Source organism: Prinia subflava, chromosome 23 (assembly GCF_021018805.1).
Source record: "Prinia subflava isolate CZ2003 ecotype Zambia chromosome 23, Cam_Psub_1.2, whole genome shotgun sequence".
Lineage (NCBI taxonomy): Eukaryota > Metazoa > Chordata > Aves > Passeriformes > Cisticolidae > Prinia > Prinia subflava.
In genome coordinates, this window is record NC_086269.1 from 1,769,490 (window position 1) to 1,897,500 (window position 128,011).

The 128,011-nt window shown below is 55.4% G+C and overlaps 5 protein-coding genes and 1 non-coding gene across 19 annotated transcripts; 4 read left to right on the forward strand and 2 right to left on the reverse strand.

Moving 5' to 3' along the window:
- The first annotated feature begins 4,810 nt into the window (after nt 1–4,810).
- On the forward strand, nt 4,811–25,062 carry ELK4 (ETS transcription factor ELK4). Of its 2 annotated transcripts, XR_010082881.1 has the most exons (6): nt 4,905–5,037; nt 12,398–12,613; nt 13,908–14,834; nt 15,891–16,007; nt 17,056–22,063; nt 22,105–25,062. XR_010082881.1 is itself a non-coding variant. In XM_063418121.1 (5 exons), exons 2-5 carry the CDS (start codon nt 12,407–12,409, stop codon nt 17,152–17,154), a joined length of 1,350 nt encoding a protein of 449 aa, XP_063274191.1. In that variant the 5' UTR covers nt 4,811–5,037; nt 12,398–12,406; the 3' UTR covers nt 17,155–25,062. The 2 variants fall into 2 exon arrangements, 1 of the variants encoding a protein (XP_063274191.1); XM_063418121.1 differs by having other exon boundaries at nt 4,811–5,037; nt 17,056–25,062.
- A 3,028-nt stretch (nt 25,063–28,090) lies between these two features.
- MFSD4A (major facilitator superfamily domain containing 4A) lies at nt 28,091–49,011 on the reverse strand. The gene is made up of 10 exons (XM_063418115.1): nt 48,539–49,011; nt 42,321–42,519; nt 41,550–41,789; nt 35,669–35,837; nt 33,590–33,705; nt 33,079–33,252; nt 31,625–31,772; nt 30,966–31,036; nt 30,664–30,784; nt 28,091–29,275 (listed from the first exon to the last, which is right to left on the reverse strand). Exons 1-10 carry the CDS (start codon nt 48,994–48,996, stop codon nt 29,211–29,213), a joined length of 1,761 nt encoding a protein of 586 aa, XP_063274185.1. The 5' UTR covers nt 48,997–49,011; the 3' UTR covers nt 28,091–29,210.
- A 4,003-nt stretch (nt 49,012–53,014) lies between these two features.
- LOC134561271 (uncharacterized) lies at nt 53,015–56,891 on the forward strand. 3 transcript variants are annotated; one of them, XR_010082889.1, is made up of 3 exons: nt 53,015–55,534; nt 55,629–56,664; nt 56,698–56,891. XR_010082889.1 is itself a non-coding variant. In XM_063418128.1 (2 exons), the coding sequence occupies exons 1-2, from the start codon at nt 55,004–55,006 to the stop codon at nt 56,013–56,015; spliced, it is 918 nt and encodes a 305-aa protein (XP_063274198.1). In that variant the 5' UTR covers nt 53,015–55,003; the 3' UTR covers nt 56,016–56,891. The 3 variants fall into 3 exon arrangements, 1 of the variants encoding a protein (XP_063274198.1); XR_010082888.1 differs by having other exon boundaries at nt 55,629–56,653; XM_063418128.1 differs by having other exon boundaries at nt 55,629–56,891.
- Nucleotides 56,892–56,927: 36 nt separating this feature from the next.
- Nucleotides 56,928–85,020, reverse strand: CDK18 (cyclin dependent kinase 18). Its single transcript, XM_063418116.1, has 16 exons — nt 84,879–85,020; nt 70,228–70,381; nt 65,465–65,598; nt 64,772–64,897; nt 63,373–63,429; nt 63,052–63,166; nt 62,854–62,948; nt 62,668–62,730; nt 61,666–61,789; nt 61,464–61,584; nt 60,643–60,740; nt 58,938–59,043; nt 58,717–58,759; nt 57,907–57,997; nt 57,467–57,544; nt 56,928–57,227 (listed from the first exon to the last, which is right to left on the reverse strand). The coding sequence occupies exons 2-16, from the start codon at nt 70,349–70,351 to the stop codon at nt 57,193–57,195; spliced, it is 1,410 nt and encodes a 469-aa protein (XP_063274186.1). The 5' UTR covers nt 70,352–70,381; nt 84,879–85,020; the 3' UTR covers nt 56,928–57,192.
- An 18,683-nt stretch (nt 85,021–103,703) lies between these two features.
- BLACAT1 (BLACAT1 overlapping LEMD1 locus) lies at nt 103,704–125,630 on the forward strand. 11 transcript variants are annotated; one of them, XR_010082891.1, is made up of 5 exons: nt 110,470–110,982; nt 112,153–112,404; nt 122,968–123,146; nt 123,619–123,672; nt 123,707–125,630. XR_010082891.1 is itself a non-coding variant. In XM_063418137.1 (4 exons), the coding sequence occupies exons 1-3, from the start codon at nt 110,912–110,914 to the stop codon at nt 123,107–123,109; spliced, it is 465 nt and encodes a 154-aa protein (XP_063274207.1). In that variant the 5' UTR covers nt 110,470–110,911; the 3' UTR covers nt 123,110–123,146; nt 123,619–125,630. The 11 variants fall into 11 exon arrangements, 9 of the variants coding, with proteins under 9 accessions (XP_063274212.1, XP_063274211.1, XP_063274213.1 ...); XR_010082890.1 differs by having other exon boundaries at nt 110,477–110,982; nt 123,615–123,672; XM_063418137.1 differs by having other exon boundaries at nt 123,619–125,630.
- A 1,427-nt stretch (nt 125,631–127,057) lies between these two features.
- TRNAW-CCA (transfer RNA tryptophan (anticodon CCA)) lies at nt 127,058–127,129 on the forward strand. The gene has a single exon. It is a non-coding gene; the product is annotated as a tRNA-Trp (tRNA).
- Nucleotides 127,130–128,011: the final 882 nt, after the last annotated feature.

Here is a 128,011-nt window from a genome sequence, read left to right on the forward strand (position 1 = left end):
ATTCCACCCAAGCGCAGTTTCACACCTCTGCTATTTCAGGCCTGGGGTTGTTTGCACAAACAACAGGCTGTGAAATGAGATTTATTTATTATTTTTTTTTAAGATGCCGTTTCCCTGGGCTTTGCCCTGTGGTTTCCAGCTGGGCCGGGGCTGTTGGGTCAGGTGAGGAGAAGTGGGGAGGTTTCTGTGAGCTGTGTCAGGAATTCCATTCGGGATGTGGGAGCTTCAGAGGGGAGCTGTGCACTTAGCAGGAGAAGCACGGCAGTGGGAACGAGTTTGGCAGCGTTGTGTAACAACCAGAGCTCTGGGGCTGAACCTCAAACCACCTCCGAGCTGGGCTGAGGCAGGGGAGAGGAAATTCGGAGAGAAATCCCAGCCTTTCTCCTGCTCCTGATCCTGGTTTTTTCCTGAAATGAAATTTTGAGCCTTAACAGCTGCTCCAGATGATCTGGGCATCACCAAGTGCTGGTTGGTGAAATATTTAATTTTGGAGATTTTTGTCCATCTCCCCCCTGGCTGCTGGTGAGCCTTGGAATTGCCCCATTGAGCGGGGATGGAGGTTTTGGGGTTGGAATAATCCCCCTGGAAGTTTTGGAATTCCCTGTGCTCCCCTGTCCTGTGTTTTCCCAGAACTGGGGGCTCTGCATCCCTTCACGGCTCCGTCCTTGCCTTGGAAATCGCAAAATCCATTTTCCAAGTGCTGCCACCTGATTAACATTCTCCAGAAACCCCCAATTAAATATGTTTATTTTCCCTTTTCTGCTGCCTCTTCCCCATTAAAACAGGAGCTGTTTACACGGGAGCTGCTTTCCTAAAAGCTCTTTGCACATGAGCTTTTCTGCTTTTTTTTCCTGCTTGATTTTTATTCCATCCCTTAGTCTGTCCTATATTTTTTCCCCCTGGCTGCTGCTGTCTAAGATAGGAACAAGCCCACGTTGAATTGCAAACACCCGGCAGTGGGAGCAGAACAAAATGGGAGTTGCACGAAGTAGGAAATTTCTTATCCCCCTAAAATAAACCAAGGCTGATTGTCACTGGAGCCACCCCCGTGATGCAGCTTTAGGAGCTTGGGGTTGATTTTTGGGTGCTGCCCCTCTCTCTGCTGATTTTTTTAGGGGGGGGGTTCAGCTCTTGCATTTTTTTCCCTGAGTGCCAAAATTTTTGGGGGGTTCTGGCAGATTTTGCCAGTGGGGAGTGGAGGCAAAGGCAGGGGAGGATGTGGAGTGCAAAGCTCTGCCCTTTGCATTCCCAAAGGGGAATTTTTCCATCCCCAAAGGGGATTTTTTCCATCCCCAAAGGGGATTTTTTCCATCCCCAAAGGGGATTTTTTCCATCCCCAAAGGGGATTTTTTCCATCCCCAAAGGGGATTTTTTCCATCTCCAGGGAGCTCCTGGAGGAACAGCTGGATTTGGGAGCGAGCTGTGCACAGCCAGGTGCTGGAGCCGTCCCAAAAAATGGGATTGAGCTCGGCTGGAGGTGCTGGCAAAGCTCCCACCTGTGACTCGACAGGAAGAGCCTGCGAGGGTTTTGCTTTATTTCCCTCTTTGTTCTGGGGTTTGGTGAGGGGAAAAGGGACTGCAGGTTAACAGGGCAAGGAGGGGTGGCAGAAAAGAGGGGTGGGCACGGGGAAAAGCCCGGGTGGGTTTGTCAGGGCAGGTGGGGCTGAGCAGGAGCCCCCAGAGCTCCAGATGTTCCTGGCCTGGGCATTCCTCAGGGAAAAGCAGCTCTGATAATGTGGAAATACTGCCTGATGTTTCCACAGGAAAAAGAAAAGGGAAAACGTCCACACTTTCACTTCAGAGAGGTTTAATTCTTTTGAAAGCTCAGGAAATTGACCCTGGAGGACTTTCTGTTTCTTTTCCTCCTTTCCTTCTCCTCCCTGCCTGGTCCCTTTCACTGTTGTTTCAATTTTTATTTGAAAGTAGAGCTGGGAAAAACACAAAGAAATTCTCTTAACTGCTGCGTTTTAACAGGAAATGAACTTCTGTAAATGAACAAATGATGGTCAGCCTGGCTGAAAACCTCCTCTCCCTGTGACAATGCGCTTTGGGGGAAACCCCTGTCCTTGGTCAAATCCAAAACTCTCTGGCTTTCCGTGCCTTTATCTCCCTCCTGGTTTTTTTGTTTTTGTTTTTGTTTTTGTTTTACAGAAAGTTGTGATGAAGGAGAGCTGGAAAGGAGCTGTGGAGGAGGGCCCGGAGTGCCAGGAGACAGGGAACGGCTTCCACTGGCAGAGGGCAGGGATGGACGGGATTTGGGGGAAGGAATTCCTGGCTGTGAGGGGCTGGGATGGCATTCCTGGTTCTGAGGGAATTCCCGGCTCTGAGGGTCCAGGATGGAATTCCTGGCTGTGAGGGAATTTCCGGCTGTGAGGGAATTCCTGGCTCTGAGGGAATTCCTGGCTCTGAGGGGCTGTGAGGGAATTCCTGGCTCTGAGGGGCTGGGATGAAATTCCTGGCCGGGATGGAATTCCTGTTTCTGAGGGGCCAGGATGGAATTCCTGGCTGTGAGGGAATTCCCGGCTGTGAGGGGCCAGGATGGAATTCTTGTCTCTGAGGGAATTCCTGGCTCTGAGGGGCTGTGAGGGAATTCCTGGCTCTGAGGGGCTGGGATGAAATTCCTGTCTCTGAGGGAATTCCCGGCTGTGAGGGGCTGGGATGGCATTCCTGGTTCTGAGGGGCCAGGATGGAATTCCCGGCTCTGAGGGGCTGGGATGAAATTCCTGGCCGGGATGGAATTCCCGTTTCTGAGGGAATTCCTGTTTCTGAGGGTCCGGGATGGAATTCCTGGCTGTGAGGGAATTGCCGGCTGTGAGGGGCCAGGATGGAATTCTTGTCTCTGAGGGAATTCCTGGCTCTGAGGGAATTCCCAGCTCTGAGGGTCCAGGATGGAATTCCTGGCCGGGATGGAATTCCTGTCTCTGAGGGAATTCCCGGCTCTGAGGGTCCGGGATGGAATTCCTGGCCGGGATGGAATTCCTGTCTCTGAGGGAATTCCTGTCTCTGAGGGAATTCCCGGCTGTGAGGGGCCAGGATGGAATTCCTGGCCGGGATGGAATTCCTGGCCGGGATGGAATTCCTGTCTCTGAGGGAATTCCCGGCTGTGAGGGGCTGGGATGGCATTCCTGGTTCTGAGGGGCCGGGATGGAATTCCCACACCACCCCTGTGAGACACTAATTTTGAACCTTTGAGAAAAGCTAAGCTTCCAGCAGATCGATATTCACATTTTAATCAATCACGCGGGGCAGCCCGGGCCGGTGCCCACGGCAGGGGCGGCTCCGGGGCATCTTCGGGGTCCCCTCCCGCCCACACCACCCCCGGCAGCGGAGGAGCCCCGAGGGCAGGGGTGTCAGAGTCTAGAACATCCCTCTGGCCACCCTGGAGGGTTTAGAAACCAGACAGGAGAGTCTGAGATCTGTCCAGGGGGCTCAGTTAGACCCACACAGGTCCCAAGAAGACACTGACTCTGATTTCTGTCCATGGGAGTGAACACTCACATGCAGGAAGAATCACAAATCCTAAGAATTTGAAATAGGTAGTAAATAGTTTGTTGTAGAATATAAATATAGAAATTAAGATTCTTAGCATATGGGGCTGAAGAGACAAGATGAAGGAATTGGGGAGTAGCCCCTGTCTTCCTTGTTCTTGTTCTCGTCCCCCATCTTGTGCTGAGTTGAGTTTTAGAGATTAGTTTAGAGTAGAACTGACATGTTAGTATAAGTAATAAGTATTAGTAAAATTTTGTAAATAAAAAATACGTCTCGGACAGTGGTTGGGTCAGGGGTACTGTACATAAGGTGTGGGGCTCTCTAATCCGCCCAGTCTGCCGCGTGTCCTGCTCTGCAGAGACACCTTGCAGAGCTGAGAAAGAACTAAGATAAGGTTCCCTGCCAAGGAAGTGCCTGGCAGAGTTGAAAAAAGACTGAGATAATAAAGAATAAACAACTTTAGAAATGTGCACCGGCAGACTCAGTTTGTCGTCTCTACCTCTGGTGTGTAACACTTAGGACAAAGAGAAGACTGAAAACCTGATTACCTCTGGAACAGCAACCCAGGGGAAACTCCTAGGGAAGAGCAACCTTGGGAGACCCTTACTACCTTGGGGAACAGCAACCCCAAGGAGAATCTCAGGAAAACTACAACCCTGAGACAGGGGCAGCTCTCACCACCTCCAGCCTGGGCAGGGAAACGGCGTCGCTGCCTCTGCCAGCGGAAAAAACCCGCGAATGTCCCACACTGCGGAGCCTCAGCCGCCCCGGTGCGCTCCCCGGGGGGAACAGCAGAGCGGGCAGCGCCGGGAGGAGAAATTCTGTGTCCGAGTTCCTCAGAAATGGGAAAAACTGGGAGCACCAGCGGGAAAAGCGAGCCCGCTGCTGCCGCCGCTCCGCCGCTCCCCCCTGCGCGCCGAAATCACTCCTCCTCGCGTTTGTCGGTAGAACAGAGGAGGTTTTGTGAGATTTTGAACCGTTTTGAGGCGCTGCGCGCGTCAGGAAGAACCCGCTCGTCCCCGCTCTGCACACAGCCCCCTGAGGGGAGGCGGGGAGCTGGGTGCTGAGGGGGCTGCGGGGCTGGCCTGGCCGGGGTGTCGGGGGTCCGGCGGGGCGGGTTCGAGGCCGGTTCGGGGTCGGTTCGGGCCCGGTTCGAGGCCACTTCGGGGCCGGGCCCGCGCACATGGCCCGGTCCGGGCACCGGGACCGCGCGTCCCGCCCGCGCCTCAGGCCCCGCCCCCGGGGCCGCCCGGCGGCCTCAGCGCGCCCTCCCATTGGCCCGCGGCCTCCGAGTGCCGCGCTCCGATTGGCCGCGTCCCGCGAGCTCCGCGGGCCCGTGGGCGGAAGCGGCGTTACGGCGGCCGCGGAGGGTCCCCGCGCGCGCGCCCCCGGCCGTGTCGAACGCGGCCGCCCCGCGCTGCCCGCCCGGCTCCGCCCGCCCGCCCGGGATGCGGCCCCGGCGCCCGGGCCGGGCATGAGGGACGGCGGGGGGGCCGCGCCCAGCACCGGCACCCGACGGCACCCGGGCACCGGCGGGGCTCCTCCTCGGTGAGCGGGGGCGGAGGGGTGGGGGGGAAGCGGCGGGCCGGGGTGCGGGAGCGGCGGCGGAGGGGGGCGGGCGGGGCCGGGAGCGGGCACGGGGAGAGGCGGGAGCCGGGGCTGGGTTTGGATCCAGGGCTCGGTTTGGATCCAGGGCTCGGTTTGGATCCAGTGGCTTGGTTCGGTCCTGGGGGTGGTCAGTGGGATCCTGGAGGGTTTTGGCTCCAGGGGTTGTTTGGATCCAGGGAGATTTTTGAGTCCAGGAATTGTTTGGATCCAGGGATTGCTTGGTGGGATCCAGGGAATTTAATAGGTGCAGGAATTGGTTGTTTGGGTCCAGGAGTTGTTTAGATCCAGGGATTTCTTGGTGGAATCCTGGAGGTTTTTTGGGTCCAGAGCTTGATTATTTGAGTCCGAGTATTGTTTGAACCCAGGGCTTGCTTGGTGGGATCCAGGAGGTTTTTGGCTCCAGAATTTGTTTGGATCCAGGGGTTTCTTGGTGGGATGCAGGGAATCCTTGGATGCAGAATTATTTGGTGAGATCCAGGAGGGTTTTGGTTGCCTGAGCCCAGCAGTTGTTTGGATCCAGGGTTTGGTTATTTGGCTCCGAGGGCTGGTTGCATCCAATGGCTGCTGGTTTTGGTTTTTTTTTAATTCTTCACCACTATTATTTTTTTTTTCATCCTCCCGCCCTCCCCTGCCTGAACTGGGTGGATTCCTGCCCACATCAATAGGGGAGGCGGAGGGGAAAGTATGCAAATCCTGCAAATCCTGCTTTTTATTTGGTGTTCTCTCGTACACACACACACATCCCATACCTGTGTGCCACCTCCAGCGCCCTCCCTTCCTCTCCATCCCCAAAAATCCCCGTCAGGGCTGGACGAAACACCCACAGCTGCCCCGATTTTTTAAGGAGCGGCTCCTGAGAAAGGCAGGGCTGTGCTCTGGAGGCTCCGGGGGTTTTTTAGGATTTCTCTGTGCTCATCCCATCCCCTCCGAGCGCGGTGCCTGTGCGTGATTTCGGTCGGGCTGTTTATTTTTAGGGTCTCGGCTCCTGTTCGCAGGGAAGAGTTGTTCCATCGCCATGGCAACAGGGCTGAGTGTACCATAAACATCGAGAGGATGAAATTCCCTCTGATTTTCCAGCTGAAATCAGAATTCCCTTCTACCATCCAGCCCGCTGTGGACAGACAGAATTCCAGACCTTGCTCTGGGGGTTATTCCTGCTCCCAGCTGGGGATGCTTTTCCTTCCCGCAGAGGGATTGTGCCAATTTAATCTGCTGTTGGTAAACACTGCCCAGAGGAGGAATCGAGTGTAATCTCCTTAGGAGCTTCCAGGAAATCAGAGTTTTTATGGCTTACTGGGGAACAATCCCGGCAGGGTCACAAAGCCATCAAAGGCCTTTTGCTTTGGAAGTTTCCCGTCCCCTCTCTGTGTGTCCTAAACCTTCCCTGGCCTCTCATATCCTTAAAAAAAAAGAGGTAGGAAAGGGATAAGTGTGGGAAATCAGGGAAATTAGATCTGTCCAAAATCGGTGTTGGGATATGAGGCAGGGATTGAGGAGCAAAGTGATTGAAGCAGCTGCAGGAATTACACAGGGTGGGCTTTAAAATCCCCTTTTCCCCCTGTTTTCCATCAGGTTCAGCATTAAAAGTCAGGTGTGATAATCAAAATGGTATTTGATAACAAAAGGGGGCTCCTTTGTCTCTGTGTCAGGATTAAAATATCCCCAAAAATGCTGCTTGGCTCGTCTGCTGCCAACCTGAGTCTGCAGCCGTGAGCCCCATGGAAATCCTGATGTCATTGTTGTCCTTCGTGGTTTGTTCCTGATCTTGGCTAATTCAGAAAGGCAGGGAAGGCCAGAAAACTGAGGAAAAACTGGAAAATACAAAGAAAAAGAAATGTTTCTTCTTCAGGACTCAGAAGCTGAAACAGTTAGTTCCTAACTCCACAAATATTTGCTAAAACACCTTAATTTCATCTCAAGTGGCTTAATTTTTGAGCCAGGGAGAGAAAATTTATTGCAACATTTGTTTTGAATTTATAAAAAAAAAAAAGAAAGAGAGGCTTGGAGTGGGATTAGGCAATGAAAACTCTGGAGCAGCTCTTATCATGAGGACATCCTTCAGCATTTCCTTCCAAGGGACTTCCTGCCTCGATAACCACGGCTTCTCCTTCACAATAATCTGATTTTCCTGCCTGGATCAGGAACAACGGGGCAGGGAATGCCGGAGCCGAGGGAAAAACAAGAATTTCTTGGAGTTTGGGGTGCTGCTTCTTTCTTTTTCCCTGATTTTAGGTTGTTATTCAAGAAGATATAATTTGGTTATTACCTAGAAAGCTGCCATGAGTTGGGATTGTTTTTAAGGGAGGTGTAGAATTCTGCATCTCTAGTTTGAATTCCTTGTTTAATTCCTTTTTTTTACACCTATAAGAGGCTTTTATGTGGAGTTTCACCTGTGTGTGCTCTGGAAAAGGACTCAATTCCCTGCTGTGCTCTCCACCACATCAGGTTTTGGACAGTAGGTTGTGAATTTTTGGGGTTTTTTTTTGACAGTAGGCTCTTTCTAAAATTAATTAAAAATTTTAAAATCCTAAAAGTAGTGATTCAGGTGAGTCACAGCCCTAGCAGCTGAAAAAAAGCTTTTAGGAAAGGTTTATTAGGAATGGGATATTGCTGATGAAACTGTTGCTTGGTTTTATTTTGATAACCACTTAATTGGATACTTCACCAGCCGTGTCACACCTGCCACTACAATAAAAGGGGCGGCCCAGCCATTTATTTATTCATTAATTATTAATTATTTATTAATTATTTAATTGGACGAAGAGAGGGGGAAATCCTGCTCAGACTTTGAGGTTTTCAACGTGCACTTGTGACCTCCAAAAGTCTCCTTGAGCCAGCTCTGTTTGTTTTCCTGGGACAGCCACCAAGGCCTGGTGTCCACGGCAGTGTGAGCAGGCGCCCCTGTCTGCAGGATTCCTGCTGCTCACACACCGTGGCCTTCCCAAAGTGCCAAAAATTCCCCGGGAATGGCTTTGGGAAGTGAAGGCTGAGCAGCTCAGAGCTCTGCTCTCCTGGAATTTCCTGCAGCTGAAGCCTGGATTTGCTCACCTGCACCGTGAGCTTTCCCCAGACCTGTTGCTGCCTTTATTTCCATTTTTATTTCGGGGCTAGAAGCTGTTTCTGTGTCTCCCTGAGTTTCCTCTGCTTCCCGAATCACTTTTTGGGGCTGTCCCCTCGGTGTGACACTGGCACAGCTGTCACCCTGCCGTGCTGGGGATGGTTTTGCTGTGTGGCTGTGACATCCTTCCTTTCCTCTGCGCCTTTGTTCCTGTGTGGGGGCCTGACAAGGCTTTTGATTCAGCCCATCTGCAGAAATCATCAGGCTGCAGATGCTTCACCAGAGGCTGCTGCAACAAATGGAGGTGAAAGATTATTGGAGATTATTTGGTGTTGAGTCAAAGTCAAAGATTTCAAAGGAAATCTGCCAGAAGACCTCAAAGGAGGGGGTTAGGACAGGCCTAACCCCCTTTAATCCTGCCTTTACTCCCTTCCCAGGGCGTGCAGAGGGATCCTTTGGGAGCACAGAAGGTGAATATTTGGATTTATCGTGCCACAGGCAGCATCTCTGCTGCCCACAGGGGCGATTGTGCCACTTCCTAAACTCCTCCTGATGACACCCTCCCAATTCCCAGGAAAAGCCAGGCCTCCAGGCCCTGTAATCCCACAGGGGAAAAGTCACCAGGGAAGAGCCAAGCCCCAAAGCCTGGCTGTGGAGGCTGAGCCGTGGCTTTGCAGAGCCCGGGCTGCAGGGGAGGCTCAGGTTTGCTGAGCAGCTCCTGCTGAACTCCCAGGGTCACCCGTAGGCGTCGGAGAAGATCTCAAGACAATAATAGAGCTCTATTTTAGCTCCCTCCTTACAAAGCAGAGCTGCCCTCTGCCTCCAGCAACTATTTTTTCCTCCTGCTCACATGGTGCAGGAGGGGAAAGGGAGGCTGTTGCTTCTCTGCCTCATTCCCTTTTCCAGTGAGGCCTTTTCCTTTCTCCACGGGCTCTTAGGAGGGAAAAGAACCTTCACAAAAGGATGTTTTGCAGTGGTGTGTTTGTAATTATCGGTGTGTTCGTCCTGCAGGAAAAGCAGTTTGGCTTGGGAGGGTTTTTGTGCTGCTGGAGGGCTCTGAGAGGGGGAGAGCGGGGCCTTTTGAGGAGATTTAAAAAGTTGAAATGCTGTTTACAAACTGAGAGAACATTTCACCCTCAGTTATGTAGGGTAGGGGTGGGACAGGGGGTTCTGGAGCTGCTTCTCATCCCTGTTGGTGCCAAGGGAGAGGCTCAGGAAAGGCAGCAGCTGCCTCCTGCCCCGGATGTGGAAAAGGAAAAACCTTTTGGGGGTGCTCAGACAAAGAAAAGTGCTCAGCTCACCTGTGCTGGATTTAATTTTACATCTTGCCTGATGGGGTTTTTTTTATATTCTGCTTTTTCCTGGAGAAACGAGAGGGATTTTATGTATTCTTCTGTATCAGAGCAAACTAAAGTTAAATGAAATGAGAGTTAAATGAGACAGAGCGTTGTCTCCTAGTACTCCTTGGACTTTCCCAGGTAACAGCTCATTCCTGGACTCTGAAGGGCCAAAATCCACCTGTGATCCCCTTGCTTTGACCCAGCTTGTGTTCTGGCCTTCCCTTTGGATATAATCTCAATATTCCCCATTTCCTTGAGGTTTCTGTGAGGTTCCACTGCGGGATCTCCATCATTCCCTGGAGATGAATGCAGTGTTTAATAAAGAGGAATATTCATTCTGTTTTACGCAGTAAAACCCGTCCCTGAACAATTCCAGAGTTCTCTCTGCTCCAGGGAATCAGTGAAGCCTCTCCAGCCTTTTAATGGTTTTTAGACAAGACTTTTCCAAGCTGGGGCTGTGCCTGTGTCCTCTGAGTGAGGGACAGAATCGTGACACGCCTGAAGCTGCAAATGCCAAAAACATCAGGAGGAACTGGATCAAAATTGCATCCAGGACAGTCTGAAACTCTGCCCCTGGCTGAGGATCCTTCCAGCTGGAAACTGCAGGAGCTGAGCAGCCTGAACTCTTTAACTCTGGGAAACGCTCCTCAGAACGACTGAGCTCATCTCTGGGAAAGGTGGATTTTTTTTTCCCGTCTGTTTTTTAATATTTAGTATTTCCCAGCATTTTGGCCACTCTGTGTGTGCTGTTTTACAGAACTTTGTGCTGCTCTGTGCATCTCCAGCTGCATTCCAGACCAGCTGTGACCCGGGCAGCAACGCTTGGCTTGGGCCAGCCTGGAATTAACAGCAAGGTGGGACTTCCTAAAGGGAAGCAGCCTCACGAAATAACACCACCTCAATTCTGGGATGGATTTTTAAGCAGGAGGGGTGGAACAATAATAAAAAAAAAGCCTTTGCCACTGTGAAATGCTGTTGCTAATGTGATTTCCACGTTGCATCAGTCAGCGCCGTTTGGTGCAGTGCTCCCGGAGATAAACGCAGCGTGGGAATAAAATCACTCAGCCTCGGTTCCCTGCTCTCTCTCAGCACATCTCACTGCTCCTGACAGCTCTGCTGCGTGGCAGAACCAAATCCTCGTGCTCTCCACGCCACCACGTGTGGCTGCATCATCCCTGTGGATAGCGAGGCACGGCGCCGGCGTTCCAAATTTGGGATGTTGGGGATAAATGGCAACACCCAGGCGGTTCTGGAGGGGTTTTGAGGTGTTTGCCTGGTCCCTAAATCCTGTAGGGATCAGCTGGCACAGTGTGGGAAGAGTCTGGAAGAGCAGCCTCCAGTTTCTTCGAGCGCCGAGCAATTAATTTGGGCAAGCAGGGAGTTGTACGTGTGCAGTAATTAACGGGGAAAGCACCTCGGGCCAGCCTAACGAGGGGGTGTGGGTGTCCTTCACTTGGTGTAATTGCAGCAATTTACCTTTCTGGATCAATGTCACTTCTGCCACGAGGCAGGGATTCTGCAGGAGGGCAGCAATGCCACGGGCTGTGCCCAAAAATGCACCTGCCCTGGGGCACCTCGTTCCCCCCGAGCCCTGTGAGAAGTGGCAGCTCTAATCCTGTCCCAGGGCTGCCTCAGTGCTCAGCCTCTCCTCTGGACACGCTTCCCTTCCTTATATAGGGCTGGATAAGTGCTGGGCACTAATGAGATTGGAATAAAAGGCTTTGGGAGCAAAGATGAGCTGGCAGGACCGAGCCCTGTGTACACAGCGGCTTCAAGCAACACCCGCCTGCCCTGCTCCCTGAGCCTGGGCGTGATGCCTCTGCTTTGGAGCTTGGGAAAAGCATCTGGATATCAAATTCACCCAGCTGGAACCTCTGGACCCCCTTTACTTAGAAGCAAAAATATAATGGTTGTGTATATCCAGTCATTTTTAGTGTTATTTACTATCCCAGGGCGTTTTTTCTCTGTTTTTATTTCACAGGAAGAAGTTTAAGCTGCATTAACAAACAGTTGTGGACTAAGAGAATTTATAGGAGATGCTGAATTAATGTTTTGTCTGGTTTAATTCACACTGTGTCTTATGCAGAATGATGAGTGTTTTGTTTAAAAATATTTATGGAAATAGTTGGGTGTAGATACGGTCAAGGTAAAATGTTCTCTCTCTGCCTGGGCTGTCCTTGAGGAATTTATGCATCAACAACTTTAGAGCAGGAATTAACTGGCAGATATCAGTCCTAGAAAGTCCCAGCCTAAATCACTGACGTGGCTAAGACACAGAAGGAATTAAGAGCCGAGCAAAGGCAGTGTTTGGAATAATTTTAATTTAGTTTTGTTTTTACTCTCATTAAAAAAGATAACAGAGGTGATACCCGTAAAGGAAAGATTGGAAGGAGGGCTTGGGGTGATTGAGAGGGCTCCTGGCAAAGAGGCAGGAATGGAAACTGAGGGAAAATTGAGTTGTTTTTGCCCTGGCATCCTCCTGGAGTTTGCAATTCCCTGCGAGGTGGGAAGGAGGAGGTGAGGGGTGCTTTGAGCCCTACCTGGCTCTACCTGAGCTGCTCCTCACAAAGCAGCACAACCCGGAGTGGGTGAACATGGAACAACTTGGAAACATTTTTTTTGGGGGTAGTGACTCACTGCAACTTACCCAAAGTGACCTGATTTAGTTAAATGAGGCTAAATATAACCCATGTGAAAAGTACTGACATGTGGGAGGAGACGCCAGAGTTGGCACTCAGCCCCTCAGCTCTGCAGGGAACATCTTTCACGACTGGTGACTAATAATTTTTTACTCTTGCTGGCTTTGGAAATAACAATCCCTGCTCCATTTTTCCCCCCCTCTTTGTAGGGAGAGAGAGAGGAGGGAAATGCTGCGGGCTTAACCTGCCTTTGTGAATTGCAGCTCTCTGCTATGGACAGTGCCATCACCCTGTGGCAGTTCCTCCTCCAGCTGCTCCAAGAGCCCCAGAACAAGAATATCATCTGCTGGACCTCCAACGACGGGGAATTCAAGCTGCTGCAGGCAGAGGAGGTGGCCAGGCTCTGGGGGATCCGCAAGAACAAGCCCAGCATGAACTATGATAAACTCAGCCGGGCGCTGCGCTACTACTACGTGAAGGTAGGGTGGAAATGCTGCTCCAATCCTTGTCCCTCTTAGCTGAGGAGTTTTGTTTCCTGCTGCCTTCCCTCCTCCCGGGGAGGGGTGGCACTGCTGTGTCTCTGCCAGGCTGGGGGAAGTGGGGCTGCTTTGTTTAAGGTGGTTGGTTTGGGTTTTAATTTCGTTTATCGCGGCGCTGTTTCCTCCTCGCTGGTTGATTCGGGAGGGTCTGGTGGCTTCGTGCAAAGTGTTGGATTGGTGTCTTTGCTAATACAAATCTGACTCTGGATCTTAATTCCCTTTCCAAAAATACCCACCCTTGTAAGGGTTAAAATCCAGGTGAAGCACTGGGAGAGGATGATGATGATGGAGAGTGTGAATATTGCACCACTTTCAGATCTTTTTGCAGCTTTCTCTTCATTTATTTCTCTCAAAACAAACATTTTTCAGCCCATTTTTTAAAATTTTCTCTGTACATTAAGAATTTCACCTTCAATTTGACCACTGTTTTCAGCCCAGCAGAGTAAGAAGCTTTTTGTTTATCCAACATCTTCGAGTCTCACCTTTGTTTCCCTTTATCCCACGACAGCTCCCGCGTGAGTGGAGCAGATAAAAATAACCCCCAGTTCCTGAGGAGCCTCAGCCTGCAGCGGGTGGGAGGCTGCTGGTGCTCATTCCTGGGTGCCACAAATCTGCCTCGGTACTCAGAGACCTCAGCAACAATCAGGGAATGATAAATCAGGATAAATCCCAAATCCAAAGTGTGTGTGGCATTCTGCTGGGGAGCAAAACAAGTTTGACAGATGCTGTTGTGTGGTATTGAAATAACTGATTAGCCTGCGTTCTGCTGACGGGTTCAGCTGCTTCTTTTCCTTTATTATCATCTTATTAAGAGTAAAGGTGGTTTGATTTGAAGTGCAAGCTCTCAATTCTGCAGTCCTGGAGAAACCCTTTAGCAAGATCTACTGTTGAATTACCTGTAATGGACCCAGCTCAGTGATCCTGGATGGGAGTAATGGGCATTTTTTGTTTAACTGAGGATGTTCAGCAGGATTTCTTGGCGGTTTTTAAGCTGTTTTTATTATGTTTAATGTCAGGTTAAGCTCACCTGTTGCAGTGTTTTGTCTGCCAGCTCCAGGAGCAGAACTGGAACACGCAGGGTGTTTTTAAAACAGGAAAAAAAAGAAACATTCTTTTTTTTTATGGCCGAAAGATTACAGACTTTAATTCCTCTGCCTATTTTAGTCAGCGTTTGTAGGAAGAAAACTAATCTGAAGAAAAGCCTAAATATACTTTGTCTTCTTCCCCCTTCCAGAACATCATCAAGAAGGTGAACGGGAAGAAGTTTGTGTACAAATTCGTGTCGTACCCCGAGATCCTCAACATGGACCCGCTGGTGGTGGGACGCCTGGAGGGGGACCCCGAAATGCCCGGCTTTGGGGAGACCCCTGCTGCCCCCAAGGACGTGGAGAGCTGTGGGAAGGAGAAATCCCAGTCCTGTGCTAAATCCTCCAGCCGCAACGACTACATCCACTCAGGCCTGTACTCCTCCTTCACCCTCAACTCCCTCAACTCCTCCAGCGTGAAGCTCTTCAGGTCCATCAAGATCGAGAACCCGGCCGAGAAGCTGACAGAGAAGAAACCTCAGGAGCCCACCCCTTCCGTCATCAAATTTGTCACCATGCCCTCCAAAAAGCCCCCCTCTGCCCCCCTGGTCTCCACCACTTCGGCCGTGGCTGTCACCTCCACGGCGTCTGCCACCCCCGCCGTGTCCTCGTCGCTGCCGCTGGGCTCCGAGGAGACCCTGCAGACCCTGGAGACGCTGGTGCTGCCCAAGCTGGCGGTGCCTGAAGCTCCTCCAGCCCCTCTGCCCAGCCTGAGCAGCTTCACCCCAACCCCTCCCATGTCCTCGGTGTCCCCCACCCTCCAGGTGCCCTCCACGCCGCCCTCGCCGCCCCTCAGCTCCAACCCCGACCTGGACATTGACACAGACATCGAATCCGTGGCTTCCCAGCAGCTGGAGCAGGCCCAGAGCCTCCAGCACCAATCCCCAGAGCCCAAAGAGCAGCAGAATTCGGCTGTGCTGGAGAAGGAGTTTGCCAATCACCTCTCCAGATCCAAAAAACCCAAAGGGTTGGAGTTGGCTCCCACCTTGGTCATCACAGGCAGCGATCCCAGTCCTCTGGGCATCCTGAGTCCTTCTCTCCCAACTGCTTCTCTTACTCCAGCACTTTTCTCTCAGGTGACCAAATTCCCTTCCTGCTTTCTTTCCTTTTTTTTTTTTAATTTAACTAACAATAGTGATGATGTTATGCTTGAAAACAGCAAGTGGAAAATGAATAGTTCATTGTATGCGGAGATTTGAAACTCAGGATGTCACTCCCTGGTTGTTTTGTTTTGTTTTTTTAAATCAAACACAAGTTGGATTCATAATTGGTGTTAATTCAGCCCAGAGTGTGCCCAGGTGCTGGGCATGCACACAGGGCTGGCATGTGGAGGCAAAACCCAAACCAGCTCCAGCAGGATCTTTGTAAACCCTGCCAGGGGAATGCTGAATTATTCCTGAACCCTGCCCCGAAATCCTTCAAAAACAGAACACCACAGAGGTGTCTGCTCAGCCTTTTTTTACTCAGTTAGTAGCATTTAGTTAAAGCCAAAGTCTTGTGAGGGAGCAGCAATAAGAGCAGCTGCTTAATTTGGTTTTTATCTTTGTGTGGGAAAGGAAAGCTTTCATGTCTCATGGAAAACTTGGAAGAGAGCAGAATCCAGCAGGGCTGTTAAATCATCCTGTATCTGTGCAATCTCTCCCCTGCAATAAATTGGAATTAGAGTGAAACCGTGGGGAAGCTGCTGCTTGAAAACCCAAATGGCTGAAGACATGGAAAATAAAAAAACAAAACCCAAGTGGAATTGTTCTTTTGGCACCCTGGGAAGCGCTTGGCTGGAATATCAGGAGCTGCATGGAAATTCCTTTTGTTGTTGCTGGCATTGTCAGCGGCCCCAGGAGCGGGGTGTGTGCACCCAGTGGGGTTTTCTTTGCCTTTTTAAATCCACAATCCTGCTTTTCCAGAGTGCAGGTGCTGCATGGGAGGAGGAGCTGCTCTGCTGTGGCTTCCAGCAGGATTTGGGGAAGAAAAAAAAAAGGGTTGGATTGCTCAGCGAGGGGAGGGAGGGAGGAGGAGGAGGAGGAAGGAGGGGATGGGAGCTCCCAAAATCCGTGCAGGCTGGAACCTGAGGGGTTGTTGTGGCTGGAATTCCACGGGAAAGGCTCTCACAGCTGCTTTTCCTCCCTTTTCAGACTCCCATCCTGCTGACTCCCAGCCCTCTGCTCTCCAGCATCCACTTCTGGAGCACCCTGAGCCCCGTGGCTCCTCTCAGCCCTGCCAGGCTGCAAGGTGCTAACACCCTCTTCCAGGTGAGTGCAGGTTTTTGAGGGCTTTAATTTTATTTTTAACTCATTTTTATTTCAGGATGTTGTTAATGTTGGTGTTTCAGTGGTGTTTGGAATTAGCTGCAGCACAGACTGCTTTAGAGAGTGATTATTCTTCTTTTTTAGGTCTGTTCTTCCTGTAAAAATTTCCTCCCTGTAATGTTTTTTTTGGTTGGGATTTTCCTGAATTTTGAGATTTTCCACCCCCTTGATTGTTCCAAACATTCCTGCTGAAAAATATTAATTAATCTCACAACTAATGAGGAGAAAGAGTGTGTGTTTGATCTCTGTGATGATGTGTGGCACAGTTTTTGGTGATTTTTATGGAAGAAATCCATAAAGTTCACCCCTGTGAGGGTGGGGAGACCCCTGGATCCCTGGAAGTGCCCCAGGCCAGGATTTTCTTTACTATATAGGAAAAAAATCCACTATATTTAAGAAAATCTCCCCTCCTTTAGTTGTAATTCTCATGTTTTTCCCTCACACTTCCACTCTTGAATTGGAATTACCACTCTGGCACTGGAATTACCACATTTGCTGCCTGAATTTCCTGAGGAAAAGGGTAGAATGGAACCAATTTAATTAATTTTTATTTCATTTCATTGGAATGAAAGGATTTAATTAAATCATCTGGGTTGGGATCTGTCATCTCCATGGAGATGAAGGAAGTTCCTCATCTGTACCACGAGGATGGGGAATAAAACAAGGAGGGCTGAAATGCCACTGGATATTTCACCCTGGAGAGAACTGATAATTAACTGAGAGGTAATTTAGACCTGTTTTCCCCACAACCTGGATTAAAGTCAGATTTTAATGAGGCTGTGGGCCAGTGCTCAGCTCAGGGGTCACTGTGACACCGCTTGGCATTAAAAAATAAATTAAAAACGAGAAGCCAAGAGGATTCTTTGAAGTCTGGGATGCTTTTGCTTTGTTTTGTTGCTTTGGGTTTGTTTTTCTTCCCTCCTTCGTGCACAGATATGGGAGGAACAATGAATTAAAGCAGCTTTTTGATGATTCTTGTGTTATCTCTCAGTTTCCATCAGTGCTGAACAGTCACGGCCCATTTACGCTGTCGGGACTGGATGGACCCTCCACCCCCGGCCCCTTTTCCCCGGATCTCCAGAAGACATAGCACATGGAATTCCTGGAAAAGGACACAGTGGCAAGCAGGGCACACACAGGACACTTCTCTTGAACCACCTTTTATTTTTAAAACAAGCAGTTTGTAATTCCACAGAGATTCTCAACAGTCGCAGTTGTCGCCATTCCCGAATCCGAAACAAAAATGCCTTTTTCTTGCAAAAATTCCCCTTTTTTTTTTGGAAGAACCCAGGTTGGGAATGTATATGCAAACGCCTTAATAGGAGCTGCAGCTCCAGTCTCTTCTCCTCATTTGGGAAGATTTTTCCCCGTGTCCAAAAGGAATTTTGGGTGGTGTTGCAGTGACTGCAGCGAGCAGCACCGGAGGAGATTTTTCTCTGTGACTCTTGGAAAAAAAACGAAAAAAAACCCAACAAAACCCTCTGTTCTTCTGCTTTCTGTGCTCAGCAAGGAGAAACCTGAATCCTGATGGAAGCTGGCATTCCAGGGAATGCTTGGGAATGGGCTGTGTGCTCTCAGCTCTGCCTGGGGAGCACCAGAACTTGTGCAGCAACAAAAGCAGCCAAGGCTTTTCTGCCGGCGTTGTCTTTTTCTTTTCTTGCAGGGAGGAATTTTCTCAAGGATTTATTTTGTGTCCAGGACAATTCTGTGGAATTGGGTGGCTCAAAAGCCCCTGGGAGAAGAGGTGGGGCTGGATTTTGGATGCTTCCCTGCCCTCCTTCCCTTTCCACAAAGGGTGGGATGAGCTCCTTTCGCTTCTCACGGAGTTTCAGTGCTGGAGTCCAAACATTTCTTGTGCCAGAGACCTGTTCAGAGCCTGGGACCTCCCTGCTGGATGAGCAGGATGGGGGAATTTTCCCTGAGGTTTTGAGGGAATTTTCCCTGTGGTTTTGGGGGGATTTTCCCTGGGTGTTGAGGGGATTTTCCCTGGGTTTTGAGGGGATTTTCCCTGGGTTTTGAGGGGATTTTCCCTGGGTGTTGGAGGAATTTTCCCTGGGTTTTGAGGGGATTTTCCCTGGGTTTTGAGGGAATTTTCCCTTTGGTTTTGGGGGGATTTTCCCTGTGGTTTTGAGGGAATTTTCCCTGGGTTTTGAGGGAGTTTTCCCTGGGTTTTGAGGGAATTTTCCCTGGGTTTTGGGGAGAGGTTGCTGCCTGACCTGGAATCCCAGACCCCAGCAGGGTGAGAACAGCAGCATCCCAGCTTAATTAATGCTGCTCCTCTTTCCCCACAGCTCTGGAAGAGCTTCCTGCTTTTCCCCACATGGAAAAGCTCCTTTTTTGCCAGCTCTTATCCCAAATTTTGCACTGGAGCTGTTGCTTTTTTGGTTCTTTTGGAGGGAGCACAAACCAGTCTGAGGGGTTCCACGGGGTTCAGCCTCGTGGTAAATCTGCTTTCACCTCGTTGGGGTCCTGGATTAATAATGCAGAATTGTTTTCCAGAGCCATTGGAGATGAGATGGGATTTGCAGGTGGATTTTTACACCTCAGGAGGCCTTTTAAGAAAACTGAGGGGTGGAAAAATGAGAAATTCTCCTCTCTCAGCCCCTCTGGGTGTGTTAGGCTGTGGCTCTGTGTCAGGCAGCAACTTCTGGGGATTTTCTCCTTAAAATATTCCCAGAAAACAGGTGGAGACAACTCTTTCCTTCAGCATCCTCAGAGCAGAGGAAGATTTTTCCCTCTCCAGCACGAGGAGCTGACAGTGTTTGCTGTAAATACTGCACCTATTCCACGGATAAGTGGTGAACTCGAGCTTTTCCAGAATTTTTTTTTTTATCTTCTGCCACTTTTGCAGGCTTGGAATTCCCTTTCAAAGCCACAACACCCAAGACTTTTCTTTTCCTGCAGTGGTGTTCCCTTTCTGTGATACAGAAAAACCACTTTTGTGTGTTCCTGACGTGATGGGTGGGACAGAGTCGCTTTTTTTTGGGGCATTTTTCGCCTGCCCAGGAGAAAAGTGGGAGAAAAAAATATTCTTTTTTCAGGTGGAGAAGCAGGGAGTGAGCTCATGGAGTGACCTGTCTTCCTGTTGGCTCCTGTCAGAGGCAAAAAATGCTTCACATTTAGACATCAGCAGATGCAGGAGGAAATTCCTGCGCCAGCAGCTCTTAAAATGTGCAATATTGACCTTTGGTTTTATTTTTATTTTTTTGTTTTTGGAACTGCAGAAGCGAAGCTGCAGGTGATCATGAAGAGCAGGCATCTGGAATTATTATTTTTGTTTATTTGGTCTGCATGTTTGGAGCCTGCTCTGGGTAATTTCTATAGCTATGTATAAATAGCAGCACTTTGGTTGGTTCAGGTTGGCCAATTTTACGCCTACCAAATACTTGGACTTTGCAGAGAGCGACATTTGCAGGCTGGGATTCGAATTGAAAATTCACAAATGAGCACTAAAAACTCGCAATTTAATTGCTTCCCTTCCCCCTTGTTCCCCTGTGGAGAAAAAGCCAAGTTTAGCTGTTAAAAATTTGTGCACTTATTTCTTTGTGAGCTTTTATCGCTTTGGGCAGAGGGTCCGGCCCAAAAAAAAAAAAAATGCAATTTCTGGCCTCCTGCTCCTCTCCAAGAAGCTTCCCAAGATTGCTGTGCCACAGAAATTCAGATTTTCTTTGGGAATTCCTGTGGGAATGATGGATCCCACCAGGTAAAGCCCAGCAGGCAGAGTGGGATCACTTTGGCTTCTTGAGGACAAAAATCCACACAGGATGAGCTCAGGATGAAAGGAAAAAGGGAGAGGAGGTGGGAGAGGAGCAGCTTTTGCTGCCTTTTCTCCACTGCAATTTTCAGGTCATTTAAGGGAATATTTCCTTGTACTTGTGCTGCCTCATCAGCCACATTCACTGACAGGGAACTCCGGCTTTTCCTGGGATCACATTCCTGCCACAGCCTCCCTGCTCAGCTCTGGGAGCTGCTGCTTCTTTAGGTCACTCACAATTCATTTGTAATTTAACTTAGGGCAGGTGGGGTTAGAGTAGATTCTGTTTTAGTTCTGTACCGTGGTGATTTAAAAAAAAAACAAAAAAAAAATAAAAATAACGCAGCATCACAGAAACTTTTTTCCGTAGGTTCCTGTTGCTGGAGTAGCCTTGGTTTTGTGGAATGCTTTGTAATTTTTGCATCGGTTCTTTCTTGGGTTCTGTGGAAGGTCAGAGCATTTAGAACAAAAGATTTTGGTGGACAATGAGAATCCTGGAGATGGGAATAAATCCCAATACACCTCCCAGGGAACACGAGGCACTGGGTGCAGGGAGCACGGAAAGCTGAGCTCGTGTTTTCTTCTGGGAATCTCATTTTATTCTCCACGGGGAGCTGCTGCTGCCTGGCTGTGTTTGGGATCATCCTGGATTTTCAGGGTTCCTGGTTATGGAACCCTCGGTGTCCTGTCTTTCCTGGGAAGGTGATCCTGATCAAAAGAAGGTGATGGAGCAATTTTGGGTTTTTAGAGCAGCAAATTTAGGTTTAGAGCTTTGTTTCAGACCTGGCCTCAGCAGGGGATGCAATTCCTGTGCTCTGATTTTGGCACATTCAGGTTCTGGTTTGTGATGGGTCAGGAAGGGCTGAAATTCCTGGAGCTGGACAATTCCCTGTGGTCACCTGGAGCATCCCAAGGCTTTGGAATCTGTGCAATCTTTGGGATAATGGAGCAGTGTGCGAGAACAGAAAGGCTTTGGTTGGGATGATTTCTCCCTCTGGTGCATTTTCAAACCTCAGCTGTCTCACAAATCGATTATTTTGGGTTTCTGATGTGCAGATTTCCCTTTTCCAGCTTCCCCCAGCCCAGGGAGCTGCATCCCTGTGGAATTCCCTGGGAATTCCAGCTGGGGTGGGAGTGAAGAGCCCTGATCCCCTCCTGGAGCTTTTCCTGGAGCTGAGATCAGAACCTGCAGCTCTGCCCCTCTCTTTTCTCCCATGGTTTATTCATTTATTTTGTAGTTACCTTTTTCTGCTCCTGTTTTATGGCAGTTTTTGATGTGCTCTGCAGTTTAACCTCTCCCATTTTAGGGCAGATTTGTTTCCAGTCCATCTCAGTGTTGTATCAAGAGATTTCTCTCGATATTCTCAGCTCTGGAAATCAACCTCAGCAGTGGGTCAGGGAATGTTGTTAAAATCCACAGGTATTTAAAAACTTTTGAGTTTTGGGTGACTATTTTGGTGTGCTCCCTTCCTCAGCTCTGTGTGAGGAATAAAATCTAGATCTGAAAGAGCAGAAATGGGGAAAAAAAGAGACTTTTTGGCCTCTGGTGGGGTGGGGTTATTTTGTTTTAAAAATCACAGAGTGAGGTGTTCCAAGCAGCCCCTGAGGGTCTCCCATGTGCCAAAAATCCGTGAGGATTCACCCAGGAGCTCTCCAGGATGTTTGATGATGCTTGTCCTGCCTAAACAGAGGCGTTTATGGTTTGATTTGGAGTTAATTAAGCAGCAATTAGCAGTGGCCTGCTTTGAGTGGAGTGTGAGCAGATCCAGGGGAGTGGGACAGGCTGGAGCTGCTGGAGTCAGAGCTGGGGAAGGTTTTGGGATAAAATGCAGGGAGAGTTTTGTGCAGCCTTGGGCAGTGCTCATTCCCCTCTGGCTTTAGAGCTGAGAAGTTGATTTGGAGTAATAAAGCTGAGAAAAAAAATAAAAAAAGGGAAAAATTCTAGGGAAACACAGAGGTTTTGGAGGAGATCTGGAATTAATCTGGGGGTGAATCCTTCACCAGCAGGAATTTGGGGAGGCCACAATCCTGGGAATCAGCAGCAGCCGTTCCAAATTCCCTGGGCTGGGCAGATTTCTGTGTCTTGGAGGGATTTAAATCAATTTAAATCAATTTAAATCAATTTTTAGCCACTCCAGCTCCCCCATCCAGCCGTGGTTCCGTGTGCCAGCGTTGTCTTGTTCATTCCTGAGGCATTTTTGGGAATTCCACTGGGAGCAAGAGGTGCTGGCTGAGGAGGGGAGAGGTGGCTCTGGACAGAGAGAAATCCTTGGAAATGAAACCAAGGTGGCTCTGGACAGAGAGAAATCCTTCAAAATGAACCCAAATCTTCCTCCAGAGCCTGATTTTAATCAGGAGGGCAAAACAGAGGAGCCACGAGGGCAGTGCTGCCCATTCCTGTCAGGATTCCCTGACGGACTCAGATCCTTCTCCAGCAGAAAAATGAAATTCTGGATTTGGTATCTTCAAATCCCAAACTGAGGGATTTCATTCCTGCCTTTATGCCAGGAACAAGCAGGAATCAGCAGAGTGTGTTCCCTTCAGGCTGTTTTTCTGTCTGACCACAGGTGGGCAGGGCCCTGTTTCTCCCTGGATATTCCAATATTTCCCAGTTGGAACAGTGAAATTTCTGCTTCCTATAAATCATTTTGGAACAAAACCACCCTAAAACTGGCGAGAGCTGAGTTTTGTTTCCCCCTCCCAAGGAAAGCAGCAGATTTTGCTTGTGGAGCTCTTCCAGGCCCTGATGAGAAGCACACTCAGAGCTGAGAATTTGTATTTTATTTTAGATTTCTCCGTGCTCTGCCTGCAGCACACGTGGGTCATGCCTGGCAGGAGGTGTTCCCAAAAATCCAAATAAATACCCCCAGCCTCCCTCTGAGCAGATTCTGCGCTGTGCAGTCTCATTTTGAAAGGTTTTGCACTCCCTTGGGAGGATTTTTGGGGGTTTTTTTGGGTTTTTTTAGGACTTTTTCTTCTCTTTTAGCACTCAAATCCACCCTGCCCCAGCGTGGACTCGTGAGTTGCCAAAGTTTATTTTTTTTTGACGTTGTTGGATGCCACATCTCCCAAAACAGACAAAAAAAAATGTCTTAAATGTGTTTTTGAGTAGTTGTGTGTGCACGGAACACAAGTTTGGGTTTGATTTAGAAGATTTCTCTGCTGAGGTGGTGCTGCAGGAGGTTTTCATCTCAAGGCAGGGCTGGAACAGGAGAATCCCGACCCTTTTGGAAAACAGGGATCTGAGGAGAGGCTGATTCCAGAGCTGGTTTTTTTATTGCTGTACCAATAACTGGAAGCTGTTGTCGTTTATTTTGATTTTTTTCTTGCATTTTGGGTTATTTTCTGTGTTTTTTGGCTCGCAGGAGGGCTCTGAGGGTGGCCTGTGCATGGTTCCTGGAGTGTGCTGTGTGCTGGGCTAGGGGGGTTCAATATTTCAATATTTCAATTTTCCAATCCCTGGCTTTGCTCTCAGCTCCTTGGGATGAGTTTTGGGATTGTTTTTATTTTTTTATTTTCCTTTTTCCCTAGCATGTCCTAACCCCTCCAAGCTTTGAAACTGCTTCCTAGAATTGTGTTGACTTTTTGTTTTCTTCTTCTTTTTCTTCTTGTTCTGCTGTTGTTCAGTTGCACAGAGTTTTTTCTATATAAAATATACTTTTGAAACGTTTCATTCTCTGTGAACAGGGTTGAGATTTATTCTTTGTAGCTTTGAAAAAGAGCCTAAAAATTCCCTTTTCCCACTTGTTTTGTAGCCTGTTGCAGTGTTACCAGATGGCCTTATGTACGTCACAGTGCTTTGTGATGGGTACAGTAGCACATTTAATGCTTATTCCCCTCTGTTTTTAGAGCTGAGGAGTTGATTTGGAATAATAAAGCTGAGAAAATTTTTTAAAAAAAGGGAAAAATTCTAGGGAAACACAGAGGTTTTGGAGGAGATCTGGAATTAATCTGGGGGTGAATCCTTCACCAGCAGGAATTTGGGGAGGCCACAATCCTGGGAATCAGCAGCAGCCGTTCCAAATTCCCTGGGCTGGGCAGATTTCTGTGTCTTGGAGGGATTTAAATCAATTTAAATCATTTAAAATCAATTTTTAGCCACTCCAGCTCCCCCATCCAGCCGTGGTTCCGTGTGCCAGCGTTGTCCTGTTCATTCCTGGAGTTCACATCTGTTTGGGGAATTTCCCTGCTGGAATTTTCAGGCTGAGCTGGGTTCTTGGCAGATTTTTGGGAGCAGATCCCTCCCTCTGGAACTCCAGGCTGGAGTTTGACCTTCCCAGATTTCCCTCGCTGGGATTTTCAGAACAATCAGTGCTGAAAACAGCACAGGGGGAACATTTCCAGCAGCTCCTTCCAGAACAGAGTTGCATTTTTCTTTTCTCTATAAATATATATATATATAGTACAAATTGAAGAGGCAAGGTGATGTTGTAGTGAGTGTCTGAAATTTCCTACACTGGAGACTTTTCTGGACAAAACAACTGTAAAAGTCACCCCCTGTTCCAGCTGGGACAGAATTGCTTCTCAGTCTAACTTTTTTCTTTTTAAATACCTTATTAGAGTATCTTAATGCCATTGTGTTAAAAAAAATAAAAAATTAAAAATGCTGGTATGTAATGCAAGTACATAAATAGCCAAAGTTTTCAGTAACTGTTCAGTGTTACTAAATTTTGCTTTTATTTAACCTTCCGAGATAACATTTTAGGAAGACCTTCAGCGTGTAAAAATCATCCTGAAAATTCAAAGTTTAGGATTAGGGCAGGGATGGAGGTGTTTGAGCACATTTCAGGTTTGAATACAATTGAGAGGCAAAGTTTTTTTTAAGATGCAAAACTTCCTTTGCACTGTCCTGACACTTCAAAGTGACAAATGCTGCGTTGGCAGTGGCTCTTTGGGAATTGTTATTCAAACATCACGAAGGTCTTTCCTGAGAAATCAGGTGACTTTTTTCTATTGCTTCGATTTTTTGTGCAAAAAAAAAAAGAAAAAAAAAAAAACCACAAAGAAAAATAAAAATCAATGTATTGCAATCTTTTTCTAAAAAATAAAAATAATGGGGTGGGAATAGTTAAAGAAAACTATTTTATGTAAGAACTGACAGAGGGATTTTGCTTTGTATAATGCAAGCTGGCTTTAAAAAAAAAGCATTGTAGCAAATTATTCAAGTCAATCATATGTTAATAGTTATGTGCAACCAGACATGCAAAACAATTGTATTTTTTTAAATAAATATTTTTAACAAAGTTTCTGCTCATTTGACTGGGTGTTTTTTTTTTTTTCTTTTCAGTAGAGAAAATAGAAAGTTACAGCTGCAGGGGATGTGTTAAAGGAGGGAGTTCATCAGACCTCGAGGTAAATTGTATTTTAAAGGGTTTTGCTAAATCAAGTGGTGAAAATTTCCTTAAAATAGGAAATTTTTTTCCCTCTAAATGGAGACTGGACTTATCAAGCTCAAGAAAAGTGATTTTTTATTTCAGAAGAGACTGAGCTCTGCTCTACCCAATGTGCCAGGGCAGAATGAGGGATGATGGAAAATCCGCCAGCCCTGCTGGGACACAAACCGAGATTTCTTCCCAAATCCGCTCCCTCCTGGAGCCCTTTGGTGCTCATTTCCTCCGAGCAGGGAGGGCCTCGAGGAAGGACAGATTGAGGGGGTTTTTTTTTGCTGTAAATGAGTTTTTAGTCCGTGGTTTGATTTATTCCAGGAGAGGAACAGTGGCATCGTGTGGAGCTGGGGAAGAACTGCAGGGATCGGCTCTGGGATCTCTGCAGGGTTGGAATCAAATCCCAGAAGGGTTTGGGGTGGCAGGACCTTAAAAACCTTAAAAACCTTCTTAAAAATCTTAAACACCTTAAAACCCTTCTTAAAAACCTTCTTAAAAACCTTCTTAAAAACCTTCTTAAACCCTTCTTAAAACCCTTCTTAAACCCTTCTTAAAAACCTTCTTAAACCCTTCTTAAAAACCTTCTTAAACCCTTCTTAAAACCCTTCTTAAAACCCTTCTTAAACCCTTCTTAAAAACCTTCTTAAACCCTTCTTAAAACCCTTCTTAAAACCCTTCTTAAAAACCTTCTTAAAACCCTTCTTGAAACCCTTCTTGAAACCCTTCTTAAAACCCTTCTTAAAAACCTTAAAACCTGTCTTAAAACCCGTCTTAAAACCCTTCTTAAAAATCTTCTTAAAAATCTTCTTAAAAACCTTCTTAAAAACCTTCTTAAAAACCTTCTTAAAACCCTTCTTAAACCCTTCTTAAAACCCTTCTTAAAAATCTTCTTAAAAATCTTCTTAAAAACCTTAAAACCCTTCTTAAAACCCTTCTTAAAACCCTTCTTAAAACCCTTCTTAAAAACCTTCTTAAAACCCTTCTTAAAAACCTTCTTAAAACCCTTCTTAAACCCTTCTTAAAACCCTTCCTTAAAAACCTTCCTTAAAACCCTTCTTAAAACCTTTCTTAAAAACCTTCTTAAAAACCTTCCTTAAAACCCTTCTTAAAAACCCTTCTTAAAAACCCTTCTTAAAAATATTCTTAAAAATATTCTTAAAAATCTTCTTAAAAACCTTAAAAATCTTCTTAAAAACCTTAAAAACCTTCTCACTCCGGGGGCAGGGACACCTTCTCCTGTCCCAGGGTGCTCCAACCTGGCTGGAATTTGGTTTAATAAATCACAAAATAGATTTCAACTGTGGGATTTAAGCAGGAGGGGGTCCCTGAAGTCCAGGGATGAGCTAAATCCAGAGTTCAGCTCCACTGACCCGATCCAAACTCACCTTGAGACAGGAAAATGGGAATTTAAGAGCTCCAGGCTCTCTCCTGCAGGAGTTTGTGGAGATGCTTTATGGCAGGGAAGAGCTGCTGCTTGGAAAAATGGGAATTTCCCAGAGAATCCGTGGCTGCCCCATCCCTGGAAGTGTCCAAGGCTGGGCTGGAGAAACCTGGGACAGTGGGAGGTGTCCCATGGCAGGGTGGGATTTAAGGTCCTCCCATCCCAATTCCCATTCCACAATTCTTTGAATGCCAGAACCACTTTGATTTTTTAAAAAATCTAAAAAACTAAAAAAAAAAAAAAAAAAAAAAAAAAAAAAAAAAAAAACCTAAGAAAAAAAAAAAACCAGAAACAAAAACTAAAACAAAACAAAACAAAAAAAACCCAAAAAACCCCAAAAAACCACACCAAAAACCCTCCAAAAACCCCCCAAAACAAACAAACCAAAAAAAAACCCCCCCAAAAAACCCCAAAAAACCCCACCAAAAAACCACACCAAAAACCCCCAAAAACCCCCCAAAACCAACCAAACAAAACCCCAAAAAACAAAAAAAACCCCAAAAAAACCCCCAACCCCCCCCAAAAAAAACCCCAAAAAAGCACCAAAAAACCCCACCAAAAAAACAACAACAAAAAACCCTCCAAAAAAACCACAAAAAAACCACACCAAAAGACCCCCCAAAAACCCCAAAAAACAAACAAAACCCCAAAACCCCCCCCAAAAAACCCCCCAAAAAACAACAAAAAACCCACCAAAAAACCCACAAAAAACCCCCCAAAAAAATACACCAAACCCCCCCCAAAAAACCCAAAAAACAAAACAAAAAAACCCCCCCAAAAACAAACAAACAAAACCCCAAAAAACAAAAAAAAAACAAAAACCCCCCCAACCCCCCCCAAAAAACAACAAAAAACCACCAAAAAAACCACAAAAAAAACCCCAAAAAACCACACCAAACCCCCCCCCAAAAAAACCCAAAAAACAAAACAAAAAAACCCCAAAAAACCCCCCCAAAAACAAATAAACAAAAAACCCAAAAAAACCCAAAAAACAAAAAAAACCCCAAAACCCCCCCCAAAAAACAACAACAAAAAACCCCCCAAAAAAACCACACCAAAACCCCCCCAAAAAACCCCCCCAAAAAAAACCCCAAAAAACCCCCCAAAAACAAACAAAACCCCAAAAAACAAAAAAACCCCAAAAAACCCCAAAAAAAACCCCAGAAAACCCCCCCAACCCCCCAAAAAACAAAAAAACAACAAACAAAAAACCCAAAAAAACCATACAAAAACAAACAAACAAACAACAAAAAACCACCAAACCCCCCCAAAACCAAAAACAAACAAACAAACAAAAAAAAAAAAACCAAAAAAACCCCAAAAAAACCAAAAAACAAAAACAAAAACAAAAAAAAACCCAAAAAAACAAAAACCCCAAACCAAACAAACAAAAAAATTTTTAACCTGCAAAACGCAGGTGCTGGGAGTGATTCCAGTCAGCCAGCAATTAGCAATCAATCACCTTTAATTAAACACTGCTCTATATACACACGTACATTATGTACATCACATACAGCAGTTCAAGCGAGGAGTTGCATCCGCAGCCGCCCCGGGCAGGAGGAGCTGGAGGAGCCTCATTAAATGTGGAATTCCTGAAAAATTCCAGTCCTTTCCTGGAGGAAATGTGGAATTAAATATGGAATTCCTGAAAAATTCCAGTCCTTTCCTGGAGGCTGGGACGGGCCATGCGTGGGTACCTTTCACAAGGCACCTGGATGAGGAGATTGCACAGGTGAAGCAGCTGGAGCCTGGCTCCAAAAAGAACAAAAAAAATTCCTTTCTTTGTCTCGGAGCTTCTCGTGGAAGCTGGGAATAAAATCAACCTTAAAAATAAAAATAAGACACTGCAGCTGGAGCAGCTGGAGGAGTGACTTAAAGCAAAATGAATCAGCACAGCTCATTCTTGACTTAAAAAATAAAGAGAAACCCCTCCTTCCACAAAAAGAAGAAAAAAAATGAAAGCATAATGATTAATTAAAATCATTTCAGAGGTCTGAGCATGCTGAGTAAGACACTGTTTAGTGTGGAATATACAGGAATTAAGTGTGCAAATAGAGACAGGCCCTGCTGCCTGTGTGGGGACTGTCCCTCCTTTGGAAGGCTCGAGGGAGGTGACACCAACTCAAAAAATTCAATTAAAACCCAGGATTGTGCTGGAAATTCGAGGGGCTCCTGTGCACCACAGGCCAGAAATAATAATAATAAAAAAATCTATTCAATGCCAAGGAGACATTCAGTCTTGGATGAGGAGCAGAGAGCAGCTTTTCCTTCCCACCCTCTGTCTTGAGCAGGTAAAAAATAAGTTCATTTGCAGGAGGAACTGCTGTGCAAACATCCCTGCAAATTTTATTTTGTCCTGGACTAAAAAATCCAGGTGAGGCTGGCACTCCCAGGCTTTTTGTTTTTGGCACAACCCCGTGCCAAAACTCGACGTTTTGGGCTCGATTTCCTCGATTCTGCCTTTACCCCACCTACTGTGCTTTTGCTTGCGGAGAACTTGGCATGATTCAGTTCATTAAATGTGGAATTAATTGGGTTTATTGCTTTGCGCCGAGCCGGGCGCTCCCTCAGCGCTGGTACTGCCCCGGCTCCTCGGGCGCCGCCGCCTTGTCGGGGGAGGCCTCGTCCAGCTCTGCAAAAAGATTCAATATTCAATATTGAATCAATATTTGTCAATATTTGTCAATATTTCACCTCAGTGGATGTTTTAATGGGGATTAAAGGGGATGGGAGGGGGGTTTTCCCCTCAGGAACGCGGTGATTTCATCAATCCCCACGTCCCCACCTCGCCTGAGCGCCACGTCCAGGCCTGGTGGGCACCTCCAGGGATGGCAGCTCCATCTCCCTGGGCATTTCTGATGTTTAACAGCCCTTTCCATGAGGAAATTCCTGCTGCTGCCACCCTGAGCCTGCCCTGGCACAGCCTGAGGCCGTTCCCTCTCCTCCTGTCCCTGTGCCCTGGGATCAGATCCCAAATCCCCCCCGGCTGCCCCCTCCTGTCAGGAGCTGTGCAGAGCCAGAAATTCCCCCTGAGCCTCCTTTTCTCCAGGCTGAGCCCCTTCCCAGCTCCCTCAGGACCCTCCAGACCCTTCCCAGCTCCCTCAGGATCCTCCAGACCCTTCCCCAGCTCCCCTGGGATCCTCCAGACCCTTCCCAGCTCCCTCAGGACCCTCCAGACCCTTCCCAGCTCCCTCAGAACCCTCCAGACCCTTCCCCAGCTCCCTCAGGACCCTCCAGACCCTTCCCCAGCTCCCTCAGGACCCTCCAGACCCTTCCCCAGCTCCCTCAGGATCCTCCAGACCCTTCCCCAGCTCCCTCAGGATCCTCCAGACCCTTCCCAGCTCCCTCAGGATCCTCCAGACCCTTCCCAGCTCCCTCAGGATCCTCCAGACCCTTCCCCAGCTCCCCCAGGATCCTCCAGACCCTTCCCCAGCTCCCTCGGGATCCTCCAGACCCTTCCCCAGCTCCCTCAGGATCCTCCAGACCCTTCCCCAGCTCCCTCAGGATCCTCCAGACCCTTCCCCATTTCCATTCCCTTCCCAGTCCCTCAAACTGGGGCCCAGAACTGACCCCACCAGTGCCCAGCACAGCCCAAGCCACACCTGGACACTTTTTTTTTTTTTTTTTGCCCATTCCACTCTGCTCCTTTTATATAAAAACAACCAGCAGCTCCAGACTGAGGTGATAACTCAAAAATCCTTTATCAGTGAGGTTTTTGCAGAGCCTGACAGCTGCCCTTGGATGGCAGCCCCGCTTATTCCCTGGATTTCAGCCAGGGAACAGCCCAGGGAAGCTGCTGCTGTCTGTGATTCCTGGTTTTTTTTTTTCCCTTGCTTCTCCAGCAGAAAAGAAAGCAAACCCTGAGCTGCTGCTGCTGCCAAGGCTTTGTGGGCAAGACAAAGCAGGAAAAGGAGAGAGGAAGCAGCAGTAAAATAAACATTTCCTTGCATTTTGCTGGAGTTAGGTTTGTGCTGGTCTCACTCCCATCCCAAGCAGGGCTCGGGGCTGGGGCTCTCTTACCTGGGGAGGGCTTGGGGTACATCCTGTGGAAAAACACCAGCAGGGCGTAGAAGGTAAAGGCCAAGCATCCAAAAATCATCCCACACACCAGGAAACTGTAGCTGCCCCGATCATGGATAATCTGCAGTGGGATGGGAAATCAAAAAAAGGGGATCAGACCTCACTCAGATTCCTCGTGGATCATCGGGGACGGCTCTGCTGGCTGAGAACTCAAAGCTCAGGCAGTGCCCAGAAGCAGAACTGAGGATTTGAGTTGCAAATTCCAAATTTCTTTGGGGTTTTGCCACCTCCTGGCTACTCACCGAGCCCACCAGCAGCTGCAGCACCATCTCTCCGATGCCAGCTCCCGTCACCAGCACGGTTGTGGCACAGCCTGCAAGGAAACAGGGCCAGGGGTGGTGGCAGCACGGGTGACAAAGCCAGCAGGGCCACCCTGTGCTCCTTTAAAGCTTTTCCGTGGATCTCACCGCACAAAAGTCACAAATACTCAGTGCATATTCCTACTTAAGGTTGAAAATGCTTCTGCAAACTTGCAGAAAGGTGAAAAAATAATTTTAATAATCCATCTCTTGTCCCTGCCTGTGCTGGCAGAGCTGATGTTGCCTCTTGCTGGGAAGGTTTTTGTTTTTCCCTCGCTGCCTCGAGGCAGGGGCTGGCAGAGAGCTCTGGAGGGGCTGGCCAGGCTCTGGGAATTGTAGCTCAGGAAATCTGGGATGTTTTCAGAACCATCTCCCTCCAAAGCAGCGTTCCTGCCACTCCCTGAGCTCCCCAAAACCACGAACCGAGCCTGGATCCCCTCCTGGGCTCATTATTCACCAGCAAAACAGAAAATTTGACACTTTTCTGCCATAAATCCACCTCCAAAAGCAGACCTGAACTTCCAGGCTGCCTGAGGGAGGAGGGACAGAGCTGAAAAAGAGGAATGGGATCCAAAAAATCCACCTGGCCAAAGGGAGCTCACCTTTGTACTGCAGGATGTCCTCGGTGTAGGCCAGCATGCTGGGGAAGGTGCTGCTGAGGAAGAGCCCCAGGGAGGCTGTGCCCACAAACAGGAAAACCACGCTGGAGGAGAAAATCAGGAGCAGCAGGAAGGTGATGAGCACCCCGACCTGCGAGCAGAAAAATCAGTCAGAAAAATGCCACAAGGGTCTAGAGTTTGTTTTTAATAGGAAATGTTCTGGAAGGGAAAACATGCTGGGGAAAAGAAAAAAAAAAATCAGTGTTGAGAAGCTGAATGGCCAAAGAAAATCCATCTGGTTTTAATATTCATAATTGCTCATTTTCATAATATAATTTGGTAATTAAGTCTCAGTTTCATTATGTAGAAACTTCAGGTTTTATCTGAAAAACACACTTTTAAATACAATAGTACCTTCTACAATATTTACATCTTAATCAGTAATAATTCTTTATTCTGCTGAGTAAGACTGAAGTCACTCTCAATAATTACAGAATTAACTCGCAATAACAGAAAGAATTTCCCCTGCTCAGAAAGCAGCCACAGCATTAAAGCCAAAGAGGCAACTGCATTTAAATCAGCTTTCCCTCACCTCTCTCGTAGGGGAAATAACCAAAAATTCTGGGAAATGCCCGAGTGATGCAGGGCAGAGTCAGCAGAGGGAGCTCTGATATTCCAGCTGGTTCTGTTTTAATTGCTCGGGCCCTGATTGCGGCCCTGTGCAAGTGCTCAGGAGAAATTTGGATCCTAAAGAAGCCAAATCCCAGCTGGAATTTGTTCTGACGATGCCGCAATGACCCCAGGAGCTGCTGGATCCCGCAGCAGCTCCCAGCACTGCACAGGGTCAGTCCTGTGGATTTTTATCCCAAAATCTTCTCCCCACCCTGTCAGATGGGGGTAATGTGTTGTATTATGAAAATGCAGCCACCAAAATCACTTCTGGTTCAAATAAATTGGAAGTTAACAGAGATCGTTAACTCTGCTCGTGCTTTTCTTCTTTGTAAGGTGTGAGATTGGGATCCTCCCCTCCCTGTTTTCTGCCGTGTCCTTCCACAGATCTTCCCCACACATCCCAAAAGGATTCCTGCCCTTTCCCAAGGGGTTTTATTAACTCCAGCAACCTCTGGCAGCTGCTGCAGCCTAAGCAGAGAATTGACAGCGTGATCTGCCTTCCCCTTCCCACGGCTATCCCTGGAATTCATTTCCCCAGGGATGAAGGGGACACCGTGTAAGGTAAATAAAATCAGCATATTTTTAGTGCCAATTGTCCTGGTGCTTTCCCAGCTCTCACAGCAGATCCCGTGAGGAGCAGGCTCAGGAAAGCTGGGCCACCAACTTTTAAATGGTGGCTACCTGGAGGGCACCACGTCCACCCTCCCTGTGCCAACAACAAACCCAAACTCCACACCCACCCCCAGGAGCAAAGAGGGGTTTCAGGGCATTAACCCCACCCTCACCACGTTGATGAAGACCATGGTGGCCGGCTTCATCCTGTAGGACACGGGGATGGAGATGAGCCTGCCCAGGGTGATGAAGCCCCAGAAGAGGCTGGGCAGGTACCCGGCCACCTTGTGCACCACGGCCAGCGGCTCCTCCACGGCGTAGCTGTACACGAAGCCTGAGTACTCTCCCTGCAGGAAAAACCACCCTGAAACATCCCACAGGGATCTCAGGCTCCTCTGGCCCTCAGTTACTCGTGCTGGAACAGTTCCCAAGGGTTTGGAGATCCAGCAGGACGTGGGGTTTAATCTGTGCTCCACAGCTGTTCCAGGGAAAAGCCCAGAGTGCAGAAATCCTCCCTCCCCTCCTGGAGTTCCACACTCTCCAAACATCACATTTAGAGCTCAGGGTTGGTTATCCTTGGAGATGGAGAGCCTGGGACGTTCCTGTGTAACCCCTCTCACCATAAAGGGATTCACAGGGGTTCGGAAGGAAAAAAAATGCAGAGATTTGGGCAGCTGAACTCACCACGATGCCGTCAGTCATGAAGAGAACCAGAGCCCCGGTGATGTGCACGGCGAAATAGGTGAAGGAAGCCCCTTGGAAGTTTCTGCTTTGGCAGCAGCTGAACAAATCCCCGTGACCTGGTGGAGAGAAATGCAAAGCAAACTCGACCAGAACGTCCCCCCGGGGCTGGGTGGCTGCCAGCCCTCGGTGGGGTTTGGTTTGTGGGGCAGCTGCAGGACAGACCCAACCAGGACCCTGAACGTGGGGCACTGCTGAGCTCAGGGGGCTCCACCTCACCTTTACCTGCCTCGAAGCTTCCAGAAGGGAATGGGAATGGGTGTGGGGTCTGCCCACAGCCTGGGATCCTGGATCTCCACTGCCTGGGATCCTGGATCTCCACAGCCCGGGATCCTGGATCTCCACAGCCTGGGATCCTGGATCTCCACAGCCTGGGATCCTGGATCTCCACAGCCTGGGATCCTGGATCTCTACACTCCAAAATCCTGGATCTCCACAGCCCAATCCTGGATCTCCACAGCCTGGGATCCTGGATCTCCACTGCCCGGGATCCTGGATCTTTGGGATACCTGCTGCCCACACCCCCAGGGATCCTGGATCTCCACGTCCCAAAATCCCGGATCTCTACACTCCAAAATCTTTCCACATCCCAGAATCCTGGGCTCTCCATACACCAAAATCCTGGATCTCCATACCCCAGGATCCCAGATCTTCACACTCCAAAATCCTGGATATCTACATTGAAAAATACTGGATCTCCCCATTCCAGAATCCTGGCTCTCCACACTCCAGAATCCTGGGCTCTCACACTCCAAAATCCTGGATCTTCACACCCCAGGATCCCAGCTCTTCACACTCCAAAGTCCTGGATATCCAAATTCAAAAATACTGGATCTCCCCATTCCAAAATTCCTGGATCTCCACACCCCAGGATTCCAGCTGTCCACACCCCAAAATCCTGGATCTCTCGATACTCCAAAATCTCTCCACACCCCAAAATCCTGGGCTCTCCATACGCCAAAATCCTGGATCTCCACACCCCAGGATCCCAGCTCTCCACACCCCAAAATCCTGGATCTCTGTATTCCAAAATCCTGGGCTCTCCACACCCCCAAATTTGGGCTCTCCTGCCACTTCTCTTACTGCAGCTGCTCCTGCTCCTTTTCCCATTTCAGGGCTCCACACCCCGCCCTCACAGGCAATGAAAATTTGACCACGGCGCTCACGGCCCAAATCCCCTCATCCCTGGAGCCGCCCCCCGGGAGAGCTCCCATTCCTGGGATAATGGAATTGCACCCAACAAGGCACCTTTGGAAAAGGGGGGGACACACCCAGAGCTTGGCATCACCCCTGAGCCTTCCCGCAGCACCTCCCCACATCTCAACTCGCCCTCACCTTCAGGAATTCCCTGAAATTCCCTTTTGCTGCCCGGGGGCAAAGCCATCTTTCCAGGAATAACACGGAACACTTCCCACAGCCCTGAACAATATTTACATCCGAGATTCACTGTTTACCCAGAGAACTGACTCTGATTTGTCTCTCCTGGGTAGCAGAGAACAATGTCACCATTGTCCCCAAGCCAGGGTGCAGCCATGAGCTCAAGAGCAAACTATTGCTGGATTTCACTTTCCCCCTCAAACAAGGGAAGGGAAATTTATCATTGCTTATTCCTCTCCTATAAAAATCAGTGTCTGCAGCACAGTGAGCACTTTTAAATGGAATGATCAGTAAGAAATGTCACCCAAAAGTGGAAGGGAGTGAAGGGACACAACTGCCACGTGTCCCCAAAGGGTTGAGAAGCCCAGGGTTGGTTTTAGGATGGCTCAGAGAAACACGGAATGGAGAAACACAGCCTGGAGCCCTCGTTAGGACTGAGATTCCAATCTCTGTTCAAGCTCCCTGCCAATTTGAGGGCAGTTGAGCACCACATGGATTGTTTGGATATTCCTGGGTTGGATCCCTGCGCACACTCTGCAAAGTCTCCTCCTCAGACAGCAGCGCTGCACCCCTCATTACACCCCCAAACGCTCAAATACGGCTTTTTCTCCCCCAAAACCCGTGAGAGAGGCACGCCCAGCTCACCTGCAGCCGTGTGGGGTCTCTGGGCAGCGGTGGACAGCTCGTCCTTGTCCCCAGGCCGCGTCTCCAGGGCCAGCTCGTCAGCGGACAGCAGCGGGTGGCTGCTGCCGTTGAAGCACGGCACCATGCGCTCCTTGTAGAGCAGGAAGAACACAGCGATGGGCACCGGCAGCTGGGCAGGGGGCAGAGGGGAGGGTCAGCACCTGAGAGCCCCAAAAATGCAGCCCAGCCCCCCCGGCAGCGGCGTTCTGAGGGGCTGTGCCCACATCCCACAGGGGAGGTGCCCGGAGAGCAAGGAGAGGTGGGGATGGGATGAGGAGAGGGTGAGGGAGGGAGGGAGGCTGGGTGGGATGGCAGAGAGAGGGGAAAAAGGGGAGAAAATTGGGAAAAAAACTCTCCTGATCTGCTGGGGCATCCCCAGGTCCCCACATTCACCTGGAAATGGGCACAGGGACCCCGAGACAAACCCCCCAAAGCACCACCCCAGCAAGGGGAGAAAATCGGGACAAAACTCTCCTGATCTGCTGGGGCAGCCCCAGGTCCCCGCATTCACCTGGAAATGGGCACAGGGACCCCGAGACAAACCCCCTAAAACACCCCCCCAGCCCTGCAAACCCCAAAAGTCCTGGTGTGCAACCCCTCATGCCCAAAGCATGAACCCACAGCTCAGCTGCTGCCTGTGGAGAGGAGCAGAAGGAGCTGGAATTCTGCGGGAGGGAGGAGGGAGCTGCCCCAGCCCCGTCCCCGCCATCAGCAGGGGTTGCTCAGCACCTCCTGAGTGGAGCCCGCGGTTCCCAGGCCAACAGGAACAGCTCTGCTGCAGCCCAGGGACCTCCAGCAGCCCCCGGCACAGCCTGAGCCGAGCACGGAGAGTCCAGCCCCGGCTCTGGGCTCTCTGGGCATCCAGGGATGCTCCAGAGCTCCACAATCCCACCACAATTCCCACCCCACCACAATTCCCACCCCACCACAATTCCCGCCCCACCACGATTCCCGTCCCACCACAATTCCCGCCCCACCACAATTCCCGTCCCACCACAATTCCCGCCCCACCACGATTCCCGTCCCACCACAATTCCCGCCCCACCACAATTCCCGCCCCACCACAATTCCCGCCCCACCACAATTCCCACCCCACCACAATTCCCGCCCCACCACAATTCCCGTCCCACCACAATTCCCGTCCCACCACAATTCCCACCCCACCACAATTCCCACCCCACCACAATTCCCACCCTACCACAATTCCCGTCTCACCACAATTCCCATCCCACCACAATTCCCATCCCACCACAATTCCCACCCTACCACAGTTCCCACCCCACCACAATTCCCATCCCACCACAATTCCTGTCCCACCACAATTCCCACCCCACCACAATTCCCACCCCACCACAATTCCTACCCCACCACAATTCCCGTCCCACCACAATTCCCACCCCACCACAATTCCCACCCCACCACAATTCCTACCCCACCACAATTCCCGTCCCACCACAATTCCCACCCCACCACAATTCCCACCCCACCACAATTCCCACCCAGGACCCCCCGGCACGGTGATCCCATGGGATGAGCCAGCTCCCAGCACACACCCACGACTCCGTGGTGCCTCCGAACCCACAGGGAATTTCAATTTTTTTTACCCTCCTATCTCCTCCCAGCACAACCCAGCGGTGTTTACACTGCAACCAACTGGGGGAGAAAGCCAGGAAATCCTAAGTGACAGCTCATTCCCTTGTTTTCTACATGTCTGGGAGCAAGTGTGAGCTCCAGCTCCAAATTTCCTGCCTTTTGTTGGCTCGTGGCATGATTTAAATGTATGGAGAGCTCCCCCCGTCCCTCACACCCCGCCCCTCGCGCCTGAATTCATTTATGAGGCTTGCATTGTTCTGGGAACAATGGGAATAGGAACAGTGAGTTCGGTCCCATGGAAGAAAAACGCATTTGCTTGATAGTTCTGATCCTTCCGGAGGTCAGGAGCAGATTTCATTCTTCTGAATTGCAGATTTAGCAAAAATATTCCCCCCCCTCAGAGGGCCTGGCTGTGCAGAGAATGGCCCTGGGCACTCCCAGCCTGGAGGAGCCTGCGCAGGACACGGCCCCAGTTTGGGATTTCCCAATTCCCAGTCCTGCTGTGGGTGCATCCCTGGCCCCAGTTTGGGATTTCCCAATTCCCAGTCCCGCTGTGGGAGCATCCCTGGGCTCCAGTTTGGGATTTCCCAATTCCAAGCTCTGCTGTAGGAGCATCCCTGGGCCCAGTTTGGGATTTCCCAATTCCCAGTCCCGCTGTGGGAGCATCCCTGAGCCCAGTTTGGGATTTCCCAATTCCCAGTCCTGCTGTGGGAGCATCCCTGGGCCCAGTTTGGGATTTCCCAATTCCCAGTCCCGCTGTGGGAGCATCCCTGGGCTCCAGTTTGGGATTTCCCAATTCCAAGCACTGCTGTAGGAGCATCCCTGGGCCCAGTTTGGGATTTCCCAATTCCCAGTCCTGCTGTGGGAGCATCCCTGGGCTCCAGTTTGGGATTTCCCAATTCCCAGTCCCGCTGTGGGAGCATCCCTGGGCCCCAGTTTGGGATTTCCCAATTCCCAGTCCCGCTGTGGGAGCATCCCTGGGCCCCAGTTTGGGATTTCCCAATTCCCAGTCCCGCTGTGGGTGCATCCCTGAGCCCCAGTTTGGGATTTCCCAATTCCCAGTCCCGCTGTGGGAGCATCCCTGGGCCCAGTTTGGGATTTCCCAATTCCAAGCTCTGCTGTAGGAGCATCCCTGGGCCCCAGTTTGGGATTTCCCAATTCCCAGTCCCGCTGTGGGAGCATCCCTGGGCCCAGTTTGGGATTTCCCAATTCCAAGCTCTGCTGTAGGAGCATCCCTGGGCCCCAGTTTGGGATTTCCCAATTCCCAGTCCCGCTGTGGGTGTATTCCTGCTCTCCACTCCTCACCTTTAAATCCAGCAGGTCCTTATTGGGTTTTTAACCAGGCTGGGACATTTTTAGGATGTCCCACCCATGGCTGTGGCCACCACGCTGGATCCCCCATCCCATCCTATCCCATCCCACTCCATCCCACTCCATCCCAGTCCATCCCAGTCCATCCCAGTCCATCCCAGTCCATCCCATCCCTGACAGCCAAATTTTGATGCCACAACCATTTTCTCTCAGGACATTTTTGCTGCTTTTTGGGTTTGTTTTTTTGGGTTTGTTTTTTGGGGTTTTTTTGGCAAGATTTTCTTTTCCCAAGGGAAAAAGCTTCACCAGAGCATTCCCCACCCGGAGCCAAGGGCCAAGCAGAGCCCTCAATCCCTGCACCCAACGCTGCAGCTCCACTTCCCAAATTCCCAGAGCTGCTCCCTCCTCCCTCCCTCCCCTGGCAGCTTTTATCCATCCTCAAAACTCAACAAGTTGCTCAGCGTGGGGATATTCCAGCTCCCTCCTTCCCTGCCCTGCTATTTCAGCCCGTTCCCCCGGGAATCCGGGATAATTCCCTGCCATTGTGTCCCTCTGGAGCAGCCCGAGCACAATGGAGTGTCCCACACTTCCCCTGGGAAAGCTCCTCCGGACAAACACAGCCCTCTCCGAGGAGCATTTCCCTGATTTTCCTCCCCTTGCAATGAAATTTCCGTTCTGTGGGAGCACTGAATTTTAAAATATGGGAGTTTTGTTCCAAAATCGGGATGAAAAGGCAAAAAATAAAAAAAATTTCTCGCCGAGTGAAAGATTTTGGCTGGGAGTGATCCAAGCGCTTTGTTTTGATTATGCTGAGCTGCTTCATTTTCCCAAAGCAAACCCATTTTGCTTCAAAAACATCGGCACAACTCCGCTGTCAGCTCTGCACAGAGCGCTTGTGCCAGAGTCAGATTGAGACATTTCCACTCGAAACAAAAGCAAGAGCTCGAAATGAATCATTTCAGCTCGTGCCTTGTCAGAATCCATACAAAAACCGGGATGGAAATGTGGGATTTGGCCATTTTATAACCAAGCTGCTGCTCCTGGTTCCCATTTCTGTTGTTAACTCTTTTCATCCACGTCCCTGGAGGTTTAAAATCCCCTTCCCATCGTCTTCCTCTGCTGTTTCCACCTGGAAAGGGCTCAGCAGTTCGGAGCTGCTCCCAGCATCTCCAGTGGGTTGGGGTGGTTTAAACACGGAATAAAATCAGTTCCCTCCGTGAGGATTTGGGAAAGGCGATCACAGCTTGGCTGGGGAGCTGAGCACACCCCACTCCCCGCTCTGTGTTTGTTATTTAACCCTTATCCCAAACCCCATCGCTCTCCCAGCCTCCCTTCCACGTTCCCGGTGTTCCTCCCCAGCCTGGGAATTCTGTATTCCACCCACCAGCCCGTGCATGCAGCGCTTGAGCGTGTCCTGATGCACAAACCCAGCTCAAACCCGCAGCCTGTGGTGCCATCCCACCCCAAAAACACCCACAGGACACTGCTGGGGACAGGGAGGGGACTGCAAATCCCCCCTGGTGCTCCCGAAATCGCACAAATCGCCGGGTTCAAAGCAGGTGTTACACTCTGCTTCCAAACTAACTCGGTTTGCTCAGGATCCGCTGGCTCTGGAGTGATTAAATCACATTTCCCATGGCACAGACAGAGCTGCAGGTAATTAAGGCTGCCCCTCCTCCCAGGCTGGGCCTTTTTTGGGCAACTCTGCCCAGAAACTCATCCCAGCACCTGCCCGAGCTCCTCCCACAGGGAGCTGGGAGGGCCTGAAAACCCCTGGATGGGGGAAATGAGGATATTTTAATGATTTAATAAACGGGGAGAGCCCAAGGAAAGGAACTGCAGCTCCCCTTGCCCGGTGCTGGTGGAGGGGTGGCAGCCCAAGGCTGCTCTGGTGGCCAGGGACAGGAGGAGGGCAACGTGCACATCCTCAGGCTCTGGAGCTGAATTCCAGAGGGAATTCCAGAGCTGAATTCCAGAGGGAAGGAGCTGCTGAATTCCAGAGGGAAGGAGCTCCAGGCAGGATCCCCCAGTTCACTGCAGGATCCCCTTAAAAGGGGCAAAAGAGACACCACACCCCTCATCTCCCCCTCCAAGGAAGGACTTTTACATCTGCTGTGACCTCCAGGGAAAATAATAAATAAAGTCAGGCCCTGATCCCTCCTGTCCCATCACCCAGGTCACTGACGGGCGCTTTCCTGGGAATATCCCTGCAAATCCCCTCCTGCCAGCCCAGCCCTGCACCACCAGCTCCTCCCCAGCTGAGCACTGGGATAAACTCTGGATCTGAGCGGGGTTTGCTGGTCCAGCTCCTGCCTGGGAGGCGCTGGAGGTACCAGAGAGCTCAGACAAATCCCAGAATGGATCCCAGTGGTGAAACACTCGATGAAAACGGGGATTTGGCAGCAGCAGAACCTCTCCTCTGTGTCACTCCTTGGTGCTCTCCGTGTGCCTTCCAGGACCTGATCTCCCTCCCAAGTGGCTCCCGTGTCGCTCCCGGAACCTCGTGTCCTTCCTTGGTGTCCCCTCCGGGACCTGGTGTCCCCCCCGTGTCATTCCCGGCACCTGGTGTCCTTCCTTGGTGTCCCCCGTGTTCCTTCCAGGACCTGGTGTCCCCTCCCGGGCTGCCTCCCCTGCCGCTCCTGGGTCCCGGTGTCCCTTCCAGGACCTGGTGTCCTTCCTTGGTGCCCCCCGTGTCCCCTCCAGGACCTGGTGTCCATCCTTGGCGTTCCCCGTGTCCCGTCCAGGACCTGGTGTCCCTTCCCGGGGTGCTCCCAGTTCCCGATGTCCCCTCCCGTGTCCCCTCTCGGGGTGCTCCGCAGTGTCCCCTCTGCTCATGCTCACATCGGGGCTGTCCCGGTGTCCCCTGTCCACGGTGTCCCCCCGCTCCAGGACCCCCAAACTCCAGGCACCCCCGCAGACCCGCACTGGCGGCACTCACGTTGATGAGGGCCATGATCCAGAAGGCGTAGGACACGCGTGTCACCACCATGCCCTTCATGGGCAGGTCATAGTGGGACAGGTTGCCGGGGTGGTGCGGCACCAGGGATTTGCGGATGTGCGGGAGGTTGCTGGAGGCGTTGGCGGTGCCGTTGGACAGGATGCAGTTGGTGTCCGACAGGAAGGGGTCGGCGATCAGGGGGCTCAGCAGAGCCCCAAAGCCCACGAAGAAGTGCAGGGCCTGCAAGGGGAGAGGTGACACCGTGGAGCAGGAGGGTGGCACAGCCCCCAGCTCCTCCTCCTCTGAGGAATCACGGAATTAATTAGGTTGGAAAAGGTTTTTGAGGTCATTGAGTCCAGCCTGTGACACTGCTTTGTCACCAGACCTGAGTGTCCCTTTCCTCAGACACCTCCAGGGACGGCGCCTCCACCATCTCGATGTCCAATCACCCTTTCTGGGAAGGAATTCCTCCCAAAATCCATCCTAAACCTGCCTGGGGAGGTGAGGGCCTCGCAGTGCCCCAGACAGGCTTTCCTCAGACACCTCCAGGAACGGTGATGCCACCATCCCAACCCTTTTTGGGAAGGAATTCCTCCCAAATCCCATCCTAAATCTGCTCATGGCAGTGAGAGCCCCACAATGCCCCAGCCAGGCTTTCCTCAGACACCTCCAGGGATGGTGATGCCACCATCCCAACCCTTTTTTGGAAGGAATTCCTCCCAAATCCCACCCTAAACCTGCCCGGGGTGGCGGCGGTGGCCCCGCTCTCACCTGCAGGAAGATGGCCGAGTCCTTCTGGTAGATCTTGACCAGCTGCATGTTGGAGATGGTGTCGATGCAGCCCATGGCCAGCCCGGCCACGGCCATGACCACGGCCAGCACCACCACGTTGTGGCACAGCGGGATGATGGCGAACACCAGCGAGATGGCCAGCGACGAGGCGAACAGGGCCAGCAGGGACTGCGCCAGCCTGGGGAGGGGACAGGCAGGACAGGGTCAGTGCCACCAGCAGAGCAGCAGCCACGCCACCCCCACCTCCTGCTCCCGGCCCTGGGAATTGCAGCTCCAGCTCCAGTGAGAGGAGGGAGATGCTCCAAACCCACAGCCCAGTGCCACCCCTGCAGCCACCCCAGGGTGCTGCCAGCTCCTGCCTGGAGGGTGATGCCTCCAAGGGGCAGATTTTCCAGCCAGCTCTTGAGGAAAAGAACAACAAACCCTCCAAACCAATATTTGAGGCAGAATAACAAAATGTGCTTTTTATGGGGGCACGGAAAGAGTTCTCACATCTGTAGGAGCAACAGGCCGAGGGCACCTCCTGCACCTCTCCTGCGCCTCTCCTGCCCCTCTCCTGCCCCTTTCCTGCCCCTCTCCTGCGCCTCTCCTGCGCCTCTCCTGCGCCTCTCCTGCGCCTCTCCCGCCCCTCTCCCGCCCCTCTCCTGCGCCTCTCCTGCCCCTCTCCTGCCCCTCTCTCCTGCCCCTCTCCTGCCCCTCTCCTGCCCCTCTCCTGCCCCTCTCTCCTGCCCCTCTCCTGCCCCTCTCCTGCCCCTCTCCTGCCCCTTTCCTGCCCCTCTCCTGCGCCTCTCCTGCGCCTCTCCTGCGCCTCTCCTGCCCCTCTCCTGCCCCTCTCTCCTGCCCCTCTCCTGCGCCTCTCCTGCCCCTCTCCTGCGCCTCTCCTGCCCCTCTCCTGCCCCTTTCCTGCGCCTCTCCTGCCCCTCTCCTGCGCCTCTCCTGCCCCTCTCCCGCCCCTCTCCCGCCCCTCTCCCGCCCCTCTCCTGCCCCTTTCCTGCGCCTCTCCTGCGCCTCTCCTGCCCCTCTCCTGCCCCTCTCTCCTGCCCCTCTCTCCTGCGCCTCTCCTGCCCCTCTCTCCTGCGCCTCTCCTGCGCCTCTCCCGCCCCTCTCCTGCCCCTCTCCTGCGCCTCTCCCGCCCCTCTCCCGCCCCTCTCCCGCGCCTCTCCTGCCCCTCTCCTGCGCCTCTCCTGCCCCTCTCCTGCGCCTCTCCTGCCCCTCTCCTGCGCCTCTCCTGCGCCTCTCCTGCGCCTCTCCTGCGCCTCTCCTGCGCCTCTCCTGCACCTCTCCTGCGCCTCTCCTGCGCCTCTCCTGCCCCTCTCTTTCACCTCTCCTGCACCTCTCCTGCGCCTCTCCTGCGCCTCTCCTGCCCCTCTCTTTCACCTCTCCTGCACCTCTCCTGCGCCTCTCCTGCACCTCTCCTGCGCCTCTCCTGCGCCTCTCCTGCCCCTCTCTTTCACCTCTCCTGTGCCTCTCCTGTGCCTCTCCTGCACCTCCCGGTTCTTCTGGCCCTGCCAGAGCCTCCCCGTGCCCGGCCCAGCCCAGGGCAGGAGCAGAAAATATTTTTGCAAAGCTGTGACTCCTGATGGTCCTCTGACAGCAGAGCCGTGGGATTTCTGGGGGAGGGAAGGAGGGAGGAAGGGAGCGGGCGAGATGTGCACAGTCACGGCAGGGAAAGCGCCTGGCAAATGAGAGAGGAGCAGCTCCGAGCCTGGAGAGCCGAGGCTGCTCCCTCCAGGGTGCAGAGCAGCACGGGGAGAGGCAGAGGCACCGGCAGCTGGTGAATCCGGGAGCGATGGCAAAACCTCATCCCCAAAATGCCTCCCCTGCCTGGCTGGGGAGCAGGCTCACCACCAGAGTGATTGGGGGGATGTAAAAAAAGCAGTAAAAATGTCACCTCGGGTAAAAATTCCTGCCCGCAGGGAAGCCAGGGGTTAATAACACAACGGTGCCCCTTGCAAATGCCACCAGCGCAGGGTGGCAGCCAGCCCTGCTGGCCCTGGAGTGAGGGGACACCAGGGAATTGCTGTGCCAGGCCCCCAGGTGGGGTTGGGGGACTCAGCTCAGCTCCCAGGGAGGCACCGAATGAATTCCTGAGACACAAACCCTCGGGAAGCACCCGAAATGAGGCACCCCGTGAATTCAGAGTGTCCTGATTGATGCCAAACCCCTCCAAAGGGCTGGAGGAGCAGCCCTGGTGTCACAGCCTGGTGTCACAGCCTGGTGTCTGTGTCCCCAGCACAGCCCAGGGCAGGCTCCGCTCCAGCAGGGTGTGAAACGAGTCCTGCAGTGCCCCAAATTTCATTTCAAGAGCTCCCAGGGCATGTCCTGGCTCCTTCACAAGCCTGCAGTGCCCGTGAGAGCTTCGGGCTGATCTCCATGGACCGGGATGGGCAATTCCAACCCCAACCCTGCAGCCCCTGCCAGCAAAGCCTCCCCTCTCCCTCCCACACGGATTTGGGACCCCCCCTCGGATTTGGGAGCCCCCCTCGGATTTGGGAATCCCCCCTCGGATTTGGGAACCCCCCTCGGATTTGGGAACCCCCCCCTCGGATTTGGGAACCCCCCCCGGATTTGGGACCCCCCCCTCGGATTTGGGACCCCCCCCTCGGATTTGGGACCCCCCCCTCGGATTTGGGAAACCCCCATGGATTTGGGAATCCCCCTCTCGGATTTGGGAACCCCCCTCTCGGATTTGGGAACCCCCCTCGGATTTGGGAAACCCCCATGGATTTGGGAATCCCCCTCTCGGATTTGGGAGCCCCTCCTCGGATTTGGGAACCCCCCCCCTCGGATTTGGGACCCCCCCTCTCGGATTTGGGACCCCCCCTCGGATTTGGGAACCCCCCCCGGATTTGGGAGCCCCCCTCGGATTTGGGAACCCCCCTCGCTGTTCCCGTTGCAGCAGGATCTCTTCAGCTCCCAGCACAGCTTTTTTATTTTATTTTTTCCCCCACCTCAGGGAGCGTTTTTCCAAATCCCTGACATCAAGAACAGAAATGATAATCAGGCCGACTCAGACTTGCAAAACTGATGGTGAACAGCCCAAAGGCCCGAGGGGACGAGGTGGGGACTTGGGGGAGGGCAGGATGATCCCACAGCAGCCTCCAGGCCCCCTTGGCTCCTGCAGGAAGCGGAGCCGGGCTCAGGGAGTTTTGTGTCCCCGAGGAGCAACAAAAGGTGACAGTGACAAGTGGAGTGTCCTGAGAGCTCCAGAACCTCCAGGAGACGGGAATCTGGGGGCAGGAGCAGAGCAGGGGCTGTGAAAGGAGAATAAAGGGTCCCATCCCCTCAGCCCTGCAGGAATGGGGTGGATCACACTGAGAGGAGCCTGCCCAGGGCTCCAGCACAGCTCCAGTTTCCCCAGTGCCCTCCTCATCTCTGCCCAAACCACCGGGACCAGCCCAGGGCTGCCCCAAACCCTGGGAGCAAAAGGAAATTTTCAACAAGACACAAAAACTTCATTTCTGAATAAAAAAATCCCAACACCAATCTGGGGCACTTCTGTCAGCAGCGTGTGCAGGACTTTAACCTCACAATTCAGGCCTGAAATGCAGCAAAACGGGAAAGGAAAGGGCAATGCAGGTGCACAGAGCTCCCCGCTGGAGCTGGCAGTGCCAGGGGTGGGAATTTCCCCAAAATTTCACCCCCTCCTCGTGTGTCTGAGCCCAGGCTGGTCCTCCCAGCTCTCCCATCCCACCAGGGACTCCCTGGAATCTTTTCCAGGTGATTCCAGGCATGAGGAGCCCTCAGGGTGCTGCCCATGGAGGAGCCCAGGGCTCAGCTCCTGCCGGGGCTCTCTGAGCTCCTGGAGCTCCCCAGGGACCGAGGGGGGCTCAAACCCCACCCAGGGGTGCAAACCCCAGGGCAAAGCTGCAATTCCCTGGGCAGAGCTGGGCAGCAAATACATCCCAGCAAACCCCAGGGGGGTCCCCAGGGAGCCTGAGCAGAACCTGAGGGCTCAAAATCCACATTTCCACATTTCCTGGGGGATCTGCTCCCCCAGCCCTGGCTCTGCACCCCCAAAAGCTCAGGGGAGGGACCAGGAGCAATCCCAGGCCTCCAGGACAGAGCAGCAGCATCGTTCCTCCATCCCTCGGGAGCCCGGCAGTGCCAAACTTTGTATTTCCTTAAAATCTCGCACTCGAGGGAATTTCGGAGCTGCCTCTTGCTGAAGGGACAGAGCAGCACTGAAATCCTTCCCCCGGTGCTCCAGGAGCAGCCCCCAGCAGCTTCTCTGGGGACAGGAGAACCTGAATTTAGGTGCCACCACCCATTCCTGCCCCAGGCCCTGCTGTCCCCCACGGGTCACCCAGAGCGATTTAATCCAGAGGAAGCAGCAAAGCCTGGATCCCTCAGCCCCCAGGAATCGCACTCAGCTCGCAGCCAGGCTCCAGGGATGCTCCACAGCAGCTTTCCATCTCCTAACTGGAAAGGATGACCTGTCCAGAGCTCCTCCCTGCCTGGCACAGTGGCCCCGAGGGCGGCGTAATTTGATTTATAAAGCCTTGGCAGGACAGCTCAATCCATCCACGGCTGGAGAAGGGATTGTGCCGGAGCTCCTGGAGCCTGAACAATTCTTATTCCCACACGTTTGGAGGCTGCAAGGCCCTGAGTAACTCCCCCACAACACTCACAAGCTCCAAATATCCCAAATATTCCCTCCTGCCTGCCTGGCAGCGCTGTCACTCCCCAGCGGGGCTCACGGGCACTTCACAAATCCCTTTTCCTCCAAAACCCCGAACACATCCTGGTCCACAACCAGCACCAAACAAAATTTTTTCTCCCCCTCAAAGCGCAGCTGCAGAGTTCAAAGTTTGGGATCTCCAAGCACAAAGCCCCGATGGGTTTTGCGCAGCCGGGAGCTTTGGGAAGGAGCTGGCAGCAGCAATTCTGCCTTTCCCTTCCCCGCTCCTCCCGACATATGCGAGCAGCCGGGGGCTGGCAGAGGCTCGGTGCTGACCCAGCACCGTGGTACGGCCGCAGCGAGGTCCCCGTGCTGTCCCCAGTCCCCTCCTCCCCAGGGACACCCTGGGGACTCCAGGACAGCTCCGTGTCCCTCGGCGGCCGTGCCAGGTGCTCCACACCCTCCCCACCAGCCCTCAATTCCCAGATTTTTAACACCCAGCGGGTTTAAGGGAGGTTTTGGGGGGTCCGTGGGGGATTCCCGCACCTCCAGCTCGGCCCCGCGGAGCGCACACGTTACATCACCGCCCCGAGAGCGGGGTGGCGACAGCGGAAAGCGTCAGCTGATCCTCGGAGCTGTCACCAAGCCCCAAATCAAACGCCTCCCTGGCAATCCTCAGGCTTGAGCCAGCGTGGTTTATTTATTTGCGACACATCCTGGACACGGGGCTGGCTGCCAGTCGCTGTCCGGGTGTGTCGGCGGTCCCTAAGGTCCCTGCCGACCCCCGAGCCCCTGGCCCGGTGTCCCCTCCCCCAGACCACGAGGACCACCCGCATCCCTCCACGTGTTCGCCCGAACTCCTGGAAAACGCGGCGCTGCCCCCATTTCCGACGCCGAGGTTATTAAAACACACTTCCAAAAATATTTTTTGGGCCATAAACAACCAAGGTTAAGGGAGAAAAAAAAAATTTAAAAAAGCAACAAAACCCTCGCGGGAAGTTCTGGCTGGAACTTCGCGCCGAGGCTGTGGCTGCGCGGAGCTCCAGGGAGCGCCGGCTGCTCTCGGAGGGGATGGAACCGCACCGGGAGCGGAGCGGGAGGGAGGGAAACCCCCTCCCCTCCGAGGCCGAGAGGGCTGCGGACCCTCCGCGACGCCCCCCGCGCTCGCTTCCACTGGGGAATGGTTTTCCCACGCAGCCTGGGCTCAGCCCTGCAACCCCGGCTCAACCCCAAGCTCAGCTCCCCAACCCCGGGCTCAGACCGGGCTCAACCCCGGCTCAACCCGGGTTCAGCCCCGGCTCAACCCTGGCTCAGCCCCAGGCTCAGCCCCGGCTCAGCCCGGGCTCAGCCCCGCAACCCCAGGCTCAACCCCAGGCTCAGCCCCGGCTCAGCCCCGGCTCAACCCCGGCTCAGCCCCAGCTCAGCCCCGGCTCAACCCGGGCTCAGCCCCAGCTCAGCCCCGGCTCAACCCGGGCTCAGCCCGGCCGTCGCTGCCCACCCGCCAGCGGGGGAAGGGAGGGGGTTTTGCGCCCCGCCGAACCCCCCGAGGGAGCAGCGGAGTTCTCCAGGCTCTTACGTCCTCTTGAAGACCCCTCCGAGGCAGCTGCCGAGCAGGAGGCAGAACTGCTGCGAGAAGAACACCCAGGTGATCTGCGAGAGCGAGCTCTGGGTCTGGCAGCGCAGGTCCAGCAGCGTGGGCCCCAGGAAGGCGATGCAGAGGCCGAAGCTGAAGAAGACGCTCCAGTAGGTGAGGGTGGGCTGCAGGTTCCTCCGGAACCGCGCCGACACCCGCTCGTCCCACCACATGGTGCGCGGCGGTGGCGGCGGCGCGGGGCGGCCCCGCTGCTGGAGCCCCGGCGCTGAGCTCCGGCCCCGCCGCCGCCCCGCTGCCGTGCCCGGCCCCGCTCCTCCTTTGCGGGATGTGGCTCCCGAGCCCGCCGCGCCGGGCGCTGGCTCCGCCTCCGGGGCCGGGCGGAGCGGGGCCCCTCTCCATCCCCGCCGCCCCCGGAGCCGCCCCGCCGGACCCCGGCACATCCCTCGGGCGGTGAAGGCAGCGTCGTGTGTCCCCCCTCATCCTCATCCTCATCATCCTCATCATCCTCATCATCCTCATCATCCTCATCACCCTCTTCCCTCCCAGCCCCCCCCACGGGGGTCACATCACCCTCCCAAAATTGGGGCGACCCCTCCGCGCTGTCCGCCCCCGCCCCGGCACTGAAGCGCAGCCACCGCGGCTGGAACAGCGCGCAGGAAATCCAGAAATCCTCCGGGCTTTTCCCTGCCTCAGCCCTCCCCGCGGCCCTGAGGAGGTGCCACCGTGCCAGACAAACGCAATTAAAGTTGCCCCTTCCCTGGGTGAGCAGCAGGAGCTGCCTCGGGGCTGGGGGGAGGGCGCGGGTTTTAAAGCCGGAGCGGTTGATGCTTACGCACAAGGTCTTCTCTAGAGGATGGGTTTATAAATATTTCACCTACTTTAGCTGGGGAAGGCTGGCAATTTTTAGAACACTCTTTCCAGGCAGAGCAGAGCCGCCGCAGCTCGGCCATGACGGGGAGGCGGCTGCAGGTGCCCGGCCGGGCTCGGGAGCTCCCCCGTCCTGTGACCCGGGAATTCTGATCCCGTGCCTCTGGAATGCCGCTCCGGGCCCGCAGGTGCTCATTCCCACCTGGCCGGAGCTTAATGTTTAGCCAACCCCAAATTGCTCCCGAGCCCTGGTTCCGCCGTGCCATCCTGCCCACGGAGCGCCATCACCGCCCCCGCCACCGCCGCGGGGCACAAAGGGACCCCGGCAGCGAGGAGAGGGTGAAAACCGCACCCCAAACCCCCCAAATTGCCCCAAACTCGGGGCTGCTGCGGCTGCCGGGCACCTGGAGCCGTTGAACAATCCGGGGGCAGCTGGAGCGCCCGGAGGGCCGGGAGCGGTGTCCTGACCCGTGACTGATGGGGACAGCCAGGCCCGGGCAGGAATGAGGGTCAGGACAGCGAGTGAGTCACGGGCACGGGAGGAAATCGGGGTTTATCATCGGGGACCAAACGCATCCCAAACCCGGCTGGGTGGGGACGCTGAGCCGCAGCCTGGGGCTCTCCCTGCCGGGCACAAGCTCCGTTCGAGGCCGCGCTGCTGCTGCTGCAGCCTCTGCCTCCCTTCAGAGGGAGGAAGGAGCGGGATAACAAAGCCTTTCCATCGAAACCCGCCGGGAAAGGCAGGCAGGAGCTCCGGTGCACCGGCCCGGGGGCGTTCCTGTGTCACCTGCCCCAGGTGAGCCCGGCTGGGCGATCTCAGAGGTTTTTTCCAACCCAAACTATTCCAAGATTCTGCGATCACCCGGCTCCCTTTTCCAGCCCATCTCCCTGGAGCTGATGGAAGAGCTGATCCTCATCTCCCACACTCCAGGGGCTCTGCCCCAAACAAAAACGGACAAAGCTTTCCCCGGGCCACATTCCTGATCCTTATCTGGAGATAAAGGAGCTCCAGGGAGCTGGGAGACCTCAACTCGCTGCTCCATCCCCCTCTCCGGATGGCTCCGGCTCCCCCAGGGCTTCAATTCCCAACCCTAAAATGGTTCAGCAATGCCCTTCCCACCTCTGCGGCCTCTCCGCACACACAGGCAGCACCCAGAGGTGACAATTGTCCACCCAGCCCCGACCCACAGCGACCTGGCTGCTCCCAGGAATATCGGAGCGCCAGGAATATCCAGCCCTTCCATCGGGGCCGACACAAACCGTGCAGGATCTGCTTGCAAATAAGCCCCGAGGCGTGGGTGGGTTTAGTCAGCACAAGAACACACAGATCCCTCCTGGATCCACAGAAATGCAGCTCCTCTCCCCGGAGGGAGCTCATCAAAATGCGAGCCACGGGGCTCCGAGGAGATGCAAGCCCCGAATTAGCTCCACGAGGAGGCACTTCCAGGCTGTTTTCCAAACTCGACTCAGTGTTGTGCTTGCTCTGAACTGAAACACCCCCAAAGTTCTGCGCTTGCTGCAGGCTGCAGAGTGAAACATGAATGAAGGGAGGGCAGAGCTGCAGCCACGGGGTCCCTGGGGAGCGCCGGGGTGGCTCCAAAGGGTCCGAGTGGCCTTTGGGAAACACCTTCCTTCGGTTTTTCCATGCCCTCACACGTTTCTGGGGCAGAAAGGATTTTTTTAGGTGTATAAATTAATCTTTTCCACCAGAGGAGTGATTTTTTGTCATGCTGGGTCCTGCTTGCAGTGACTGCAGAGCTCCAATCCCGATTTGTCGTGCTGTTGGAATCACCTCTCTCAGCCCAGGCTCAGCCCCGAGGGGAAATCCAGCTCTAAAAATAAATTTTCTAAGGGTTTCCTTGGGGTGGAACCACCTGAGGCCCCACAGGACAGCGGATTCCTGGAGCTCCTCCAAGGCTTTCCCCAATGTTTGGGTTGGCAGCTTGGCCAAGGACTTGCAGCTCAGATATTGGTGAAGTTTTCCCTGTCCCCCTTAAGGGCGAGCTGGGGCTGAGAGACCCCAAAAAACCCCAAGAGTTACCCCGGCAGCCACATGTGATGGGTCCAGGAGCTCCGTGTGCCAAAAATTGCAGCACCAGCCAAAGCTTGAGCTGATACAACTTTGAATCTGGTTGAGGAAATCCTGGGAACACAGAGAAAACTCCTCACCCGAGGGGTCAGATCACTCCTGGCTGCAGGGAGGATGCTCAGCAGCGCAGACACAGAGAGGGAGGTGCTCACCTCGTGTGTTTGGGGGTCAGGAGCTCCCAAACGGGCTGGGTTGGGGAGTTTGGTTCCAGTTCTAGGTCAAACACGAGCCTGAGATCTCTGCCCGGCTGTGGCAGAGCAGGTCACGCTCGTGTGGCAGGAGGAAACGCTGCCTCCACCACCCCCGCCCGGCTGGAATCACTCCCACACCCACTGCCCTGGAGCTGCCACCCCGGCGCTTCCTCCTTCCCGGCCCCAAACCCGTGCCAGGAACGGGACAACCGCGCTGAACCTCCCCAAAACACACCAGGGATGAAAGCACACCCAAATCACCCCGCTGAGGGCAGCGGGTGCCACCCTGAGAGACCCCAGGGGGCTGCTGGGGGTGTTTGGGGACACCTGGAGGGCAGGAGGGCGCTGGGGACACCGGATCCGGCGGTGCCAGGTGCAGGAATGAGGGTGGCAGAGGGAGGAACTGGTTGGGCAAACAGCTCCTGCCCGGGGCAGCCCCGGGACGTGACTCAGGCTGGGCGGGGGTGGCAGCTGCAGCCCGGGAGGGGACACAGGGAATTGTCCCTGTCCCAAATCCGCCACTGCCACCAGCTCCAGGCCCAAAGACGCCACAAACCCCCCCGGACCCCCCAGCCCGGCCCTGCCCCTCTCCCCACAGCGCTGGGGGCTGCGGGTTCTCTCCAGTGCTGGAGAAAACATCCCAAAAGGGATCCAGGGCTGAGTATCCCTGATCCCGGAGGGATTTTAGGGAATAAAGTGGATTGGATAAAGTGGATTTGGATTTGTGGGAATAAAGTCCCCTTGTCCCTTCCCCAGCTCTGCTCTGTGAGCCTGGGCTGGGCCGGGCGGCTTTGGCATTTATTTGCCCGCCAGGCTTGTGCCAATATTTATTCAGGGCCTTGGGATCCCAGCAGGGGACACCGGGGACATTTCCCAGCTCCGGGGTTCCAACCCCTGCAAAGTTCCCTTTGTGCCCTTGGGGGAGTTTGAAATTCCAGCAGGGAAAGGGTCCTGGGGATGGAGGGACCTCGCCCTTCCCAGGATCTGCGCTCCGGGCACTTCCCACCTTCCTTCGGCTCCAAAAACCCTCCCAGCTCCTTCTCCTAGCAAAATAAAAATAGAAGAAAAATGATATCCTGTACAAACCCATCCCGTGTTCCATAAATTTTGCTGTCCGGTCTTTGGAGAATTCACAATCTGACACATCAGATGGAAAAACCCAAACAAAACATTGGAAATCCTTGGGGAAACACTCTTTAATTTCTTTTTTCTTTGTGCGTAAGGAGAGAAAAAAAGGAGGACAAAACCATCCAGGTCACATCTGAAATAGAAAAAAAATTGAAATATTCTTATAAAATATAGCCAAGAGCCTGAGAGATGGATAAAATCCTTTATTATTATTTTTTTCCTTTCCATTTATTCCAGAAAAACTTTCTCCCTCTCTCTCTCTCTATATAAAAATCCATTACTTCTTTCAGAACAAATCTTTAAAATCATTTATTTTAAAATTCCTCTTTTGTTTGTACAGCACTAGTTAAATACATTTATTATCAATTTTCTGCCAACAAAATACATTTATTGTCACTTTTCTGCCAACAAACCACCCCAGGGCACATTCACAGTTTGGGGATCCATCCTGGCCCCTTCCATCGATTTTTCCTGCTGGGGGATGAGCAGGATGCTGAGGATGGAGCAAGGCAATGAGGAAATGTGGAATTTTGAATTGTTTGTGCTCAGACATTGCTCACAAGGACACCCCAAACCCCAATTTTACACAACTCCAGAGCACAGAGCTGGAGCAGCTGCAGATCAGGTGGAAAAACCCAAACAAAACTTGGGAAAACGCCCTTTAATTCCATTTTTTTCTCATCTTGTGTGCGAGAAAAAAGAAAAAATAATGCACTTATTTTGTCGTGACTCTCCAAAAGCCAAAGGAATTTTGTTGTTTAAATTCTCCGCATGGATTGGGCCGGGAAAAGGCGGCTCCACGTGGGAATGGAGGGAACAGCTCTGCCTCCGAGGGTTGTTGCTGTCCCAAACCCTGACCTCACTCTGCACATGGATTTATTTCTGCTCCTTTTCCCAACCATCAGCTGGGGAGACAAAAGAATAGCGGGAATACAGCTTTTCCTGAGGCTGAAAATCCCATTTTCTGGTAAAAAAAAAAAGGGAAAAAATTCCAAGAAAAACTCGTGCAAGATGAAGCAACGACTTCCTTTTGCCACAGCCAGGAGTGGTGGATGAGAGAATCCACAAAATGAGGGGGAAAATGCTGGAAAACCACGGAAATTCCCAGAATTTTCATGAAAATTCCAACTGTTGCTCCAAAACCTGGGAAGTCCTGCCTGGAGATGAGACAGGAACTCCCCTGCTTGGGGTTTTTTTATGGATGGGGAATCCAGGGGGTTTCTGTCCTGCTAAACTCAGCCTAAAAGGGCTGGAATGTTATGGCAGAGGTGGAAAAGAGGGATTTAACTCCAGGATTTAATCCCTGCCAGCCTCCAGCTCCGTTTTTTTCCCAGGAGATCTGAGCTCGGGGCGGCACCAAATATTTACACTCGACCTGGGAACCAAAAATCCACAAAATCCTTGGGATAAGAGGGGTGACCTGGAATTGGGGCTGTCGGGGCTGATGAATAACAGCGTCTCCCCTTTTGGGGGGATTGGAACCCTTTGGAATTCTCTGGAATGATTGCGTGGGTTTGATGCAAAGGTGATTCCAGAGGGGAAAAAATCCTGGAAAATCTGGCCAAAATTCCTTGGAAAAGCTGGAATTCTAAAGAAAGGAATGTCCAGCTCCGTAAAAAAGTTTAGGAGGGAAGAAATTCCTGTTTTTTCTGGGTTTGGGGCATTGTCCAATGTTGGGAATTCTCTCACAAGGTCAAAACCCTAAAAACCCTCCCAAAAAAGGGGAAAAGGGAAAGGATAAACAGGAGCCCCCAGGGCCTTCTCCTGCTCCTGGGAATGCTGTCCTGGCTCCGTGAGCTTCTCCCCAGCAGTTTTTGCCTTGACCTTCAGCAGGAATTTCGGATCTGCTGGCCCAGCATGTCCAGTGCTCCCAGTGGGAACAGGGGACGGCTCAGGTGGGCACCCAGCACCCCTGGGAGTTTATCCCCACTCTCAGGGCATGGGAATGGGAAAATCCAGCAGGAAAATTGCACCAAGACAGGTCAGGGATGCCCTGGGTGGTGCTTGGCGGGTTCCTGGCCTGATCCTGCTCCTCTGGATTCACCAGCACTCCTCGCCCCAGGCACCTGAAGGAGCCGTGTCCAATTCCTGACAGGAGCCCTGGGAAGGGCAGCTCCGATCCCAAGGAAATTCCTTTGTGAGGGAATTCAGCCCCAGCTGCAGGAGCCGGGGATGGGGACCAGGAAAACCCCAAATGCGTCACTGGGGGCTGCTCCTGCTCTTCCCCATCCACTGGAATCAATTAGAGAACAATTTGGGCTGGAAATCCCGGGAAGGGAGCGGAGCAGGGATGGGCAAACCTCAAACAATGCAGACGTCTGGAGCCTCGGCTGGGCCAGAGCTCTGCTGGCACCGGGAGCGGCCGCCCCGAGGAGCTCCTGCGGCTCCTCATTTTCCCTCCCACTGCGCATTTTCCAAGGATTGTGGAAGGAATGGGGGGAAACAGCCCCACGGAGAGCTGGAGCCTGGAGCAAAGTGCCAGGCCTGAGCTCAGGTGCTAGTCCCAATCCCAGATGCCAATCCCAGGTGCCAGTCCCAGGTACCAATCCCAGGTGCCAATCCCGATCCCAGATGCCAATCCCAGCACTGACCAGCTCCAGAGGGGAACAGCCCCACACAGAGCTGGACTCCAGAGCAAAGTGCCAATCCCTGGTGCCAGTCCCAGTCCCAGGTGCCAGTCCCAATCCCAGATGCCAATCCCAGGTGCCAGTCCCAGCACTGGCCAGCTCCAGGGGGTAACAGCCCCATACAGAGCTGGACTCCAGAGCAAAGTGCCAATCCCAGGTGCCAATCCCAGGTGCCAGTCCCAGGTGCCAGTCCCAGTCCCAGGTGCCAGTCCCAGGTGCCAGTCCCAATCCTAGGTGCCAGTCCCAGGTACCAATCTCAAATCCCAGGTGCCAATCCTGAGCTCAGATGCCAGTCCCAGCACTGGCCAGCTCCAGGGGGGGACAGCCCCACAAAGAGCTGGACTCTGGAGCAAAGGGCCAGTCCAAGTGCCAGTCCCAGGTGCCAGTCCCAGTCCCAAGTGCCAGTCCCAGGTGCCAGTCCCAGTCCCAAGTGCCAGTCCCAGGTGCCAGTCCCAGTCCCAGGTACCAATCCCAATTCCAGGTGCCAGTCCCAGCTCCAGGAGCCCCAGCCCCACCCAGAGAGAGCCGATCCAGGCAGATCCAGGCTCACGGTGTGAATCCACAGGGCAGGGGCTCCGTGCACTGCTCAGCCCTCCCAGCCCCTGCGGGAGCAATGGAACAGGGATGGATTTGTCCCCCCAAATGTCCGGAGAGGGAAACTCCCCCCGGAGCAGCCCCGGGCAGGCAGAAAAGCTCGGTGAGCATCGATCCGAGCAGGGCCGGTCCTGCCTGGGCACGGGGAGGGCTTTGGGGCACGCTGCTATTTCTGGTGCCCGCAGCTGAGCCGTGGGAGGTTTGGCACCTCTCCCCTCCGCTCCGGGCACCAACGCGGGCGTGAGCAGCGCTCTGTGCCGGGCAGGGAGGGCTGGAGCCCCGCGGAGGGGGCAGATGTGTCCCCAGAGCCCTCCGGGGGCCTGTCCTGCACCTTGGGGTGCTGGGGAAGGGGCTGGGGGGTCCCTCCGTGCCTGGGGGGGCTCCAGAGCCGATCCCTGCCCGGTCCCACCCGCGGGACCCTCCCGGGGGCTCAGGACACCCCAGCCCGCGGAACTCGGGACACGCTGGGGGAAGCCAGGGGTGGATTCGGGCTGCTCCAGCCTCGGCCGGATTCGGGTACCGAAACAGGGAGGGGAAAGGGGGGTCTGCAGAAAGAGGTGGGGGAAATACAGGGGGGGCTGCGCTGGTTCCTGTGCCCCGGGTGTGCCCCAGGTGTGCCCCAGGTGTGCCCCGGGTGTGCCCCAGGTGTGCCCCGGGTGTGCCCCAGGTGTGCCCCGGGTGTGCTCCCAGTGCCAGCCTGGGCCGTGCCCACCACTCCTAACCCGGGCTCCCCAAGAACCAGGGCCTGCAGGGCTGCATGTCTGAGCAAAGGTGCATTTCCAGCAAGTCCTGCCGGGGCTGAACCCCGCAAATCCCACCCTGTGCCCCCCAAATCCCACCCTGTGCCCCCCAAATCCCACCCTGTGCCCCCCAAATCCCCACCCTGTGCCCCCCAAACCCTCCCGGGGCAGCGCAGGGGCTGCAGCTCCTCCCTGGAGCGCCTCTCAGAGGGGACAACAGGCGAACAACGAGGGGGGACAAGGCCACAGGTCCATCGAGGGCAGCTCCAGGGGCTTGGGGACAGCGCCGGCCTCGTCCCGCTGGAGCCGGGAATTCTGCGGGAGCCGGGAATTCTGCGGGAGCCGCTCCCGTCTCGGCGCTCCCATCTCCATGGCGACGAGGGGAACTCAAAATCCGAGTCTAAAATATGCTCTGCCTCCTGTTCTTGCCTCGGGCTGGGGAAGGGACACGGAGACGGCGGTCAGGGGGGCAGGGGGGGCTCTGCGGGGCCCGGAGGGTGCTCGGGGGGGGACATTCCCAGCCCGTGGCGTTCCTGGAGGAGCCAGCTGTGCCTCAGGATGGCCAAACGTCACAGCAAAGATGCCCGGGGGGGATTTGTGGACTGGAGAGGTGACAGGGAGCAGGTTTGGCTTTTTCCTGCCCTGGCACCAGCTGGGAGAGATCCCGGCCCTACCTGAGTGCTGGAAGGCCGAGCCTCGGTGGCCGGGGTCCTTCTGGAGCTGGATCTCCTTCAGGGAGAAGATGGAGGCGTCTGGGCAGAGGGGGCACAGCGAGGGGTCAGTCCTGCCCGGGGGGCAGCTCTGCTCTCGCTCTCCCACCCCCTCTCATCCCACCCAAATTATTAATTACTATTTATTATTTTTTTTTATTATTTATTATTTGCTATTATTTATTTTATTCTTTATTCTTCATTCTTTGCTATTATTTGTGTTATTATTATTATTATTATTATTATTATTATTATTATTATTAATAATAATAATAATAATAATAATAATAATAATCCTTGCTCCCACAGCCGTCACCTCCCGCTGCAGAAGCAGCTCTGGGGGAACAGAGAGGTGCCTGGAGGGGTCGTTTTTAGCCCTTTTGGAGGGGACAGGTGGCACTTACTGTCAGGCAGGAGGTGCACCCGCTCTCCCAGGCTCTTGAAGTAGGGGTGCTGCAGGGCTGCCTCGGCTGAGATCCGGCCCTTGGCTCTGTACTGCACAGAGGCCCGAGGAAAGCCGTAAACACTCATTTATATTGCACATCTGGGCACATCTGGGCATTCACACCACACATCTGGAGACCCCTGCACACTCACACCCCACATCTGGGCACATCTGGGCATTCACACCACACATCTGGGCAACCTTGTGCCTTTACACCACACATCTGGGCACATCTGGGCACTCCCACCCCTCATCTGGGCACCTCTGGGCATTCACATCACACATCTGAAGACCCCTGCACACTCACACCCCACATCTGGGCATTCACACCCCACATCTGGGCACCCCTGCACACTCACACCCCACATCTGGACACCCCTGCACACTCACATCCCACATCTGGGCACCCCTGTGCATTCACATCACACATCTGGAGACCCCTGCACGTTTAGACCCCACATCTGGGCACCCCTGTGCATTCACACCCCACATCTGGGCACATCTGTGCATTTAGATCACACATCTGGGCACCCCTGTGCGTTCACACCCCACATCTGGGCACCCCTGCACATTCACACCCCACATCTGGGCACCCCTGCACACTCACACCCCACATCTGGGCACCTCTGTGCATTTAGACCACACATCTGGGCACCCCTGCCCATCCCAGCAGGGCCACCAGCCCAGGGGGGTGGCCCTGCCCCTCTCCAGCTGCTCCCTCCCTCCCCAAAGCCCCCTCCCCACGCCCCTGGGCTGCCCCAGCGCTCACCAGGAGCAGATTCGTCAGCAGCTCGATGCCTTCCGAGTCCAGCCTGGGGGAGAGGGGGAAACAAACCCAAAATTTGGCGTTATTGCTCCAAGGACACTGCAACGACCCCAGTGAGGGCCCAGCTTGGAGCCCCACGAGGAGAAAATGAACCTGGGCTGCCCAGGCTCCCCTTCCCACCCCTCAAACCCCCCAATCCTTAACAGCCCCTGCTCCAGGGGTACCTCGGGGCGTGATTTATCAGCGGCTGCGCTCGGTACTGGGGGAAGTTGTAAGCCTTGAACTCCTCGTTGGATGTTACCCCAGGCCAGGAGTCCTCTGTGGGGGTTCCTGCCAGGGGAGAGAGGGAAACCCGCCGTGGTGTGGTGGGGAACTGCAGAGTGTGGGGCTCCTGTCCCCAGAGAGGGCACTGATGTCCCCCATGGGCTGGCAGTGCCAGCAAGGGGCCTCTCATCCTGTGCCAGCCTGGAGGGGGCTGCAGGCAGCTTCTGTCCGTGCCAGCTGAGCCCTGCCCACCCCAGCCCACCCCTGCAAACCCAGCCCATGCCAGCCCACCCCAACCCACCCCTGTCCGTGCCAGCTGACCCCTGTCCATCCCAACCCATCCCTGTCTGTTCCAGCTGACCCCTGTCCATCCCAACCCATCCCTGTCTGTTCCAGCTGACCCCTGTCCGTGCCAGCTGAGCCCTGCCCACCCCAGCCCACCCTGCAAACCCAGCCCATGCCAGCCCACCCCTGTCCACCCCAACCCACCCCTGTCCGTGCCAGCTGACCCCTGCCCATCCCAACCCATCCCTGTCTGTTCCAGCTGACTCCTGTCCATCCCAACCCATCCCTGTCCATGCCAGCTGACCCCTGTCCATCCCAACCCATCCCTGTCTGTTCCAGCTGACCCCTGTCCGTGCCAGCTGACCTCTGCTGACCCCTGCCCACCCCTGCCAACCTCAGCCCACCCCAGCCATGTGTGCCCACCTCTGCCCATTTCATCCCCCCTCTTCTCACCCCATCCCATCCCTTTGCATTCCTTCCCACCTCATCCCACCCTATCCCTGTTCATTCCTGTTCACCCCCATCCCAGTTCCCACCTTCCCACTCCATCCCACTCCTTTCCATTCCTTCCCACTCCATTCCATCCTCGTTCAATCTTCCGCCCCCGTCCATCCCTTCCTACTCCTTTTCATCCCTGCCCACCTCACCCCACCCCTTTTCCCTCCTTCCCACCTCATCCCATCCCAGCCCATCCCAGCCCAGCCCATCCCAGCCCATCCTTGTTCCCTCCTTTCCATCCCACCCCACCCTCGTTCATTCCTCCCTGTCCCATCCACGCCATCCCACCCCTTTTCCTTCCTGCCCGTCTCATCCCACTGCATCCCATCCCTTTTCCCTCTTTCCCACCGCATTCCCACCTCATCCCACCCTACCCCTGTTCATTCCTGTCCACCCCACCCCATCCCATCCCATGGATCCCACCCCATCCTATCCCATGGACTCCATCCCACCGCATGGATCCCCTCCCATGGATCCCATCCCATCCCACAGATCCCATCCCACGGATCCCCTCCCATGGATCCCATCCCACCCCATGGATCCCATCCCACCCCATGGATCCCACCCCACAGATCCCCTCCCATCCCATGGATCCCACCCCACCCCACGGATCCCATCCCACCTCACGGATCTCCTCCCACGGATCCCACCCCACGGATCCCATCCCATGGATCCCCTCCCATCCCATGGATTCCACCCCACCCCACGGATCCCATCCCATGGATCCCATCCCACCCCATGGATCCCCTCCCATGGATCCCCTCCCACCCCACGGATCCCATCCCATCCCACGGATCCCCCGGCTCCCTGCGCTCCCCCCGCTCCCGGCTCCGCGGGCAGCCACTGCCCCCGCGTGGGGGCGCGGGGCAGCGCAGCGCTCACCCAGCAGGCGGAAGATGAGGTGCAGCTCCTCCTTCACCGTGGAGCCGGGGAACAGCGGCCGGCCCGTCACCATCTCGTAGTGGATGCACCCGACCCCCCTAAAGCGCGGGGACACCCCGGGGTCAGCGGGGGACGAACCCCGCGGGGACCGAGCCGAGCCTGATGGAGCCGGGAATGGGCTCCGGGAGAGGGAGCAGCACCCGGCCCGTGGGGAGGGCACCGAGCCAACCCCTGAGTGCCAGGGGACTGGGAAAACTGATCTGGGAGAGCCCTGGGAATGGGGAAACTGCACTGGGGACAGGGAAAACTGCACTGGGAGAGCCCTGGGAATGGGGAAACTGCACTGGGAGAGGTCTGGGGACAGGGAAAACTGCACTGGGAGAGCTCTGGGGACAGGGAAACTGCACATGGAGAGCCCTGGGGACAGGGAAATTTCACTGGGAGAGCCCCAAAGCCTCTGGTGTAAAAAGCCTCAGGGGACAGGGAAAACAGCTCTGGAAGAGCTCCCGAACTCTGGTGTTAACAGCCCCATGGAAAACTGCTTTGGGGAACCCCAAGGGACAGGAAAAACAGATTTGGAAAAGCCCCCAGATCTCTGGTGTTGACAGACCCGGGGGACAGGGAAAACTGCTCTGGGAGAGCCCCGAGGTCACAGAAAACAGCTCTGGGAGAGGTCTGGGGATGGGGAAACTGCTCTGGGAGAGCCCCCACCCTCTGCTGTACACAACACCGTGAGGATGGAAATGCCCGGCCCCGTCCTGGAGAGCCCGGGACACTCCCGGGACGCTCCCGGGACGCTCCCGGGACGCTCCGAGCCTCACCACATGTCGATGGGCGTGGAGTACTCGGTGGATCCCAGCAGGACATCGGGGGGCCGGTACCAGAGTGTCACCACCTCGTTGGAATAGGTTTTTGTGGGGACAGACTTGGCCCTGGCTAACCCTGGGGGCAGAAGGGACGAGCCTCAGGGGGCTGCACCCTTCTCTCGCCCACCCTGCGCCGTCCCCGGGGGGCTTCACCCACCAAAATCAGCCAGCTTGAGCTCCCCCCGCTCGTTGATGAGCAGGTTCTGGGGTTTGAGGTCTCGGTGCAGGATTTTCCTGCCGTGGCAATAGGCCAGGCCACGGAGCAGCTGGAACATGAAGATCTGCGGGGAAGAGGAGGAGGAGGAAGGAGAGGAGGAAGGAGAGGAGGAAGAAAGAAAGAGGAGGAAGAAAGAGGAGGAAGAAAGAGGAGGAAGAAAGAGGAGGAAGAAAGAGGAGGAAGAAAGAGGAGGAAGAAAGAGGAGGAAGAAAGAGGAGGAAGAAAGAGGAGGAAGAAAGAGGAGGAAGAAAGAGGAGGAAGAAAGAGGAGGAAGAAAGAGGAGGAAGAAAGAGGAGGAAGAAAGAGGAGGAAGAAAGAGGAGGAAGAAAGAGGAGGAAGAAAGAGGAGGAAGAAAGAGGAGGAAGAAAGAGGAGGAAGAAAGAGGAGGAAGAAAGAGGAGGAAGAAAGAGGAGGAAGAAAGAGGAGGAAGAAAGAGGAGGAAGAAAGAGGAGGAAGAAAGAGGAGGAAGAAAGACGAGGAAGAAAGACGAGGAAGAAAGACGAGGAAGAAAGACGAGGAAGAAAGACGAGGAAGAAAGACGAGGAAGAAAGACGAGGAAGAAAGACGAGGAAGAAAGACGAGGAAGAAAGACGAGGAAGAAAGACGAGGAAGAAAGACGAGGAAGAAAGACGAGGAAGAAGAGGAGGAAGGGGTTGTGTTTAAGACTAGAAATCCAGCTGCCTCGAGGAATCTCAATGCCGGGGGCAGGGAGGACCCTCGGAGCTGTGCTGGGGTGGGAAATGGTCACAGGAAGGGATGAGTGGAGTCTGAGCCTGCAGTGATTTTACTGAGGGTGGCAGCGACCTGGGAAAGGCTGGGGGAGCCTCAGGAAGGGCAAAGGGAGCAAGAACCGAAGGGTGAAGGGATCTGCAGCCTCTCCCAGCCCCAAGCACCCCCGGGCAGGACGGGGGACAGGGGAGGGGTCCCGGTCACCCCCCTCACCTTCACATTGTGCACGCTCATCAGGTTCCCGCAGTTCTCCAGGTACTGCTTGAGGTCGTTGTCCTGCGGCGGGAAGGACGCGTCAGTCTGTCCTTCCCTGTCCCTGTCCTTCCCTGTCCCTGTCCTTCCCCTGTCCCCTGTCCTTCCCCTGTCCCCCCCAGCCCCCCGAGGAGCCCCCAGACCCACCAGGTACTCGAAGACGAGGGTGAGGCAGCGCTCGGTGTGGATGATGTCGTGCAGGGTGACGATGTTGGCGTGCTTGAGGTTCTTCAGCAGCGACACTGCGGGGACAGCGGGGACAGTGGGGACAGTGGGGACAGCGGGGCTGAGCACGGCCACCCCGGACCCTGCCGGGAGCTGGGGGACAACCCCCGCTGGCCTCACCTTCCCGGATGGCCGTGCAGGGAGCGCCCTCCTCGTGCTCCAGGCGGATTTCCTTCAGCGCCACCAGGTTCTCCGTCAGTTTGCTGCGGCCCTTGAACACCGTGGCGTAGGTGCCCTGGGGACAGGGGACACGGGGCATTTCCCACTGGTGTCCCCAAAACTTTGGGAGGTGTCACCGTTTGAGGTGACAGCACCAGGTCTGAGCAGCCCCGAAAGGCTTTGTCCGAAAATTTCTGGGTGTTGAAGATTTTCTCCCTTTGCACTCCGAGCTGCCCTTTGAATTTTGTTTAATTCCCCGCAGGGGTGCCACAGACCACTCACCTCTCCCAGTTTGTCCAGTTTGATGTAGGTTTCCAGCTTCCCAAAGCCGATGTCTGACTGTGAGAGAAAAAGGAGAACGCCACTGGGGAGGAGGGAACCTCTCCCAGGGATGGCCGCACCTCCAGAAGGGTTTCCAGGGAAAATTGGGATTTTCACTCCATTTACTGCCCAAACCCTCTGAGTGTCCCGGGAAAAGCCGTGTCCTGAGCGGGGGAGTGAAGGTGCTGGAACCCCCGGAGCCACATCCCTTATTCATGAGGGGATCATGAATATTAATGTCACATCCCCTGGCGGGGTTTGTTTTATTGCTCAGACAGCACGGGCAGGTAAATTCCAGCTCTCCTTCCCTTATCCCTCCTCCTGAACGGGCACTCGGATCCCAAAGCGCCTCCTGAGGCCTGGCAGTGGCACCTGGGCACCTCTGAGCACACCTGGGGGCTGCACACGGAGCTTTTTGCTCCTGCTCTGCTGTACACAGAATTTTTGCTCCTATTTCTGCTGCTGCGCTGCAGCAAAGAAGCTGAAATGCCACCGGTGAGGCAAAGGCTGATTCATTATTTATCCACATTTGCATTTCCACCCGCTGAGCTGCAGGGGGGTTCCCTCTCCTGGCTTTGGGAAGGGTCAGGGGTGCACAGGGCAGGGAGGGAAGGTGGGAATGGCACAGCAGGGGCAGATGGGGAAGGGATGCAGATCTGAGAATCCCGGGATCAGTGAGGCTGGAAAAATCCCTCTGGGATCATCGAGTCCCAGTTGTGCCCAGTGCCCACCCTGAGCACTCAGTGCCACCTCCAGGGACAGGCACTCCAAACCTCCCCGGGCACTTCCAAGGCCTGAGCGCCCTTTCCATGAGGAAATTCCTGCTGCTGCCACCCTGAGCCTGCCCTGGCACAGCCTGAGGCCGTTCCCTCTCCTCCTGTCCCTGTGCCCTGGGATCAGATCCCAAATCCCCCCCGGCTGCCCCCTCCTGTCAGGAGCTGTGCAGAGCCAGAAATTCCCCCTGAGCCTCCTTTTCTCCAGGCTGAGCCCCTTCCCAGCTCCCTCAGGACCCTCCAGACCCTTCCCCAGCTCCCTCAGGATCCTCCAGACCCTTCCCCAGCTCCCTCAGGACCCTCCAGACCCTTCCCCAGCTCTCTCAGGACCCTCCAGACCCTTCCCCAACTCCCCCAGGACCCTCCAGACCCTTCCCCAGCTCCCTCAGGATCTTCCAGACCCTTCCCAGCTCCCTCAGGATCCTCCTGGGGATGTTCAGGCAGGGCTGGGAATGGGCAGGGACATGAGGGGACCTCAGTGACACCCCGGGGAGCTGGCACAGCATGACACGACCACAGCTGTGACAGGAGGACACGAGGAGGGACACGCCGTGCCTGGCACTGCCCCTCTGCCCGGTGCCACTTACGAGGGACGCCCGCCGGGACATCCTGCTCAGGGGCTTGGGGAACTCCAGGCTCTCCATCTGCAGCTTCTGCAGGACCTCGGGGGGCAGCCGGATGTCCACGGGCAGCGAGAGGCGCTTGCTGACGTCCTGCAGGGAGGGGACAGGGCACGGGGAGGGGACAGTGGCACTCTCAAGGGTAGAGCTGTGTCAGGGAGCAGGCACGGATGTGGCCACAGGGAAAGGGGAGGGGGTGGTGGCACACGGGGAGTGCCCCGGGCTCTGCCAGGCTTGCAGGAGTCACCCAGAGGGTGGCAGGAGGGCTGTGGGTGACAGTGTCCCAAGGGACACCCTGCCTGTCCAGCCAGAGGAGAGGTGACACCCAGGGGGCCTCAAAAAACTCCCTTCCATGTGACACCCAGAAGTGCCCATGTCCCCTCAAACTCCCCTCCATGTGACACCCAGGGGTGCTGGGATCCCCTCAAACCCTCCCCTCCATGTGACACCCAGGGGTGCCCGGGTCCCCTCAAACACTCCCCTCCATGGGACACCCAAGGGTGCTCAGATCCCCCCTCAAACCCTCCCCTCCATGTGACACCCCAGGGTGCCCAGGTCCCCTCAGACACTCCCCTCACTGTGACACCCAGGGGTGCCCGGGTCCCCTCAAACCCTCCCCTCACTGTGACACCCCGGGGTGCCCGGTGCCCCGGCACTTGCCTCCATGGAGAAGCGCCGCTGGCCGTGGTTGCGGTAGCGCACGGCGGCCACCGGGGACCGGCCCTGCCCCTCCGGGGGGGACCCGGGGCTGCCGCCCGCGGCCCTGCCCAGCCGCAGCTCCCCCTGCGCCAGGTCTGGGGACGAGAGGAGAGCAGAGTGAGCTGCGGGAGAAGTGACAGGACCCACAAAGGGCGGGCAGGGATGCTCTGGGGCCCTGGGAATCTCTTTCTCCACATCCCCAGGGAATTCCGGAGTTCTGGAATTGTTTTATCCCGGTGCATCCCCACCAAAGCCCCGCCACGGGGGTCTCTGACAGGGGGGGCTGCCCCCAGCCAGGAATCCCGGATCCCACCCCAGTGTCTGCCCCCTGCACGGGGTTTCACAGGATTTGCCTTCCTGTCTTCATCTTCCCAAATATTTTAGGGAAAAGAACCCTTCAGGAACGCCGGGGCGCCAGTCCCCAGCTCTGGATCCCTCCGTGCTTTCTTCTCTCGAGCTTCTCCTCTTTGCCAGCCTCAAGTGGAGCTCCCCGGGGAGGCCAAGCCCTGGCCAGGGGTGATCCTATGGCACGGAGGGCTGGATTTGGGATTCGGGATTGATTCGGGATTCAGGATTTGGGATTCTTGATTCAGGATTCAGGATTTGGGATTCAGGATTTGGGATTCGGGATTCAGGATTCGGGATTGATTCGGGATTCAGGATTCAGGATTTGGGATTCGGGATTCAGGATTCGGGATTGATTCAGGATTCGGGATTTGGGATTCGGGATCTGGGATATGGGATTTGGGATTGATTCGGGATTCGGGATTCGGGATTTCCAGGGGGTGCTGAACAGGCCTGGCCCTGCCTTGGCTCTGCTGCTCTGACAGATGAGAGGTGACGGGCGAGTGACCCAGCACAGGCTCTGCAGGAGAGCTGAGGGTGCCCAGCCCGCCCCTGAGGGGCTGGAGCGGTGCCAGGGGCTTTGGGCACACGGGCAAACCCCTCCTCTGCTCCCCGGCCCTTTCCCCCGTCTGTTTTTACAGCAGCAAGCAGGAAACGTCCCCTGAATTAACCACAGGTATGAAAAGAACGTGGGGTAACTCAACTGGACCGAATCTTCTCAACTTCCTCGTTTCACAACCGAGTTATATTCAAGGAAACCAAAGGGCTTTTAAGGTCTGACTGATGGGAGCCTGACAAACCCTGACAAAATGATATTTTGGGTGAATTTGGGCTGGTCCCCACAGGTGGAGCAAACCCAGAGCTGGGGAGAAGGTGCAGCCTGTCCTGAGAGCTGCAAAGCAGCAGCTCTGAGTTTCTGCAGCAGCAGATCAGAGCCAAGCTCTCTGTAGTGTTAGATGTAAAATCAGAGGTGAATCCACAACCTGGACACACCAGTGGATCCAAACAGGATGGGAAAAACAGGCAAAAATTCACAGAAATCTTGCAGGATTCAAAAAGGATGGGAAAAGCAGGTAAAAATTCACAGAAATCTTGCAGGATTCAAAAAGGATGGGAAAAGCAGGTAAAAATTCACAGAAATCTTGCAGGATCCAGAAAGGATGGGGAAAGCAGGTAAAAATTCATGGAGGGCTTGCAGGGGAGAGGGGTTTGGGCTGCCCTGGGGCAGGGACCAGCCCCACCCTGCTCTGTCACCGGGAGATTCCCAATCCCAAAGGGCCGGGGTTGCCCTCGGGGCTTGCAGGACCTCGCAGGACCTCACAGGACCTGGCAGGACCTGGCAGGACCTCGCAGGGTGCTCGGCTGTGGGCGTGGGGAATTCATTCCACGTGAATTCCGGGGAGCCCTGACACGCGGGAGCAGCGAGGCCGCTGCGCCAGCAAAGCGAACGAGAGTGAGGGTTTTTTATAAATCTATTTAAACACTGCCAAAACAAGCTTTGATCTCCCAAGGAAAGGGGCCAGAGCCCTGCCTGGCTGGCTCAGAGCTCTGAATCGCTTTGCTGAGTGTGAGCTCTCCTCTCCAGGCTCTGCACCGCTCAGGGCTCGGGGTTTTCACCCTCCTTCCTCCCCCTCATCCTCATTTCTTCAGGGCCTGATGCTCCCAAGGTCAAGGCTGGCTCTGTTTTATCCTTTTCCAGCCCAGACACTGAATTTTGTCTGGTCTGGGAGGGCAGAGAGGGCTGCAGGTGTTTGGGGGCTGCAGCTGGGTGCCCCCAGCTCTTATCAAAGCAAAAATCTTATCAAAAAACCCAAAAAAAGCCAGGCTCAGGCTCCACCAAGGTGACATTGCTGGTGACAGGATGTGTCCAGGCTGGAAAGCTGTTTGATTTTCCAGCTTGGAAAAAGATAATAAAGCTGTTTTTCCTCCTTTTATCAGCATCTGTGGGGGTGAGGTCACGAGAATGACGGGATGGGGATTTCTCACCACAAACACCACACGTGGGGCGGGTTTGTCCCCACATTGTCCCCTCACAGAGCAGCTCTGGAGCAGCCTGGGGTAGTGGAAGTGTCCTGGGGGGAATGGGAGGAGTTTTGGGGTCCCTTCCAACCCAACATTCCCAGATTTTGGGATTCTGGAGGAGGCCTGGCCTCCTGCTGCTCCCTGAGGATGGGCCCAGACACACAGACACCAAAACAGGGAATTCTGAGCCCGGAGGGAAAACAAACCCAGGGAATTCTGAGCCCGGAGGGAAAACAAACCCAGGGAATTCTGAGCCCGGAGGGGGAAAACAAACCCAAGGAATTCTGAGCCTGGAGGGAAAAGGAAAACAAACCCAGGGAATTCTGAGCCCGGAGGGAAAACAGACCCAGGGAATTCTGAGCCCGGAGGGAAAACAAACCCAGGGAATTCTGAGCTCGGAGGGAAAAGGAAAACAAACCCAGGGAATTCTGAGCCCAGAGGGAAAACAAACCCAGGGAATTCTGAGCCCGGAGGGAAAACAAACTCAGGGAATTCCCTGAGCACCACAGGAGGTGAGGAAAGGAGAACCGAGGCTTGGATCCCGCAGTGCTCACAGTGCCCGAGCTGTCACCAGCAGAGCCAGGGGCAGCTCTGGGGATACAGAGAGCCCCGGGACAGCCCCAGAGCTCCTGCCAAGGTGCAGAACAGCCCTGCAACCCTGCAACCCTGCAGCCCTGCAACCCTGCAGCCCTGCAGCCCTGCAGCCCTGCAGCCCTGCAGCCCTGCAGCCCTGCAGCCCTGCAGCCCTGCAGCAAAGCTGCTCTGTGGGGCAGAGGAGCAGCACAGGCGCTGCTGCAGCGGCTGCAGGCTCAGCTCTGCTCCCCACAACTGCAGCAACGCTGCTTTTCCCCTCTGCACTTTGGTTCACCTGGAAAACGGGGATGAAACCCTGGGAGAGATCCAAAGCTGACCACAAACCCTGCGAGAGCCCGGCTGGCGCCCACCTCAGAGCACGGACCCACCTGTCCTCAGGCTCTGCTCCTGTTCTCCGCTGGCTGCCTCGGGATCAAGCCCAAAATCCCGGGGTGGGGCTGGCAGAGGCTGCTCTGCCCTTTTTGCCACCCAGGGGCAAAGCAAGAGCTGTGACCGAGGTCTCATTAAAGCAGAATAAGAGAAATCACCTCTGGCGTTTGCAGGGAGGAGATAACGAGCCCGGATCGCACATTCCAGAGAAAAGCAAGGCAACAGCAGGAGCAGCGCCCGGGACTTCCTCAGCCCTGCCCCATTTTATTCTCACAGCTCCTGCACGGCTAATTAAGGGCTCAGTGCTAATTGAGGGGTGCGGGTGGGTGGGAGCGGGGCAGGAGCCCCCCGGGGATGCAGCAGAGATTCAGAAGAGCCCGGGCAGGGAGGGAGGGCTCTAAATGAGGTCACAGCATCCTCGGAGCAGCTTGGCTGGCACGGCCGGGCCTCCCCGGTGCCAGGCGCTGACATCAGAGCTCAGCCCCCGCGGGCAGCCGAGGCTTCAAACAGAGCCCGAGCGGGAGCTGCGGGCACGGGCAGGGGCACGGCAGGCACGATTCACCCCTGGACGAGCCCAGCCCGGCCCAGCCCGGCCCTGCCCGGCTCCCCGAGCTCTGCCCGGCTTGCCCGAGCTCTGCCCGGCTCCCCGAGCTCTGCCCGGCTTGCCCGAGCACGGCCGCCCCCGGAGCCCGCCCGGAGCCCGCCCCAGCCTGCTCTGGTGCCGTGCCCGGTGCGCTCAGGCGGGGCTTTAACCCTCGATCTCCCTCGATGCTGAAAACGCAGCGGCAGGAGGGGCACAGGCGGCTCCGGGTGCGGAGCTGATTCCCTGTGAACCACCCACAGCTCTTTGGGGAGGGGAAGGGACACGCAGAGATCGCTTCTCCTCATTCTCCTCATTCCCCTGAGTGTCTCTGCTGTTCCCCGCATCTTTCCTGATCCAGATCAGGTCCTGGAGGTTATGGACGGGCTTGGTGGGGATTGTCAGAGCAGGAACTGCCCCGGGCACAGAACGGCCCCTGTGGCTTGGGGGGAACACGAGCCTGGAGCCCCCAGAGGGGTCACCCCCTCTTTTGGGGAGGCAGGAGGAGACCCCACCCTCTCCCTCTCTCCACCTTAACCACAGCTCCGCGTTTGGTGCAAACTCCTTCCCCTCCCATCAGCCCTTCCCGTGCGAGGATAAATCTCTCTTCAACTTTAACGGGGAGGTGGATAAATCTCTCTTCAACTTTAATGGGTTGAAAATCTCTCTTCAGCTTTAACGAGGAGGCGTTACCCACCCCCAAGGGAAAAGAACGAGGGGCAGGCACATTCCACACACCCCGAGAACCCCCGGGGGGCTGGGGAGGCTTTCACCCGCCCCCGAGGGTCCTTGCAGGCCCCCGGGGGCTGCTCACCCTCGCTCCGGTGGTTGTTGAGCTGGTTGAACTGCTCCGTGAACTCCGTCAGCGACTCCTCGATGGTCTCCGTGCGCGGCACCGACAGCGAGAACCTCCTCTTGAAGTTTTTCATTTTGTTCATCTTCCCTCGAGCTGCCGGGGACAGCGAGCCCTGCGGGGAGAGGGACAGCGGGCTCGGGGCTGGGCAGGGCCGGGGTGGGCCCTCAGCCCCACAGCTGCTGCTCTTTGGGGTTGGGAATGTCCCCACCCGAATTCCCACCCCACAGCTGCTGTTTTTTGGTGTTGGCAATGTCCTGACCAAAATTTCCACCCCACAGCTGCTGTTTTTTGGGGTTCACAATGTCCTAACCCGAATTTCCACCCCATAGCTGCTCCTTTGTGGGGTTGGGAATGTCCTGACCTGAATTTCCACCCCAAGCTGCTGCTTTTTGGGGTTCACGATGTCCCCACCTGAATTTCCACCCCACAGCTCCTGTTCTTTGGGGTTCACAATGTCCTGACCCAAATTTCCACCCCATAGCTGCTCCTTTTTGGGGTTTGCAATGTCCTGACCAAAATTTCCACCCCACAGCTCCACAGGTCCTGTTCTTTGGGGTTGGCAATGTCCTAATCCGAATATCCACCCCACAGTTGCTGCTTTTTGGGGTTCACGATGTTCCCACCCGAATTTCCACCCCACAGCCCCACAGCTCCTGTTCTTTGGGGTTCACAGTGTCCTCACCCGAATTTCCACCCCATTGCTGCTCCTTTTTGGGGTTGGCAGCATCCTGACCCGAATTTCCACCCCACAGGGGTCCCTGGGGACATCTCTTCTCTGGGTCAGAGCAGAAGAGGAAATTTTGGGTGCTTTGCCAGGGAATTTGGGTTCCTCGTGGGTCTGAAGAGCGCAATCCCTCCTTGGTACCAAACAAAGCCCCAAAACTTCTCCGGGATTATTTTTCTTCCCACCGGGAGCGGCTCTTTCCCGCACATCTCGCGCCTTTTCCGGACCCCTGGAGCAGCTCGGCCGCTTCCTCCGGGGTGTCCCCGCTCCTGGGTGTCCCCAGAGCCCCCCTAGCCCCGGCCAGCACCACCCAAGGGTGGCGGCAGCATTCCAGACCGATGCCATCACACACCGCATCTGGGAGCCGCCGCATCCCCGCGGTCGCCACGACAACGGCGACAACGGCGACACCGGCGACACCGGGCCCTGCGAGCCCGTATCTGAGAGCTCGAAAGATTTTCCGTCAGCAGCAGCACAAACACTCGCTCTGGGCTCCTGCCAGGCTCTGTGGGGAGGCACGGCTCCCTGCAGCCGGCCAGACCCCCGAAAATCCCGGGATTCACCCGAAAATCCCGGGATTCACCCGAAAATCCCGGGGATTCACCTGAAAAACCCCGGGGATTGACCTGAAAACCCCGGGATTCACCCGAAAATCCTGGGATTCACCCGAAAACCCCGGGATTCACCCGAAAATCCCGTGATTCACCCCAAAACCCCGGGATTCACCTGAAAACCCCGGGATTCACCCGAAAATTCCAGGGATTCACCCGAAAACCCCAGGAATTCACCCGAAAATCCCCGGGATTCACCCGAAAACTCCAGGATTCACCCGAAAACCCCCGGGGGTTCACCCGAATCCCGGGAACTCCCACGCGGCCCAGCCCGGCTCTCACCTTCCTCAGTTCCTGAGGCTGAAGGCTCCGAGCCCGCCCGGAGCCGGGGCTGGGGGGCTTTGCCGGGGGTGGGGAGGGGGCCGGGAGGGGTTTGGACCCCTCCGCTCCGGCTGCAGGCTCTGGAATGTTCTCCCAGCACTACAGGAAAGTGCTCGGACACAATAAAGAGGTGGCACCGGGGATGCTCTGGGTTCCAGAGGAGATTTAGCGGTGCTGGCTGGATGAAGGAAGTGGATCCAGGCCCTGGTCCTGCACTGGGGATGAAGCCGGGGACTGGAATGGGATAATCAGGATATCCAGCGGGATATTGGGATCGCAGGAAGGCGCTGGGCTGAGCAATTCCTGCTCTGACAATCCCTCACCGAACCCATCCATAACCTCCTTTGATCCTTTGAGCAGGATCTGATCTGGATCAGGAAGGATGCAGGGAAAACTCTGCAAAAAAACTCTGAGCAGGACATTTCCCCTCGGAATCAGAGCCCCCTTCCCGATTCTCTGAGTGATTGGGACTGAATTTAAAGTATTTGGGACTGAATTTAAAGTATTTGGGACTGAATTTAAAGACACTCGGGGGAATGAGGAGAATGAGGAGAATTGATCTCCCCGTGTCCCTTCCCCTCCCCAAAACGCTGTGGATGGTTCACAGGCAATCGGCTCCTCACCGACACAAAACCGCTCCACAAATCCAAATCCTCCCCCCCTTTGCTTCCTAGAGGAATTCCAGCAGCTCCGGGCTGCTAAAAATAAACCCGGGAGAGGGGTAAAAATAGCCCCGGGATCGCTGCAGCCTCTCCCGGCACGGCCCGGCTGCTCCGTGCCCCTGGCCTCATCCCCGGGCTCATTTTTGCAGCTCCACCCGGACCTGCTCGGGCTCTGCTGGTGGGGCTCACATTAAAGCCTCGCTCAGCTGGGAGTGATGGAATTGTCCGTGCCCTCAGCCCCTCCCCGGCTGGAATTCTCTTTCCCCGGCAGGAATTCTCTTTCCCGGACAGGAATTCTCTTTCCCTGGACAGGAATTCTCTTTCCCCGGCAGGAATTCTCTTTCCCCGACAGGAATTCCCTTCCCCGGCAGGAATTCTCTTCCCAGGCAGGAATTCTCTTTCCCCGGCAGGAATTCTCTTTCCCCAGCAGGAATTCTCTTTCCCAGGCAGGAATTCTCTTTCCCTGGCAGGAATTCTCTTTCCCCGGACAGGAATTCCCTTCCCCGGCAGGAATTCTCTTTCCCCGGCAGGAATTCTCTTTCCCTGGACAGGAATTCCCTTCCCCGGACAGGAATTCTCTTTCCTGGACAGGAATTCTCTTTCCCCGGCAGGAATTCCCTGTCCCCTGTGGATACAGGGGTGTCCCAAATCTGGGATTTCCTGCAAGCCAGGCACCCACAGCCCTGGAGCCGGGGGAAACGCTGGGGCAGGAAATGTGGGACTCCCTGTGGCAGAAATAAATCCCTTTTTACAGCTGCTCTCCCTCAGCGCGGATTTCAAAGGAAGAATTCCTAGCGACAGCCTCTTGGTTTGTTTTGGGGTTTTTTTTGTGTGGTTTGTTGTTTGTTTTTTTTTTTTGTTTTTTTTTTTTTTTGTTTTGTTTTGTTTTTTTTTTTTTTTTTTTTGTGTAGTTTTTTTTGTTTGTGGTTTTTTTTGGTGGTGTTGTTGTTGTTGTTTTTCTTTGGGTTTTTTGCCTTTTTTTTTGTTTTTTTGGTGTGTTTTTTGGTTTGGTTTTTTTTTTTTTTTTTTTTTTTTTTTTTTTGGGGGGGGTTTTTTTGGTTTTTTTTCCCTCCAGTGTCCTAAAGGAAGCGGCGGCATTTATTGACTTTCCGAAGAGAAAGCGACACTTTGTCAATCAAAAGCGGTGACATCACTTGGGGTGATCCAGGGATTCCCTGGATGCCGCCGGGGATGCGCAGGGAGCGGAATCACCACCAGCAGGCAGGGACACGATGGGAGGAGCGGATTCACACGGCAGGGAGGAATCCAGACATCCAAAAATAAATGAAAAATCGCCCGGTTTGGGAGCCGGCCAAGGATTAAACCCGGCGGGGCAGGGATGCGCATTTACAGGGGTAAATCACAGGGGTGAAGAGAAAACACCCGGCTAAAAAACACCGCGAAAAGCCCCAAAGCTGAACCCGGGCGGGAAACTCCTCACGGGAGTTAAGGATCCTTTAAAAGCTGCCCTCAAGGCCGTGTCCAAAAATCACCTTCGCCTTTCCTTGGTGAGTTGTTCCCGCCGGGATTCCCGCTGGGAATGGAGCTCCTGCAGCTTCCCCCTCTGGAATTCCCGAGCCGGGGGTTTCGGGCATCCCCAGAGGACGGGACCGTCCCCTCCCTCCCTCCCTCAGCAGGGTTTGGAAGTGAAGCTCTCCAGCGCTGATTGCCTCTCAAAAATGATAAATTCCTTGTTTGTTTTTTATTGTTTTCCTTACCATTTTACCAGAATCCTGCCCCCATTTCCCAGCGGAAAGAGAGGAAAAGTTTCCTTCTTTTAACCCCTTTTTTTTTTTTTTTTTTTTTTTTTTTTTTTTTTTAATCCCCAGACAGATTACCGGGTGTGTTTACAAACTAAACAGCCCCATTCAGCACTCGCTGCTCCGGCCTGTCAGGTGGCATCAATTCTCTCCTGCAAGGCCCCGGAGGAATGAGGATTTCTTGAGGAATTCTGGAATTCTGCTGCACATTCCCGCTCGGGTTTGGAGCTGACAGCGAGCCCAGTAACGGGAGCACACAAAGGATCTTTGTCCTGCCCCGGGATATTTTGCCTTTCTCTGTGCCCTCAGCTCTCCCTCGGCTCCTGGTGAGCTCAGGGCAGCTCCGAGCGAGCCCTCCCAGTGCCAGCCATTATTCCAGCAGCTTGGAACACTGGGCACTTATTCCCTAACCTGGGAGAAGGGGCCGGAGCTCAGCTGCCACAACAATGGGGCCACTGCGGCCACCCCGGTGCTCAGGGCTGGCATTGTCCCTTTGTCCCTGCCCTGCTGGGGCCGTGCCAGCCCTCCCCTGGTACGTTCAGCACCCCCAGGGCAGGAGCAGCCCGGATCCTGGGGCTCCTGAGGATCCCTGGATGCAGGGATTCCCGGCCTCTGCATCAGCACAGGCCCTGGTTCGCTCCGGAAGGGCTGGAGGTGGGAAAAGTCAGCAAAACTCCGAGCAGGACATTTCCCCTCAGAATCAGAGCCCCTTTCCCAACTCTCTGAGTGATTGGGACTGAATTTAAAGTATTTGTGACCGAATTTAAAGCATTTGGGACTGAATTTAAAGTATTTGTGAGTGAATTTAAAGTATTTTTGACTGAATTTAAAGTATTTGTGACTGAACTTAAAGCATTTCTGACTGAATTTAAAGCATTTTTGACTGAATTTAAAGTATTTGTCATTGAATTTAAAGTATTTGTGACTGAATTTAAAGTATTTGTGACCGAATTTAAAACATTTGTGACTGAATTTAAAGTATTTGTGACCGAATTTAAAACATTTGTGACTGAATTTAAAGTATTTGTGACCGAATTTAAAACATTTGTGACTGAATTTAAAGCATTTGTGATTGAATTTAAAGTATTTGTGACTGAATTTAAAGTATTTGTGACTGAATTTAAAGCATTTGTGACTGAATTTAAAGTCACCTGGGGCTCAGGGCACAGCGCTCCCACAGTGGGTCCCAGCCCAGGTCACAAAGAGCCGTGCTGGGATTGCCCCTCCCAGCTCCGGGATGCTCCTGGAAATGTCCAAAATTCACCTTTTTCCTCCCCTTTTCCGCGCCTTTCCCTGCCCTCCTTCCATGGCACGTCCTGAATTCCTCAAACCCCGAGGAGGAACAGCAGAACTCCAGCCTGGTCCGTGTTTTTGTGGCCCTCAGCTGATTGTTGGCTGCCAGGGAACATCCAAAATCCAGGGAAAATTTATCCCAGCCCTCCTCAGCACCCCTGGAGAGCTGATGCCCTGGGATCCCAGCCCCGCTGCCCTTTCCAAAAAAAAAAGATATTTAAAAAACCAGGAATGACATCCTGGCCACCCGAGAGCCCCGAGGGATTTGGGAAATGCAGCCACAGGGGAAAGGGGTGGGACAAAAACCAGCACAGAAAGGTAGAGAGGAGAACAAGGCAAGCCAGATCCTTGGGAAAAGCCTTCCCAGAGGGATCCCGGCCTCAAAGGCTGACAGGATTAAATTCCCCAGGAAAAAAGCACCAAACAGTTGGGATCTAAATAAATCCCCAGCACTCGGAGCAATTCAGAGCTCGGCTCCCTGCCATGGATTTTCGAGGAGGCTGGAAAAGCTTTGCCTTGCTCTGCCCTGACCAAAGGGCTTGGAAAAAAATCCTGGAATCTCTCCTGAGCCTGGAGACACCTGGATTTCCACGTCCTGGCAGAGCTGGAGTGGGATTAACGCTCCCTCCTCTCCCAGCAGGATCTTGGGGCTCCTGAACCTGCCCCAAACCCCCCCGGGACAGAATTTCCTGCAGAGCAAGGATGGAATAAAAGGGGAAAGTGCTCCTGACCTCCTGTCCCCACTCCAGTCCCTCCCAGCTTTCCCCAGGACAAAGCCCTGGAACAGCAGAGCCACAGTTTGGGGTTAAAGGCACAAAAAACCCCGTGCTGAAGGGTTTGAAATAATTTTTATTTAAAGCCCTGTGAGGGACACGTGCTTGGGAGGGAGGGAGAAAACTCAGCCAGGCCCTGCCAAGGATTGAGCTAAGCCGGGATTTAACCTTAAACCAGTCCTGCAGCCATCCCTGGAGGGCCCCGAGGGCACGTGTGGGGATATTTCCCCCTGGGATGGCAGGAAAAGCACCCTAAAACCTTAACTTTAAAAAAATTACATCACCACTTCTCCTCCTAATTAGTGTTTTTTATCCATTATATTAATTTCCTAAAATCTATGAAAATATACACACCTCTAGAAAAAGAAATTTTTCTGTAAAAATATACTCACCCTCAAAAAATAAACTTTTCTAAACATCTTTCCATAACCGCCCATGAAAACCCCCAAATGAAAAATCCACTTTTATGTCACCTCCTCACTAAAATCATCTCCCATTTCACTTCCAAGTTAAGAAAAAGGCAACAGAGCTGAGGTGCAATAAACAGATTATTCCTGCCACGGTGCCTGCCAGGCTCTGATCCCTTTCCCGGGGAGGAAACGTTCCTGGGAGCTGCGGTTGTTTGGATAAACCTTGTTCCTTGTTAAACTGTAAATTTAAACTGTAAATGCCATCTGTGCCACCCAGCCAAGGCCAGCCCCGCGCCCTCGGGGCTGCAGTGTCACTGCTGGCACCGCCAGACAAAACAAATGCATCAGCGGGGTTGAAAATCGGGAATTAATCCCTTTTTAATTATTTTTTAAAGATTTTTTTTTTTTCATTTTGCCCTAAAGTCGTGGTTTAACAGCCTGGCTGGTGAAGGCCCCGTGTCCTTGACGAGGCAGAGCGGTTCCTGCTCAAGCCTTGGAGAGATAACAGAGCCCAGGGTGAGATAAACAGAGGGAAGGAGAGGAGGGAGAGGGATCTCCCCCAGGAAAAGTCACGGCTCAGGAACTCCTCCAGGCCTTGGGCGCTGCCAGGGACAGGGAGGTGCTGGCCCGCAGCCTTCTGTGCATGAAAGAGGCACCAGAATCGTAAAATAAATTCAAATATTCAAATATTGCGCTTTCCCCCCACTCAAATATTCAAATATTGTGCTTTCCTCCCACTCTGAATCAGAACACAGAGGAGTTTCCTCGTGGTTTTTACAGGAGAGGGGGGAAATCGCACCTACTGTGCATGGAAGAGGTGTCAGAATTGTAAAATAAATTCAAATATTCAAATATTGCGCTTTTCTCCCCACTCTGAATCAGAACATAAAGGAGTTTCCTCGTGGTTTTCATAGGAGAAAGGGAAAATGGCACCTGCTGTGCGCGGAAGAGGCGGCGGAATCGTAAGATAAATTCAAAGTTCAAATATTGTGCTTTCCTCCCCACTCTGAATCAGAACATAAAGGAATTTCCTCATGGTTTTTATAGGAGAGGGGGAAAATCGCACCCACTGTGAGCAAAAGAGGCGCTGGAATCATAAAATAAATTCAAATATTCAAATATTTTGCTTTTCCCCCCACTCAAATATTGTGCTTTCCCCCCACCCCACCACTCCGAATAAGAGCATAAAGGAATTTCCTCGTGGTTTTTATAGGAGAGGGGGAAAATCACACCAGCTGTGAATGGGAGAGGCATCGGAATCGTAAAATAAATTCAAATATTCAAATATTGTGCTTTCCCCCCACTCTGAATCAGAACATAAAGGAATTTCCTCGTGTTTTTTATAGGAGAAAGGGAAAATCACACTCGCTGTGAGCAAAAGAGGCGGCGGAGTCGTAAAATAAATTCAAATATTCAAATATTTTGCTTTCCCCCTACTCAAATATTCAAATATTGCGCTTTTCCCCCCACTCCGAATCAGAACATAAAGGAATTTCCTCGTGGTTTTCATAGGAGAGGGGGAAAATCGCACCCGCTGTGCATGAAAGAGGCACCAGAATCGTAAAATAAATTCAAATATTCAAATATTGCGCTTTCCCCCACTCAAATATTCAAATATTGCGCTTTTCCCCCCACTCTGAATCAGAACATAAAGGAATTTCCTCATGGTTTTTATAGGAGAGGGGGAAAATCGCACCCGCTGTGAGCAAAAGAGGCGGCTGAGTCGTAAAATAAATTCAAATATTCAAATATTTTGCTTTTCCCCCACTCAAATATTCAAATATTGTGCTTTTCCCCCACTCTGAATCAGAACATAAAGGAATTTCCTCATGGTTTTCATAGGAGAGGGGGAAAATCACACCAGCTGTGAATGGGAGAGGCGTCGGAATTGTAAAATAAATTCAAAAATTCAAATATTGCACTTTCCCCCCACTCCGAATCAGAACATAAAGGAATTTCCTCATGGTTTTCATAGGAGAGGGGGAAAATCGCACCCGCTGTGCATGAAAGAGGCACCAGAATCGTAAAATAAATTCAAATATTCAAATATTTTGCTTTTCCCCCACTCAAATATTCAAATATTGCGCTTTCCCCCCACTCTGAATCAGAACATAAATTAATTTCCTCGTGGTTTTTATAGGAGAGGGGGGAAAATCCAGGGATGGCAGCGAGCAGGGCACGCTCCAAGTGCCCCCAAATCCTCCTCCCTGCCTGGAGCTGATAAGGAGAGGCAGAGATAAGGCAGGATCCCAACCCTGAGGCCGGGGAGATGAGGGGGTCCCCCAACAGGACCCCCCTGTCCCAGTGCTCCCAGTTGTGCTGTGGCTCAGCACTGGTGCGGCTGGGCCTGCCTCGCTATGATAGCGCAATTAGCGGCGCAATTAACGGTTAATCAGGGGGATTGGGAGGGATTAAGCGCTTGAGCAGCGCTGCTGCTGCTAATGGGAATTTATGAAAACGCCGCTCCCCCCTCGGATGCTCTGCTGGGTTTGCCCCGGAAGGAAAATGCCCCAATTTGGCCTTTTTTGGGCACATTTTTGGCACTTTTCTGAGGGGGTGGCTCTGCCCGTGGGGTGCAGCCGGAATTTGGGGGGATCCAGAGCATCCCAGAGAGGGTCTGTGGGACAGGGCACCCACGGGAGCCAGGGGAGAGGGAGGGGACAGTGAGGGGACAGTGAGGGGACAAGGATGGGACAGGTGGGGACAGGAATGTCACAGTGATGGGACAGGGATGGGACAGGGATGGACTGGGACAGGGACAGGAGAGGGATGGGATAGGGAGAGGACAGGGATGAGACAGTGAAGGGACAGAGATGGGACAGGAATGTCACAGTGATGGGAGAGAGATGGGATAGGGATGGGACAATGAAGGGACAGGGAGGGGACAGAGAGGGGACAGGGATGGACAGGGAGGGGACAAGAATGGGACAGGGAGGGGAAAGGAATGGGACAGGAATGGTACAGGAAGGGGACAGTGAGGAGACAGGGATGGGACAGGGATGAGATAATGATGGGAGAGAGATGGGACAGAGATGGGACAGGGATGTCACAGTGATGGGACAGGGATGGGACAGGAATGGGACAGAGATGGGAAAGGGCTGAGACAGAGATGGGAAAAGGATGGGACAATTATGGGACAGGGATGGGACAGGGAGGGGACAGGGATAGGACACGGATGGGACAGGGATGGGAAAGGGCTGAGACAGAGATGGGAAAGGGATGGGACAATTATGGGACAGGGATGGGACAGGGAGGGGACAGGGATAGGACAAGGATGGGACAGGGATAGGACACAGATGGGAAAAGGATGGGACCATGGTGGGACAGAGATGGGACTGGGATCTCACAAGGATGGGACAGGAATGTCACAGAGATGGGACAGGGATGGACAGGGAAAGGGATGGGTCAGGGCTGAGACAGAGATAGGAAAGGGATGGGACAATTATGGGACAGGGATGTCACAGCGATGGGACAGGGATGGGACAGGGATGTCACAGGGATGGGACAGCTCTCGCTGCCCCTGCTCTTCCCAGGGCCTTTGGGAGTCCCTGCTCGGGCAGGGTGTGCAGGGGAGGGTGTGAGGGAGATTTAGCAAATCCCAGGAGCACTTTGGGCTCTCCTCACATTTTAATTGGCACAGGACACAAACCTGGCTCTGGGTATGACCAAAAGGAGCAGCAAAACCCCCAACTCTGCCTCCTCCTCATCCCCAGGCACACCCAGACCATTTCCCTGGTTCTGTTGCTGATGGATCTACTGGATCAGGACTGGATCCTCAGAGATCCCCTCAAGATCCCTCTGCATCCACATTTGCTCCAGCACGGGCTTGGCCCATTAACAACCAACCTAAAAGCTTTTCTACCCAACAATTCCACTCACAAACCCCAGCTCCAGGTGATGTTCCATGCTGGAATGCAAGGAAAAAAACAACTCCAAAGTGCTGAATTTAAATTCCTGTGCCTGTTCCCGAGAGCAGAATCGAGGCTCCTGTTCACAGACCTTGTCAGATTTAGCAGCTAAAAAAAGCCACGGCTCCGGGAGTGGGAAGTGCTGGGAGCAACAGGAGAGGGGGAAAAGCTGGGGGTGCTTTGAGGATAAATCCCCTCAGAATAAGGAATTTCAGCTCCTGAGTGACCAGCAAATTAACGCTGCCAAGATAATTAAATAGAAATTAATGCATTAAAATCAAAATGGAGAAAGAGCAGAAATAAATGGAATGCTGGGAATGTTTCCCTGCTTCCCAAAAAAAAGGGCACATTTTGATTTCTTCGGAGGTTTCGGTGTTTACTGTCGGCTTCAGCAGCCGCTCCTTTTAAATGGAGCGATTCAAGGCAAAATCACCACAAAAAACTGGTCTGAGGCAGTGCCCTGCCCTGCTCCAGCTGGGAAAATTCGGGTTGTTTTAAAGGAAATGGCTGAGGAATTCAGGGATCAGGGAAGAAAGAGAGGGAGAGGGTTCATGGAGAGGGTTCAGTAATAAAAACACTGAAAGTCTGCCCAAAGGATGAATTAAATTCATAAACCCCAGAGCACAGCGAGACAGGAGCGGTTTGAGTCAGATCAACACATCCTGGAGGGAGGTTTGGGCCTCAGGTTTGAGATCTGGAGCTGTTGGGATTTTCCCAAGGCCAGGAATAAACCCCGTGCCTCAGGGAGAGCCAGGAGGGAAGGGAAGGTTTGGGAAGGTCTGGGAAGGGAAGGGAAGGTTTGGGAAGGTCTGGGAAGGGACGGGAAGGTTTGGGAAGGTTTGGGAAGGGAAGGTTTGGGAAGGTTTGGGAAGGTTTGGGAAGGAAAGGAAAGGAAAGGAAAGGAAAGGAAAGGAAAGGAAAGGAAAGGAAAGGAAAGGAAAGGAAAGGAAAGGAAAGGAAAGGAAAGGAAAGGAAAGGAAAGGAAAGGAAAGGAAAGGAAAGGAAAGGAAAGGAAAGGAAAGGAAAGGAAAGGAAAGGAAAGGAAAGGAAAGGAAAGGAAAGGAAAGGAAAGGAAAGGAAAGGAAAGGAAAGGAAAGGAAAGGAAAGGAAAGGAAAGGAAAGGAAAGGAAAGGAAAGGAAAGGAAAGGAAAGGAAAGGAAAGGAAAGGAAAGGAGGCCTGAGGTTGGGATGAGCTGCGTGAAGGGAGGGAGGGAGGAGGAGGGTGAGATGAGAGGTGGCAGCAGCAGGGATGAGCCCCAGCCCTTTGCCCTCTGCGCCGCTCCGAGGCTCCAAAATAATCCCCCCGCATCTTCTCTTCCAGCCAGAACAGAGATGGCAGCCAGAGATGGGAGCGATGAGCAAACAAGCGGCAGAAGAGCAGCGCTGGCTGCGGGCAGAACAACCGGGAGAAAGCGCTTGGAAAGAGCCCTGGGCTGGGGGAGGGAGCGAGGGGAGAGGGCAGGAAGATGCCGGGGCCGATTGCAGAGCGACTCTGCGGAGTTAATCGTTCACCAGATCGCGATCGCAGCCACCAGCGGCCGCTCCCTGCCGCCAGGGCTCCCTGGACAAACAGCGGGGTCGGGGGAGGGCAGGGCCGGGGGGCAGAGCTGAGCCCGGGCAAGGTTCACCGCCGGCCCCTCTCAAACACAGCTCTCCTGTCTGCAGGGCAAACCCAGCCCAGCTGAGCTGAGCCTGGGGGGTGTCAGCACAGGAATTACACAGAGCAGAGCTGGCTCCAGGCCCCGGAGCTCCTCTGAGCCCAGCCAAGCCCTCCTGTCCTGCCTGAAGGAGCTGCCTCAGTTTCCCTGGGGATGGAAGGAGGATCTGGGAGGCTCCGACTGAGCATGAGCCCTTTTGGAAACTCTGACTCTTCTTGGACATGAGTCCAAACTCCCAAATCCCAGCTCCTCTGGAGATTGTCAGCCCTCCTGGCCCAAACCTCAGCTCTGTGGAAGCCAGAGGAGTGTCCCAGCATTTACAGGGACTGACCGGACACTCCTTTCTCTCCAGAAGGCCGGGACGAGGGGATGCAGTAGATGCAGCAGAAACTGCAGTGTGGGGATTTTAATGCACGTGGAGCCCCGGGGTTCTGCCTGACCAGGGACAGGGAGAACAGAGGGATCCTCACTGGCCTGGGAGATCCAAACTCTCCCTGCAGCACCCTGAGCCCCTCTGCCTCTGTGTTCCACCCCTCCAAAACTGCTCCCACCTGCCTGCTCTGGGCCCGGTGCCAGCCAGGGAGGGCAAAATCTGCCCCTGGCAGCACCCTCTGTACCCCAGCCTGTCCCCAAGGGACAAGTGACACTGGTGAGGGATGCAGCAGCTCAGGATTCCAAGCAGCTCCTTTGGAAACCAATAAAAAGCAGCCAGCAGCACTTCAGCCACCTGTGACCACGAGTGTGTGACACCAGCACTGCCCTCTGTCACCGTGCCACCAGCACAGCCCCTGAGGGGCCCACAAAGAGTCAAAGGGGCGTGGGGAGGAGGATTGCAGAGCTGCCCACCCCTGCCAGCACCCCAAAGCTCTGCAGAGCTCGGGGAGCAAAGCCTGAGAGCAAAGCGAGGTCAGGAGTTACCAGATGGGGGAACTCAGGCGTGGGGACACGGTGGTGACACGGCCAAGGCCAGGCAGGATCCATGGCAAGGCCACGGGCAGGGGGAGATCTCCAGAGCCTGGATTAGCTGCAATTTTTTTCTCTCTCCATCCCAGCAGGATGAGAGAGGAGGAACTCCCAGGACTGCTGGCGAGGTTGTTCCACTATTCATTTATTTACTGCTCCCTTTTGGACGCGGTGCTGATATTTTCCAGCGTGAGTGAGTGAGCGAGCCTGGGAACTTGGGAACAGATCTGCAAGCCCTGCCTGGAGCACGGACACCCAAAACTCGCTCAGAAATCTTCTGGCGTGACAGAGAGCCTGAAAACCGGCAAAGTCTGAGCTGGGTGCCTCCCACACCGAGGAATTCCACGGATGGGGTGAGCCAGGCGCCCTCCTGCTCCTGCCTCTTCCTTCTGGGACTCGTGGACATCCCCTCCCACCTTTTTCCAGGGAGGAAAGGATGCTCCACAGCACAAACGCGCCGAGATCTCTGTGTGTGCCTGCTGGCACGATGTCCATTCCCTAATTCCCGCAGGGAATCTCCTCAGGATCACGAGAACTGCTTCCCACCGCCTCCCCCCAGGCGCTGTCACAGGCCAGGCTGGCAGACCGGGCTCTGCTGGCACTCGCCACATCTCAGCCCCTTGCCCGGGTATATCCCACACCCCAAACCTGCCCCGCGCCGCCCAGGAGGGAGTTAATTAATTAATTAATTAATTAATTAATTAATTAACGCTGCCTCCTCGCGGGGCCCCGCCTGACGCCTCCTGCCCCTGCACAAAGCTCATCCAGAGGTTCCAACTTTTCCTCCTGCTGCTTGTTCAGAGCTTTTCCCCCCTCAGGCTCCCTCTGCGAGCCCGGCTCACGTCCCTGCTGCACGGCACAAAACGCGGCTCCGGCAGCCCCGGGCCTGACCCCGATTCTCTCTCTCCTCCTCCCGGAGCTGATGGCACCATTGTGCCAACGCGCTCAGCCCGGGTTGTTTTCAGGGCGAGATGAGGCTGTGGAAGCTTTTCAGGCCGGCCTGGCACGGAGGGCAGCTCTCAAGGGGCTGTCTGGGGACAAGGAGGGGGGCACAGCCCCGGGAACTTGTCACAGCAACAGGCAGCGCTGGGGAGATGCGGCTGATGGTGACAGGCACCAAAAACTGCAGCGCCGGGGGAACGCCGAGCTGCCAGCCCGGGGCAGGGCTCCCCCCCGGGCCAGACCCTGCGTGTCATCCCCGGGGGCACTTCCACACCTCAAGGGTCCCCCCCGGCCCCTCACAGCGGGACCCACGCCAGGGGTGCCCTTCAAAAATCCAGAACTGGGCTTGACCCGAGCTCCCCAAAACAGGTTTAGGGCCAAACACGCGCAGGAATCTCCCGCACCGGGGAACGCCGAGGTGCAAATCCGAGCTGAACCCTCCCTCCCCGCACCTCCACCCTCAGCTCTGCCCTCCCCTCGCTCTCCGCGCCCCGCCAGTCCCGAAGGCAGCAGCCGTGGCCCCCGGAGGGGCTCGGGGGGCGGGCAGGGCCCCCGGCGCTCGGCGGGGTCGCCCCGGCACTCACCGGCAGCCGAGCAGGTCGCGCTCCCTCCTCCGCGTCCCTTCCTCCTTCCTGCGGGGCAGAACGGGGGCGGCGCTGCGGGGCCGGAGCGGAGCGGGGCCGGGAGCGGAGCGAGACCGGAGCGGGGCCGGGAGCGGAGCGGGGCCGGAGCGGGGCCGAGAGCGGAGCAGGGCCGGGGCCGGTGCCGGGAGCGGGGCCGGGAGCGGAGCGGGGCCGGTGCCGGAGCGGGGCCGGTGCCGGAGCGGGGCCGGGAGCGGAGCGGGAGAGCTGGAGAAGTGCCGGTGCCGATGCAGGATTGGAGCGGTGCCGGTGCCGTGGGGTCGGAGCGGTTCCGATGCTGAGCAGGGGGGAGTGGGAGCGGTGCCGGTGCCGGTACCGGTACCGGAGCAGAGGAAGTCGGAGGGGTGCCGGTGCTTTGGGGATTGGAGCGGAGTCGGTACCGGAGCCGGGGGAATCTGAGCGGAATCGGTGCCGGTACCGGAGCAGGGAGAGTCTGAGCGAAGTCGGTACCGGAGCAGGGGGTTTGGAGCTGAGCCGGTGCCGGTACCGGAGCAGGGCGAGTCGCAGCGGTGCCGGTGCTGGTGTCGGTGCCGGTGCCGGTACCGGGGCAGCCTGAGCGCAGCCGGGGCCGAGCGGGACCCGGCGCGGTGCGGGAGCGCTGCCGGCGCTCGGCTCCGTGCGGCGCTGGCTCCTCCCCGCCGCAGCCCCGGGATGAGGAACCCGCTCGGCCCCGCTGCCCCGGGCGGGAGCACGGAGAGCACAAACACAAACACAAACACGCACAGAGCGATCGCGGCCTCACACGAGCAGGGGCAGCTCCCTCCTGCGGCTCCTCCTGCTCCTCCCGGAGCCTCCCGGAGGATGCGGGAGAGCCGGGGCAGCCCCGCGTACCGGGACCGGCAGCGCCGGGGCTTTCACCCTCTCGGGATTGTGGATTTGGATTTAGCAGCGGCTCCACCGCCCATGGCAGCTCCTCGTTGCTTTATATTTAGTCAAACGTTCCGGGTTCGCCAAAAATAGAGCAGCCGTGGAAATAAATCAGGCTGACTGGGGGTGCCAACGTCGTCTGCCTGAAAGTAATTAATTTCTTATATCCTGGGCTATGTTAATCCCCGCCTGCCCTCCACACACCGCCCTGTCTGTCAGCAGAGTTTTTGTAGTTCGTGCCGAAATCTGGGGGGAGGTGCAGGAGGTTTAAGGTGGTGGAGAAGGGCAGGGAAGGCACAAATTCCATCTCCAGAGGGTGAGGGGGAGCGGGAACACGGAGGGGACAGCAGGGAAGGGGACACGAGTCCTGTGCAGGGAAAGCCCTGCTGGAGGAAGTATTTAAGATATTCTTTCCACACGTGGATATTCCACAAAAAAACCTGTCCAGGAGACACAAATTTGGGCTTCCTGAGTCCTGCTGCTGCCAGGACTCTTTTCCCCATCTTCCTTTCCAACGTGGGAGCCTCTCTGGACTCGCTGACTCTCATTTCTTATCTTAGAACCACCAGGCTGGCTGGGAGACACCTCGAGGGGTGGGGAAGTGATTCCCAGATGGCGCGACAGGAGCGTCAAATCGCAGCTCCCGTGGAGGGAGGGGATGTTCCAGAAGGATCCATCTCCTCTGGCCACCTCAGCGCGCCCCAGGGTGACACCCCTGCGGCCCTCAGCAGGGTTTGAGTGCCCTGGAGCAGGGTAGAATCTTCCCCAGCAGCCCCGCAGGGAGAGCAGGGCGGGCTCTGAGCTGGGGCTGCCCCTCTGGAAGCAGCTGGGGCTCAGACTCGAGGCCGGTGACACAGAGGGGACGTGGTGGCTCTGCAGCAGGGGGGGGGGCACCACCCGTGGGGACACGGGGTGACAGCTCCTTTGTCACCTGCATCAGATGGGGATTGGCACCCTTGGGTCTGCAGGGCTCAGGGGGGGACCAGGGGTGGTGTGATGTGAGGGTGTGACATCCTGGGCTGTGTGTGACACCCAGGGCTGTGTGTGACACCCTGGGCTGTGTGTGACACCCTGTGTGACACCCAGGGCTCTGTGTGACACCCTGTGTGACACCCAGGGCTCTGTGTGACACCCAGGGCTGTGTGTGACATCCAGGGCTCTGTGTGACACCCAGGGCCGTGTGTGACACCCAGGGCTGTGTGTGACACCCAGGGCTTTGTGTGACACCCTGTGTGACACCCTGTGTGACACCCAGGGCTCTGTGTGACACCCTGTGTGACATCCAGGGCTCTGTGTGACACCCAGGGCTGTGGGTGACACCCTGTGTTACACCCAGGGCCGTGTGTGACACCCGGGGCTGTGGGTGACACCCTGAGCTGTGTGTGACACCCAGGGCCCTGTGTGACACCCTATGTGACACCCAGGGCTGTGTGTGACACCCAGGGCCGTGTGTGACACCCAGGCTGGCTCCTGGCCCCCGTGGCCGCCTGCCCTCCCCTCACCCTGGTCAATGAGTGCCCGGTCATGTGCGCTGTGAGTGCCCGGCTCTCCCCTCCTGCTGCTGCTGCAGAAATGGAAATTTGGGCGGGTTTTTTCCACATCCCTGGCTCTGGCACAGCCCTGACTTCCACACCCGCCTGTCCCCTCTCTTTCGAGGGGAGATGTCCCCCGGGGGAGGTGTCTCGAGCATTTCCGTGTCATTCCCCGCTGATGCCACACCTCCCATGCCACAGCTCCGGCAGCACCTGGCGCCGCAAATCCAATTTGAAACTGAAAGGGAAAGAGATTCCCGGGAAAAGCTCCGGCAAATTAAGGTGAAGGCCCCAGCCTGGAGCTTCAAAGAAACCGTGAAGAGGCGGCAGCGTGCAAAGGGCAGGAATGTCACAGCGATTAGGGGACAGAGCCCTGAGCCCTGTGCCACACCAGCTGCTCGTCGGTGCAGAACATTCCTCACAAACACGAACTGCAGCCCTCAGCGTGCCGGGGATGGCTGAGGAAGGCTGACAGCTTTGAGGATGAGGAGAGGGAGAGCACCCGGCTGCTGCAGCCCGCGGGGATCGCGTTCAGAGGAGGAGGAGGAGGGCAGGGATGGGGGTGATGGATGAGCCCAGCACGGGGCGCGTCTGAGGGGGGATAATGGGGCTGTAAAAGGGGCTGGGGCCGCTCCAGCCGTGCTAGCCCAAAGCAAAGCGTCCCTTTGGCATCTCTCGTGTGCTCTGAAGTCGCCGGGCTTGAGCTGGGCACCCACTTGAGGCTCCTCTGTGACCCCCGCGGTGAATTCGCACAGCGGAGCCTCGGGGCATTTTCCAAACGTGCCAGCAGAGCGGCTGAACGGAGGTGACAGCAGCGCCCAGACGTGTCACAGCAGGAGCGAGCAGCCCTGCTGTGGCCAGGCCAAGCTTCCCTTGGTGTAAAAACACCGAATTTTTGGTGTAAGAACATCTGATTTTGGCTGCCAGCTGCTGGCCCCTGTCAAATTCCTGTCCCCAGAGTGGGGGACTCATCCCACAGCACACAAACACGACACACAGAGAGGGGCAGGAGCCCACCCGCACCGTGCCCAGGCTGCAGGGACATCAAAACATCCTTCTAGCCCAGAAAGATCCAGCCAGGAAAGACCCGAGCTCCAAATCCAGCTGTGCCCGCGGGGAGAGCTCCAGAGCTGCGAGCTGCAGCCCCGCAGAGCCCTGGCAGTGGGCAGGAAATGCAGAAAGCCGATTAAACCTGACAGCTCGGGCTGGGGAGCAGCAGGAATGCGCCTGCCTGCTGCAGGAAATGCAGCTCGGCTCCCTGGGGAGGGAGGGTTCACATTCACCTGTTCTGCTGCTGCAGGTTTCCCCCTGAGGATGCAGGGCTGGTGTTGGAGTCCAGGATATCCCTCTGGCCTCCCTGGAGGGTTTGAAGACTGGACAGGAGGGTTTGAAGACTGGACAGGAGGGTTTGGAGACTGGACAGGAGGGTTTGGAGACTGGACAGGAGGGTTTGGAGACTGGACAGGAGGGTTTGGAGACTGGACAGGAGGGTTTGGAGACTGGACAGGGGGTCTGGGGTCTGTACAGGAGGGTTTGGAGACTGGACAGGAGGGTTTGGAGACTGGACAGGAGGGTTTGGAGACTGGACAGGGGGGTCTGGGGTCTGTACAGGAGGGTTTGGAGACTGGACAGGAGGGTTTGGAGACTGGACAGGGGGGTCTGGGATCTGTACAGGGGGCTCAGTTAGACCCACACAGATCCCAGGAGGGCACTGCCTCTGATCCCTGCCATGGCAGTGAACACTCACACGCAGGAAGAATCACAAACCCTAAGAATTTAAAATAAGTAGTGGATGGTTTATTATAGAATATAAATATAGAAATTAGGATTCTTAGCATATGGGGCTGAAGAGACAAGATGGAGGAATTGGGGAGTGGCCCCTGTGCTCCTTGTTCTTGTTCTCATCCCCCATCTTGTGCCGAGTTGGGTTTTAGAGATTGGTTTAGAGTAGAAATGACATGTTAGCATAGGTAGTAGGCATTGGTACAATTTTGTAAATAAAAAGTTCATTTTGGACAGTGGTTGGGTCAGGGGTACTGTACATAAGGGGCTCTCTGACCCACCCAGTCCCCCCCGTGTCCTGCTCTGCTGGGGACACCTTGCAAAGCTCGTTAAGAACTGAGAGATAATTAAGAATAAACAGCCTTGATAACACGAACTGCTGGACTCAACTTGTCATCTCTGGCTTTGGTGTGAAACACCCAGGGCAAAGAGAAGACTGAAAACCTGATTAACTCTGGGAACAGCAACCCAGGGGAAACTCTCAGGGAACAGCAACCCTGGGGGAACCCTGAGCACCTTGGGGAACACCAACCCCAAGGAGAATCTCAGGGAATCAACAACCCTGAGAGGTTGGAGTGCTGCAGCTCTCCCGAGGAGCACCGGCGGCCCCGGGGAGCATTTCACAGTCACTGCGTCCCCTCCCCGCTGCCCTGCCACTCGATGGGAGCGTGGGCAGCGAGTCATGGAAAGAAAAACGTGTTCAGTGCCTCCTCCTCCTCCTGCTGCTGCTGCTGGCCTGGCCGGGCAGCTCCCCCCGGAGCACAGGCAGGCATGTGGAAATCATTGCCTGGAGAGCAGCGTTGCTTTTCAGCAGCAATCGCAGGGTTGGGGGGAAAGCTGCTGCTAAAATGAGGGAAAACTGGGAAATGGGGCCATCTTTTAGCAGAAATCCCAGGGTTGGGGTGAAAGCTGGCTGATAAATCAAGAGAAAACTGGGAAATGGGGCTGTATTTCAGCAGGAATCCCAGGGCTGGGGTGAAAGCTGCTGCTAAAATGAGGGAAAACTGGGAAATGGGGCTGCCTTTCAGCAGAAATACCAGGGCTGGGGTGAAAGCTGCTGCTAAATCAAGAGAAAACTGGGAAGTGGGGTTGTCTTTCAGCAGAAATACCAGGGCTGGGGTGAAATCTGGCTGCTAAAATGAGGGAAAACTGGGAAACGGGGCCGTGTTCCAGTGCCCAGCCTGTCACGGCCCTGGAGAGGGCGGATGAACCCGGGGTCACACCCAGTGCAGCTCTGCACGGTGCTCAGGAGGGGGAATCAGGCTCCTGATTGAACAAAGAACCCCCCAGTTCCACCCCCGGTGGGTTCTCAGGGAATGTCACTCATGGAATGGTTTGGGTTGGAAAGAACCTTAAAGATCATCTCAGCTAAAATTCCAACTCCCTCTAGCCCAGGTTGCTCCGAGCCCTGTCCAGCCCAGCCTTGGGCACTTCCAGGGGTGGGACAGCCCCTGCCAGGACCTCCCCACCCTCCCACGGGAGGATTTTTTCCACCCATCCATCCTAAATTTCCCCCTTTTCAGTCTGAACCCGTTCCCCCTTGTGCTGTCACTCCCAAAATGGGCAGGACAGAAGGAATATTGTTATTCCCACAAACTGAGGAGCAGGAGAAAGGGGGATGAGTTTGGACACCCCTGAGAGCTGAGGGAGCTCCTCGTGGCCTCCCTGCAAATCCCCAAGCCCAGATCACTGCAGGCTGTGCTTGTCCCGCTCTGGAATTGGCTCTTTGTGAACCCCAAATTGCCCTGAAATTGCTGGAAATCGCTGAATCCTCATTTCTGGTGTTGTGGGACACAAAATCCCCGTCCCCAAGGCACCCAGCACTGCTGACCATGGCAACCACGAGGCCGACTGCAAACCCCTGAATCCAGCAGCAGCTCCTCTGAATTTTGCCCGTGGAGCATCACCATAACAACAGCTCCTCCAATCCACACCGGAGATCCAGGCCCTTAGCAACCAGGAGCTGCCAAACTGCAAAACAAAATAGGAAAAATAAAAATAAAAATATCTGCAGAGTCTTTCCTCCACGGTGCTGCTGCAGGCAAAGGCAGGAGGATGCACAGAGCACCACAGATCCCAGAAGTTCTGCCCTAGAAGGTGCCAAAGCCTCCCTTGCCCTGCCTGTGGTGCCACTGGAGGTTTGGCCTCTGTTTTTTGGTGTTTTCCCTCCCAAAGAGAGACAGCTGAGTGCACACAGAACCTCGGAGCTGCCACCCCTGATTGTCACCCAGCCCTGGGGCCCGCAGGAGCTGCTGTCCCTGGGTGTTTCCAGGTGTTTTTGGCAGCTGTTCTCAGGGGTTGCACCACCTCAGCACTTTGAAAAGGGCCAGAGTTTGCTCCTGAGGATGAACCTTGCCCCTGTCACCCTGCTGGAAGCCAGGGGAGGAGATAAGCTGTTTTTTCAGGGGATGATCCATCTCTCCTCTGAGTCACTGCCCAGCTTCCCCTTCCCGGGCAGGTCAGGGGTGAGCTGGAGGCTCCGTGCTCCCTGCAGGGAAGGGCTGAGCACCCCGAGCTGCACCCCCATGGAGGGCCCAAGGGTGAAATCCTACAGGGAGATGTGTCTGAGCAATCCCAGTGGATTTTTCTCCCTGTCAGGATGCACCAAAAACACCAGCAAAGGGCCTGGTGCTTCCCTGCTGGCACAAACTGGGAGCCCCCGCTTGGACTGGGGCCAGCAGCACGCAGGGGTTGAGAACAGAACACAAACAGAGGATTTCCAACCCAAACCAGCAGGCCCGGTCAGCAGGAGGCGATGCTGGGGTGGAGGAGAATCGGGATTTTCCCAGCCTCTGGCGGCAGGGATGGAGCAGGAGGGGCTGTGGCACTGCTGGCACCGCGCAGCAGGAACAGCTTGGGTGGCACCAGGAGGGGACTCCCTCAGTGCTGCCTGGCACAGCCTGGGGGTGCTCAGCGACGTTTGCTGCTTGCTCACAGCCTGCTCAGCTATTTTCAGCCCAAAATGAGGAATCCAGCCCGGCTCTGGCTTCCCAAAACATCGGCGCAGGCACAAATTTCAGCAGGCATTAGCGGGATGATGGATGTGAGAACATTTCCAAAAAAAAACCCAGAGCCAAGGACCGGCTTGGGCTGCAGGGCTGGACACAGGAACGGAAGGAAAAATCCCTGGGAGGGCAGGAACGGCAGGGATGGAGCCGGGGAGGGTGCAGGGAGCTGGCTGGGCGCTGTCCCACCCTCACTCCCGTGCCAGCCGAGCTGTGGTGTCTCCCACGGGGCTGTCGAAGCTGCCGGAGCCGCCGCTCCCCGCCCCACGCCTCCCCTCCCGTCTGACATCCCCAGCTCTGCCGGGATAATTGGGGAACTGGAGCAGATGGCAGCAGCGGAGTTGGCTGGGAAGAGGGAAAATCTCTCCCGCAGCTGCCGCTGGCTGCGTGCGCCGTGTCCTTCCCTGCGGGAGTGACAGCTCCGGGGACAGCGGGGCACTGCCGGGGCTGGCGCGGCCACAGCAGCCCCAAAACACCGCTGGCTGGGGGCTGGGGGCCGGGGGAGGGGACAGGAACGCGGTGGGTGAGCCGCGGTGTGCCCGGAGCAACGGTGGCACCGCGGTTCCCCTTCCCTGTGGTTCGTGCCGCTCCTGGTTTCATCCCAGCGGGATTTCGGGGAGCTCAGACTCTGTCCCAGCCTTTTCCCTCCTCAGGGAACCCTCACGGGCTGCCCTGAGCCGCTTCTCCCCTCCCCAAATAAAACAAACCACGAACAAAACCGGCTGGAGCGGGCAGGGCGGACCTTGCCCCCTCCTTCCCGCGAGCAAACACGGCGTGACAGCGGCAAAGCGCACGGAAATTGCTGCCGGTGGGAGCTGGCACGGCCCGGCGGGGCTGGCACGGCCCGGGGAGAAGCCTCGGCACCCCCAGGGGCAGCACCAGGCTCGGGGGCTGCTCGGGCTCTCAGGGTGCCCGGGATTTGTTTTAACTGATGATGAGGGGGGAGCCAGCAGAGCCCAGCTCCCTGTCCGGGGAGAAGCTCCAGAGGAGCCTCTTCCTTGCTGAGTGCATCGAGTGACGCAACGCCCCGAGCGTGGCGGGACGAGGGCTGAGAGTGTCACTGTGCCAGGGACAAACCCTGCCCTGGCTGTGCCGCCTGAGCCCGCAGGGGAGCCCCGGTGATCCCGAACAGCCCCAGGTTTGTCCTGCCAGGATCACAGCCCCAGGGGGGTCCTGCCAGGATCACAGCCCCAGGCAGGTCCTGCCAGGATCACAGCCTCAGACGGGTCCTGCCAGGATCACAGCCTCAGCCAGGTCCTGCCAGGATCACAGCCCCAGGGGGGTCCTGCCAGGATCACAGCCCCAGGGGGGTCCTGCCAGGATCACAGCCCCAGGGGGGTCCTGCCAGGATCACAGCCCCAGGCAGGTCCTGCCAGGATCACAGCCCCAGGCAGGTCCTGCCAGGATCACAGCCTCAGACAGGTCCTGCCAGGATCACAGCCCCAGGCGGGTCCTGCCAGGATCACAGCCCCAGGTTGGTCCTGCCAGGATCACAGCCCCAGGTTTGTCCTGCCAGGATCACAGCCCCAGGTTTGTCCTGCCAGGATCACAGCCTCAGCCAGGTCCTGCCAGGATCACAGCCCCAGGCGGGTCCTGCCAGGATCACAGCCCCAGGTTTGTCCTGCCAGGATCACAGCCCCTCATTGGTCCTGGCAGGATCACAGAGACACAGGGACACAGGGACACAGGGACGGAGACACAGGGACATGGGACACCGGACATTTTTCCCTGGATACCAGGCAGTTCCCATCATGGAGACCCGCAGCAGCCTTTCCCTGGAGAAGGAGCTTTCCCCCTGTGTCCCTCCTTGATCCCTCCCCGGCTCTTTTCTCCCCGCCTCAGCTCCCTGCCTGCCCCGTCCCCTGCTCCAGATCCCCATCCCCGCGGAGATCGCGACAGTTTTTGGAAAATGCTTCCATCTGGTGGCCCTCCGGAGAAACGCCCGGGAGAGGCCGGGCTGATCCCGCCAAGCCCGGCCTGGCCGCGCCACCCTCGCTGCCGCCCTGGCCCAGGGGTGCCCGGTGCCTCTGCGGTGTCCCTGTCCCTGTGTCCCTGTCCCTGGGTGCTGCTGATCTCGGCAGGAAGAACATCCCGCAGGATGAGCACGGGCTGTCCCCAGAGCTGAGAAGGAGCCCCTGGCCAGTCCAAACCCAGTCCTCCCAGTCCAAACCCAGTCCTCCCAGTCCAAACCCAGTCCTCCCAGCCCTCCCAGTCCTCCCAGCCAGGGGACAGCACTGCCTCTCCTGCAGCCCCTCCAAAATCCGCCTGGCACCGGGGGTGGGCACGGAGGGAAAATCCTCGGGCACACTTTGGGAAGCCTCAGGCACCTCGTGGCTTCACCCATCCCATGGAAGTGCCGCAGGGAGGGGGAATCACCGCCCTGCGAGGTCCCTGTGCCACCAGCACAGTCGGAGGTGCTGGGAAAGGCTCCTGTGCTCCCCTGAGGGAGATCCCTGATCTCCAGTAATCCAGGAAAACACCCCCAGCTCTGGTGGGACACCGAGGATCCCTGGAATCCCAGAGTGCCGGGTTGCTGTGGGGTGGAAGGGACCTGGAGGCCCATCTGGTGCCAACCCTGCCACGGCAGGGACACCTCCCTGTGTCCCCGGCTGCTCCAGCCCCACCCGGCCTGGCCTGGGGCACTGCCAGGGGTGGGGACAGCCACACAGAACCAACAGAGGGAATTCCCTGATGGAATCTGCTGTCCCAAGGATCCCTCTGTGCCCCAACAGAGAGGAATGGCCTTGGCCGGGCGTGAGCAGGGCTCAGCCGTGTTTTGCCACATAAATCAATCACATTTTTAGCAGGTTTTGCTGGTGTTGGAAACCAAAGCCCACAGAGACAGCAAACCCATTTTCCAGGCTCCTTTTTCTGCAGAAACCCGCGGGAATTGATCCCTCTGATGCCAGGGGAGAGCAGCAGAGCAGGATCTGATCTGGGATCACCCTCACATCCTCCCCAGGCCGCCCCAGGGGCTCCCCCCTGGCTGGTCCCGCCAGGATCCCGGGCTGAGGTGACACCACGGGGGTCCCCCCCGAGGACACCGCCGGGCTGCTCCTGTCCCGTTCGTGCTCACAGGGCCCGGCCGCAGCTGCAGGGGCGGGAATCCCTGAGAGGAACCGGGAATTAACGCAGGGGCTGAGCCAGCGCCGTTCGTGTTCCTGGGAACCGTCAAAGGGATGCGCCAACTTCTCACGGGATAAAGGACCTGGAATTTCGCAGGAAAAGCGGGTTTGGCTGCAGGGGGAGCTTTCCCTGTGAAACTCGGCAGCTCCGCTCGTGTTTGCAGCGAGCCCGGGAGGAAAACCTGGATTCTCCGGTGGCTGCCGGTTGAAACGTGGCAAATCCTGACAGGGTTTGAAAGGAGGGACAGCCAGGCTCCTTTTCCCGGGATCTGAGCTTTAAAAGGACTCAGCTACCCCCGCCCTGGCCGGGGCTCAAGCCGAGCGCTCCCGTTAATGAGCAGGAAGCCGGGAGCGGCGGGATGGGAAGCGCTTTGTCCAGCCCATACGGACACTTGGCACGCCGGGACCTGCCGGGGGTTAATCAGAGGCCTGCTGGAGCTCCGGGAGGAACCCGCCAGGCGCCGCCGAGCCGAGGAAATTAAAACTCCGGCACCATATGCCGCGCGTCCCCGGGAGGGAGCGGAGCGTCGGGAGCGGCGTCCGCATCTGCCCGGGGCAGGTGCGCTCCGAGCTGCGGGGGTGGGGTCAGACCACGGGTAAAGGGAGTCCTTCCCATGAGTTATCCCCCGGGATAACGGGAATCCTTCCCATGAGTTATCCCCCCGGGATAAGGAGAGTCCTTCCCATGAGTTATCCCACCCGGATAAAGGGAGTCCTTCCCGTGGAGTTCTAACCTCCAGGATAAAGGGAGTCCTCCCATGAGTTATCCCCCGGGATAACGGGAGTCCTTCCCGTGAGTTATCCTCCCGGGATAACGGGAGTCCTTCCCATGAGTTATTCCACCGGGATAACGGAAGTCCTTCCCGTGGAGTTCTGACCTCCAGGATAAAGGGAGTCCTCCCATGAGTTATCCCCCGGGATAACGGGAGTCCTTCCCGTGGGGTTCTGTCCTCTGGGATAACGGGAATGCTTCCCGTGAGTTATCCCACCGGGATAATGGGAGTCCTTCCCGTGAGTTATCCCCCCGGGATAACGGGAGTCCTTCCCATGAGTTATCCCTCCCCGGATAAAGGGAGTCCTTCCCGTGGAGTTCTGTCCTCTGGGATAAAGGGAGTCCTTTCCATGACTTATCCTCCCGGGATAACAGGAGTCCTTCCCGTGAGTTATCCCCCGGGATAATGGGAGTCCTTCCCGTGGAGTTCTGACCTTCGGGATAACGGGAGTCCTTCCCATGAGTTATCCCACCTCCATCCCAAATCCCACCTCAGCCCTGTGGCTCGGGAGCAGCTGGACATTTCCAGCCTGGCTGTGTCTGCAGGGAGCTGCTCCCCACTTCCAGGGGTCACAGGGGCTTTGTCACCCCCAGGTGTCCTTTGTCACCCCCAGGACACGGCCCAGGGCCCTCCCTCCCTCCAGGATCACCCTCCGGGCCTGGGAGGACAAAGAGCAGCCCTGGAGCCGATCCTGCCGAGGGACAGGAGTTGTTCTCAGAGATCCCAAACCCCAGAACATTTTTGCAGCTTAGCCGGGAGCAGAGAGAGCTGAGGATGGGAGGAGCTGCACGAACTAAAGCAAAAACACCTCGGGGCTCACATCCGGATTGTCTCAGCTGCACCCACCGCACTTCACCTGGGGACAAAACTCACGGGGGTCAAAAATCACCCACCGCGACTTCACCTGGGGACAAAAATCACGGGGTAAAAAATCACCCACTGCCACTTCACGTGGGGACAAAATTCACCCACCGCCACTTCACATGGGGACAAAAATCACGGGGGACAAAACTCACGGGGGTCAAAAATCACCCACCACGACTTCACGTGGGGACAAAAATCCCGGGCTGGGACGAGCAGCGGGGTTTGGGCACAGCCTGGCTCGGCTCCCGAGGCTCCTGAGGCTCTCCCGCCTCTCCGGAGCTCACCCCAGGGGCGGCAGAGCCAGCCCGGGCTCTCGGTGGAGCAGCAGCAGCGGCAGCAGCAGCCCGGCGCAGGGGAGCACGTCCCCTGTTAATCAGCATTTAATTAAAGGACATGCTGACATTTGGAAATCAGAAACAAGTCTCCTGTGTGGGCTGCCTCTCTGTGCCGCTCGCCTCTTCTCTGAATCACTCCCTGACATTTTGCCAGATTAGGATGTGACTCTCTCTCTCTCTCTCTCTCTTTTTTCTGCTTCCTTATAAAAATAAATTGGAAAGGAGACGCGAAGCCACCGCTGCTCCCCAGGGAGACGCCGGCGGGGCCGGGGGAGCGCTCCCGTGGTTCCTGGGGCTACAACGCGTCCTACAAAGCCGCCGGTGTGGGGGAGATTTTCCGTGGGGAGCAGGGATGGTGTGGCAGGGGGTGCTGGCCTGGGATAACCGGCTCTGCCTCTCGGAGAGCACCTGGAGAGCCGTGAGGCCACCTCGGGGCTCGCACCAACCCGGGGAGGGCTGTGGGGATGCCCGGCAGGGAAATGGGGGGTCCCGGCAGCGGCTGGAGCCGTGGAGACCCCCGGGTGTGGCGGGAGGGAAGGACAGGGATGAGGGGACACTCGGAGAGCTGCCCCAGGCTGGGGACAGGAGGGCTGAGCCCTGGCTGGACTCATGGGGGAGGGTGACACGACACCCCCAGTCCTGCAGCCGGGGTACCCCTGGGTGGGACCCCCCTTTTCCCTCACCTTTGGACTCACTGGCCCCCCACGTGCAGCCCCAACCCCTGGGGCAGCCGCCACGTGTCCCTTGGTGTCCCCTCCGTGTCCTTTCCTGTCACCTCCATGTCCCCTCTGTGTCCCCCCGTCTCCTCTCTGTGTCACCCCCGTGTCCCCTCTGTGAGTCCCTCGATGTCCCCTCTTGTGCCCCCCAGGTATCCCTGGATGTTCCCCCGTGAGTCCCTGGATGTCCCCCCCGTGTCCCCGCCTGAATCCCCCCGGTGTGTCCCCTCTTCCCCCGGGTGTCTGAGCAGGGCCGGGCTCCGCGGGCCCGGGGGTCCCTTCCCCGTCTGTCCCGGGGTCCGGGGGTCCCCGGCTCGTCCCCCCCCGCCCATCCCCGCAGCCCCCCCGCCTCCCGCACCTTCTGCCGCACTGAAACGCGGCCAGCGAGTCTGTTCAGCTGCTCGCCCATCCCCGAGCCGGGAAATGCAAACAGCAGCGGGCGCCGGGGGAGGGAGGGACTGGGGGAACCCTCGGCGCTCGCTTCCCCTCGGCTGCTCATTTCAGACCTTCTCTCAAGCGAAATTACTCACATTAATCAGGAGCGGGAATGTGTTCGCAGCCCTGCAGATTTGGCAGCGCCGAATCGAATTCCATCAGTGGCAGCGGCAGGACGCGGGCGGGCTCCGCCTGGCAGAGCCACTGCCAGGGAAATCGGAGGCGGGGCGCCCCGAAATTCATCTCCCCTTCACAAAGCGCCGGGAGAGCTCCAAGACGAGCAGAGGAAACCCCGCCGGTGTCCCATCCGGGCTGGAGCTGCCCCAGGGCCGGCACAGGGGACAAGGGACAGGGGACAGGGACACGGGATCGGGTCCTGGAGTCACAGCTCGGCTGCGGGGACAGCACAGGGGAGCAGAGCCCGGACAGATCGTTTACTAAAAGCTGACACAGAGGAGGGGTGGGAGTGCTGTCCCAAATCGGGGTTTTCACCCCACACAAGTTTCCACACGCAGGGTTGGGGTGTCTGAGCCTTTTGCTGTTACCTGATCACCCCAAACCCCGCGGGAGCCGTGGAATCCCAGACTGGTTTGGGTTGGAAGGGCCCCCAAAGCACCTCCAGTCCCACCTCCCACTCCTCCCGCTGTCCCAGGCCTTGGACACTTCCAGGATTCTCTGGGCACCCTGTGCCAGGCCCTGCCACCCTCCCAGGGAACATTTCCTGCCCAGTGTCCCACCTAAACTTCCCCTGTGCCGGGGGAGCCCCTCTGCCGCCCCTCAGAGCTGTCACCACCCCCTGCCAGCGCTCCCAGAGGTGCCACGGCACAACCAGGAGCAGCCCAGGCAGGCAGAGCCGGGGCTGAGGGCCAGCAGCAGCTGCTGTCACTGCTGTCACTGCTGTCACCTCTGTCACCGCTGTCACAGCACGGCAGAGAGGGCCAGAGGGGCTCTGGAGGTCCTGGCTGGCCACAGAGCTGGGCGCAGGTGCTGCAGCTGCTGCTGCAGTAATTGCATTGCTGCTGCTGCTGCCTCTGGAGGCGATTGCTCCTTTATTGGTTATTTTTAGTCGTGTGGCCGCGATGGATGGGGCTGGTCTGGCCCGCTGGGAGAATTCTGTCTCATCAGGAGCCTGGGCATGAGGAAAGGGCTGTGGAGGAGCTTCCCCGGGCAGGGGACATCGCCAGAGCCCCGGTCCTGCCCCGGGAAGGGCCTGGAGGGTGGGCACAGAAGGGTCCTGGCAGCTCTGAGGTCAGCTTGGGGGCTGTGTGGGGCTCTCTGCCCCAAGGAGGGACCCGCTGTTGTCCTGGTGAAACCCAAAATCCAAATTCCACATCCAAGGGTGTGGTGTGTGCCCTGAGGGTCTCCCATTCCAGGCTCCGTCCTCCTCAGAGGATCTGGACAGCGGGAATGCTGCTGAGCCCATCTCCAGGGGCTGCCCTGGGCTGATCCCCGGAGCTGCCCTGGACGGGCCTGGCTCTGATTTGAGCCGGCTTTGCAATCTGAGGATTTGCAAATCCCAACTGCTGGAATGCAGGAGGTGTGAAATCCCGGGGAATTTCAAAGGAACCATCCCTTCTGCACCTCCAGGACTCTGAGGAGCCTCATTGCTCCATAGATCCGAGTGTCCTCTCGAGTGTTCCGAGCTGGGCACGGAAGCCCTTCCTGGGTGATTTTTGCTCCTTTCTCCCGGGGTTTTGTGGCAGCAGATTTGTTTTGTTGCCCACAGATTTTATGGCAAAGGGAAACCCTGAGGAGCCGGGATAAGAAAAAGCCTGAACTCCTTTAAAACCTGAGTGTATGTGACAATAATTGAGTGTCCCTGTGTCCCCCCAGCCCCGTGGGGACCTGTGCTGTGCCCCAAAGTGTGCCTGGCACGTCCCTGTGCCCGCCCCGGCTGTGCAGCTCCTGGCAGGAGCCGTGGGCAGCCGGGCCAGGGAATATTGATTGGATTTACAGCAGAACCTGACAGAGCCTATTCCGGGCGTGTAATGAAGACGGATGATCCCGTCCTCTCGCCCTGGCGCTCTGGGGGAAAGGGAAATTATTCTCTGCATCCTGGAGGGAGACTCCAGAGCCGCCCGTCCCCTGCCTCGTCTCATTCCAGCTGCTTTTCCCTGCTTCCATCCTCCCGGATCTCCGCCTTGCCGGCTCCCAGAGCTCCTTTCTCTCATCCCAGCACACAAATCTGGCACTCAGGGGCTGGTCCGGACCACTGGGGTGAAGATTTTGCTGCTGGGATGAGCTGGGGGAGGACCTGGTGTGGATGGAATGTTCTTTTCCCAGGGTGGAATCTCTCCCACAGCCATAAAGATGGGTTGAAATGGGTCACGGGTTTAAAAGAGAAATAAACAACCTTGCTTATTGTCAGGTTTTTATTTCTCTCGTAGATTTTACCCTTTAGGATTGGCGTTTTCAGGCTTTTCTCGGCAAACAGGGCAGTGGAAAACGCTGAAATGTTCTGAGGTCAGAGCTGAGAATCCTCCAGGATCACAAGGCTGGGGGAGAAAAGAGGCAAATCCCAACTGCTGGAATGCAGGAGGTGTGAAATCCCGGGGAATTTCAAAGGAACCATCCCTTCTGCATCTCCAGGACTCTGAGGAGCCTCATTGCTCCATAGATCCGAGTGTCCTCACAGGACTGGATTCCAGGGATCCTCTGGATTCCAGGGATCCTCACAGGCCTGGCCCTCCAGGGATATTCTGGGGATCCTCACAGGCCTGGAATTCCAGGGATCCCCTGGATTCTGGGGATCCTCTGGATTCCAGGGATCCTCACAGGCCTGGAATTCCAGGGATCCCCTGGATTCTGGGGATCCTCTGGATTCCAGGGATCCTCACAGGCCTGGCATTCCAGGGATCCCCTGGATTCTGGGGATCCTCTGGATTCCAGGGATCCTCACAGGCCTGGAATTCCAGGGATCCCCTGGATTCTGGGGATCCTCTGGATTCCAGGGATCCTCACAGGCCTGGAATTCCAGGGATCCTTTGGATTCCAGGGCTCCTCAGGATTCTGGGGATCCTCACAGGCCTGGAATTCCAGGGATATTCTGGGGATCCTCACAGGGATCCTCTGGATTCCAGGGATCCTCACAGGCCTGGTATTCCAGGGATATTCTGGGGATCCTCACAGGGATCCTCTGGATTCCAGGGATCCTCCAGCAGCTCTCCCACCTCCAGCCCAGCTCCGTCCTGGGAGAACACCCAGCAAATTCACTTTAAACTCTTGTTTTGACACTCGGAGCCTGCTGAGGCTGTTTTGGGGTGGGATCTCTGCTGTTCCCATCAACATCCCGAGCTCCATCCACACAATTTCTTGAAAGGGGACAAATAAAATCCCCTCAAACCAAGGGGGAAATCCTCCTGCAGCAAACACACTTTTGGTGAGCCCACTTGGATATTCAGGGCACAGCAATCGCTCCTTTTCCTCAGCTTGGGGAGCGAATTTCATCAGTAATTCAACACCACCGTGAGGGGAGAGCCGGGCAAGGCTCTGGGGAGGCGAGGAAACCACGGCGCTCCGTAATTCTGAATTAAACACTCCCAAAATAAACCACCTCAGGCACCTGCCTGCCCATCAAAAACCACTGCAAGGAACATTTTGGTGGGCTGGGGGAGGTTTTTGAGGTGGAGGGGTTTGGGGAAAAAGCTTTGGGAGCAATCCCTGGGTGTCCAGGAGCACATCCCGGCGTTCCACAGCCGCCTTTTCCTGCTGCTCGCTGCCGAAAACATCTGGCAAAGTTGAGCACCAGGGGCGAGGGGAAGGCCGGGCTGACAGCTCCTGTGAGATCCGCGCCGCCAGCGTCATCCCTGGGTGAAAGCTCCCTCACAAAGGCAAGGAATGGAAGCAAATCTTACATGACACGTTTATTTTTGTCGTCTATTTATTAGCTGGGAGCGAAAGTCCCGCCGCGCTGCCTTGTGGGGGATTATGCAAATGAGGGACATCAAGACAATTAAAAATGGAAAAAAAAAGCCCGAGCCAGCACAATGTCAGAGCGGAGCAGATGCTGGGGGGCGGCTCAGCCCTCCCTGACAGCTCCTGGCCTGCCTGGACCTCCTGCTCCCTCAATCCCGCATCCAGCATTATCGCCCCATCCCAGCGCTCCTGGCTCCTTGGACAGCCCCAGCAGCTCATTAGGCTCATCAGCTAATGAGCTGCCCCGTCAGGGGAATTTCATCGGGTGTCCCATCCTTGTGCAGGGGAAGGATGCGCAGGATGGGCCCTGCTCCCACACCCCTGCAGGGAAAATCCACAGCTAAAATTGGGATTGTGGAGTTATTTAGGGGGCAGGGAGGATCCTTGTGCCTCCTCAGGAACCTCCCGGGGCAGAGCAGCGCCCTCGGGCCCGGCCCGGGTGAGGAAATTCCGGGCTCAGTCCCGGGAGGAGGATCCGGCTCCCAGCCCGGCTGAATCCCCTCTGGATCCCCCCTTTTCCCCTGACAGGCCGGGATTTGGGAGAGCTGAGGTGGAGGGACAGCAACGAGCCTCGGAAAGGAGCAAAAAACAACAAAAAAAGGTCCAAAAAAAAAGTCCCAAACCCGACTTTTCTTTGCCAAGCCCCGGAGGACTCGGGGTTGAATCCTGTCTGAGCCCCGGTGTTTGGTGCCTCAGGCACCCGGGGACAGCTCCTGCCCCAGCAGCTCCTGCCAGCGGGAAATCGCCTTTTCCCCCCCCAAAAAAACCTGTGGAGGAGCGCGGGCAGTGCGGGCAGAGGGGGAAAGGCGCAGGGAGAGCCGCTTCCATCCTCACCCCGCTAATTACACTCATTAGCGGAGCAACGCTGCCTCCGATTCCGAGCTAGCCCGGCGATTTTTAATTCCCCTGCCTGCTCCAAGCGCGCACCGGAGACCTCGGGTGGTTTTTTTCCCTTTTTTCCTGGAAAAGAGGATTTCTCCTCCCAGGTCAGAGGCTCTTTTGTGTCTGCTCGGCTGCGAGACGGGGCCGGAGACAAAGCGGGAAGGGGGAAAGCGGGAGAGAGGCGAGCCGGGAAGAGCTGGGAGAGCCTGGAAGAGCCGGGAAGAGCCGGGAAAAGCCGGGAAAAGCGGCGGAGCGGCGGCATCGCTGCCCAGGGCGGGGGACAGCGAGGGCTCTGCCCTGGGCACCGCATCCACCGTGCGGGGAACGGGAAATTGCCGGGGATGCGCGGCTCGGGCGGCGGGAGATGGAGATGCAGAGCCGGGGGATAATTTATGCGCCAGCTCGGCTCGGGGCTGCGGGCAGCCCGGCCCCAGCAGGGTGGGAGGGAGGGAGGCCTCTCCCCATGGCCCCTTCTCCCGCCCCCTCCCGCCCCGCAGCCACACACAGCCTCGCAATCCCCTTCACAATTAGGAAGGCACCTATTCAGCGCCGCCCGGGCAGCGCCGGCGCTTTTGTTCCTTCTCTTCTCCTGCGGCCGAGCCCTCCCCGGTGCCTCCGCTCGGCTCCGAGCAGCGCCCGGCGCCTCCTGAAGTTGCTCCGCAGGATCCGCGACCCCCGGAAGAATCGCTGGAGTCCCGCGGGTGAGGCGGCGGGAGGGGGAAAAGAAAGCAGGAAAAAAAAACTTAAAAAAAGGAGAAAAAAAAAAAGTAAGACGGCTTTTTTCTTTTTTTTTTTTCTGTTTTTTTCTCTTTTTTTTTCTCTCTGGTTTTCTTTGTCTGGAGCGTTGCCTGCAGGAGTTGCGTGAGGGCGAGCGGGGGCACCGGGGGCTCAGCCCGCAGGTACCTGCAGCCCCCCGCTCCCGGCGGCCTCACCTGGGCAGCCCCCGCGGGTGCCGGCCCGGAGCATCCCGAGCATCCCGAGCTGAAAATGCGGGAATATTCCCATTTAATTCTCTCGCCGTTGTGGCTTGCTGTGGTTCTGTTCTTCTGCGGGCAGCCGGGGAGCTTGGGGAAAAAAAAAAATAATGAGATCGGCTTTGTTTTGGGTGAAAATAACCCTGAACTGGCCAAAATTCATCTCCGTACGGATATTTGTGAGGCGCGGGGTGTATCCGCGCTGTATCCCCACTATTTATGTTGACAGAGAATTCCATGCAACACATGTTAGCGTAGTTCTCCGTTAATTACACGTGAGCTCGTTAACTCTTGCGTTCCAGGCTCGCCATGGGTGTTCCCGCGGACGGATTGAAGTTTTATTTTTGTCTCCCCCCGGGACCTTGGCGTTGTTCGCGGTGGGGACGAACCCCTGTGCCCCTGTGGGGGTTCGCTTTGATTCCCCAAGGGCTCGGAGCGGATCCTGGATCTGCCCGGATCCTGGAGGGACGCGGGAGGAAGGGCTGGAACCGCATCCCGGCCATTCCTGCAAACTCCGAGCTGGGAGAGGGAGAGGGAGAAGGAGGAGAGGGAGAGAGAGGGAGAGGGAGGCTCTCCGTGTCCTCTCCGATGAGGTAATCCCAAAGAAAGATAAGGGAAGCGGCGCGTGTATCAACCTGAGCGGTGATGTCAGCCGGGGAAAAGCGGATTAAGGACTCGCCGAGAGGAATTTTTGGCGTGGCCCGATTCCCGCTGTCCGTTCAGGTGTGTGGTGGTACCGGATCGAGGGTGCTGAGGGGGTCCGGGCGGCCCGGCTGGGTCCCGAGGGCTCGGGCAGGGGTTTGGGGGCTGCTGGGGGGGCTCTGTGTGCGTGTGGTGCTCTCACGTGTCCGGACCGCCAGGAAAAATGAGGATTTTTCCCTGCCAGAAGCTTCAGTGCCACTGAGGAGAGGGGAGGGCGAGCCCAGCCCTGGGGCCCTCTCCTAGAGCGGGCTGGGAGTGCCCGGAGCGGCTCAAAATTAATGTCCCCTCCCGGTTTCTGTGTGTCCCCAGGGAGCCGGGACAGACCGGCAGCACAGAGGGGCTGGGGTGGCTCCGGGGGCTCGGGGACAGGTTTGGGACACCCTCACACCCCGCCCTGGGGTGTCCCCGCGGGGCTGGGGCCCCTGCAAGTGTGGCTGTCCCTTGGCAGGGGACAGCAGCCCCGGGGTGGAGAAGGGACGCTGGCTCCAGGGGGGTTCCTGCTGGAATTCCTGCTGGAATTCCTGCCAGGCTGTGCCAGCAGGACGGGAGAATGCTGGGGACAGGGAACGTGGGGAATGACAGGGAATGGCAGGGAATGGCAGGGAATGGCAGGGAATGACCAGGAAATGTCAGGGAAGAACCAGGAATAACAGGGAATAACCAGAAAATGTCAGGGAAGAACCAGGAATAACAGGGAATAACAGAGAATAGCAAGGAACGGCAGGGAATAACCAGGAAATAACAGGGAACAACAGGGAATAACAGGGAAAACCAGGAAATGACAGGGAATAATCAGGAATAACAGGGAATAGCAGGGAATAGGAAATAATAGGGAACGACAGAGAACCACAGCAAATGACAGGGAATAACCAGGAACAACAGGGAATGACAGGGAATAACCAGGAAATGACAGGGAATAACCAGGAACAACAGGGAATAACAGGAAATAATGGGGGATGACAGGGAAAGACAGGGAACATCAGGGAACGACAGGGAGTAACAGGGAATAATGAGGAATAACAGGGAAAAAACAAGAAACATCAAGGAATAACAGGGAAAAACAGTGACTAAAAGGGAATAACAGGGAATGACAGGGAACAACAGGGCTCAAATATGCCACATCTGCCTCCCCCAGGCTGGCTCCGAGGATGTCCCCAGTGTCCCGGCTGTCCCACGGGCTCTGGGATGGCCCTGCTCCCCCTCCAGGAGCTGATCCATGCCCTGCCTCTGAGTCCAGCCCCGCTTTCCCACACCTCCCCTGCCCGTTGTACCAGCCGTGGTCCAAGAGCTGGGCCTGGCTCTCAGCGGGACCCTGAAACCCCAAACCCAGAGCAAATTTGGCCTCTCAGCACCCAGACAGGGACTCCTAAACCCTGGGAGAGCAGCAGAAGCTGTGTGGGGCTTAACCACCTTCAGCTGTCCAAGAAATGTGCTGGATCCTCTTTTTTTTTTTTTTTTTTTTTTTTTTTTTTCCATGGGAAATGTTCCTATAAAGCCAAAAAGTCTGAGAATCATGGCTTGGAGAACGAGGTGAAGGCTGGGGAACGACATTGTCACAATGACAAATATTCTCTAAATCCCCAATCACTGCCCCTCGTGCCTGTGCTGGAGCACTCAGCCCTGGTGGGTGAGTGGGAGGAGGGTTGATCTCTTTTCTTCCCGAGATTGTCCCTGGAGTTACTGGGGTCACCTGAGATGGGTTTGAAGGCTCTTCCCTGAAGTGCTCCCTGTGGAGAGGACGGTTTTACCTTCACCTTTTACCCCTGGACAAAGCCCTGCAGCCCCAGGGGGCTCTTTCCTCACCTTCCCCAGATCATTCCTCCCTCTCTTTGTTCCCTCTGCTCTGGTCACTCCTGACCTGAGCTGGTCCCTTCAGCCCATCTCCCTCCAGTGGGAGAGGAGATGGGCTGAAGAACTCCAAGGAGGAGTTCCTGGAGTTCTGAGGGGAGCAGGGACCTCCTCACCAGGTCCAGCAGGGTCCAGCAGGGTCCAGCAGGGTCCAGTAGGGTCCAGCTCCTGCACTGCCCAGCCTGGCTGGGCTGCAGCTCCTGCCAGGGCCAGACCACTGACCCCTGGTCCTTCACAGAGCCAGACCACTGACCCCTGGTCCTTCACAGAGCCAGACCACTGACCCCTGACCCTTCCTAGAGCCAGACCACTGACCCCCCATCCCTGATGGAGCCAGACCATTCAGCCTGATCCAGATCCAAAACCAGATCCAAATCCAGACCATCACTCCCTCATCCCTGTCTGATCCAGACCATCGAGCCTGATGGAAATCCAGACCATCAATCCCCCATCCCTGTCTGATCCAGACCATTGATCCAAATCCAGACCATCAATCCCCCATCCCTGTCTGATCCAGACCATTGATCTAGATCCAAATCCAGATCATCAATCCCTCATCCCTGAGTGATCCAGACCATCAACCCCTGACCCCTCCCCCTTCCCTTCTGGAGCCAGACCATTGATCCTTCTATCCCTGCCCTGATCCAGGCCATTGATCCAGATCCAAATCCAGACCATCAATCCCTCATCACTGCCTGATCCAGACCATCAATCCCCATCCCTGCCTGATCCAGACCATTGATCCAGATCCAAATCCAGACCATTGACCCCTCATCCCTGCCCTGATCCAGGCCATTGATCCAGATCCAAATCCAGACCATCAATCCCCCATCCCTGCGTGATCCAGACCATCCCTCACCATCCCCTGGCAGCTCCAGCAAATCGAGACAAATCCCCCCCTCCCCAGCTCCTGCGGCGTCTCCTGCCTCACAGCCCAGACTTAATTACAGCCGGGGCGGCGGGAGCTGAAATATCTGTGACCAGGAATGTCTGAAAGGCCCGGGAGGATCTCGTTAGTGAGGGCCTTACCTGGGCTCCTGAGCTGCTGCTCCCTCTCCCCTAATGGGCTCCGTGGGAGAATTGATGGCGAGCGAGCAGGAGCAGATCTGGGTCATTGTCTCGTCCCTTCCCTCTCTACCTCTCCCACCCTTCACCTGGAGATAAATCTGGAGGAGCTGGCAAAGGGCAGCGAGGCTGAGCAGAGGGGTTTGGGGTTTGGGCTGTGACCTGGGATGCACGAGCCATGATTTTGGGATGCTGGGGTGATTTTGGGATCATGGGGTGCTTTTTTGACTCCTTCTCCGAGAGTCACTTCCCTGCTCAGGATGGATTTGTTGGTTTGCAGAGCACTAAGGGGTCAAACAGAAATTAATTTATCCTGAATTTTTCCAGCAAGCTGAGAAACGAAATTGTTTAGGGCTGGAGGATATTTTTTCTCTTGGTAGAAAGAAAAACCTTTTCACCTAAAATAAGAGATGTGGGAAGAGGGAAGGAGGGCTGGAAAAGTGGGAAGAAGAGGTTGCAGCTCCTCCAGGCTGGTTTTGAGCCTGAAGCTGAGTGGGACAAATGACCTGAAGATGCAAAAATTCCCTCCTGGCTCAGCCCTGTCCTGGGGGAATATTTCTGCCACCTCAGGCACGACAGAAAAGCCGCTCCTGTGGGACTGCCCGGTGTGGGGACACCGCTGTCCCCCTCAGCCCCACTTCCACAGAAATTCCTGATGTAGGGAAAGCCTGGAATTCCCACTGGAAAAGAAAAACCTCTCCAGGGAGCAAAGTCTGCGCTCTCGGAGAGGGATGGGCAGGAACATCCCAATGGAATGAAGTGCAGGAGCAGCCAGCAGTGAGAGATTTCTTTTCCCTCCTCCAAAGGAACGGGAGCAGCTCCCCAGTTTGGATTCCGTGCTCCGGAAGGAGCCTGTGGCTGTGTGTGCACCCGCAGAATCAGGAGAGGTTGGGCCCTTCCCAAAGTGGATTTTCCGTGGCTGCATCCTGGGGAAGGGAGCTGGGCTCTGCCTGTGATGCTGCCAGGGCTAAAAACTGGGATTTCTGGGGCTCATTTCCCTGGAATTCCCCCAAAAATGTGTTGGAGACGCTGTGGTCTCATCCTCTGCTCCACAGGGAAGCAGGGGGGCTCTGCCCTGCTGAGCTTTGCAGGTTCTGGGGGTTCCTCCTTTTTATCAGCTTCCTTTTTTTATTCCTGGAAGATTTCTTGGGAATTCTGCAAAGATCTGGGTTCTGTTCAAGCAGCTCTCGGTAGGAAATCAGGTGGTGATGAGAAAAGTGATTAAAACCCACAAATAACCCCGGAATCACCCCGTGCATGGGATGTAGGAGTGACAGACAACCAGTGCACCTTCAGCTGCACCTCAAATATTCCAGAGCCTTCCTTTTCCCACGGGAGATGTTCCCATGAAGCCAAAAAGTCTGGGCATAATGGCTTGGAGGGCGAGGGAAAGGCTGGGAAATGACATTGTCACAATGACAAATATTCTCTAAATCCCCAATTCGTGATCCCGGGCGCCTCGGGAATGTGATTGGGAGATCTGAGATCAGGCTGGAGACACTTGTCAGGACAGCTCGAAAATGGATCGTGGCCCAAACTCTGGTTTGAGCTGCTCCCCAGAATCTGAGGGTTAAAGCTTAAAAATCCACCAGGAATTTGGGGCCTGATGGGGCACGAGCCAGTCCGGGGCTAGGGAGCTGATCCCCCAAAATGTTCCACCTCCTTGGGGTGCAACTGGTGTGGAACTCCGTGGAAAATGAGGTGTTCCGGGCTCTGCTCTGTCTGTCCATCCATCTGTCTGTCCATCTGTCCATCCCTCCTGTCCATCCCTGCCCTCGGGGGGTTTATTTATGGTTTGTTTATGGTTTATTTATGGTTTATTTATCTCTCGTTAGGGGCAGCCCCAGACTGTCCTGGGCTCTCCCCACACCTGGGACAGGGGCAGGGAGCTGGGAAAAGCGGGAATGAGCCTCGGGAATGGCGCTGGGAGCTCTTGAGGATCCCTCATGTGCTCTAATTTCGGGTGTCCTCATTTTGGGTGCTGCCGTGGGGGCACCCCAGGGCCTGACTCCCACTGGAGCCTCTCTGGGTGCTGCAGGAGCACCCGGGGGTTTCTGCAGATGGAGAGGCAGAAGGGACCAGGATTTCCAAAGGCACTTCAGAGCTTTTCGGAAACCGGGATGGCTCCAGAGCATCTCAAACATCCCCCGGGATGGCAAAACCAGGACAAGCCCCCAGTGCCCCTGGAACCCCAGGGAGCGGGGCAGGGACCTGCCGGAACAGCAAAGCGCTTTTCAAAGCCTCCATCCGAGCGCTGGGAGGCTCCGAGGAGCGCTCGGTGCCTCTCCCCGGGAGTTCCAGGCGCATCCCGCCGGGAATGCGGTGCCGGGGTTTGCGCTGCTCCAAGCGTTGGTATTTTTGGGGCAGCCTGGCCGGGCTGTGAGGGTTCTGTGAGAGTCCCCAAGCTCCCCCCGCGCCGCCGCCACCTCCCGACCTGCCCAAACCTCCCCCAAAGCAGCGCCTGGGACGAGGAGCAGCACGGGGGAGGCTTCGAGCGTATCCAAGATACGGCGGATTTGGGCACCCTGTCAAATGTTCTCATTGTCTGACCCTTGTCCAGACGCCAGTAAAACCCTTTGGGAAATTCCCCCTCCACCCAGCGCACCGGCTTTAATTACAGGAGAGGAATGCGAGGCGCGGAGCGCGGCTCCTCCCGCCCCTGCGCTCGGCTGAGCACAGCGCGGATCCCCCGAGGTGCGGGCAGGGTTTGGGGACGCTGAGGAAGGGCAGAGGAAGGGCAGCGAAGGGTGCCTGATGCCGCTGGGACATTCCGGGCTTTGTCCCCGCCGGCGGTGGCGCGCTGGCAGCGGTGCCCGAGCGGCAGGACATGAGTAATCCCCGTCCCACCGGGGGAGGCGGATCAAAGGCACCCGAGGAGATACAAGAGGTTTCTGCTCCGCAGACCGGAGCGGCTGCAGTTCAATAGCGCCTTTGTTACCGGGCCCTGCCGAGGCAGGGATGGAGAAATACCTGACCCCGCTCCCTCCCTCCCTCCGGCCTTCCCTCCCCGCTCCCAGCCCCTCGCAGCACAGCCCTCCCAGCCTCGGCGGTGGCAGCCACAGAAAGGTTGGGGAGGGGTCCAAAAGACCCCTGGGAGCAGCGGGGTGACCCCCCCGAGCAGGAGGAGAGGACGGTGAGGGCGATGCCACCGGGGCGATGCCGCTGTGCCAGCCCTGTCCCGGCTGGCACCGGGCCCTTCCCGCCAGGACCGCGCCGCGCTGCCAAAGGTGAGCTCAGCGCGCCCGGCCGGCGGCTCCGGGCGCTCCTGGGCAGGGCACGGTGGCACTGGCGGGGACAGGTGTCCTCGTGGTGCCACGCTGGGGACGGCAGCCTGCGCCCTGCCAGGTGCCACAGCCCTGGGAAGGCCTTGGGTGGTGCAGGGCCGCGTCCCAAAGAGCCACGGTGGACAAACGGACGGATTTGTCCCTGTCCACCGTGGGATTGGGGCTGATCCACAGGGATCGGGGCTGATCCGTAGGAACTGGGGCAGATCCATAGGGGATGATCCATAGGGATCGGGGCAGATCCATAGGGGATGATCCATAGAGATTGGGGCAGATCCATAGGGATCAGGGCTGATCCATAGGGATCGGGGCAGATCTGCAGGGATCGGGGCTGATCCGTAGAGATAGGGGATGATCCATAGGGGATGATCCATAGGGATCGGGGCTGATCCGCAGGGATCGGGGATGATCCATAGGAATCGGGGCAGATCCATAGGGGATGATCCATAGGGATCGGGGATGATCTGTAGGGACTGGGGCAGATCCATAGGGATCAGGGATGATCCGTAGGGATCGGGGCTGATCCATAGAGATTGGGGCTGATCCATAGGGATTGGGGCAGATCCATAGGGATCAGGGATGATCCATAGGGATCGGGGATGATCCATAGGGAATGATCCATAGGGATCGGGGCTGATCCATAGGAATCAGGGCAGATCCATAGGGGATGATCCATAGGGATTGGGGATGATCCATAGGGATTTGGGCAGATCCATAGGGATCGGGGCTGATCCATAGGGATCTGGGATGATCCATAGGGATCGGGGCTGATCCGTAGGGATTGGGGGTGAGTGGGTGCTGGACACGCACATGTCCATGTGGGGGTCCTGCTGTGCCCCCCACCCCTGGGGGGGTTTCCCAAAAGATCTCCCCAGTGCAGCACCTGCTCACAAGGACGGAATTTTGGGATCAAGGGATGCTCCTTGGGATTTTGGGATGGCAGGAGGGGACAGCATCCTGGGCAGGGGCTGGAGGGGGCCGTGGCCGTGTCACAGGTGGGGCACATGGTGGCCCTTTCTCCTCACCATTCACGGGAGATAAAACAGGGAAAACCTTGGGAAGACGCCAGCCCCGGGCTGCCGGGCGCTCCAGGAGCTCACTCTCGCTTTGTAGGTCACAGCCGTGCTCTTTGCTGCTGCAAACCACAGCAAAATCCCTCCCTGCCTCCCATCCTGGCGGCTTCGAGAGCCTGGATTTCCCAAGGATTCTGGCGAGGAAGGGAGTCTCCCTCCCTGACCTCATCAGCTCCCGGCAATTAACGGCGGCTGATGAGGAGCGCTGTCCTGGCAGGGGGAGGGAGCAGAGGCCGGAGCTTTCCCAGGGACAACCTGGGCACCCCCGGTGCCACCCGAGGAGCCTCCCCAGGTGCGCAGAGGCTTCTCCCGAGGGATCAGGGCCACCCCGAAACGCGTCACCCTGTCCCCAGCGCCTCTTTTTGGTGGGTCCAGAGATGGAAACTCCCCCGAGAAGGCCCCGGGAGGGGGGGAAGCGAGAGGGAGGAGGGTTGGCAGCCAGGCCTTTCTTTGGGCCTTTGTCTGAGCCCACAAAGGCGGCTCTGTTGGGTGAACCTGGCCCAGCACCCGCAGCCAGGTGAGCTGCGGGGGCAGCGGGGCCACGGCGGGGCCGCAGCTCCTGCTCAGCTCCCCCGGGTGAATCCCCTGGCTGCCCCAAAAATCAGATTTTCAACCCAGCTGCGGGACAGGGTGAGGCTGCAGCCCCGAGGGGAGCGTTTCTGTCTGAAAATGGGATTTATCCCCTGAGCTCCAGCTGCTCCTGCTCGGAGAGGGACGCGGGATGTGCAGGTGGGAATTTGTGCGGATCCGGAGCAGCTGCCCGGGCCACAGCTCTGGGTTTGTGGGGTTTATTGGGATGCTGGAAAAGCTCCAGGTTTGTGGGGTTTATTGGGATGCTGGAAAAGCTCCGGGTTTGTGGTATTTATTTGGATTCTGGAAAAGCTCCGGGTTTGTTGGGATGCTGGAAAGCTCCGGGTTTGTGGTATTTATTGGGATTCTGGAAAAGCGGCACAGAGGAAAGGATGCCAGGTGCCGACAGGGATGAGCTGGGGCCGTGGCCAGGACACCACGAGAGGGGAAATCAGCCTTTCCCTGGCTGCTCCCCGGGCACGCTGCAATTAATTCCGGCCGCGGCACCGCGGGATTTGAGCCGTGCCTGCAATTCCAGCTCCTCACGGCTCCCCCGGGGTCAGCTCCCTGCTGGGAGAGGGGAACATTCCAGGCTGGGATCACTCCTGGCCAGGGGATAACAGAGGAGGAGCCACCCCGAGGTGCTGAGGGGGGTTCGGGGTGGGAACCCAGGCTGGTTTTGGGATGGGAACCCACCTTGGGTTTGGGGTGGGAAATCACCTTGGTTTTGGGATGGGAACTCATCTTGGTTTTGGTGTGAGAATTAATCTTGGTTCTGGAATGGGAACCCACCCTGATTTTGGGGTGAGAACTCACCTTGGTTTTGGGGTGGGAACTCATCTTGGTTTTGGAGTGGGAACCCACCCTGATTTTGGGGTGGGAACTCATCTTGGTTTTGGGGTGAGAACTCATCTTGGTTTGGGGTGGGAACTCATCTTTGTTTTGGGGTAACCTGCCTTGGTTTTGGGGTGGAACCCCCCCTTGGTTTTGGGGTGGGATCCCCCCTTGGTTTTGGGGTCCTGCTCCCAGCCGGTCACGGGGAGGGAGGACAGCTTAGCCCAAAGAGTCTTTTTTTCCCCTTTATTCCCCTTATTCCCCTTTCCCCTCCCCTTTCCCCAAAGGCTCCCGGCTCATCCTGGCTAAGCCCCCTGCTGTGGTCTATGGCTTTTTATTCCTATGTGATTGCTTTCCCGAACTCATGTAGGGCGAAAAGCCATGGGCTACACAGGGGAGGGGCTCCACCTTCCAGGCACCTCCGCTCGCCGAGCCCCCCTGAGCCCCCCATGAGCCCCCCTGAGCTCCCCGTGAGCCCCCCTGAGCCCCCCGTGAACCCCCCGCGTTTATTTGGGCTCAAACAACCACTGAAAGGGGGCACTGAAGCCTTGCAGGGCCCGGCCAGAGGGGTGGGGACACAAAAGGCGCCCGGGGGTGGCGGGGCCGTCCCCGTTTCTTTTGAGAGGCTTTTCTTTGGCTTTTCGGAGCTTTTCCCACACGGTTCAAAGCGTCCCCACCTGCATCTACCCGGGAACAAAAGCGCCGGGAAGAGGCCAAGGGCATTTCCAAGGGTGTTTCCAAGGGTTTGTGGCCCCTGAGCAGGGGGAGCAGGGGGTCCGGGGAAGTTTGGGTGCCCCCAGCCCCGTCTGTGCCAGGCAGGGGCTGTCCCCAGGGCTCCCAGGAGGTCGTGGCCCTGCCGGTGTCACGAGGGTGGCGAGGGGAGGTGGCGGCCAGGAGAGGGAGATGAGGATGGATTTAATCACAGGGCAGGGCCTGGCAGATCGGGACTTTTTAAATGTGCAAAGACAAAGTCTGCTGGGGTGGGAGAGGAGGGGGTACTTCAGATCCTGCTGCCAGGGACCCCATTCCTGCAGATCCCACCCCACAGACCCCATTCCTGCAGACCCCACAGAACCCACAGATCCCATTCCTGTAAATTCCACCCCAAAAATCCCATCCTACACACTCTATTCCTGCAGATCCCGTCCCACTGACCCCATTCCTGCAGATCCCACCCCACAAACCCCATTCCTGCAGACCCCACAGAACCCACAGATCCCATTCCTGCAGACCCCATTCTTGCAGATCCCATTTCCACAGATCCCACACCACTGACCCCATTCCTTCAGACCCCATTCCTGCAGACCCCATTCCTGTAGATCCCATCCCACAGACCCCATTCCTGCAGACCCCACAGATCCCACAGATCCCATCCCACTGACCCCATTCCTGCAGATCCCATCCCACAGACCCCATTCCTTCAGACCCCATTCCCACAGACCCCATTCCTGCAGATCCCATTTCTGCAGATCCCACCCCACTGACCCCATTCCTGTAGATTCCACCCCCAAAATCCCACCCCACACACTCCATTCCTGCAGATCCCATCCCACAGACCCCATTCCTGCAGACCCCACAGATCCCACAGATCCCATCCCACCGACCCCATTCCTGCAGATCCCATCCCACAGACCCCATTCCTTCAGACCCCATTCCCACAGACCCCATTCCTGCAGATCCCATTTCTGCAGATCCCACCCCACTGACCCCATTCCTGTAGATTCCACCCCCAAAATCCCACCCCACACACTCCATTCCTGCAGATCCCACCCCACAGACCTCATTCCTGCAGATTTCACTTCCAGGGACACCATTCCTGCAGATCCCATCCCATAGACCCCATTCCAGTAGATTCCACCCCCAAAATCCCATCCCACACACTTCATTCCTGCTGATCCCACCCCACAGACCCCATTCCTGGAAATCCCACCCCACAGACCCCATTCCTGCAGATCCCATTTCTGCAGATCCCACCCCACTGACCCCATTCCTGTAGATTCCACCCCCAAAATCCCACCCCACACACTCCATTCCTGCAGATCCCACCCCACAGACCTCATTCCTGCAGATTTCACTTCCAGGGACACCATTCCTGCAGATCCCATCCCATAGACCCCATTCCAGTAGATTCCACCCCCAAAATCCCATCCCACACACTTCATTCCTGCTGATCCCACCCCACAGACCCCATTCCTGGAAATCCCACCCCACAGACCCCATTCTTGGAGACCCCATTTCCACAGATCCCACCCCACAGACCCCATTCCCACAGATCCCACCCCATTCCCACAGCCCCCACCACCTCCAAGACCACCCCAACAACCTCGTGGGGTTCCCCCCCCCTCACCAAGCAGGAAATGAGCAATTTCTCTCTCTTTTAGTTTTTCTTTTCTCACTTCCTGAGCTTTGACTCATTTGGGTGTCAGGCTTTCAAGTTTATTTCACCAGCCTGGAATGCATCTTTAAAAATAATAGTCCTTGGAGGGATAAAAAAGGGAAAAAAAGCTGAGGTTCAGCTGTAATCCCATGACTCAAGGAGGTGTGGAAGGAAGAAAATCTTGAAATCCCATGAGTTGCAACAATGAAAGCAGGAGAGCTGGCACATAAATCATCAAAACCAAACACCATCCGTCAAAATGAAAGGAATTAAGCCAATCTCGCCAGGCTGTTTTAATTATTTTTTAATGAGGATTTGCTCATTCAGAAAATTCACCCGTGACAATGCCTGCCCCGAGCCTTTCAGGGGGACACGCTTGGCTTGGCCCCTCCGCCCCCGCCCCGGGGCTGCTCCGAACCGGGAATGAGCCGGGAATGAGGGTGCCAGGGAGGGAGAGGGAGCCGGGAATGAGGGGAGAAGGAGCCTGGAATGAGGGTGCAAAGAGGGGGAGGGAGCCTGGAATGAGGGTGCAAAGGAGGGGAGAGGGAGCCTGGAATAAGGGTGCCAGGGAGGGAGAGGGAACCTGGAATGAGGGGAGAAGGAGCCTGGAATGAGGGTGCCAGGGAGGGAGAGGGAGCCTGGAATGAGGGTTTTCGGTCAGGGGCTTGCAGGAGCCCCATCCCACAGACTCATTCCTGCAGATCCCATCCCATAAACCCCATTCCCAGAGATTCCATTCCCACAAATCCCCACCCCACAGACCCCATTCCCGCCGATCCCATCCCATAAATCCCATTCCCACAAATCCCATTGCTGGGGATCCCATCCCACAAACCCCATCCCACAGACCCCATTCCCACAGATCCCATTCCCACAAATCCCATTCCTGTAGACCCCATTCCCACAGATCCCCATCCCACAGACCTCATTCCTGCAGATCCCACTGCCATGGACCCCATTCCCGCCGATACCACCCCACAGACCCCATTCCTGCAGATTCCATCCCATAAACTCCATTCCTGCAGATCCCATTCCCACAGATCCCATCCCATAGATCCCACAGACTCATTCCTAGGGATCCCATCCCACAAACCCCATCCCACAGACCCCATTCCTGCTGATCCCACACCGCAGACCCCACCCCACAGATGGGTCTCCCCCTCCTCGAACATTCCCAGGAATCCCCCAGGAGCAGAAATCCTGGGCAGGACCCCTCGGGAAAGCTCCGCTGTTCCCTGGAGGAGCTCCCAACCCGCTCCGGCGTCACCTCCCGGGCACCTTCCAGTGACCGCAGGGCCCCGGGGGATCAAACATTCCTGGCAGGCCAGAAAAAGCAGGATGGGCCGGGGATCTTCAAAGCATCTTGGTTTTGAAAAGAAATTCCAGTGCATCCCAGCGCTGGGCTGAGGGGAGCTGGAGGAGGAGGAACTCCAGGGCATTCCCGGGTGGTTCTGTCCCCAAAAACTCCCAGCAAAGGCAAATTCTGGAGCAGCAGGACCCCTCCAGCACCCCCAGGTCCTTCCTGAGCTCCCAAGAGCGATGGGAGAGCGTTAATTAGAGCTAATGAGCGCCGTGAGGGAGGGAGGCATCCCCCCTCCGGGTTCCTGCCGGGATCTGGGTTTGGAGCATCCCAAAAGTGGGAGAGGCTCGGGCTTGTCCTGCCAGGAGTGGGAATTGTCCCGACACGGAGCCCCCGCGCTGCCACAGCAGCCCCTGGGCAGCCCTGGGGGCAGCAGATCCCAAATTTTGGCTCAGGAATGTGCAGGCACAGGGGCAGCAGCTCCCAAATTCCACCCAAATTTTGGAATGTGGATGCTCAAGGCAGCAGCTCTCAAATTCAGCCCAAATTTTGGCTCAGGAATGTGCAGGCACAGAGCATCAGATCCCAAATTCAGCCCAAGTTCTGGAATGTGCAGGCTCAGGGGCAGCAGATCCCAAATTCCACCCAAATTTTGTCTCAGGAATGTGCAGGCACAGAGGCACCCGACCCCAAATTTTGCAAATTTTGGAGTGTGCAGGAAGAGGGGCAACAGATCCCAAATTCCATCTGGGATTAGGACAAAGGGTTCAGGGAAGCAGCAGCCCCTTCCTGCTGGGTCCAGCCCCGCTGCTTCCAGTGCCGGGGGATAATTTGGGGGAGAGTACCAATTATGAATATTTTAATTACACCAGATGATAATGAACAGAAAAACTGAGTTTTAAATCGAACTTGTGGCCCTGTGGGACACCAGGCCCCTCCGGGCGGGTCGGTGCTCCCATGGGATCTTCCAGGGGTTCAGCAGGAGCCTGGAGGAATTTGGAGCTCCAGCCTGGCTCAGGATGCTCGGAGAAGAAGCAGGAAATTAAAATCCACATTAAATCCCAAATCCCCGACCCCAGCCTGGGTTTGATCCATGCCTGGATGTGAATTGTCACTGTTGGATGTTTCCCCTCAGAGGGTTCAGGTCCTCGAGTGCCGATCCCACCCCAAATCTGGGATTTTGGGGAAAGCTGCAGGAAGTTTGCACTGACAATTCCCCCCCAAAAAAAAAAAAAAAAAAAAAAAAAAAAAAAAAAAAAAAAAAAAAAAAAAAAAAAAAAAAAAAAGAGAGAGAGACAAAAAGGACAAAAATCCTGGAATTATTTGTCCTGGATAAATTGCAGCTGTAATTCCCTGGGTGGGGAATTACAGCTGCACCAGTTGTGCCACCGAGCACCTTCTTCCTCCTCCTCCTCCTCCCGGCTGCCTGGGAATGGATTATTTAGGAACTGGTGAGGCCACCGGTGCTGAGTCAGCCCCGAGCTAATGAACACCCCGGCTGCCCATTTGAAATTTATTGCACCTATTAATTACAACCATTAGCTGCAGCCAGTGAAATTTTTATAATGAGGACCCTGGCGACTTTGCCTTCGCCAGCAGCAAATTAACTGTGTGGGGGGAAGAATCAATGGGATCAGCAGACTTTACAGAAGCGATGTTTTAATTAGCGATTCTCTGCAAACACGCCAGGCAACATCTTCTCCCTTCATTATCTCCCCTTAAAGGGATGGTGCTGCTTTTCAGGGCGGTTTTATCCCCTCCTCTGTCTCTTGTTGGGTTTTTTAATGCTCGGCTGCTCATTAGAGAAGCAGCTTTGAAGTGGGGCTTTGGCTCGGGATTGGTTGTAAGCAGAGAAATGTCCGAGATTTGGGGGGTTTTTTGTTTGTTTGGGGTTTTCTTGTGGATTTTTTGTGGGTTTTTTGGTGGTTTTTTGTGGGTTTGTTTTGTTTTTTGGTTTTTGTTGTTTTTTTCTTCTTCTTCTTTCTTTTGGTTTTTTGGTTTTTTGATTTTTTTTTGGTGGGATTTTTGGGGTTTTTTGGGTTTTTTGGTGGGTTTTTTTTGTTTGTTTGTTTTGTTTTGGGTTTGTTGGGGGTTTTTTGGGGTTTTTTTTTTTTGGGTTTTTTTTGGGTTTTTGAGGGAAAAAAAATCCAGGGTAGGAAATAACGGGTCTGAAAACTTGGCTGCAAAAACACTAAATTGGATGGATTTTAGGGCTGGGAGAAGGAGAAGGATGAGAGTGGGGAAGGGGTTGTGTCCACACAGGGAGAGGATGTCCCAACACAGAGTTCTGGGATGCAGGAGCTCAACTTTGGAGCTTAAAAAACCAAAGGAACAAAAATCCCTGGCAAAGTTCTGTGCATGGAGCATCCCCCAGAAAAACCCAAGGATCAGGAGGGGATCCCTGCAAGGCCCAGGGACCCTTCCACGGGTGTTCTGCTCAGTGGATTTTAAAAACCAAGCTGATGACCCAAAATTGTCACTCCCTCCTAAAAACCTTGGCTTGGTATGGATGGAGCAGTTATCACGAAAGGCGAATTAAATGATTTTTTTTTTCCCTCTGTTTCATCACAATTTAATTCCATTCGGCTCCCTGCGAAAAACACAGCCCCGATTTCCAATGCAAATGATCCCAAGGAAAAAAAAAGGAAAAAAAAAAAAAAAAAAGAAAAGGAAAAAAAAGGGAAAAAAAAACCCCGCCAGGCTGGCAGCAAAAGGCAGCTCTGAAACCCGGGGGTTCAAACGCAAAACTCATCGTTTTTTCCAACCCATTCGCTAAAAAGTTAATTCGAGGGCGTCTCCCAGAAATAGAGAAGCTGAGGGAGAGGGAGGAAAAGCGGCAGGAATGAAAGATCCCGGAGCATCCCAAGCCTGGGGCTGGCGGTGTCACCTGGGAATGTCACCAGAGCTGAGCCCTGCCACCCCCGCTGCCCTCCCCTGCTGCTGCCAGCGGCTTCCCGGACATCCTGTCAGTCCCTGGAAAATGAGAATTGCTGGGTTAAGGAACAGACTCGGACCAGCTGCTCCAGAAAGACTTTTATTTTTTATTTTTTATATTTTTTTCCATGCTCAGGGAAAGCGCGGTTATTAAAGCGAGCACGCTGATTGCAGGCAGCTCCCAATTCATCACCGTGACAGTGACAAACACGGCCCGGGGTGATGCAGCCGACTAAAGAGAATTCTCTAGCTTTACATTTTTAATGCTCCGCGCGTTTTCTCCGGTTTTATCCCGGGGATCTTCTCCCCTTGAATGGAAAGGGCAGCGCGGGGCTGGGTGGGGGGAGCCTGCAAATCACCCAGGGCTCTGTCAGCACTGCCCAAGCCGGTCCAATTCGGGTTTTTTATATTTTTTAATTATTCCTTGCTCCTCCAGGATCCCTTTTTTTTATTCCCCCCACCTTTTCAGGGGGGAACAGGAGCGTCAGCCTCAGCTGGGCTGCCTCCATTCTCCGGAGCTCATTCATCATTGTCCCCCGCCTCAATGGGAGGCACAGGGTCAGCCTGAAAAGCCCGAAAATATCTCAATAGGTTCCTAATGGGGTCCCGGCCAGACCCCCCAGGCTCTCGGGGTGCTTTTGTGTCTGCAGAAGGATGGAGGGGGGACAGGGCACCCCATGGGAGCTGCCTGGGAGGTCTGGAGGTTTTGTGGGCATTGTGGCCAAAAAATTCGGTGATTAAACACCCCCGGAGCGAGGGGAGGGCGGGCCAGAGGAGGGTCGGAGCAGCCCCCGCGTTTTCCCCCCGTGCCCACCTCCCCTCCCCTTCCCTGCTCCAGCTGGAGCCGCGCGTTCCCCGGAGGCGCCAGGGCAGGGAGGTGAGGTGTCCCCGCTGTCCCCGCTGTCCCTGCTGTCCCCGCTGTCCCCCCCTGCCCATCCCCATCCCCCCGGACCCCTCCAGCCGCCCCCTCCCCGTTCCCATCCCACAAAAAGCGCCGCACAAAGAGCCGCGGCCGCTCATTGAGAGGCGCTGCCCCGCTAATTTGGGGGCTCCAGGGGTGGCCTGAGTGGCCCGGGGACCCCCGGACAGGTCCCCAGATGTCCCCAGGCCGCAGGAGGGGATCCCAGGCCTCGTTCCGGGCTTTGTGCTGCAGCTGGACCCCCTTGGGAAGGGGCAAAGGGGAAGGGGGGATGTGGCGTCGCCCCCCGGCGCTGTCACCGCTGTCACCGCTGTCACCGCTGTGGCTCCACCTGCTCCCGCTTCTTCGTTTCCTCCTCCCGGCTGGCCCTGCTGGGATTTAGGGATGCTCCGGACCCCTCCAGGGCTGTGGGATGGGGAATTGGGGGTGTCCCCCGAGCCTGAGGAGGTGACAGAGCCCCAGACCCCGCCAGCTCCTTGTGCCCATTTCACCGGTGGGATCTGATCCGAGTCCAGACCCCCCCTGGGCACCAGCACGGCCCCTGCTGGGGTAAAATCATCTGCAAACCGCACTGAAGGTCATCCAGGGAAAATTCCAGCCCTGGAAGTGCCCAAGGCCAGGATGGATGGGGTTTGGAGCAACCTGGGATGGGTGGGAGGGGTCCCTGCCACGGCAGGGGTGGCACTGGGTGGGCCTTAAAGTCCCTTCCAACCCAAACCAGTCCGGGATTCCGGGATTTGATGAAAAGCTCAAAATTCAAGCAGGGAGCGAATGAAACTTTCCCTTCAGACTGCATTTCTGCCAGGATTTGTTATTTATTTAAAACCCCCAACCTTGTGTTTGCATAATTACATTTTGCAGCTGTCGGGCCGTGCTGTGGGCTGGGCTTTGGGGCACGATTTTATCTAAAAAAAAAAAAAAAAGGGAAAAAAGGACACAAAGAGCGGGAATTGGGTCCCAGCTGAGCCTCTTTGTGCCGGAACCGCCAGCGCTGCCCCTGGGCCGGGACAATCCCGGGACAATCCCGGGACAATCCCGGGGCTCCGGAGCTCTGGGAGCTGCTCGGGTTTGGTGGGGTGGGAAACTCGGGGAGAGAGGAAGGGAAAGGGGAAATAGAAAAGGGGAAAAAGGAAGGGAGGGAGGGAGGGAGGGAGGGAGGGAGGGAGGGAGGAAGGAAGGAAGGAAGGAAGGAAGGAAGGAAGGAAGGAAGGAAGGAAGGAAGGAAGGAAGGAAGGAAGGAAGGAAGGAAGGAAGGAAGGAAGGAAGGAAGGAAGGAAGGAAGGAAGGAAGGAAGGAAGGAAGGAAGGAAGGAAGGAAGGAAGGAAGGAAGGAAGGAAGGAAGGAAGGAAGGAAGGAAGGAAGGAAGGAAGGAAGGAAGGAAGGAAGGAAGGAAGGGAAAAGAAAGAAAGAAAAGGAAAACGAGGGAAGGGAAGGACAGGAAAAGGAGGGAAGGGGAAAGGGAAGAGGATGGATGGATGGATGGATGGATGGATGGATGGATGGATGGATGGATGGATGGATGGATGGATGGATGGATGGATGGAGGGATGGATGGATGGATGGATGGATGGAGGGATGGATGGATGGATGGATGGATGGATGGATGGATGGATGGATGGATGGAGGGATGGATGGATGGATGGAGGGATGGATGGATGGAGGGAGGGATGGATGGATGGATGGAGGGATGGATGGATGGATGGATGGAGGGATGGATGGATGGATGGATGGATGGAGGGAGGGATGGATGGATGGATGGATGGATGGATGGATGGATGGAGGGATGGATGGATGGAGGGAGGGAGGGATGGAGGGATGGATGGATGGACGTGTCCTGGTCCAGGGTCATGTCCCAGTTTGGGGATTTCGGGGCTCTCCTGCCCCAGCTGCTGCCCTGACTCCTCTCCCTGTCCCCCTCCAGGTTTCCCGGAGCCGCTCCCAAGCCTCCCCTGCCCCGGGTGATGCCCCAGTTCACCTTCGCCTGCTTCTGTGGCCTCCATGGCTTCTGCAAGATGAAGAGGAAGAAAGAAGAGGCCGGCGGGGGGCAGGAGACGGCCGTGTGAGGAGCAGATCCCACCCGGGACCCCTCTTGTCCCCTCGGTACGCCAGGACTGCCGGGGGGGCTCCTCCTCCTCCTCTCCCCTCTCCCAGGAGCAGCTCCCTATCTCTGCCTGCCCTGCCTGGGGAGGTTTTGAGGGGCTCCGGGGGCTGACCCAAAGTGTTTGGGGTGGGGCTTGTCAGGGGAAGGGGAGCTGAGCGATCAGGGGCTGGGGGAGCACAGGGGGAGCTGCTTCATCTGCTCCGTTATCCTGTAGGTTCTCCATTTATCCAGCAGATTCTCCATTTACCCCACAGATTCTCCATTCATCCAGCAGATTCTCCATTTACCCCACAGATTCTCCATTTATCCAGCAGATCCCTTCATCCCACAGATTCTCACTTCTGTCCCACAGATTCCCCATTTACCCTGCAGTTTCTCAATTTACCCCACAGATTCTCCATTTATCCCAGATTCTCCATTTATCCCACAGTTTCTCTCATTATTTCCTCTCCCCTCCCTCTCCCCAGGAAGGCCGAAGGGGAAAAGCCGAAGCGCTGCAGTGACCTTGCCCAGGATGTCACCCCGGTGTCCCTGCCCAGGATGTGACCCTGGTGCTGCAGTGTCCCTGCCCAGGATGTCACCCCGGTGCTGCAGTGACCTTGCCCACGATGTCACTGTGGTGCTGCAGTGACCTTCTCCATGATGTCACCTCGGTGTCCCTGCCTGGGTCCAAGAATTCCCTCCTGCTCCAGCCGAGCCGCCCCTGCTCCAGCCAGACACACCTGGAAAATCCCCAAAATCGGCCCAGACCTTGTCCTTGCCAGAGCCCAGAGCCGGGCAGGGCCTCCTGCTCTGTCCCTGCCTCCTTCCCTGTCCCCGGGACAATCCCTGGCGTCCCCAAAACCTCGGGATTTGCTGGCGGTTCGGGAATTCCTGCTGCCTCCGGATCCGTTGCTCCAGAACCGCCCGGCCCTGAGCGATGCTGGAGCAGACAAATCCCGCTGGTGGCAGTGGCAATGAACTTCCAAGGGCTTTTCCAAGGATTTTCCCAGCTCTGGAGAGGGAGCAGAGCCCCGGCTGCTCACGGCTTTCCCTCGGGAAGGGATGCAGGACCCTCCCCATCACGGACCCGGCTGGAATTCCTGCAAATCCCTCCCGTGCCACGGATTCCCGGAGCTCACGGAGCCTCCAGCTCCCTGGGAAAGCAGAGCTGTACCCCCAAAGATGAATTTGTTCCCACCAGCAATAATCCTCCTTTAATCCCATCCCACCAAGGATCCCTCGGAGCTGCCCCCTGCTCACATCCCACTGGGAATTTGGGCTGGGTGTCCCCCAGGCAGGGCAATTCCTGCACCCTGGGTGGCAGCCAAGAGGGAAAAAAACCCCCCAAATCCTCCTTTTTTAATATTTTTCTCCCCAGGAACCACCAGGTCAGAGCCATCCCTTCTCCCTTCCACGGGGAGGATTTTCTTCCAGTCTTCCTACAGGCCAAAATAATTTGTGGCTGTCCCAAAACTCGGTGTTTTTCTGGATTTTATCCCAAGGACAGAGCTCCAGGTGGGGCCGGGGAAGCGTTGGGAAAATGCTGACTTTGCCCTGATTTCTGTTTTTGCACATCAGCAGAACTTCCCCAATTCCACCTTCGCATCCCCAGCGCTGCCCTTGGCTCTGGGAGAAAAAAAAAAGCCAAAAAAAAACAAAACAAAAAATCCAAGGAAACTGATGGAACTCTAAGGGCATTTCCTGAATGTAACTTTATTTTTGCACAAGGATTTGTGGTGGCCACACCGGGAATGTGAAAGGATTTGAACAATTTGGGATTGATCCCTGCTCTGGAAATGATCAAGATAAGGGTGGAATTCCAGCCTTGTTTTATTCCAGGATAAATCCAGAGGGACAATCTGACACTGAGATGTGTAGAAAAATATTAATTATAGAGAAATCAGCTTGGACTGACTCCCATCCCTCAGATTTCTCCTGTTTCTCCAGGTTTCTCCTATGCAAAAAACACAAAAAACCAGCAAAAACAAAGCCAGGCTCAGCAGCAGGCCCTGACTCAACAAAGCCCTGCTTAAGCCTAAGGCTTTGCTTCAGGATTTTGCTCCACCCCATCAATTTTCCTGATTCCAGCCTGGATCGATCCCTGGCAAAGAGGGAAAGGCACAGAACCCTCCCCGCGGCCTCTCCTGACACGATCAAAGCATTAAATCTCTTTTTATTGTCCTTTTTTTCATCCCTGCTGCCCGGATTTCTTTGGGAAAGGACTCCCAAGATGATCCTCGGGAGACTCCCGGCACCAGGAGCCATAGGAATCCGTACTGTACATTTATTTTTTGGGGTTTTTTTTTGTAGGGAGGGAAAAATAAATGTGACATTTGTAAATAAGCACAGGCATCTTCCACGCACAGACAGAGCGCTTCCTATAGGAATTCCTATGCCAGAGGAATTAAGAAATTAATTAAGAAAGCTATTAATACATATATTATTAAACACAATAATAAATATTCAATCAAACAAACAAATAAATTCAATATTTATGATAATTTTTGGAGTGTGGGTTTCATGGTCGTTTGGAGCTGAGGGTTTTTGCTCCCTCTTTTTTTTGGCTGGTTCTTTGAAATGCCCCAAAAGAGCCCTGAAATGCGAATTTCTGGGTTTGGGGAATGGGTTGGCTGCAGGGGTTATTAAAGAACAAACCAAGCCCACAGCAATTCCTGGGATGTCAGGAAAACTCCCAGCCCACGGCTTTGGAAGTCAGATGGGAAAAAAACTCCAACTCGTTAATTTGAGTAATTACTGGGCCCATCCTAACGAGCGTTGCTGGCTGGGATTTATCGCTCTCCTGGAGGATTTTCCTGTGAGATCCATCGACTCCTGGGGTGTTCCTCATTCCCAGAGGGGTTTGGGGAATCTCCTGGCTCTCCCTGCCCTCCCTGGGGAGGGATCCAGGAATATCAGCAAGGGATCCAGGAATATCAGGGAGGGATCCAGGAGAATCAGGGAGGGATCCAGGAGAATCAGCGAGGGATCCAGGAGAATCAGCGAGGGATCCAGGAGAATCAGCGAGGGATCCAGGAGAATCAGGGAGGGATCCAGGAGAATCAAGGATCCAGGAACATCAGAGAGGGATCCAGGAACACCAGAGAGGGATCCAGGAGCATCAGGGAGGGATTTAGGCGAATCAGGGAAGGATCCAGGAGAATCAGGGAGGGATCCAGGAGAATCAGGGAGGGATCCAGGAACATCAGGGAGGGATCCAGGACCAGCAGGGAGGAATCCAGGAAGGGATCCAGGAGCATCAGGGAGGACCCAGGAGAATCAGGGAAGGATCCAGGAACATCGGGGAGAGACTCAGGAAGGAATCCAGGAGCACTGGGGAGGGATCCAGAAGCACTGGGGAGGGATCCAGGGAGGGATCCAGGAACACCAGGGAGGGATCCAGGAGCACCGGGGAGGGATCCAGGAGCACCGGGGAGGGATCCAGGGAGGGATCCAGAAGCATTGGGGAGGGATCCAGGGAGGGATCCAGGAACACCAGGGAGGGATCCAGGAGCACCGGGGAGGGATCCAGGGAAGGATCCAGGGAGGGCCCCTTTAAATCCGTGCCGGCACAGCCCACCGCGGCGCAGGGGGGATTCCTCCTCCTCCCCGCTGCAGCGCGCTGCCGCCGAGGCCGCGCCACCCCTCGGCGGGCGGTGGTACAGCCCACACTTCTGTGGGCGTGGCCGTGTGGAGGGGGCGTGGCCAGCGCGGCGGGCGGGCTCGGAGCCCCCTCAGGGCGGCGCGGGAGGGGCGCGGCCGCTGCTCCGGGGCCATCCCGGGATAACCGGAGCTTCCCGGTGTGCGGATTCCCGGTATTCCGGACATTCCCGGTGTGCGGGACATTCCCGGTGCACGGAGCCTCCCGAGGCTCTGCAGCGCGAGGACGGCGCTAAGGGTTTTCCCGCTAGGGCGGAGGTGGCGCTGCCGAGACCTCGTGGCGCAACGGTAGCGCGTCTGACTCCAGATCAGAAGGCTGCGTGTTCGAATCACGTCGGGGTCACGGCGCCCTTCGGGGCTCCCTTTTTCCGCTCCCCCCGCGGATTTCGGGGATCGGGGCGGGCACCCCGCAGGTTTGGGGTGATCGGAGCTCCCCCCAAGCTGTGACCGCTCCTCGCGGTTCCTTTTTGCCCCTCTGGAAGAAGACAGCGTTGGAAGAAATTCTCCCCGAGTGTTGAATATTTCACCACCAAACCTGCGGGGTCCCCAACCCGAGCCCCCCGAAACCCGCGGGGTGAGCGGAGCTCCCCCCAAGCTCTGACCTCACCCCGCGGTTCCTTTTTGTCCCCCTGGAAGAGGAAAGCGTCGGAAGAAATTCTCCCCAAATGCTGAATATTTCACATTAAATTCGGGTTATGAAGGGATCTCCTGATCTGTGCCCATCCCGAGTTTTGGGGAGCCGTGGGGAAAGCTGGACCTGCTCCTGAGGCTTCCTTGGGAATATTCATCAACGTGCCCATATTATAAATATTTAGATGTTTTAAAACTTTAAATATTTATTTCCAAAATTTCCTCATTCCGAGGCCTCGATGAAAGGAGTGCTGGTGGTTCTGTTCATATAAAACTTCATTTTTCTACACTAATTTCAGTCATTTGTGGCCTGTCCCGAGCCTCTGAAATAGAAATAAAAACCACGTGGATCTCACTGAGTTTGTTTGGTTTTATCCTCTCTCGATTCCTCGATTTTCCAACATGAAATAAGGAAAGTTTTTTGATCCAGAAAAGGTTTAGAGAGGAATTAAATGAGCTGAGTGAGGCAGGTTTGCTCCTTAAACCCTCCCGGGGTTGATTTTGGGGATGTTTTATTTCCCCCATTGCCCCTGGTGGTTGTGCAAATGTTAAAATCGTTAAAATTATTCCTTTGGGCTGGGGAATCAATGGAAAT

Excerpts from the sequence above, each read along its gene's own strand:
- ELK4 (XM_063418121.1), top strand. The coding sequence starts at position 12,407 with ATGGACAGTGCCATCACCCTGTGGCAGTTCCTCCTCCAGCTGCTCCAA. Across the intron at positions 14,835-15,890 it reads CTCCAGCACTTTTCTCTCAG|ACTCCCATCCTGCTGACTCC; the intron begins GTGACCAAATTC and ends CTCCCTTTTCAG. Across the intron at positions 16,008-17,055 it reads GTGCTAACACCCTCTTCCAG|TTTCCATCAGTGCTGAACAG; the intron begins GTGAGTGCAGGT and ends GTTATCTCTCAG.
- MFSD4A (XM_063418115.1), bottom strand. The coding sequence starts at position 48,996 with ATGTGCCGGGGTCCGGCGGGGCGGCTCCGGGGGCGGCGGGGATGGAGA. Across the intron at positions 41,790-42,320 it reads ACTCGGCCATCTTCCTGCAG|GCCCTGCACTTCTTCGTGGG; the intron begins GTGAGAGCGGGG and ends CTCCCCTTGCAG. Across the intron at positions 31,773-33,078 it reads CCATGGTCTTCATCAACGTG|GTCGGGGTGCTCATCACCTT; the intron begins GTGAGGGTGGGG and ends TTCTGCTCGCAG.
- LOC134561271 (XM_063418128.1), top strand. The coding sequence starts at position 55,004 with ATGGGGACCAGGAAAACCCCAAATGCGTCACTGGGGGCTGCTCCTGCT. Across the intron at positions 55,535-55,628 it reads ATCCCAGATGCCAATCCCAG|GTGCCAGTCCCAGGTGCCAG; the intron begins GTGCCAGTCCCA and ends TGCCAATCCCAG.
- CDK18 (XM_063418116.1), bottom strand. The coding sequence starts at position 70,351 with ATGAACAAAATGAAAAACTTCAAGAGGAGGTTCTCGCTGTCGGTGCCG. Across the intron at positions 61,790-62,667 it reads TGAGCGTGCACAATGTGAAG|ATCTTCATGTTCCAGCTGCT; the intron begins GTGAGGGGGGTG and ends TCTTCCCCGCAG. Across the intron at positions 60,741-61,463 it reads TCCACGCCCATCGACATGTG|GGGGGTCGGGTGCATCCACT; the intron begins GTGAGGCTCGGA and ends CCCGCGCTTTAG.
- BLACAT1 (XM_063418137.1), top strand. The coding sequence starts at position 110,912 with ATGCCGCTGTGCCAGCCCTGTCCCGGCTGGCACCGGGCCCTTCCCGCC. Across the intron at positions 110,983-112,152 it reads ACCGCGCCGCGCTGCCAAAG|GTCACAGCCGTGCTCTTTGC; the intron begins GTGAGCTCAGCG and ends CTCGCTTTGTAG. Across the intron at positions 112,405-122,967 it reads CACCCGAGGAGCCTCCCCAG|GTTTCCCGGAGCCGCTCCCA; the intron begins GTGCGCAGAGGC and ends GTCCCCCTCCAG.